Below are 144179 nucleotides of genomic sequence, written 5' to 3'. Positions count from 1 at the left end.
TTGTAGGAAGTGGAGCCGTCTTGTTAAAACCGAGATCACAAGCTTCAATTTCAGGCATCAAATTGTCGGTTATCATAGCGATAAGGGACGCCATTGACGGTTACGTTCTCACCGGTATCATGTTTGAAGAAATATGGGCCGATGTTTCTACTGGCCCACAAACCACACCAAACCGTTGTTTTTTCTCGATGAAATCCCATGCTTTTGAATCTCTTCAGTTTGCCCTTCGTCCCAAATGCTGCAATTTTGCTTGCTTACATATCCATTGAATCAGAAATGGACCTCAACTCGCTGAACAGGATTTGGCTCGAAATCGTCGGAGCTTCTTGTAACTTTTCAAAAGCCCATAGAGCGAAGCGTTGTCGCTTGGGAAGTTCGAGCAGCTTCCGTTCTTACACAAATTTTATTTTGTATGCTTTAAATTTGAGATCTCGACGTAAAAAGTGCCCAGTTGTTCCATACATCTGTCCGAGTTGCTGCGAACGGCGTCGAATCGACTTTTCACGGTCTTCGTGTACACTCTCAGCTACGGTTGCTATATTTCCTTCACTGCGTGGTAGACGTGGTCTATTCGGTCGAATATTATCCAATACTGAATGCTGGGTCTCAAGATGGGTGATGGTGTTGTGAATAGTATGCTCAGTATGCCGTTTATTTTGACCATAGTTGAGTGCGAGAAACACATTCTTTAAAGTAGAACAATTTGTAAACGTTGTTCAAGCGTAAATCTTTCTATGATGAAACTGCAAACAATACTGAACAAAAATAGCATACCAGATTGACACAACTCCCGCGTGATTTGTCAAAAAAAAGCAACTGAAAATTGTACCTCTACTCGAATCACCCGATAAAATCATTTAGTCCCTTACATTCATTAGTATAGCTTGAAATCAACTTAACCAAGAACTCATCTAAAATATCATGACAACTTAATGTCAATAAAATATCTCAAAATTGATTTCGAGACTATGAGAATGAAAATTTTGTGGACGGGTGGATCGTCTAGAAAGATTTCATCTATATTTTTTTATCTCTAAATTAAAGTATTCTCAAGACAGCATGTCCACCAGTATTTAGTATAAACATTAGTGAAACTAATGGTCGAAAATGGTGTCCAAAAAGGGTATGCACCGAATAAAATTTGTTTCATCATAACCAGAAGGTTATGCTAAAAGAAAATCCCAGTGAAAATCGAAATTCCGACTACGAAGATAAGACAATAATTGCGTTAGAATACACACAATTTATCGCATTCTAATGCCTGTTGGCCTTTTGTTTCAATATCAAGTATGCACAAATATGCTAAAGTTATATAACAAACGTCAAAAAATAATAAACAAATGTAGAAATTATGTCAACAAATAACCTCTAATCTCACAAACATACTTCCCTGTAATACTAAGTCCCAAAGGCACACACAGGCGTCACATGAAGACAAAGCTTTACTAAATGCAACAATTATCGATTATAGCAGACTGCTTGAATGGCTGTATGTATGTATGTATGTATGTTTGTATGTGTGGCTTGGCATGACTGTTTCCCCACTTGGTTTACCACAAAGTTTGCTTCTAAATAGTTGGTATAGTTGTGCTTTCTGGTATAATGACAAAGTTGCAGTAAGCAAACATGTGAGCACACACATTACTCTCACATACACACACAGAGACATGAATAAACAAACTTGCACATGCTTGTAAACATCTGTATATGCACACACTCTGGCTTCCTGCAGCATTTCTGTTTTCGCATTCATTTGCGCACACACACGCTCGCATTTAAGCTGATGCCTTGTTTTTATTGTTGTTTTTGTTGTTGTTATTTGCTTGCTTGTAGCGCTGTGCAGCATTTTAATATTAACGTCGTCATCAGCCTTATGACATTCACCTTTTCACTTCCTCATTTATGTCTTCACCTTCACATCTGCCATCAACGGTAGCATTTCCTTTCTGTTGAGAGGAAGCCGCACATGCCGCATGCCACATTGCCGCAAACTGCTCAACATCCACAGTCTGCAACGAAGCACATTTTGTTCTACACATTTTTGTTCAAAAGTTTGTTTCATTCGGTGCACTCACTTTACTTGCATTTAGAATTTTCCATTTGCAATACACTAAACCGAGCATAATGCGACGTTTATTTCCGGTAAATATGTTGGCACTGTGAGAAATTATCGCTTAAATCTTGATGATTTGTCAGTTTGTTGAAGTCTTCATGGGGAATGGGATTTTCATTTAAAAAGTTGAGAACCAAAAGATTTTCAAATGTGATGTGGCTTTAGGCCTGACCACTGCAGTGTCTTCCAAGCAGAGGTCGCTGCGTTTAAAGCAGCAGTGGGCGCACTGCTCCGTATGGTGACCTCTTTTAGAGAGGTATGTATTCTTTCCGACAGCAGAGTGACAATACTGGCATTGGTATCGATGACCAGCGAGTGTCTTAGATCCTTATCAATAGTTGCTAGCTACTATGTTATCCGACTAGTGTGGGTATCCGGTCACCGCGGAATCGTTGGTAACTGTACAGCGGACAAACTTGCAAGGGAGGGCACCCTAGCAACATTGTCGTCGGAATGGGAACGGGTTGGTAGTCCATGGTTCACCAGCGCAAGAGAGCTGGACATGCAGACTACGCATGTGCTCGTCAAACGCTGGTCAACAACCAACACTTGTGTAGTGGCGAGGTCCTTTTGGCCCTCTGTGGAGCGTAAGATGTCCTCTCAATTGTTTTCTCTGGGCAAGGTCCATCTAAGCGCGATCATTGGTGTGCTTACTGGACATTGTCCAATGGGTACCCATGCGTTGAGACTTGGGATCGTGGCTGATGTAAGTTGCCAAAGCTGTATGGAGGAGAGCGAGGTGGAATCATCTAAGCATTTCCTTCTCCATTGTCCAGCTTTTGCCAGACTGAGGTTGAAACAACTCGGAAGGCTCTTTTTCGGCGATCCTAGCGAATTGGCTGGAGTCGACATTTGCCGCCTAAAGAAATTCGTAACAGATTCCAAGCGTTTTGCTGAACCTTAAGGGTCTTTGATCCACAGGGAGTTTTACTGGTATCACAATGGACAGCGCTATAAGCTAAGAGATCTTCTGTATAGAGATCCGCCTACAAACCTAACCTAACTTAACCTAGTATTTGGAAAAAAGTATGGCATTAGGAAAGGGTATATTAGGATGTAATTTTTTTGAGGAAAGTGGGCGTGGACCCACCCTCAAATAGATTTTTTGTATATATTTCGCAAACTAATAAAGCTATATAAACCAAACTTTCTGCAGTCACTTCCTTTACATACCTCATGACACACCATAAAAATTGGTGAATTCGGATAATAACCACGCCCACCGCCCATACAAAGATTATGTTGGAAATTATAAAAAATGCGTTAAATCACTATCGAAAATATCAGAACACTAAATTTCATAGATGGAATAACAGAATGAAGCTGCCCTCAGATTTAAAAAAAAGGAAATGAGCGTGTCTCCTCTCATTTATGGATCAAAAACCATATCTCAGAAACTACTCGACCGATATCTATGAAATTAGGTATATAATATTTTCTCGACACCCTGATGACATGGATGAAAATCCGGATCGATGATCGATGAAGGCTGTTAATAAAATTTTAAGTGTATGGCCATGTGAGATCTGGAAGCATTTTTTTCAGATGGTAACCACCAGTATGGTGGCATAAAACTATGATTTTGTATATCAGTTAGGTTTTAAATACTTTTATGATATATTTCGCTTCTACATATCTATATATATATATATGTATACATTCATGTGTATTAGTTGAGGGCAAATATATGGCCATATTCCCACTCAATTTTTATCCAAGTTTTTTTCGCAAAATTACGAGCTTTGCATCATTGTGGCTTCAAAATAAATGTGTATACTTGAGTATATATACCACTAGTATGTATTATCCATCTACTACTGTGTGTATGTATATGATGAAAACCTTGCGATTTTAATAGAACATATCATTAGTTAAGCTCATTAAAGCCTAGCGCATACTAAAAAAAAATGACAGTCTAAGTGCCTTCGCATGTATGCATTGTTGTATTACACTCAATTACTAATAATAATATATATTTTTTCTGAGTGAGTCTCTCCACTGCAATGGTAGCTGCAGTAGCAAAATTTTCTACGAATGTGGGCACGCATATATGCAGTTATTATATATGTATGTACCTATGTATGTCTGCCTATATTCGCCTACATAAAATATTCACAGCCCATGAGCGAAAAGTAAAACAACAGCACAGCAATTGCAGTTGGAGTGGCAAAAACAAAAGGCAACAACAATGTTCACAACAGCAAAGAAATTACACAACAAAAACAACAATTTTGCTGTATAGTTTGAATATAAACAACAACAAATGCTGCAAAGAAAGCACACAACAGCAAAAACAATGAAAAAAAGGTATGATAACAAAGCAAAAACAACAATGGCTGCATTAATAGAAAAAAAGGTGTCAAGGGTCAGATTGTCTGTGAGCCTTTGAATGCGCGCGTTCGTTGGTAGCTTAACGGTTTACTAAATGATTTCACAAGGATTTTTCACTGACAGATTTCAACTCAAGTGCATGCGTTCACATGGATTAAACATATACTATATATTTTTCTGATTTTTTGAAATACTTTAAAAATTTAATTTCCAGAAAATGATTTTACTCTTGAAATATGAAAGGCAACTGCATATGTGTGAACTGTAAATTTTGTAAGGTTATCTGATTGAAGTGCTCAGTCAAGTATAGTCGAAAATCGACTACAGTTGAACTACATAACTCGAAATTCTCCATAACTCGAACTTTTGAATAGGCAATTGAATCGAAATTTCATACAAATTACCTTCCGCAACTCAGAAGTCTGTCTAACGTGAAGTTTTTTGTGGATTATGGTGATTCGAGTTAGGGAAGTTCAACTTTATATCAAAGATGTTTGCCATTTGATTTTTATAACCAAGAGGTGGGTGTATAGTTAAGTTGTTGTAAAGTTGCTCCAGATGGTACAAACGATTACGGGACAAAAATCAGAAATTAGTCTTTCCAAGTTTTTATAAATTCTCCTATTCAAATACATTTTAATTAAATACTTACAATATATGTAAAATAATGATACAATGCATGTAAAGATACAATACGTAACATTTATATAACTGTATATACATATATAAGAGTGTTGCAATAGGCTTCAGTGTATGTAAAGGGGTATTCAATAAGAGAGAGTGTAAGTACATTCGATGCCATTATGTATGGAACTCGATTTCTTTTGCATGGCCAACACGTCCACGCTTGCAGAAGTCCAGACGCTGAACCCAATTTTCGACGGGTTTCAAGCATAAATCGGACGATACTGCTACAATTTCACGATAGATACTCGTACGAAGTTCATCAATCGTCGCTTAGACCATAGACTTGACGGAACCCCACAGGACATAGTCTAACGGCGTCAAATCGCACGACCGAGGCGGCCAATTGACTGGGCCATTTCGTGAGATAACACTTTCACCAAATTTGGTTTTTAATAAATCGATTGTGATATTCGCTGTGTGGCTTGTGGCGCTGCCCTGTTCGAACCACATATTGTCCAAGTCCATATCATTCAATTCGGGCCAAAAATATTCGGTTATCATTGAGCGGTAGCGATTCCCATTCACAGTAACGTGTCGGTCTTGATCATCACGGAAGTAGTACGGCCCAATGACGTCGCCGTCCCATAAACCACATCAAACCGTAATGTTTTCGGGATGCAATGGTGACTCATGGTCTTTCTCGACGAACCAAAATCAAACTCTACAAGTCGCTTATCATTCCCGCCCTGCTGTATGGTGTAGAAGCTTGGACGATGTCAACATCAGATGAGACGACACTAGGAGTTTTCGAGAGGAAAATTTTGCAGAAGATTTATGGACTCAAAATCTCAGTATCAACTACAGTATGGATCAAATCTTTCATGAATATTTGAAAATCAACTACGAACCAAGTGAGTTCTCTGAACACTCTCAATGACTCCGTTGGAGATATGAAAGATTCCACGTCTCGTTGAAACAGTGAGCATTGAAAAAAATGTAAATTTATGGCGTTTAGACCTCTGAAGTTGTAGATAATTTCGTTTACCTAGGGACCAGCATCAACACCGATAATAATGTCAGCCTTGAAATCCAACGCAGAATCACTCTTGCCAACAGGTGCTACTTTGGACTGAGTAGACAATTGAAAAGTAAAGTCCTCTCTCGACAAACAAAAACTAAACTCTACAAGTCCCTCATCATTCCCGTCCTACTTTATGGTGCAGAAGCGTGGACGATGTCAATATCCGATGAGACGACACTAGGAGTTTTTGAGAGAAAGGTTTTGCAGAAGATTTATGGTCTCTTAAACATTGGAAACGGTGAATACCACAGAAGATGGAATGATGAGCTGTATATGTTATTCGACGATATAGACATAGTCCAGCGAATAAAAAAACAGCGGCTACGCTGGCTAGGTCATGTTGTCCGAATGGACGAAAACACTCCAGCTCTGAAAGTGTTCAATGCAGTACCCGCCGGAGGAAGCCTAGGGAAGGCCTCCACTCCGTTGGAGGGACCAGGTGGAGAGCGACCTGGTTACACTTGGAATCTCCAACTGGCGCCGAACTGCGAAGGAAATAGAGGAATGGCGCGCTCTCATCGATTCGGCTATAACCGGCGAAACGGTTGAACGCCAATCACATACAATGGTGACTCATGGAGTACGTGTGGATCGCTGCCTGACCAATAACGCATATTTGACTTATTGACGAAGCCATTCAGCCAGAAATGTGCTTCATCGCTGAAGATGATCAGCCCAATTCACGAACATACCACGATTCTGGTAGTGTTCAGTTCAGGCGTCAGTTCTTGCGTCAATTTGATCTTGTAAGATCTGAGAGACTGATTTGATGCGCTAGCAGCAGCAATATTCTCGACACTACGGACACATCTTTGTCTCACTGACACGGGAACATTTTGCACTGTGCCTGTGGATTCAAATTTTTCCACTAGACGATCAATTGTTGATCTGACAGTACGATTATAACGACCATATATTGGACGTAGCGTCTTAAAAATGAGGGCACTGACTCCGGTGGTAAATTTTAATAATTTCGACTCGTTGTTGGATCGTATATGAAATGGCAACCCTTACTGTGGCGTCGTTTGCTGTCCTTATTAATCTACTTTTGTGACGTCCCTTTTGAAAAACCCTTTATAAATTTAAATACAAGATATTTGTATACATAGCAATACATATCTCCACGTATGTACACCGCCAAGTTAATTTTCAGCCTGATTATGTTGACACAAAACGCTTTCTGTTTACAAAAAATAAGTTTTGCTCCTACTCAGACGCATTCCCAATCTTGGCATCAACTCAACTCAAATAAAAGGTAAAAAGGTAATATGCTGAGGTTGTTGGCTGTTGACATTCACAGACTACAGGCAGTTTCCGACTTCCGCAAACGTAGACATATGCACATTGATACGTATGTATTTAAATAGAAGCATATATTCACATTAAAAACCTATATACAGTTGCTATTTCCTTTACAAGTTTTTCGTTTGAAATATACATATGTACAGCTAAGCATATAAGAACACCACTCCAACCATATGTAAGCACGTGCCTTTTCAGCCTTTTCAGCGGCTAATGCCACCTTAACACCACTCATTATTGTTATTACTCATGTCCACATGCATTTTGTATGTCTTTTTGCCAAGCAATTTGCATACGCACGCGATAATATGCGTCGCAAAAGCCACACAGCGATTATCGGTGCGCCACGGCGTATGAGTGTTCTCCTCTACATAGCTATCGCACACACATGCTTGTGTTTTCTTCTTTTTTATTTACTTTTATTACAATGTTCTTATTGGTGTTTCGGTCTGCTGCGTACATACAAACAAACACCAATAACTTTTATATATTAGTGCGTGTAACCCACTCTCCCTCTCTCTCTCCGTGTGTTTTAGCAAATATTTGCTCTAGTACATATAATAATGGAGTAATCAAACGCTTATTTGCATGTTGTTAAATCTATATTACCGGCATTAGGGCTTGTAGAAATTGTGCATTATTCAGCACTTAATAAAATCGCTAATACGATAATAATGCTAAACTTCTCAACTCGTTAAAAGCGCACATTTTATTTGCACGCAATTTTTAATGTTTATTCGCACGCATGCCAATTGAAGTGGGGGGTGTGTGTGTGCGTGTGTTGTATAAACGGTGGTGAAATTGCTGTGAAAACAATAAAATAATTCATCGGAACATTTGGCCTTCTGCGAAAGAATTTTATTGTTGTAGTTACAATGTAGGTGAGAAATAAAAATTACGGTAGCTCTTTCCAAGAAGAACTTTAGAATTTTTTATTTAATTTTGATCTAAAAATGAGAGTTGTGTTGTTGCGATTTTGGTATTAGGTCTACAACTTTGCTTCTGCCGTTTTTTTGTAAATTTAAGGTTTTTTTTATATAAAAACGGTTACCAATGTCAATGAGACTCAGCCGCACTTTTCTTGGAATTAAAAAATAAAAGCAAAATTTTACGCAAATGTCGAGAATTCGGCTCAAAAAGTGACATTTTCAGTTGAGAATAAGTTTGGGATGCAACCAGATCTCTACAAATATTTTATTGGGTTAATGTTGGCACAAATGTCCAAGATCGATATAAAACGATTTAATCGATATAATCGACCAGTGCTTGACCCTAGAGACATCTATTGGAAAACGGCGGAAGCAAAGTTGGAGACCAAATATATTTATTTAAGATATTTATAATTTTTGTAAACAGATTTACAGCAACTGTAACTAGCTGCCCAGAAATCATTAATATTAGAATTGAAGACGGATAATATATCAGATAACAAAGCATGAGCGATGTTTAAAAAATAAATTTGAATTATAGCAAGTAAGGAAAGGCTATGTTCGTGTGCAACCGAACATTTTATACTCCCGCAATTTATTATTTAATTTTATTAATATAATACACAATTCGACCCACATATTCGACATATATATGTATAAAGTCCATTGAAATTTGGAAACCCCAATATTAGAAGGGAGCTATGGGAAGTTATAACCAGATTTCAGTCATTTTTGGCACGGTTACATATTATTAGAAGAAAAATTAATTTCTTCAATTATTTTCGTTTAAAAAAAGATTAAAAGCACTGAGGTCCTCGTGTTCTATACTTGGGGCCTTGAAACTTATTGACCGATTCCGGCGATTTTTAGAAGGGTAATACCAGACTATAAATTCAGTATTTGTGAAAAGTTCTGTTCCGATATGTTCACTAGTGCCTACGTTATACATATATTGTAAAGTAAACGATTCAGACCTACTTCAGAGTTCTGGCGTATGGGAAGTAGGCGTGGTTGTGAACCGATTTGGACTATTTACATAACATATCATTGGAAACCCAAGAAGATATTATGAACCGAATTTCATTGAAATTGATCGAGTAGTTTCGGAGATATGGATTTTGACCCACGCCCATTTCAAATTTTGTATACCATTCTGAGTGCAGCTCATCCTTACCATGAAATTTAACGTTTCTGGTGGTTTTCCTTACAGAATTAAAGTATTTTTAGTAGGTTCAACATAACTTTTGCATGAGAGGTGAGCGTGGTTATAATTCGATTTCCTCCATTTTTAGACTGTAAATGGAAGTGCCTGAAGAAAACGACTCCTGAGAGGTTCGTTAATATACCTTTAGTAATTTATGAGATATTTACAAAAAACTTAGTAGATCACGCTCACTTTCTCCAAAAAAATACATCCACATATGCCCCTTCATAGTGCGATCCTTTGTAGCAAATTGTTTTTCCATAGCTTTATTTATTTCTCAATTATAGCTTTTTATATGTTTTCGGTTTTCGCCATTTTGTGGGCGCGGCAATAGACCGATTTCGCCCATTTTCGAAAGCAACCTTCCTAAGGTGCCAAGTAACACATGTACCAAGTTTCATCAGATATCTCAATTTTTATTCAAGTTACAGCTTGCACAGACGGACAGACGGATGGATGAACAGACATCCGGTTTTTAAATCTACTCGTCACCCTGATCTCTTTGGTATATATGACACTATATCTAACTCTTTCAGTTTAAGAGAGGGTTCTGGGTTTTCACTATCGAAAAATCGATTTTTTTGTTTTATCTTATTGTTTAACATGCCAAGAATATGTCCTCAAAAATTTAATCCGATCTAAGCAATATTCTTGAAGTTATTGTTAAATTAGTCTCGGGGCCTTTAACGCTCTAACTCTAACAGCTACGGGCGGTTGGGATTGCAGTGCTGCTTTAAACGCTTTTTTCTCCAAACTACTTTTTTGAAGTCCGTGTTCACTGCCATTTGAAAAATGCTCGACCGATTCATTTCAAACTTGGTACACATTTTCTTCACACAAAATACCTCCCTCCTACGTTTAGTAACGTTTTTTTAAACATTAAGGGTGTTTCCCACCCTGAAAATGGCGGAAATTTTAGTCGAAAAAAACGATTCACACTTTAGATGGCCTCCAAAAATTTTAAATAAAAAAATAATAATCAGAGAAAGTTGGGGGGAAGATTTGTTTAAAATTTAACTAAACTTTTATGATTTTCCATTTTCGGATAATTTTCGGCCGAGTTACAGTGAACACCGCAAATTGTTTTTTTTTTTCAAGACGTCCTAGGGGAAGCTCTGTCACGGGCTAATGGTCTACAGAACATAGTCAAAACTATGTTCAATAATTTATAGAAGGTTTGAATAAAATTGCTTAATCGATATTTGAGATAAAAAATCACAAAAAAAGTGTTTTTTTTGCGCTGAAACCCAGACCCCTCCCTTAAGGCGTTACAAACAATCGTTATGTGAATAAAACTATTATTATATTAAGTATAAAACTTTAATTTAATTTTAACACTTCTCCAGCCTGCTGAATGGCAGTGAAAGTACAACACCAGGAGATGGCGAACCCGATTCCCCAATCGACGACGATGGAACAGATGTTCCATTGCCCGACCGTGAAGAAATTAGAATAGCAATTACCCGCTTGAAGAACAACAAGGCGGCGGGGGCCGATGGATTGCCGGCCGAGCTATTCAAATACGGCGGCGAAGAGCTGATAAGGTGCATGCATCAGCTTCTTTGCGAAATATGGTCGGAAGAAAGCATGCCCGACGATTGGAATCTCAGTGTACTCTGCCCAATCCACAAAAAGGGAGACCCCACAATCTGCGCCAACTATCGTGGGATAAGCCTCCTTAACATCGCTTATAAGGTTCTATCGAGCGTACTGTGTGAAAGACTAAAGCCCACCGTCAACAAACTGATTGGACCTTATCAGTGTGGCTTTAGACCTGGAAAATCAACAACTGACCAGATATTCACCATGCGCCAAATCTTGGAGAAGACCCGTGAAAAAAGGATCGACACACACCATCTATTTGTCGACTTTAAAGCTGCTTTCGACAGCACGAAAAGGAGCTGCCTTTATGCCGCGATGTCTGAATTTGGTATCCCCGCAAAACTAATACGGCTGTGTAAGTTGACGTTGAGCAACACCAAAAGCTCCGTCAGGATCGGGAAGGACCTCTCCGAGCCGTTCGATACCAAACGAGGTTTCAGACAAGGTGACTCGCTATCGTGCGACTTCTTTAACTTGATGCTGGAGAAAATTATAAGAGCTGCAGAGCTAAATAGAGAAGGTACAATCTTCTACAAGAGTGTACAGCTCCTGGCGTACGCCGATGATATTGATATCATCGGAAACAACACCCGCGCCGTTAGTTCTGCTTTTTCCCGCCTGGATAAGGAAGCGAAGCGAATGGGTCTGGTGGTGAACGAGGACAAGACGAAATATCTCCTGTCATCAAACAAACAGTCAGCGCATTCGCGTCTTGGCTCCCACGTCACTGTTGACAGTCATAACTTTGAAGTTGTAGATAATTTCGTATACCTAGGAACCAACATTAACACCGATAATAATGTCAGCCTTGAAATCCAACGCAGAATCACTCTTGCCAACAGGTGCTACTATGGACTGAGTAGGCAATTGAAAAGTAAAGTCCTCTCTCGACGAACAAAAACTAAACTCTACAAGTCCCTCATCATTCCCGTCCTACTTTATGGTGCAGAAGCGTGGACGGTGTCAACATCCGATGAGACGGCACTAGGAGTTTTCGAGAGAAAGGTTTTGCGGAAGATTTACGGTCCCTTAAACATTGGCAACGGCGAATACCGCAGAAGATGGAATGATGAGCTGTATGTGTTGTTCGACGACATAGACATAGTCCAGCGAATAAAAAGACAGCGGCTACGCTGGCTGGGTCATGTTGTTCGAATGGATGAAAGTGCCCCAGCTCTGAAAGTTTTCGATGCAGTACCCGCTGGTGGAAGCCGAGGAAGAGGGAGACCTCCACTCCGATGGAAGGACCAGGTGGAGAAGGACCTGTCTTCACTTGGTATTACCAATTGGCGCCAAACCGCCAAAAGGAGAGATGCGTGGCGCACTGTTGTGGACTCGGCTATAACCGCGTAAGCGGTTTCTACGCCAGTTAAGAAGAAGAAGAAGAAAACTTTAATTTATTTGAATTGAAAATCTCAATATAACATAATTTAAAAATCTTTCAATAATAAAAAAAATATTTAATGGCAATTTATGCTGTAAAATTACTCATACGCCCTGACGAACACTTCTCCAGTATGCAATAGACAAGTCAAGCCTCTCTTATATTACCAGAGTTTCGCACAGAAAATAATTGTTGAACACACACAGCAAACAAAACATAAACACAAAATATATAAAATGAAAAACAAAAAAAAAGAAAATGCCTTGCAACAAACAACAAATAAAAGTTGCAAGAATGGCCAATATGCCTCCAGCAAGCGTGACTCTCGCGCATTGTAGTGCCCATAAATGCAAGAAGAAAGCAAAACAAAAACAAAAAATACATATTTTCTTGTGCAACAATACACTCGAAGAGCCAACAACAAGCAACTGTATAGCGTAGCACGTCTAAAGCGCACCACTGCCGACAAAACAAATGATGCCGTTAATGAGGCACTCACCTGTGCGCTTCAAGGAAATGAAATTGAAACAAAAGTATATAGAAATAATGTAAAATATATATGTATATATAAATGAGTAGCAGGCAGCAACTCGCTGCTAAAGTAAAGAGTGTGCATATGATAGACACAGCATGACAAAGTGACAGCGCGACAGACAACAGAACGGCGGCGCAGGCGAAAGCACTGAAGTTGACTTCAGTCGTCAGCATGAGGAATGAGACGCGGTTGCAAACAATGCCGGAGAATGGAAAAGCAATTTTTAAAATGCTGTCATTGATAAGGAAGCGATGTTGGAATAAAATTCCGCATAAATATGTGCTAAAGCCTGTTTTATGATGTGAGACATATTTATATTGAAGCAATGGAGTGACTCTTTCATATCTGCTTATACCAGTCATTTTCCATTTTCTCAACGCATTTGAAGTAATTGCTAATGTATGCCGCCTTAATGAGCCACAAATGCTTATTAAAATGGTCTAGCTTTTCATTGGAGCACGTGTGTTAATTCATGCGAGCCTGCTTTTGTTTGAGTTTGAGATTGCTTACGAAATAATCTTCTATAATCTTCTGCTACCTTCATTCCCATTATATAGCTATTAATACAAATATTAGATGGATCTAAAAAGTATCTTCTTTTATTTTTATACTCTCGCAACAAAGTTGCTAAGAGAGTATATTAGTTTTGTTCACATAACGGTTGGTTGGTTGGTAAGTCCTAAAACTAAACGAGTTAGATATACCCCAAAGTGATCAGGGTGACGAGTGGAATCCGGATGTCTGTATGTCCGTCCGTCCGTGCAAGCTGTAACTTGAGAAAAATGTATACATCTTGATGAAACTTTGTACACGTATTTTGCACCATAAGAAAGCTAAGTTCGAAGATGAGCGAAATCGGACCACTTCCATGACCACAAAATGGCGATAACCGAAAACATATAAAGAGCTATAACTAAGCCATAAATTAAGCTATGCAAGTAAAATTTGGTATAAAGCATCGCACTATGAAGGGGCATATTTGTATGTAATTTTTTTTTTCTCGTAAACTACTAAAGCTATATCAAGGAAACTTTCTAGAGTCGTTTTTTTTAAGGTACTACCTTATACAGTCCAAAAATGGAGAAAAGCGGATTGTAACCACGCCCACCTACTATACAAAGGTTATGTTGAAATCTACTAAAAATGCTTTAATTCAGTAGGAAGAGGGGATCACCATAAACCTTAAAATTCATTATAAAGATGGTACAGAAGAGCTGCACTCGAAATAGTATACACAATGTTAAATAGGCGTGCTTCCGCCCACTTATCGGCCAAAGACCATATCTCCGAAACTACTCAACCAATTTTAATGAATTTCGGTTCATAATATCTTCCTTGCTTCCCAATGATATGTTATGAAAATAGTGCAAATCGGTTCACAACCACGCCTACTTCCATTACACGATAACATTGAAGTCGATCTCAAACGTTTACTTTACAATATATAACGTAAGCACAAGTGAAGATATCGGAGCAGAAATTTGCATAAATACTGAATTTACAGTGTGGCATCGCCCATCTAAAAGTCGCCGAAATCGGACCAAAATTGTTCAAGGCCCCATATATCGAATATGAAGACCTCAGTGCTTCTAATAACTTTTTTACCGAAAATATAGGTAAGTATCTCAGATTTAAGACCCCATATATCGAACATGAGGACTTCAGAGCTTCGAGTTAATTTTTTACCGAAAATATACGTAAAACTCTAAGATATTTTGAAGAAACTCAGAGGTAATATTTTTCTTCTAATAATATGTCTCCGTACCAAAAATTAATGAAATCGGCTCATTAATTCCCCTATCTCCCATATACTTAATATTAGGGTTTTCAAACTTTCAATGGACTTTATATCATATATATGCCGATGTGAGTCAAATTGTTTGTTATATTAATAAATTTAAATAAAGAAATTGCGAGAGTAACACTGTTTTCTGTTTCTAGTATTTATATGGTGTAATCTACATTCACTACTCGAAAAGGACTTCGACTAACATGTTTGTCATCACCACAACCAGATTTGTAATATTAGCTTTAAAACTGCTGTTCTGCAGAAACGTTAGAATAAAGCTATCGAAGTATGATCTCTCAATCGGGATTCAGTCGCAAAACCTTATCTAATATTTAATTTTAAAAGAAAATCAAAAATTCATTGGATTGGAACTAAAAATATTTGCAGACTTTTACTGGGCGCATAGAAGATGTGAGCAATAAATGAAATGAGCATCATTCATACGTATAACAGCATTTGTGGTAGGAACATTTATTAAAGCATTATAACGAGAAATATGAGCTTATATTAGCATCATCATTATCCCATAAGGAAGATTTAGATTTCGATCAGAGAAAGAGAGGTGTTAAAAATGTTTCGAGATAACCAAAAACAAAAACGACAACTCACAATGGCTACTACCCTCTTTTGTCACAGTAAAAATACAAGAAATCTGCAAACAAAAACAAAATCGACATGAAAATGAGAAAATTCATTAACAACAAAACACGCGCAATCACAAGCGCTTATCGCGCGCACATGCTGCTACGACATGTTTGCACAAACCGCAGGCTACAGCAAACCCCCAGCCGATGATTGCAGTGATGAAATGATGAAGAACAAAAACTGTGGAAAATGAAGTGTGAAGTGCCTGGTTATATGGTTGCTGCCGGTTGTTGTGGCACAAACAAGCGAGTGGGAGTGGAAAAAAATCGGCATTAAAGCAAATGACACATGCTTTGTTGGGACTTGTGCAAACAATGTCACACGCAAAAAACCCGAAGCATTAGCATAACAACAACAACAGCAATAAGTACCAAATGAGCGCACATGTCAACCGAAATGTTTTGGAGCAACGTTGGAAAGCATGTTTGCTTTTGATCTAATAACGTTGCATCCATCAATCTCGGCTACGGCATCAATAACAGCAGAAAGGCGCAACAGCATTGGTTAGCCATTACGGCTGACAATGACGCAACCAAGCGTCAAATGGTTCCGGACATTGGCAGCTGTTGTGCTGATGGTGGCGGCATAAATTCGAAAAAAAAAAATGGCGTGAAAAAGTGTAACAACTGAGACCGAATCTGGGAAGGGGTAGAAAAAAATATGTTAAGTAGTTGATGTAGGAGGCATAAAGTACTGGAAATCAGGGTATGGGAAGTGTATTTGTCAACTTTTTACAAATACAGCATTGAAGGTGTGACATCCGTCATTTAAAAATTGTCGAAGTCGGACTATAACTTTTAAAGCCACCCTCTTTCGCACATGAAGACCTCGGTGCTTATGGATAGGTTAATCTCTCAGATATTCTGAATTCTGAGGGAATATTTTCCTTATAATAGAGAGCTTCGGTGCCAAAAATATGTGAAATTGGGTCCTTACTTAGCGTAGCTCCCACAAACCTAATATTAGACGTTTGCAAACATATGGTGGGGATTATATCGGTTAATATATGAGCAAAATTAAAATGAACATAGCCTTGGATATAGTGTACATTGGTGGTGAAAATTAGTGAACTCGTTTCAGGAATTACCTCAGCCCTCATATACTATATATATATATATATCTATATATATGATTCGTTATTCTAGGGGGCTATACCGAATATATGAGTCAAATGATGTATTATCTTAGTAAATTTAATATGTAAATTAATTATGAAGAGTAGAAAATTGTTGTTGAACAATTTAGGAAGAAGTATTGTTTTATCTGTGGAGGAAAAATCCAAAATCGAAACGGTTCATGAATGTGGACTGTTTTTGCATAAAACTGCAGTAAAAGTGGAAAGGCATCGACAAATAATTTTCAATATTCTTTGAAATAAAGAAACTTATGAGAGATGAGCTTCAAATGTGCCAATAATCGTCGATTTATGGAAGCGCGCGGGCAGTGTGAACTCAGAGAAGCTTCTAATTATCACGACTCCTCCGTCAAAATTGAAGAAAAAATAATATTAAAGTGATCAAAGCAACCACTAAAAGGATTGTTAAGGAAGTATTGTTTTATCTGTGGAGGAAAAATCCAAAATCGAAACGGTTCATGAATGTGGACTGTTTTTGCATAAAACTGCAGTAAAAGTGGAAAGGCATCGACAAATAATTTTCAATATTCTTTGAAATAAAGAAACTTATGAGAGATGAGCTTCAAATGTGCCAATAATCGTCGATTTATGGAAGCGCGCGGGCAGTGTGAACTCAGAGAAGCTTCTAATTATCACGACTCCTCCGTCAAAATTGAAGAAAAAATAATATTAAAGTGATCAAAGCAACCACTAAAAGGATTGTTAAGGAAGCTGAACGTTTAGAAAGGCAGAAACTAAAGAAAAATCCATCACTTAATAAGTTGCGAAAAGAAATACGCCTAATTATTGATCGAACATGTTTAACCTTTTGAGTAGTGGCATCATGTCATATTTTTGGATCAGAATACATTTATTTACGAAAGCCCAGATGAAAATAGTTTGAGTAGTGGCATCATGTCATATTTTTGGATCAGAATACATTTATTTACGAAAGCCCAGATGAAAATAGTTATTATTTCCATATATGGGCCCCATAGGATCCCAAATACACTCGGGTCAAAGGTGTAACATATCATATTATGATACCCATCGAATTGTTGTTTTTAACGCCAAATAGGAAAGCAAATAAATATAATCGATTCAAAAACGGGATTTCCAGCTTTTAAAAATATTTTTGGCAATCTAAAATGATATTCACGGCACAACAATGCCTAGAATCAGTTGGTCCGGTCTGAAAGACATGGATACAAAGCCAAAATGTCGGTGTTCTGGAGTGACCACCATACTCTACAGACCTAGATATTATAGATAACGTCTAGGATTGGTTGGTTAGAAAGGTGTATGAGAGTGGTAATCAATATACCACTAAAACCGAAATAATCGATGACATAAGACCCATTAGCTCAAACTTTACACTTTTCATTAAAGAATAATAGAGTTCTCTCCAAATAAAATTTATGAAGTTGTTATTAACAAAGGTAGCATCGTCCATTACAAATTTAAGTTAAAAATATTCAATTTATAAATTAAAAATGTTATATATAATATAATTTTATATGAAATACGCTCAATTTATGTTTTCAAATTTTTGTACTTTGTTGGTTTTTAATTCATTAATATTTTATAATAAATCAGATTTCTGATTCCTCTTCAAGCTCATTTGAGGCAAATCGTTTTAAATATGTTAGAAAAAAAAATTTGTATCTCTAACCCAAATACTATGGATAATATTTGTTATCAACCAACCATGCCCTACAGCGCTATCCTGATGACGCGCAGTGTATATAAGCTTGTTATAGTCACATTTTTTTATAATAAATGTTAACATCTTTTGAAAACTTACCGAATCAGCATAGAAAACTTTAAAAGCCTGTAACAGAGAAAAAATCTGATTTGTGGTTTATATGTAATCCGGAAAATAGTAAGAAAAAAGCTAAAATATTAATATAAAATAAAACTATTTTAATATTTACATAATTAATTAATAATAAATATATGCTAATGCTTCAAAGGGTCAAAGTCATTAATTTACGAAAAGAAAAATATTTATCTATACTACTATTATAAAGAGGAAAGATTTGTATGTATGTTTGCAATGATTTCAAAAATTCTTTCACCACTGGAAAGCTACTTTCACCCCGAGTAACATGGGCTATATTTATTGCTAGAATCTCAACTTTCTGGAAATAATTCCCAGGTGTGGGTATCAAAAAGACTCCGCGATGGAGAATCTTAATCTGAAACTTAAAATCGTCTTGCAAGTCATTTTCTTCGCATCGTAATCGCGTGCCAGAGAGTCGAGTAAAGAGCGCTCGTAGCTGCTTGCTGAACAAAATTTCAAAACCTTCCAAGTACGCGCTAGAGAGTCCAGTACGGAGCGTGTACAGTGGCTTGAAGAAAAAAATATTAATAATATACAAATTCGCACTAGGGCTTCCAACTCTGAGCATTCCCAACGAAAGACAACGGACATCAAAGACTAGAGATCGTAATCAAGTTTTAGTTCAAATTAGCTGAGGAAAGCAAATAAAATATAATTTGATGTTCATTTCATTTTATAATTACAAAATAAAATATAATCCCAATTTAATAACGTAACTTTTTTGTTGCAAAAAAAATCAAACGCTTAAAAATTTTTATTTTAATCCCATTTATAATACAACAAAAAACCAAAATGTGAAGAAAATAGCTACTAAAGACAGATATAAAATAGCGCACGCTCATTTATATTAATGATGTACATAAATTTCACAAAAAACCAAATCACTCGCATTCAAAAAGCATGCCAACAATAGCGACATATCTCCAACGCCTAATGGTATGCTACAATATTTTGTTTATCACATACTTATGCGTTAAATTTTCAAGCAAGCATTTTTTTGGTCTCGCTCATAAATTGGCTTTTCGCTGCCATTTATTTACCATTACCCTTTTGCTGAGCTCATATTTGCGTTAATACACATAATGTGGAGGATTGTAATAACAGCAGCATATGTGCGATGTCATACACTTTAACAAGTAATAAGTCAAAAAAAATCGAATAAACAAATATATTTATGTATTGTGGTGCTGCTTATGTAATGAGCGCGGCCTTCATAATACACTGATTGCGCCACATTTTCGGCCAATACGCGCTCAACTCGGTTTTTGGTAATTTTTTTTTTTGGATTTCCGCTTTTTAATTACGCTACTCATTGACTGCGCTTTTGGCTTATCATCGCCTGTTAATATAGCGCACATGCATGAGGATGTAAGTATATGTGTGTGTGTGTGTGTGTGCGCAACATATATACACGCGAATGACCACACTTGACGCGCCACTCGACCATGTAAGCCACCCACAAGCCTTTTTGGCGGGTGTGAGCAACCAAAGCGCCAAAACAAATAAACCTCAAGCTGTCAGTGCAGCATACACAAACAATAACAACAACCAACGGTATGTGTTGTGTGACAGTAGCTGTAGCAAAAGAAAAACAAAATTTTTTTCGCCACTCACCGGTTTTTTTCTCTTGCTCTCTCTCTCTCCGTTTCTTGTAATCAAACCCCCGCTATGCTTGCGCACTTTTTTCCCCGAAAAGGCACATATGTGTGCAGGCGCGCTCGCTTTTTGTGTTGCAAGTGACAGCAGCATGTTGCAAAGTTTTTTTTTCGTGCTTGTTTTGCTGTCGTATTTTTTCTCGACGAACCCTAAAAGTTTTTTTGATTGCCACTCCGCGTGTTGTTGCGCTGTTTTTGTTAGTTTCGGTTTGTGTTTGCAGCCGCAAGGCCTTAATGAATTTTTTCGCACTGATTGCAAACACTTCACTTCGACGAATACATTATTTAAATTCTGCCGCTTTCACATACTCATTATGTGGAACTGAATGAACTTTTTTCCAAGTGTTGTGTGTACATTGAATATTTATCAGTTGGTATATAGAAATGCTAAAATATAGACTTTAATGATTTTGTAGTAAAATTACTGTTTTTACAATTTTTGAGAAATACAACTGGGACTGTGTTGGCACATGTATTATACAGGTTGAGCTTCATACCAAGACTTACAATTTGATCAATTGTTACTCTAAAGTGGATAGTACTCACTCTCTCATCACTTGCTCTTCAATAACAGTATCTCATATGGTATTCTAGATCTAAGGTTAAATAATTTCACAAGAACTCCTAAGTCCAAAATCGTATCCAGAAAACCTCTTCCAGATTTTATCAAGATCGGTTAATTAATTCTCGAGAAACCACCACAGTCGTTTCTACGTCATCTGAATTGAGCCGGATTTTATCTAGTCAAGTGCTGTTTCTTCGACGATCTAACAAAAAACCACAAATTTGGAAACGCGTTTAGAGTTTTCAGTGGTAATATCAGCTACTCTCATACTGTGTGATCGGACCGACACTATTTTAGAAGAAAAAGATTCGCTCTGAAGAATTACATTAAAATATCTGAGAGATTTACCAATATTTTCGGTAAAAAGTTACCCATTGAGTTCTTTATGTTCGATGCCCCGGGGCCTTGAAAAATTATAGTCCGATTTCGAAATTTTTTCGACAAGTGATGCCACAGCTCAAATACAGTCTTTTTGTAAAGTTTTGGATCTTAATGTATATATTATAAAGTGAAGGAAACAGATGGACTTCAATATTGAGTTATATGGAAACTAGGCGTGGTTGTGAATCGATTTCGCCGATTACATCCATGTCATCAAGATGTCAAAGAAATATTATATACTAAATTTCATTGAAATCGGTAGAGTAGTTGCTGAGATATGGTTTTTGACCCATAAGTGGATGACGCCACGCCCATTTTTTATATACCGAATTTCATTGAAATCGGTCGAGTAGTTCCTGAGATATGGTTTTTGACCCATAAGTGGACGAAGCCACGCCCATTTTCCACCTTACACTATAGCTATCTCGTTTAGTTTTATGACTTACATACAATTCTCGCAACAGAGTTACTAATAAAGTATAAAAATTGTAAAAATAACTTGTTTTCAGCCGCTGAAACCCGGCTAACCCGCTTAAGAAAAATATTCTTGAGAAAAAAATTTGTGAAACCTTATGGGATTGGAAAATTCGCCGAAATTTTTTCTAAATAATTTATTAAAAAAAAAAATATTTTTTCAAAAAATAAACGAAAGTAACCGTTATTTTATGAACACACCTCATATTATACATGTGTACTCTTTTGAAGTTCATTTCAATTGGTAGACGCGTGTTTTTTTCCATTTGTTTTGATACAAAAATCACGCCAGCAAAAAATGCCAATATTTGTAGGCACACATCAGAAATGTGTCCTCTTGTAGCTTAGAAAAATATCACATACGAGTATCTCGGTATTTTGCGCTACAGCATTTCTACGTGATTCGCTTCGATGGCCTACAAATGGTGTGTAAAATTGTATTTTTGCGATTTGATTTTTTCCCTCTGACTTTTAAGCCCTTTCCAATTGACTTTTGAATAGTTTTTTTTTCCTCTTCGCCTAGCCTTTATCTATGGAATTTGCCAATTTGAATGCTTTTGTTATTGCATGAGCAAAGTTTTACGTACGTTCAAACTGCAGGCAATATTATAGAGCTCGCTGGAGTGTATGTTGAACACATTCTAATTCAATTTGAAAACTTTAGTTGAAAAACAATATTTTCTATTACTTTCCAATTCGATGTTTCAATTAAATTATTTCTTTCTTTCGAAGTGAATTTAGGCAAAAACTAAATTTTATATTTTTATTCACTGATTTGATAGTAAAGGTGGCCTTGTGCTCGCCCTCGCACCACCTACACAGTTAATTGATTTAGCTTAGAGTTGCCCGGTTAATGGATTTTGGTTCGTTAAATGTAGTCTGAGGTAGGATTATTTGCAAAAAAAATCATGGGTGGAAATATGATTTTGATATTTCAATTAAGTTGAGAGTTTATGCTGTTTAAAATGTGTATAAAGCAACATTGAAAATGTAAAAAATTCTGTGAGCAATATTGATAATATTTGTAGATAGAATAGAGAGAGAAAGAGAGTGTTCAACTCAGATAAAACTTCAATGAAACTAATTGACAACAACAATAACTCTGAACTCTGAAACATTGGCTCCATTTTTTTGTTCTTTTTGATAGTGAGCATCCTTTTGAAAGTGACAGTATTTGTAACAAATGAATATTTAATAAATTATATTGAGAGGTCCAGATGTTTTATATTTTGTTACGATGTTGTCTCTATAATATTTTCTACTTATTTAAAATAATATCATGTCTAAATTAATTGGAATATTTATCATCTCAAAACACACTCTAGGAGTTGCACAATATTAGAGGATAAGTCTGACTTTGTGTTCGAGTTATAACCTAGAATATGTATAACCGAAATTTTAAGTTCTGACCTGAAATTATTGATTATCACTATTGTAATTTGCTCTTTAACGATAATAAATTCCTTTCATTATATTGAGGACGTTTTATAAATTGTCAAATTCAGTATATTTGTTTTAGACAGCCACGTGGATAATGCAAGTATCTAAGTTCGGGTGGAACTGAACATTTTATACGTTCGCAGCAAAATCGGACCACTGCCACGCCCACAAAATGGCGAAAACCGAAAATACATAAAGTGCCATAACTAAGCCATAAATAAAGCTATGGAAATAAAATTTGTTATGAAGGATCGCAATTTGGATGTAATTTTTTTGGGGAAGTGGGCGTGGCCCCGACCCTAAATAGGTTTTATGTACATATCTCGCAAACCAATAGAGCTATATAAACCAAACTTTCTGCAGTCGTTTTTTTAGCCACTTCTTAATACAGTCCAAAAATGAAAGAAATCGGATAATAACCACGCCCACCTCCTATACAAAAGTTAGGTTGAAAATTACTAAAAGTGGGTTAACTCACTAAAGAAAAACGTCAGAAACACTAAATTTCACATAAGAAATGGCAGATGGAAGCTGCACTTAGATTTTTTTACAAAATGGAAAATGGGTGTGGCGTCGCTCACTTATGGGTCAAAAACCATATCTCAGGAACTACTCGACCGATTCCAATGAAACTTGTTTTGTAATAGTTTCCTTACATCCCAATGATATGTTGTGAAAATAGGCCAAATCGCTTCACAACCACGCCTACTTCCTGTATACCAGAACTTTGAAGACGTTCTGAATGGATGACTTTACAATATATAAAGAAAGCACTAGTGAAGATATCTGTGCAGAACTTTGCACAAATACTACCTTTATAACCTTTATAGTGTGGCAGCCCCATTCTAAAAATCGCCGAAATCGGACCATAGGTTTTTAAGGCCCCATATATCGAACACGAGGACCTCGGTGCTTCTAACCTAATATTATGGTTTCCAACTTTTAATGGACTTTATACAATATATATGACGAATATGTTGGTCAAATTGTGTATTATATAATATAAATAAAGTTAAATAAATAAATTGCGAGAGTATAAAATGTTCGGTTACACCCGAACTTAGCCCTTCCTTACTTGTTTTATTAAGATAACACACAATTTGGCCCACATATTCAGTATAAAGTCCGATAGAATAACGAAAATCATAATATATAGTATATGAGGGCTGAGGTAATTCCTGAATCGATGTCACTCATTTTCACCACCAAGGTACACTATTTTAATCATTTTTGATACAGAGGCGCACTATTAGAAGAAAAAGATTTCCTCTGAATTTCATTAAAATATTTGAGAGATTTTCTGTAAAAAGTTACCTTAGCCACTGAGCTCTTCATGTTCAATCTCTGTAGCCTTGAAAAGTTATAGTCCGATTTCGGCAATTTTACCTATAAGTGGGCGACGCCACGCAAATTTTCCATTTTTTTAAATTACATCCAGATGTCCCCCTTCCTAGTGCGATACTTTATGCCAAATTTTTTTAGCTTTGATAGCTTTATTTATGGCACTTTATAGGTTTTCGGTATTCCCATTTTGTGAGCGTGGTGATGGCCCAATTTCGCCCATTTTCAATAGCAACCTTCCTACGGTCCAAGAAACATGTGTGCCAAGTTTCGTCAATATTTCTTAATTTTTACTCAAGTTACAGACAGACATCCGGACTCGTCCCGTCATCCTGATAATTTTGATGCATATGTATAACCGTATATCTAACTCTTTTAGTTTTATGACTTACAAACAACCGTTATGTGGACAAAACTATAATACTCTCTTGGCAACTATTGTTGCGAGAGTATAAAAAAGTGGTAGAACAAAGTTTCTATAATAGCCATTAAAAGGTAGGTATGTAGATCTGACAACTAGAACACCATCCATTGTCTCAGATGTATTTTTAAACCTTTAAACGTCTAATATCTCCAGGAAAAGTTAAAATACAAACTTAAAATCACGATAAACCACTCAGCTGAAAATCTTCACCAGTTATGTTTGATCATAAATGACAGTGTTTTTTTCTCAGAGAGTCAAACTTGTGTAACGGTACCACAATTATCTATAACAAAAATTTGTATGAGCCTTTTCGGATTTAACTTCTGAGACCAAGACGTAATAAATACACATACTTCGTGACTTAAGGGAATCAGGTCTTTCGGATTAGTAACTACTCTATAATCTCTCTATCAAATTCATTAAAGTACAAGCTTCTTGTTTACAACAGTAGATTCCAATTGCACTCAATCACTTTAGGAAGAGTGAACACAATTAAGCGACATTAGCCTCCGCAAAAAACCAAAATCCGCAATACATTTCATTCACTGTTAATTACATAAACTCACATTACCAAGTGAAGAAAATAAAAAAACTACTACGAGAGTGTATGCAAATTCCCACTATCTATAACACAATTTTCAATTAAGTCTACATTATTAGAATACTGTCACCGCTATTATATCAAAAAGGTGTCAACGTAACCACCTTTCAAACTGGTTTACAATTTAGCTGTTATTGAAATATTAGCAGGTGCAGCTATTAACGCTATAGAATCACAAAATTTGAAACTTTCAGAAGCTTCACTATACATTACCGCAAATCGTTAAATAGAAACCCGATAACATTTAACAAAACGCGCAACAACAAGGTGTTGGGTGATTGAAAAAGGTTTTCACTTACCAAAGGTGCGCAACAACCGACCGACCGACCGAACACTCACCTGAGTAAATAATTTTAATTACTTTGCAAATTTATTCAACAAAATTAGGATACAATTTATTGTGTTAGCCTAATAATAAACACCCAAATGCATACATAAATACACTTTGGGCAAACACTCGCTGTAATTCGCTCAATTTAAACACACCCACAAACATCCGCAAGCAGCAACTTCCGTCAATTATGTAAAACACCAGCAACCTTTTGTGTGAAATTTAAATACGTTTGAATAATATAGACTCAATCCAATATGCGCACTCTAACCTTGGCAATCAACCGAACGCACCTAAAAATATATATAAAGATATACGGACAAAATTTCGAATACCGTTCACTGCTGTTAAGGATATATAACAGTATATATATACCTATAGCGAGCATATATATACACTTCATACATCCATCTTGACTCATCACACTCCACACTCAACTCATCTAAAGTGACACAATTACAGCTATCTCTCTCTCTCTCTCTAGCTGCTCTCCTCAACTCAATCACATCCTTAACTGTCATACTAAGCTGTCACATTTACTATACTTTGTCAATTTGTGTATTTTGTGGTAATAATAAAGAAGTGACCATCCTTGCAGACAAAGCAGGTGTAAGGCAAAAACAAACAAAGACCCGAAAAAGGTAGTGCGAGTAAATTCACAAATCCGTTGCCATAAGCTTGAAGCGCTTATGCTCATTTTGCTTTTGAGTTGTGAAGGAGTGAAAAGGGATGTCAAGTGGCCGTTTGTGTGGTAAATGTGTCTGCGTTCGTTGGCTGTTTGTGGCTTTTTCCGTACAACTTTTTCACTTTTTTATTAAATTCGAAATATTGCGTAGCCACTAACGTATTCTTTTTGTGCAAGCAGCTGTCAAAAAAATTATGAAACTTTTTTTTTGGAATATTTTGAGAGTAACACGAGCAAGTTCTGCTTCATAAAGCTTATGCTATCGAGTTTTATTTCATTCCATTTTACTTATTTATTCTTTTAGTTATGCTTTTTAAATTTTCTAATTTAAATTTTCATTTTTAATTTAAAATTACATTATTTTTAATGGTCTCTCTTGCCCACTTTTTGTAGTTGTAACGTCTTTTCAACATAAAAAATTTAAAGATCTAATCGCTGGCTGCTTAAAATACAGCTGTTGCTCAATTGCTTTTCTTGCATCCTTTATTTAAGAGGGAAACCTTTTCATTGCCACGCGAATTCATCACTCATTGTTGCTTTGAAAACCACAAAAAATCGACTGGCTTTGTAAAACCGATTAGATCTTTTGTATTCCGTTGTATCCTTTTGCTTTCGGTTACATAAAATATGGGTGTTTATATGGGTTATTGGATGTTGTAAATAACGACTTGTTGAAAAATACGTTGTTTAGAGATTTTCGTAATAGAAAATATTTTTTACTTCAAATCTTGTATACCTAGTGGATTTTTCAACATAAAATCAATGAGATCGTTTCTTTTGATGACATAAAATTTTCGAAAAAAAAATTCGTTAATAACCGTGAGAGAGAGAATCTTCACAATTTCTTCCATTCAAATTCAATCACGGGTCGTTTTAACCACGAAAACGTATATCAGAAACTATAAATTTTTGGAAGCACCCTTCCAAATTTAAATATGTTTTTTATTCAAAAAACACTGGCATAAGCAGTGATGTATTAAATTTTTAAGCTCCAATTGTTATGTATTGCTCTTGTTAAATGACAGATTATTATCTGTTAAGCGTGAAGCAAAATTTATAAAAAAATATTAAGAAACAATCACTACAAATTGAAAATATAAGAAATCAGCAGCAGGTGCTTTATTTCTTCATTTCCCTTCCCTGCCAACTTCATTGAGTGTGCCAATCTCCAATTTCACTGTTGAACATTGCAACGGTTCTTGCGCGCTCTTTCATTATCTCAATAGAAGTAGTTAGATGGGTGTTGCAAAATCATAACCGTGGCAGTGCTTGATTAATATTATTGCTATTGTTTGTGTTTTCATTTTCTTTTGTAAGCATATTAACGATAATAAGCATGTCTGGTGGTCACTTCGGACTTTAAGAGAATTAGACTATTCAAACTTTTCAATAGGAGAACTTTAGGTAATTCAAAACTCAATTCTATTTATTTTTTTCACTTTAATAAAAATAGTATAACCTATACACACAAAAAGTCGATTCTTAAATGACTGTTACAATAGGTGTTGCAAGAGTTTCTTAGAAGAAGCTTTCTAAAATATTCAGGAATTAACAGTATCTTGTTGGTCACCGAAACCAAATCTATTTTTTTTTTTCATATATTTCTCTATTTATTGAATCTGCTCTTTGAAGCCCAACAATAAGTTGTAAAATCTTAATTCTAATTAAAACTAGACAAGCTCAACCTATTGTTTGAGTTGTTTTGGTGAAACGTTGCTCCTCAGTGTGCTGGCATATCTCTTCTTTTTAGACGTGATTGTTTACAAGAATGTACTAAAGCATTAGCCAATGGGTTTGGGTGATCTCGGAGTTTGGATAAATATTTATTTCTGCGATTCTCTACTTCTTTCTTTACCATGAGAATACCAAGATCTTTATGGATAATTTCGGCTTTATGACGGCGTTATATAATATAACTTTGTTGTCTAGGCTTAGTTTTGAATTTTTATTTAAAAGTCAATTTAAATTTGCTGCTCTTATCTTCATGCAGGTTATTTTGCTCGATATGTGTTTTCTCCACGTGAGCCTTCTATCCAAGTGAATACCAAGATATGTTACTTCAGTCGCTTGGGGTACTAAAATATTGTTCATTTTAACTGCCGGGCACGTTTTTGGTCTTAGGGAAAATGTAAAATGCTTGCACTTTTGTCCATTTACTTTTATACACCAATTTGCTAACCACTCTTCGACAGAACTTAAGTGCTTCGCTAATACTCTTGATGCTATAATTGGGCATTTGTTTCGGCTCACTAAAGCTGTGTCATCCGCAAAAGTCGATGTCAAAACATTACTAGCTGTTGGAAGGGTCTGCTGTATATATTATGTATAGAGTTGGCCCTAAAACACTGCCTTGAGGTACACCAGCTCTTATTGGTCGTTCTTCAGATATGAAGTCTCCTACTTTGACAGTAAATTTTCTATTTTTTAAATAAGCCTCCAAGGTTTTATGCATTTCGAGAGGTAAGCTTTTTTTAATCTTATAAAAAAGCCCGTCATGCCACACTTTATCGAACGCCTGAGCCACATCAGGAAATATAGCAGAACAGTACTCTCTATACTCGAACGCCCTTCTGATTTCGTTAGTAATTCTTTGTACTTGTTCTCCAGTGCCATGTTTTGCACGAAACCCGAATTGGTGCGTTGGTATTACATTATTTTCATGGAGGAAAGGACACATCTTTGATAGTAACACCTTTTCAAATATTTCAGAAAGACAGGGTAGAAGACTGATTGGTCTGTATGAAGACGGCTAAAATAAAGCTTAAATATTTTTGAAATTTTTATACTCTCTCAACAAAGTTGCTACGAGAGTATTATAGTTTTGTCCACATAACGGTTGGTTGTAAGTTCTAAAACTAAACGAGTTAGATATAGGGTTATATATATCAAAATGATCAGGGTGACGAGAAAAGTTCAAATCCGGATGTCTGTCTGTCCGTCCGTCCGTGCAAGCTGTAACTTGAGTAAAAATTGAGATAACTTAATGAAACTTGGAACACGTGTTCCTTGGCACCATAAGAAGGTTAAGTTCGAAAATGGGCGTAATTGGACCACTGCCACGCCCACAAAATGGCGAAAACCGAAATCACTTAAAGTGCCATAAATAAACCTATGGAAATAAAATTTGGTATGAGGGATCGCACTATGAAGAGGCATATTTGGATGTAATTTTTTTGGGGAAATGGGCGTGGCCCCGCCCCCAAATAGGTTTTTTTTATATATCTCGCAAACCAATAGAGCTATATAAACCAAACTTTCTGCAGTCGTTTTTTTTTAGACATTTCTCAATACAGTCCACAAATGAAAGAAATCGGATAATAACCACGCCCCCTCCCATACAAAGGTTAGGTTGAAAATTACTAAAAGTGGGTTAGCTCACTAACCAAAAACGTCAGAAACACTAAATTTCACATAGGAAATGGCAGATTGAAGCTACACTCAGATTTTTATACAAAATGGAAAATGGGCGTGGCGTTGCCCACTTATGTGTCAAAAACCATATCTCAGGAACTACTCGACCGATTTCTATGAAACTTGGTTTGTAATAGTTCCCTTACATCCCAATGATATGTTGTGAAAATATGCCAAATCGCTTCACAACCGCGCTTACTTCCTATATACCAGAACTTTGAAGACGATCTGAATCGTTAACTTTACAATATATAAAGAAAGCACTAGTGAAGATATCGGTGCAGAACTTTGCACAAATACTGTGTTAATAGTGTGACAGCCCCATTCTAAAAATCACCGAAATCGGACCATAGGTTGTCAAGGCCCCATATATCGAACATGGAGACCTCGGTACTTCTAACCTAATATTCGGGTTTCCAACTCTCAATGGACTTTATACAATATATATGACGAATAGTTGAGTCAAATTGTGTATTATATAATATAAATAAAGTTAAATAAATAAATTGCGAGAGTATAAAATGTTCGGTTACACCCGAACTTAGCCCTTCCTTACTTGTTATGTAACAAATTTAATAATAGATAGATGAAAAAAGTATATTAAAGAGGCTTTAGAAGGCTTATAGTTGGAAATATTTTTAAGGGACGCTGCCAAATAATTACAAATTTTTATTCAGCTAATTCTGTATTTTAAAAAAATTTGGATTTTCATGATATCATCATATTAGGATAGACTTTTAGTGACCGAATCAAATCTTAGCATTTTAATTGGCTCTTTGGGTCATAGATCAGGAAATCATGAAATAGTTTTTAAAATCAAAAGGTTTCAAAATTATATCGACGTGACAAAAGAGAGCGATTTTTGAAAAATCGACAACGGTTTCGTAATCCCGAAAACCCCCCGAGTAACGAGATTCAAAGCGATTCCGCTAAATTTAAAAAAAACAACGTCCGCCATTTATCATCATATTAGGATAGACTTTGAGTCGGTCACTAAAAGTCACTGATTCGGTCACTCATTACGAATCCGTCGTCGATTTTTTACAACTCAAAATGGCGGATGCAATATGAGCAAATTTTAAAATGTGTTCGCCATATTGGTTCGTTATATTGAATTTTTTAAAAAGTAACGTTAATTTGTAATCAGCGACCCCGAGTACCCCCGAGCAACGAGTTTGAAGTGATTCCGATGAATTTTTCAAATAAGCGTCCGCTATATTAGATCCGACATTTTCAATATTGAAAAACCGGATTCGTAATCAGCGAAAACCGCCGAATAACGAGCTTCAAGCGAATCCGATGAATTCTAAAAATCGCTGTATGTCATATTAGGTTCCTGGGGTTATCTCAAAACCCTGATCTTATGGGGTTAAATTGACCTCGGGTTCGGTTTCAGCGACCCCAAAAACATATGTTACACATAGTAAGAGCCACAGGTCATGACAAACATTTTTTTTGTGTGGCTGTGTTATTTTCTAACATTTAAGACTGTATTTTATCAAATGAGGTAAGAGCTTCATATACAATACCTTTTGACGTCCTCTTAAATGTTATGACAGATATAAGATTATTTATTATGTATCACCACTGATTTAAAAATGTATTCTAAATTTATATGGGAACTTAATTGAAATAGTGTACATATATATAAATATATATATTCTTATATATTATCAGCCAACACTGCCTGTTGAATTGTTCGAATTCGACAAAAAGGTTTCAGTTGTCACTGATTATTCTCTGACACACAAAGACACTCACATTTACTTACAAATAAATATACCTTTGTGAAAAAGATCAATCACTTGGTTAGCAGTAGAGGCCACAAGTGGTATGAAATAAACCCAAACCAAACAACAACAATAACCACATACAAATAACTCGTTTTCATAGAAACTTTATTTTTTTGTTTGTGGATAAGCACCCCCAAACGCAATCAAATGTATTCTGTGTCACACAAAACGGAGATTACATTCTTTGGCCAGGATTAGGGTTATGTCTATTCAAGCAGCGATTGACAGTGACAAACCACACACAGACTACACACAGACGAATGTGTGTACGTGTTTGTAGTTCCTTTTTCACACGTTATATTACAACAACTGCCGTCATTCTAAATGAATTTTAAACAACTTTGGTGCTCACAAGCTTAGATATAAATATGTATTTTGTGTAGCTAAAGCCTTGCAGCTTGCCACCTACAGTGACAGCACGTAAGGGTTAACGCTAATATCGCCGACTTGGCGTTGACATTGATTTCATGGAGATGTAAATCACTTTTTTTCTGTTAACCCCAAAACACATTGAACTTTCTGACATATTTTGATTGAGTTTTTAGTATTTTTGCACTTTTCGCTCTTTAATATTCAAGGCAGCGCTGAGACTTATGCATAAGAAACCTCTTGCGTGTAAGCACACTTTGTAAAAAAAATTTAATTTTTTTTGCGGTTTTTCAGTATTTATTTGTGTGTGCTTTCATGCCATGATATTAATGCAAATATATCGCAATAACCTTGCTTGTATGTGTGTATAAAAACCTCGTCATGTTTGTGATGTAAATAAGTTGACGCGTGCATTTATTTTGTTTTACATTTTAATTAGCATAGAAATTGAAAAAAAGAATGTCAATATTGTTAAACTGCAAGATTTTCTCGCCTCTTTTGTCGCTTATTACATTGAAAAGGTGTGAAAATCTCATTTTAATTGATTTGTCACAGCTCAACACTGCCATTTATTTATTTTGTATTAATTCAAATTTTTTCTGAATTTACCGTAAACTGTGCCCGCCATTATTGTGGGTTTTTTATTGCGATGTGGTTAACCATTGTTTACACGAAAAGTTGCTGCAACTATATTGAAATAATGGGAATTGGCTGTTATATAATGGAAAGTGTATTTGAGTCGAAATCAGTGACTGACAAACTAGTAAACAAGTTGTGAGTTGTAATTACATTTTAGGGCATTTCATTTTTATTAAAATTTTAATTTTCAGTTGATAAGAAATAGACGCATACACAGCATTTGATTTTGGGTATGAAAATAGTTATATATAATGCATGAAGAAAACACCTAATAACCTTTTCACACAATCAAATTAATTGTTCAATTAAAATATTGATTGAGAAACCAGTTTTTACCCTTCACACTGCCAGCTACTCGATAACCGATCAGCTGTTATACATTTTAGTTTCTACTTCTTTTAAGAATTTGGTAAGTTTCAACAGCTGTTTGCTATTTTCAGCAGCGACATCTACCGTATATATAATGACAAATACGGTCTTTGTCGCAGAGTTGCATTTCATTTTCAATTCGATTAAAATTCAAGGAAATATTAATGTATTGGTCTACAACTTTGCTTCCGCCGTTTTCCAATAGATGTCTCTAGGGTCAAGCACTGGTCGATTAAATCGATTAAATCGTTTTATACCGATCTTGGACATTTGTGTCAACATTAACCCAACAAAATATTTGTAGAGATCTGTTTGCATCCCAAACTTATTCTCAACTGAAAATGTCACTTTTTGAACCGAATTCTCGACATTTGCGGGAAATTTTGCTTTTCTTTTTTAATTCCAAGAAAAGTGCGGCTGAGGCTGATCGAATGCTTTTGGATACGTACGGTGAGGCTGTCCTATGTGAAAGAACATGTCGCGAATGGTTTCAACATTGGTGATTATGAAGCCAAGGTCATGGTCTCCATTTGGTGGGTAATATATTATGAGCTGAAAGACACGACAAAGTCATTCTCCAGCATGAAAATTCTCGGCCTTATGTCGCAATGGTGGTCAAAAAATATTTGGAGGCGCTGAAATGGGAGATCTTACCCCACCCGCCGTATTCTCCAGGCGTTGCTCCATCTGACTACCACTCGTTCCGATCAATGGCACACGGTCTAGCTAACGAGCACTTTAGTTTACATGAAGAAGTCAAAAATTGGATTGATACTTGAATCGACTCGAAGATGAGAATTTAAAGCCTTAAATTTACAAAAAAAACAGCGATTTTTATTGTGTATGGTAAATAGACCTTAATCAGCTTTTTAATCGAGCAGAGGCCGGTTAATTGATCAATTAGCTTCTGTGGGAAAAGCCTATATATATTATAACTCGTATAAAGTGGGTTCGGTACTACAGTGCGTATGAGTAATTTTTTTAATTTCTCGAATATTGATAAAAACATTTTACGGGAGATAAAAAGTGGTTTATTGTTTTTTATAAAGGTACACAAATTAAGATTGTATTAACCCATTAAACGCGAAAGCTAAATATCAAAGATAGAGGAACCAAACTTTGTGTGGATACTACAAGGGTTGATATGTACACAAAACTGCAAACAAAAGTTTCGACCCCTATCCGGGGGGGTCTGCACGACCCGTGACATATATGTAACGCTCGCGGGTTTCTGTTATGTAATACAATGTTTGATACTAACATGTAAATAAACATTTCCATTGGATTTAATTCATCAATTTTATTATTTTAATTATAAAGTTTACAAAAAGAAAACGAAACAAGTACAAAGTTATGAAAATTCATCAATTTTTGGTTGAGAAAGAAAACTCAAACTGGTCTAAAGTGAAAGTTGTAGAAACAATCCACACACAAACCTACGTCACACATTACACATTTGGTGTTTATTGATCGCTGGCAGTTGTTTCCAGTACAGCGTCTCCTGGTAGGATTTCTAACTATGAATTGGCCAATTAGGTCATATCTAGCATCAAGCTCAATTTGCGAATCCGGACGTCTAAATCCCCATGGTCCTCGGACTTGTCCATAAGTACGACAAAAGTGATTAGCAATGGTTCTTCTAAACTGTAGCTGGGTTAGCCCGTGTCCGCCTTTTCTATGTAAGAGCCAAGCATTTTGAATGGAGACATCAACCAACCAGGTAAAAATTCAGAACCACCACTTCTTCCCTCTAGCTCCAATCCTGTAAGCGTTAACGTTTTGGTCCATACGGTCTGTTCCGCCCATATTCTTATTATACATTACGATAGCATTGGGGACTTGAACCTGAATTCGAGCATGTTCTGCCCTAGAGTATCTTCCAGCTGTCCCTACCGGTTCCTTCCCAAATAAAGTTGATGCAAAGGAAACTACTGCATTGTCTACCCATTTCGTGACTGTAATATCGCATTCAGAAATCCGGGAACTAACCATATAACCACGTTCCTTTTTTTCAACTTATCCTTCAGTGGCAAAGGGCAAGAGATTGGTATTGAATTTTGCCGAATTGTTCCAGTTCCCTCATATCCCATTTTTTTTAATCCAACCCAAACAGGTATTGAAGTGAAGACATTATCGAAAAAGAATTGAAATGGAAGTGGCTTCCACGTTTCATCGAATTCATCGATCATTGAAAACAATAGAGCAGCGTTCTTTCCATAGTTTGCAGCGTACTCTTCGTTCGTCCTAGGGTTTTTTCTCTGATACATCTCGAAGTTTAGAAGATAACCGGAAGGTGTATTTAGACACCACATTTTATAACCAAATCTCAACGGTTTGCCTCTAATAAATTGTTTACAACCGTGTCTATATCAAAGTCGGTATTTTTTCTTGTAACAATTTCACAATCCTCGACTAGCTGTGTATGTGACAAGTTTTCCAAAGTACCGCCGTCTTCATCTGCCGAATCATCACCTGAAAGAGCACCCGCGTCAGGAACCTCTATATATATAGCTTCCAAATCTTCTTATTGATTATTTGTCAATTCGTCCAAAACTGCGCAAACTTCTTCAACAGTTAGTTTTGCCCTAATAATGAAAGAACACGCACATAAATATGTATATTATATATAGTTATACAATTCATAAGGTGAACCCGCGAACGTTACATATATGTCACAGCTGCACAAGACGAAAAAAAGCTACAAATACAGTCATTTAAAAATTTTTTTTATTTAGCATAAAATTTCAACCACTAACAAAATATACAAAACACTCTTTTCACATAAATCGGTGACACTTTATTAAAAATCGTACTTACCGACAACGTGTTCCCATTTCGATAGTTTTTTTAGGTGTATGAAATCGGCTTCGTGTTCACTGCGCTACTAATTTGCTACACTAAACGGAAAAGGCAAAATATAGCGCACACTTATTCTTTGATTTGTTCACTTCAATTCTAATTTATAATCTGGAACATTTAAAATTACATTTCGAAAAAGTCGTAGATTTATGTGAAAGATCGGAGCGTTACATATACGTAACACTAGCGTTTAATGAGTTAAGATGCTTTGAGAAATATTTTAAATATTTAAATATTTTCCTTGAATGCAGGGTTTGAATTATTCATGGACAAGCTTTTAAAAAGTAAAGATAATTATGTTTTCTAGAAAATAATTGGCAAACAGAAACCTTGAAAAATTGTTTTATCACCGATTGAAAAAACAGAATAATTCATTTAACATGCCTGTTATATACCAAATATACATAAATTAATTATTAACTCGTTGCCTGAAAGTACATCAAGCTCGGCGAAGAATATTATAATCCCATACAATGGAGGTACACATGTGAAAGAACGTGTAATAAAAATTCCATAAAAGTTATGCTGAACGATTTTATCTTCTTCTAATTCTAGTTCGCTTTAGATTTATGAGACATATTTATTTCTCTGGACATAGGTTACTCATACGACCTGTCATACTCAAAAGAGATGTTACATACTATATATTGATGTAGATAATTAATACAATGCTCTAAGCGTTATGAAATTCAATATAAGGCTATTTTATTCTAAATTTGCCAAAAATGAAATAAAAAAATGTTTACCTCGAAGAATATATGTAGCTAATTAAGGGGTTACATGGGTTTCGTCGCGTAAAAAAGGTCTATGATGAATATTATTTTTTCTATGTAAAAAAAATATTTATTTGATTAAAATTTTTTTCTGTCTTATAGATACATATTTAAAGAATAATTTCCGAAATTTAACAAAAAAATAAACAAAACTCCTCCATTGTGACGTTATTTCCCCCTCATGACCCCTCGGAAAAAAGATGCGCCCGCATTGAAAAAACAAAAATAAGTGTTTTAGTTAAGACCATAAACTCGTGCTTGAACGAAGGAAAGACAAATAAAGTACAAATTGGAATTTTGACAGACATTTTTCCAAAAAAAAAAAAAATAAAAATTTCGGTCAAATTTGCTAGAGATTTTGTTTTTTTTTTAAATAACAACTATTTATAATTATAATTGAAAAATAAAATCCTTTGTCCAAACACGAATAAATTGTATCTCGAACACCTGTGTAAAATTTCATCAAGATCGGTTGAGTAGTTTTCGAGAACATTTTACAACTAACTTTGAAAAATGGTTTCGAGAAAAACGCGTTTAAAGGTTTGAGTAACAATAATACCTGACTTGGTGCGCACACCTTCCAAACGCTGTATCTCCGAAACTATTATTCGGATCGATTTGAAGATTTAGCATCATATTCTTGAGATGTTGTAGAAATTAATAAGCAGATAAATCGATTTTTTGAATCCACGAAACCCATGTAACCCCTTAAGAGAATCCGTAGTTTCCTTGTTTCTGTAAAAAAAATGTGACAACTTGTAGTTTTTGCTTGACATAATTTATTTTTCTTACCCATTTTTTATTAAAGGTCTCACATTTGAATTCGAACTTTAGTTAGGCTTATAGTAAAAAAATTATTTTATTAAAAAAAAGACTTACAAACACACTTTAAATTCAAAAATCAGGAAATGCCAATCGTTAAAACTACAAGCAATACATCACCGTTAGAAATGTGAATCATAAATAAAAAAATACCAATAACTTTTATGCTTTGCTATTTCATCTACAAAATGTACCCCAGAGAATATGCACACCCACAAATGTTGCGCAACACATTGACACATAAATTGAAAAGTGAAAACAAAATATAAAAAAACACAGAAAATATATGCGAGTTGACAGACAAGCACATACACACACACAAAGTTATAATAGCGCAAAAGTTCATACGAGCAGACACGCTTCAATACCAATAGACCTACAACGCTGCGCTTTTCATAACAACTACTTGCACTGCATACATATCTACCACAAATGTACTATGTACACCAGCTATAAATGTTTGAATTTTTATTTAAAACGTTTTGCTTTCATCTCTTTCCCGACGCATTGTTTCCCAGCCAGCTTCCCCAGTGGTTTGTGCCGACTGCTGCTCAAATATTCACATGTGAAGGAAGAAGAGATTTATGTGGCATTCCAATAAATCTCAAACAATACGAAATGGTAGTATTATGCCATAGGAAATCTTTAAAAAGTACACTAACAAGAAATATACTTGAAATAAATACTAAGAACTGTAACTTAATTTCAGAACTAGCAGAAAAATATCACTTATTTTATTGGAGATTATCGTGATAAAGATGAGTAGGTTCATATGCTTCTCGTGAATGTCTGTTATGTTCAACAACTCTTTCTTCCTAAGAAATACATAAAATCGTATTTCATTGCACTTCTTTGGAAGCAAAACAATTTAAGTGAGCTTTAAAGCTTTTACTAAGTAATAATTCATTCTTTAGGTCGGCAAGTAAAGATGGAATAACTTTGAAAAATTACCGTCATTTTAATTGAATTATTTTTATACTCTCGCAACATGTTGCACAGCGTATTATAGTTTTATAACGGTAGAAATAAAAGTGTTAGATATGGGGTTATATATATATAAATGATCAGGATAACGTGTGGATTTAAAATCCGGATGTCTGTCTGTCCGTGCAAGCGATAACTTGACTAAAAATTACGATATCTTAATGAAACTTGGAACACATATTCCCTGGCACCCTGAGGAAGTTGCAAAATCGGTCCAATGCCACGCCCACAAAATGGCGAAAACCTATTCAGTCTTATAACTAAGCCATAAATAAAGCTATGGAAATAAAATTTGGTTTTAAGGATCGCACTATGAAGGAGCATATTTAGATGTTATTTTTTTTGGAGAAGTGGTTGTGACCCCGCCCCCAAATAGTTTTTTTGTATATATCTTGAAAACCAATAAAGCTATATAAACCAAACTTTCTGCAGTCGTTTCTTTTAGCCATTTCCTTATACAGTCCAAAAATTAAAGAAATCGGGTAATAACCACGCCCACCTCCCATACAAAGGTTAGGTTGAAAATGACTAAAAGTGCGTTAACTCACTGACAAAAAACGTCAGAAACACTAAATTTTACATAAGAAATATCAGAAAGAAGCTGCACTGATATTTTTTACCAAATGGAAAATGGGCGTGGCGTCGCCTACTTATGAGTCAAAAACCATATCTCAGGAACTACTCGACCAATTTCAATGAATATATAACACTTTCTTGACACCCTGATGACCCGTGTGGAATATGGCCGAAATCGGTTCACAGCCACGACTACTTCCCATATAACTCAATTTTAAATTCTTCTGATTCGTCCACTTTATAAGATATACATAAGGAACCAATGAAGATAGCGAAATAAAACTTTATACAAATACTGTATTTGAGCTATGACGCCACTTGTGGAAAAATTGTCAAAATCGAACCATGAATTTTCAAGGCCCCTGATATCGAATATGAAGAACTCAGTGCCTTATGGGAATTTTTCACCAAAAATATTGGTAAATCTCTCATATATTTTAATGTAATTCAAAGAAAAAATGTTTCTTCTAATATTGTGTCTCTGTTCCAAAATTATTAAAATCGGGTCATGACTTCCCCTAGCTCCCATACCTAATTATAGGTTTTTCAAAAATACGGTGGGCTTTACTCCGCGTATATCGGTTAATATGGGAAATATCTGAGCTAAATTAAGTGAGTATATAATCTTGGAAATAGTGTACCTTGGGGAAAATGAGTGAAATCGGTTCAGGAATTACCTCAGCCCTCATAAGCCTTGTACGATGATTTACGTTATTCTATTGGATTGTGTGTTATCTTAATAAAATTACATCAATAAATTGCGTGAGCATAAACTGTTCGGTTGCACCCGAACTTAACCTTTTTTTGCTTGTTAATTTTGCACTCGACAACTCAAATGGAAAGAAGCTGCCTTTATGGTCGAAATCAGCAATATTTCTAAGGATTGAAAATCTTTAAAATCATGTAGTATCGATACTACAAAAGGCTTGAAATAAAACAGAGCCATATAAATACCTCGAATTCGCTCTTCATCATAGAGTCGAATATAAGTAACATTTCGCACCGCAAATCGATTATTCCACTTTGAGAAATTCGATGAACTCAAATGCCTAAAATACAATTGATTTTTCTAATTTTACCTTCATTTCGCTACGAATCTGAGTGCAAGTTGAAGGCAAGTAGACGAGTCAAAGAGTAGTACAGAGCAACTTTTCTTTAACCGCAAAGAGAATTGCACTGCAGTATTCCTACAGACAAACCCAAATTTGGTTTGCTCAAACAAAATTGCATTTCAAAGTATTTATTTATGCTCATACTTAAACACCTGTGTGTACATATATGCAGTAATTGCGCACTTCCACAAACATTTATTGCTCTTGCACCACTCCAAGCATTGCAATTTCCCCTGTAAATTGCATTACTTGCACACCGAAGTGTGGCGCAAGTTGTGCAACAGATTATCACATCAACCGGCAGCCATCAGCCGTCAATGCCATTCGTCAACTTAGCCAATAGTCAATTGCCAGTGTTGCCAGTGTTTTTGCACAACAAAATACTCATACTCGTGCATTCCTATCTTACCGTCAATGCCATTCCGTTCGTGTAGGGATTTGCTGTGCAAAGTAATTTCGTTCACACCATCGATGAGTGGTGGCAAAATCAAGGTGTAACTTCATTTATCACACTTGTCGCGATAAGCTACAAATCAGCTTGGAAACTTTTGCCGGTAATGCACTGAGGAGCAATTGTTTTTAACGGTGTTGCATGTGGCATTGGCACTGCTAACTATGTTAAACCTCTGCGCTCTACGCTCAGCTACTTGTAGATGTATTTGTATGTGTGGCATTTTGTGCACAGTGTGCTATTTTACAGTTTATTCGGATAATTTTTGCATTAATATATATGTATATATATGTCTCCAAATATATATTTGATTATTTTACAGTTATATGAAGAAATTTTGTCTTCGATTCACCAACGGTTAGAGTGTGGCTTTCATTCATAAAATTATTGACAAGAAAGCAGCTCTCAAAGATAGCGAGCAGAGAAATGGCGAATCGAAGACGGCTGATTTTGACTTTGATTTATTGGTTTTATTTTAAGATAAAATTGAGTTCATTGGTCACGAAATTTTTAAATTTACTCGATATCCAAGTTTATCAGACTTTAATTGTTTTGAAAAAAGATTTCAGGCTGGTGTTAGAAGCCGAATAAAATAATAAATAAAAGCTAAACCCTTTTGACTCTATTGTGATGGAATTCCGTAACCGTAACAACGGAGCTCACAACTAATTCATTATCGCATATCGTATTTTTATTTTATTTTTAAACAAGAAAAAATGTTAACTTCGGCTGTACCGAAGGTAATATACCCTTCACAGGTGCATTTCTTTTAGTAACTATGTGTTTAAGCAAATCTAAAGACGTAAGAAAAAGTAAGTAAAAAAAAGAAAACATTTTACTAATTCTTTTTAGCCGGGTTGTTTGCTAGAAACATTAAGGTTATATAGTTAACCGATCTGAACAATTTCTTCGGAGATTATATTATTACCTTAATCAGTAATCCATGTCAAATTTCGTGAAGATACCACGTCAAATGCGGAAGTTTTCCATACAAGCCCATGATTCCGATCGTTCAGTTTGTATGGCAGCTATATGCTATATTTAACCGATCTGAACAATTTTTTCGGAGATTAAATTATTTCTATAAACAATAACTCACACCAAATTTCGTGAAGATATGTAGTAAAATGCGGAAGTTTTCCATACAAGCCCTTGATTCCGATCGTTCAGTTTGTATGGCAGCTATATGCTATAGTGAACCGATCTGAACAATTTTTTCGGAGATTAAATTATTTTTATGAGCAATAACTCACATTAAATTTCGTGAAGATATGTAGTAAAATGCGGAAGTTTTCCATACAAGCCATTGATTCCGATCGTTCGGTTTGTATGGCAGCTATATGCTATAGTGAACCGATCTGAACAATTTTTTCGGAGATTAAATTATTTCTATAAACAATAACTCACACCAAATTTCGTGAAGATACCACGTCAAATGCGAAAACTTTCCATACAAGCCCTTGATTCCGATCGTTCAGTTTGTATGGCAGCTCTATGATATAGTGAACCGATCTGAACAATTTTTTCGGAGATTAAATTATTTCTATGAACAATAACTCACACCAAATTTCGTGAAGATATGTAGTAAAATGCGGAAGTTTTCCATACAAGCCCTTGATTCCGATCGTTCAGTTTGTATGGCAGCTATAAGCTATAGTGAACCGATCTGAACAATTTTTTCGGAGATTAAATTATTTTTATGAGCAATAACTCACATTAAATTTCGTGAAGATATGTAGTAAAATGCGGAAGTTTTCCATACAAGCCATTGATTCCGATCGTTCGGTTTGTATGGCAGCTATATGCTATAGTGAACCGATCTGAACAATTTTTTCGGAGATTAAATTATTTTTATGAGCAATAACTCACATTAAATTTCGTGAAGATATGTAGTAAAATGCGGAAGTTTTCCATACAAGCCCTTGATTCCGATCGTTCAGTTTGTATGGCAGCTATATGCTATAGTGAACCGATCTGAACAATTTTTTCGGAGATTAAATTATTTTTATGAGCAATAACTCACACCAAATTTCGTGAAGATATGTAGTAAAATGGGGAATTTTTCCATACAAGCCCTTGATTCCGATCGTTCAGTTTGTATGGTAGCTATATGATATAGTGAACCGATCTGAACAATTTTTTCGGAGATTAAATTATTTTTATGAGCAATAACTCACACCAAATTTCGTGAAGATATGTAGTAAAATGGGGAATTTTTCCATACAAGCCCTTGATTCCGATCGTTCAGTTTGTATGGCAGCTATATGCTATAGTGAACCAATCTGAACAATTTTTTCGGAGATTAAATTATTTTTATGAGCAATAACTCACACCAAATTTCGTGAAGATATGTAGTAAAATGGGGAATTTTTCCATACAAGCCCTTGATTCCGATCGTTCAGTTTGTATGGTAGCTATATGATATAGTGGTCCGATGTCGGCAGTTCCGACAATTGAGCAGCTTCTTGAAGAGAAAATAGCATCTGCAAAATTTCAAAACGATATCTTAAAGACTGAAAGACTAGTTCGTATATATACAGACAGACGGACGGACGGACAGACAGACAGACAGACGGACTTGGCTAAATCGACTCAGTTCAACATACTGATCATTTATATATATACTTTATAGGGCCTCCGACGCTTTCTTCTGGGTGTTACAAACTTCGTGACAAACTTTATATACCCTGTTCAGGGTATAAAAATATTATTTTATTTCTCGAATCACTAAACACTGTTCTATGTATAAGAAACCTATGCATTGATTCTTTTGTTGGATCACATTGAAGCAAAGGCGGGATTCTGAATGATTCAACTATAGTCGGCAATCTTGTGGATGTTCTTGATCGAGATGAAAATAGTCACGTGGTTTTTAAGATTAGCGTGAAGAGTGTATAGTTGACGGTTGTCAATCAATCAACCAATCTTTCGTCTCCAAAAAAAACTAAAAAAAAATACCCTTTATATGGTCTTTGCTGAAACAATCAACTCAAAAAAAAAATAATATAAAACAAACAAGAGTGGCTCACCTCGAAAAATATTTTGAATTTTTGCTAAAACCTTTACAGTTGTCGAAACAGTTATCATGTAACAAATTGTAAAATAACCACAACCCAAATCATTTTCACTTTGTACCATGTCTCTCACAAGACAATTACCTGCCACAGTGAAAACTTGCAAATTGCATTATAACTGTACCACACATCAAAACAGCTGCTTAGTGTTGCATATGTATCTGTGCATGAGAGATGTTGGCTGGTGTGCATTTCGCTGCAATTCACAGACCAGCAACAGCGAGGGAATGCCAGGTGAGCGTGCAACTGAATTGCGACTGTCGATGGATGTCGATGTCAGTGTCGACTTGTGGCAGCAAACTATTCGTGCACAACAAATTGAGCGCCAACGGCGAGTTGGAAATTGACTGCATTTGTAGTTGTATGTATTGTATGTGTCAACAAGCACTCTGTGGTAAATCAAAACACCTGGGGATATATGGTTCAAGGGAAACAAGTGTACTTGAGCATCCAGAAAACAGTTGAAATGTTATTTCAAGTATTTTTCAAAATTTTCTGAAAACTGTATTATGAGATATCATGTTAACTAACAAAATTTCCATAGAAATAATTACTTTTTGTTTAAAAGAAAAGGAAGGAAAAGGTAGAAAGTGTAAGAATAAAGACCACTTTTAGCGAAGACTCATCATAAACTATGATCCATTAAAATATTAAATGAGGAGGATGTGCTTTGATGTAGGCTCTTATATATTTCCGACAAATTTAGATCGCAAAGGGTTTTTCAATAGAACGCTACAAAAGTAGACCGATAAGGACAGAAAACGACGCCATATTTTTCCCGCTCTTTTGACATTTCTCTCCTGTAAGTTTTGCCATTTCATCGTGGTCCAACAATGAGTCGAAATTATTGAAATTTACTACCGAAATTTGGAGTCAGTGGCCTCAACTTTAAGAACGCTCCGTCCAATTTATGGTCGTCATAGTCGTCTAGTGGAAAAATTTGAATTAAATAACACAGCAGAAAATGTTCCTGCCGCTAGCGCATCAATTGAGGGAGACCCAAATCAGTCTCTCACACGTCGTTATCAATTGGGCATTTTGCGAAATGATCTTGGCCTATCTCCTTACAAGCTCAAATTGACGCAAGACCTGACCACCAAAATCGTTGTATGTTCGTAATTTGGGCTGAGCAACAACTGGAAAATGATCCGGATTTTCATCGACAAATCGTCTTCAGCAAAGAGGCTCATTTTTTACTGAATGGCTTCGACAATAAGCAAAATATGCGTTATTGGTCAGGCAGAAATCCACACGAACTCTGGTGACTCATGGATCTTGAAATTGTATAGAATCCTGCGGTTTATGGCCGGTGGCGTCATTGGGCCGTACTTCTTCCGTGATGATCAATACCTACACGTTACTGTGAAAGGGAATCGCTACCGCTCAATGATAACCGAATATTTTTTGGCCCGAAGTGGATGACGCAGAATCGGACGACGCAGAATCGGTTGTACGATTTGTCGTAGTTAGACTATTTGCATAGCCAGGCGGCGCTCCTGGTCTTGTTGTCGCCAATGACTAACTCCAGCGTAGTTCATAACTGCAAGAAGGCATTGAGCACTCTGGAAGACAGAGTACAATAAGACTTGGTCTGGGTTCCCGGTCACAGGAACATTTTCGGTAACGAAAGGGCGGACGAGTTGGCACAGGCAGGAGACCTTCAAGACGAAACCGATGCTGAGCTAAAACCATGCCCGCTAAGAACGATCAGAAGAGAGCTCAACATACAATTCGAATAATTAGCAGAGAACAGATGGAAAAATACAACAAAATATAAAATAACTAAAAAGATATGGCCAAAATATGATAAGACTAGATCTGGGGTATTATTAAATAGGTCCAGGAAAAGTATTTTCAGACTTACATAGAGTAAAGGGGTATACGGGTCATTGGCCATTTGGAGGACATGCAATGAAAATGGAGTTCCATACATAACGCCATCGAATGTACTTTCACAGGAATAAAGAATTTCACTGATACCCCAGCTGATATCTAGCGCTCTTATTGAAAAATCTTTACGTATGATAAGTCACCTCTTTATAGCTGTCTGAATTTATGACAGAACTGTTCATGACAGTCTCACCATCCTAGTTTTACAGATTTTATATCAGCGACGGATCGTCATAATAAAAAAAATCATCAGCGATTTTGAATCAGAATTTACAGAATGCACCCACTATTTCATCTACACCATTTCGCATGAAAACATTTTATGAACATGTGGAACGCTAAACGTATTTCGACATGTAAGTGGCATGAGACATGAAAACTGCACACATATTTACACAACAGTAAGCAATGTTTTCGACGTTGATGTTCTATGCATATAGTGCAATGATTTAGTTTGTTGCGGAATATTTTAGCAAATAAGTATCATGTGCTAGCAGGAAATGACTCACTGCCGTTGTTTACCTGTTGCCTCGTAGCTGCAAGACAAATTCAATTATTATGCAACATAGAACTAATTTCACAACACAATTTGCGAGTCAACTTAAAATGCAATGTAAACTAAGTTTTCCCAAAAGCAAAGCACAGTAAACCCAAAATTTTTGGCTCATACACAAGCCTTAGCAAAAATTAAGACACACTCCCACAAGTACGAGTAGATGAGTAGTAAAACTAACCGATTTTTCTTTTGCTTTACAGTTTTCTAAACCAAATCATAAAGCCGAAGAAGATGTGCCTGCTGGCCAGCACTTTGCGGTTGCACTGCTAATATTGTTACTACCGAAAATCACTTTGAGTACAAGTTTTGTGAGACATCGAAAAGTGACTGGACTATAAATACTCCGAGCACAGGGCGTCCACACGGGTCACACAATCAACTGGCGTTGCATACAGTGAAAGATCAAAATGACGACGTCGACACATAGTGAATACACGGATATTGAGTTGTCCACGCTGGAGGTGGGCGGCAGCAGCAATAAAACGGATCCCATTTACTCCATCAAGCCGGACTTCATAACGCAGTGGTGAGTAGACACACCATTAATTAGTTACAGCTTAATTAGAATCTACTAACACACTTCCAAATACCACAGGCGTCAAAAGAAGGAGCGCGAAAATATTTGCAAATCCATTTTCAATCGTTTCGTCGAGCATACCGAGTGTAAACGCCTGCTGGAGGCCGCACAATTGTATCATCCCTTCATCGGCGAGAATGGTGAGCTGAGCATGTGGAATGCTAATATCGATATGGATATGCTGGCGACCTACACCAATCGTAGTCTGAACTATAGCCTGTTGGAGGATTTCACGAATGTGACCACACGCGATCCCACGCCTTCGCAAGTGCTGCCACCTTTTGCGCTCTGGCAGAGCATACTAATCGCACTGTGTCTGTCGATCTGCATTATCTTGACGGTGGGCGGCAATGTGCTTGTGCTGCTCGCCTTCATCGTTGATCGGAATATACGACAGCCGAGCAATTATTTTATAGCTTCGTTGGCCGCCACGGATGTGCTGATCGGTAAGGTTTTGAGTTAGATTCCAAAGATAGTTAAGTTCTATATTATTTACTTTCAGGTTCCATTTCAATGCCATTCTACACGATATACGTGCTGATGGGTTACTGGGATTTGGGACCGTTGCTGTGTGATCTTTGGCTCTCCGTAGACTACACGGTCTGCTTGGCATCGCAGTATACAGTGCTGCTTATAACCATCGATCGGTATTGTTCGGTGAAGATTGCGGCAAAATATCGCAGTTGGCGCACAAGAAAACGTGTGATCTATATGGTCACGATTACGTGGATTGTGCCGGCGTTGCTCTTTTTCATATCCATCTTTGGTTGGGAACACTTCACGGGTAAGCGTGATCTCTTGCCTGGACAGTGTGCTGTGCAGTTTCTTAAAGATCCCGTCTTCAATACGGCGCTTATTATTGGCTACTATTGGACGACGCTCGTTGTGTTGTTTGTACTGTACGGTGGTATTTATCGTACCGCCTACGAGATGCAGAAACGTAGCGAAGCCAAACAGCGCAAAATGCAATCGATGGTGGCGTTAAGTGCGGGTGCAATGTCTGGCATGGCCGGTCATGCCGCCGGTATAGGTGTTATAGAGGAAAAAATACTGAAAACTCAAGTCGAGATCGGTGGCAATACGACGAAGGAGGGCAACAACTGCAGCGCTGCGACTAAACGTGGCTCAGGTGGACAGATGAACCCGCTGACGCAAGCTGAAGCCGTCAACGGCAGTGCTGGTGATACGGTTAACGAGCAACGTCGCATTTCGGAAGGTAAACTGGAAAATGGTAAACGTGATGGCGGTTCTGGTGAAACTGAGAAAAGTGAACGCTCCAGCAGCCCGGCATTCGACTCGGATGAGGAAAGTTCCGTCAATCAAGCACAACAAATGGCCAATCAGCAAAAACTAGCCAATCTTCGTAAGCGTTCATCAATCGGTCTGGTTTTCGGTGCACAGGCAGCACTCATTGCTACACGTAGTAAAGGTAATTTAACCCAATGCTCCACAAATTCCAAGTCCAATGAAGCCATGACCACAGCGGCCAACGCAACGTCCCCCAATCCAGCACGCAGCGGTGTGCTCATACGTGCGCAGAGCAAAGAAGAGGTGAGTGTACATACAAGCGTGAGTAGTGAACGACCGAAGCGTACATCGTGCACGATGCTTTCTCAAATAGCAGAAACCGATCGACCACTGGATGAACAGCTCAGAACGCAGCCAACACCACCACCGCGTTCACGATCGAGTACCGCTACTAAATTACTAGCTGAATCACCGCTTTCGCCGGTCGATATCGCACCTATCGAAGTGCCACGCGACCAGGTACAACCGTGCTTGGTACAAGCCATACTACCACCTCCCGAGCAATTCCAATGTCCCACACCTCTCTCCGACTACTCGGATCGGCCTTTGGGCGGCAATAGTAGTAACAGCGAACTAAATATGACCTATAACCTACTCACTAATCATTCCGATTTGCGTTTTATGGACGAAAGTTCTGTAATGCTGGCATCACCTACCACTAACGGCAGCGTCACCAGCTCGTTCCGGCAAGCACTACCACAAGCCGCAGTTGTCATGCGTGCGGACGTGCCGACCAATCATGAGCGTGCCAATCAAGTCGCCACTAATCCCAAACTGTTGCAACAGGCGCTGCAAAAGGCTGCTGCGGCGCAGCAACAACAACAGCAACATTCAAAACCCAAAACTTCAAGACGTTCTTCCCCACCTGAAACCGGCAATCCACCCGCTCCACCCAATGGTAACACAAATTCCACACCACCCAATGAGCTTGATAATGTCGAAATTGAACGGCATCTTCTTGTTTCCTACACAGGCATGGAAGATTTCGTCAAAGTGCGTCGCGAGAGCTGCATAGAAGCCATCAGCTTGCTAAGCGTTAACGAGCACGCCAAACTAATTGCCGACAAGGTGATCACAACGGAAATCAGACGCAGCTCCAGTCCGCTAGAGACGAATACGAAGAATAAGTGCAACACTACCACCGCCGCGACCGCAGTCACGTTAACCATGCAAAATCAATTGACAACCACTGTAACCACGACTGTGCCAGCAGCGCAACTGGAGAAAATCGATGAACGCGAAATATCCGAGACGACCACAACCACCAACAAGCAGGCCAACACAACACAGGTCACAACCAGCACGGGTTCGACGGCACCACCAGCCACCAGCACTGCGCAAACCGACAACACGGGGTACGTATCGGGCGCTGGCATTAGCACCACCGGTGGCAGCAGTAGCAGCACCTCGAATACGAACAACAAACAGTCGAGCATTAAATCACAAACGCAGGCGAGCGGCGATGCGGTCAGTCGGAATTCAAGTAAACGTTACTTTATGCATTCGATCGGCAAACACTTCAAGAGCAAAAAGAAGATACCGCTGGTAATTGGTGGTGGACGACAGAAATCGAAGTCAGAGAATCGCGCACGCAAAGCGTTTCGCACGATCTCCTTCATACTTGGCTGTTTTGTGGCGTGTTGGACGCCATATCATGTGCTCGCGCTAGTGGAGGGCTTCTGCCGTAATCCACCCTGCACCAACGAGCATCTCTATATGTTTTCGTATTTTCTTTGCTATGCGAATAGTCCGATGAATCCCTTTTGCTACGCGCTCGCGAATCAACAGTTCAAGAAGACGTTTACGCGCATACTCAAAGGTGATTTTCATATGACTTAAATTTACTTAAAGCTTAGTATGTGTGGTAGTGAGTGGGAAGTTGAAAAGCGTATGAGTGTGGGAGAATGTTATTGATGAGAGTGTCTTGTGCGGAAGCCAGCTTACAGAGTAGAGCAAAATTGGTGAAACGCATGAAAGCTTAGTAAGTACTTTATAAAGTTTATAAAGCTTTACAAAGCTTTCAAAACATTATATAGATTGCAGTGCAATTGTTAGATTGCAAATTATTAAAAAGCTTGCACATTTTTATAAAGCTTATTGTACTTTATGAAGCTTATTGAGCTTTATAAAGCTTATTGAACTTTATAAAGCTTGAGAAGCACATGAAAGCTCTAAAGCGCTCCTTTAAAGCTTTCAGTGCGCATTAAAACTTACTTAGCTTGAAGAGTATAAAGCTTACAAAGCTTGCAGTGCACTATAAAGTGTAAAGGACATCATAAAGCTTTTAGAACATCATAAAGCTTCCAAATCCCATCAAAGCTTAAAAGCACTGAGTTGTTAGTTTTTGGAAATGTTTTCGAATAGTTATATTAAAGATGCTACTTTAAAATTTTCCACTAATTTGTAGCGTAATGTTAGTCTTAAATTAAAAAAAAAAATATTAAATAAAAAATAAATTAAAATATATTTGATGACGCTGCTTTGGTGTGAACCCTAATGAGCCCTAGGCACTACCAGTGGACAGCGTTGTCAAATATATTATAAAATCATATTTACAAAGAAAACTTTTCCAAAACAATACAACTCCAAAATCGGAGTCTGTAAGCTGCCCGAGGCACATGAGTAGAATGTGAGGTTAGGTTTAATGTAAAGAGAATTAATTATTTGCATAACCAATGTAGCTTCGTATGCGTGAGAATGTGTGTTTAATGGTTCCCTTAGTGCATTATAGCTGGTCACAATAAGCGCGCGTTGCGTCAAAAGCTTGGAAACCGCTATTGGTAAGCTGTAGGCGTGGCGCGCGCAGACCATAAAATTACGCTAATTTTCGATTATTTGTTAAAAAATCAAATTAAATATTAATTTAAGCTGAAAATATATTTTTAAAAAATTACCATAAGTATTAGAAATGTTAGGAAAAATACAAAATTCTTTAGAAATAAATATATATAAATTATGCTTATTATAAATAAACAAATTATAAATAATCTAACTCAAAAGTAGTTGCTAGTGAACACAATAACTTAATTTGTAGTAATCAATAGAAGTATGCAGCGTTAAGAAATATGTTAATTAAATATATATATGTTTAACAAATTTTAGACAATAATTACTAAAGTAAAAGAGCTGCATATTTTAAGTTACAACAACTACTGCTTAAGACAAACTTACATAATATTGCATAAATTAATATTAAGCTGAATAATTACTTCAGGCTATGAAGTAAATTACGTAATAATTAGCAAAAATTGTTAAACATTGGCACACACTGCTGACAAGCAGTACGCTTTAATGCAATTACATAAGTCTATACTTATTGTTAACACATACATACATACTTATACATATATATATACTATATATATATAAATAAAAGTAAAGTAATTAACTGTTATTTGTATTTGTCAATATGAAAATATAAATATATAAATTAATTTAGTATAATAAAATAGTATATAAATGCGACACACACACACACACACATCTACTGTTAGCTATATACACATACACACATATGTACATACACATACATGGAGAGCATGCAACTCTTAGCTTATGTGTGTCTGTGTGTGTGATCGTATGCTTGTCAAAGACAAATAATATGTGCAATAAATAATTAGGCACATACAAAATACTTACTTACATACACTTGCCTATGTGGAACAATAAATAATAATCATAATATTAATTGTAAACACATACAAACATATACACATATAAATATATATACATATAGATATATATATAAATAGTTATTAGTATAAGCTACAGAGAAATTATTAGTTTAAAGCATAACTGTACATACCCGCACACTGACATCTGTGTAAATGACAAATAATAAATTACATTGAACATAGTAATCAAATTTAAAAATAGCTGAATCAATGTAACAGTAAAAAAAAAGTAAAAACAACAATATTGTTTACAAGTGAATAAGTGCTTGGTTCAAAAATAGTTGAATTTTTATTTCAACCACAAAATATTTTTACTTCAAAAAAAGCTATTCTGTTGTCTTTAAAATCAATTTTTTATATAGAAAGGGGTTATTGTTTTTATGGTAAAGGGCGTCTTTCTGGAGTCAAATGTTGTCTTCAAAATCAATTTTTATATCAATTGTAAAATCAAAATTTTTATCTAGTAAAGGGTGTCTTTTTGGAGTTATAAAATTACTTAGTAGGGTAGCTGTCAAAGTAAGCGCATGCATTTGACATTTCTGTTGAATATCAATATTTACATCTGCAGCCGAAGAGACTGCGGAGTTTCTTTTGTGGTAAAGAAAATAATTCTAAGCAGCAAAGTGATCAACTTCCGCTGTCTCATTGACTTAATGCCCAGAAATTCTTTCAAATTTAAATTCCATAAAATTTTCGAATAAATAAAGCCAAGGTATTGACCAATTCATCAATATTTTTATACACTCGCTACAAAGTTGCTAAAGGGAGTATAATAGTTTTGTTCACATAACGGTTGTTTGTATTACCCAGAAATAAAATAGATAGATGTGTGGTTACATATATATGTAAATGACCAGGATGACGAGTGTATTCGAAATCCGGATGTCTGTCCGTGCAAGCGATAACTTGAGTAAAAACAGAGATATCTTAATGAAACTTAATACTCATAATCCTTGGCACACTGAGGAGGTTGGTATTGATATCGGTCCAGTGCCACGCCCACAAAACCGCAAAACTCTAAAGTGTTATAACTAAGCCATAAATAAATTTATGAAAGAAAGTAAGGGAGGGGCATATTTGGGTGTAATTTTTTTTGGGAAGTAGACGTGGCCCCGCCTACAAATCGGTTTTTATATATATCTCGCAAACCAATAAAACTATATAAAACAAACTTTCTGCAGTTGGTTCCCTTATGTACCCTACCAGACACCATGAAAATAGTTGAAATCGGCTAATGACCACGCCTACCTCCCATACAAAGGTTAAGTTGAAAATTACTAAAAGTGCGCTAACTCACTAACGGAAAACATCAGAAACACTACATTTTACATATGAAATGCCAGAAAGAAGTTGCATTCAGATTTGTTTACAAAATGGAAAATGGGCGTGGCGTCGCCCACTTATGGGTCAAAACCCAAATCTCAAGAACTACTCGATCAATTTCAATGAAATTCGATATATAATATTTTCTTGACACCCTGATGACCTGTGTGGAATATGGCCAAAATCGGCTCACAACCACGACCGACTTCTTCCCATATAACTCAATGTCGAATTCCATCTCATTCCTTCACTTCAAAATATATACATAAGGAACCAATGAAGATAGCGGATAAAACATTCCACAAGTACTGTATATAATCTGTGGCACTACTTGTAAAAACAAAATTAAATCGAAATCGGACTATAACTTTTAAAGGCCCCGGATATTGAACGTGGAGAACTCAGTGGCTAAGTTAATTTTTCACCGAAAATATCGGTAAATCCCTGAGATAATTTACTGTAATTCAGAGGACTTTTTTCTTATAAAAGTATGTCTTTGTTCCAAAAATTATTAAAATCGGCTCATAACTTCCCTTAGCTCCCATATACCTAATCCACATATATCGGTTAATATGGGACATATTTGAGCCAAATTAAGTGAGTATATAATCTTGAATATAATGTATGTTGGTAGTGAAAATTAATGAAATCGTTTCAAAAATTACCTCAACCCTCATATACTATATATTCTGATTTTCGTTATTCTATTGAACTTTATGCCGAATATATGGGTCAAATTGTAAGACATCATAATAGAACTATAGCAGTAAATTGCGAGAGTATAAAATGTTCGGTTGCACCCGAACTTAGCCATTCCTTACTTGTTTGTGATTTATTTGAAAAAAAAAATCGTATAACTCTAAAAAGACACCCTTTTCATTATATAAAGTCAGTGTTTTTTTACAATCATGGCTTTTAAAAATACTAAATTTATCTGTGACGCCAAAAATAATATTTTTTAACATTTTAGAAACAGTAAGAACAGAGTTTTATGTGAGGAAGTGTACTTATGTCATGAAGATTTAATTAATTTATTTTTATTCTTCAAATGGCCAGTTCATTATTTCAGAAAAAAATCATTAATATATTAAAATAACAGGAGAGCAACTTGGTAAAAAAAAATATTTTATAACATTTCCCAACTGTAAGCATTGTATACAATTTTTTTTGTCACACTGTTAAATGTTACGTATACGCCAAGTGAGGTCGATATACGAACCATGCATTAAACAACAAAGCTCCAAGCTCATTTTATTGCTACTGTATCTCAAATACAAATAAATCGTAGCCAAGTCACAAACCAAAAGCGCAAGCAGAACTTTTCCATAAACTTGCAAAAGCAGAGCTTTTTTTGTGGCAAACGCAAATTATGCCAAATTCATGGAAAATTCTTATTACTGAAAGCATACAAAAACATACATATTTCGAAATCAAAATCTGAATCAAAATTAAAATTTACTACACTGTTAAACAATAATTAAGCAAAAACAGGCAATAACAACAAATGCAATGGTGTAAAAATAAAATAGAAAAAAAAGCACATTATTTATTAGACCCTACCCATAGCTCAATAACGCTATTCATTAGCAAACTGCGTAAATTTACAACAATGCTAATTCATCAGTGCTGCTCAGTAAAACAATAAAAATATTTGCCACTTACATATGTACACAAACGTTTGCGAACGCGTAAATATCAATATAACTGTACATATGCATATTATTGCGTTAAGTTGTTTGATTAGAGAATCTGTCTTTATACTTTACTACTTTCGACCGCTACTGTATGCAGTTTATGCACCCACTTCAACTATATGTATGTACTCTTACGATTTTTATACAAACAAGTTTATATACTCAGATGTACATATGTATGTATATATGTAAATATATATACAAGTACAAGTACAAGTATTCAATGCTGCCTGCAATTATAATTACTTATACCCAATACTTTTTGCATACACTGTACTTAATGCTAATGCCAATTTGTTTTCTCATAAATGTAGTATATATAGTTTTATAATTTCCTATATCTACCGTTAGTAAAATTTCAGTTGGCAATATTATATTATATTTGTTGCTTTTTTTCAATTTCCTTTATTTAATACGAAAAGGGAAAATGTAACAAAAAACAATAATTACTGAATAAATAAACGATTAAAAATTAATATTATTAGAAGAGAAATGAGGCTGAGTTTTAATTACGAATCTAACTGCGATTTCAACTAACTGAGCTCTATCAAAATTGCACAGCAAGTAAGTATGGTATATGAAAGGGGTTTTCAGTAATATTGTTTCAATGAAATTGTAAAGGATTCTTAAAACCCTAATTTCACTAATTTAGTTTAGAAAAAAGTTTTCATCTTTAGAGCGATTCCTTTAGACATCATCAACTCGTCCTAATTCGTTCAATTTTGGAACTAATCTCGTTATATACATATGTACCTAACCTGGAAACAACAACGCATAAATCAGATTGATATCAAATTGTAAGACATCAATCATACTTCTAGTTTGAAAGACTTTCAGATGGTAAATCGTGCGATTGCCATTACCTCAAATAGTCTCATGCGATTTCATCATATTCATTTCATGATATTTACATTATTTTTCTAAGCTTTAAACCATATCGGCTAGGCTTCCAAAAAGAATGGTCACTACTCGTTTTTCCTTATAAACGATATTTGAGGCAATGGCGGGAGTATTCTAAAATACCATTCTTATGAGGTAGATAAAATAATGTAGGAATAACAAAAAATTCAGTGAAAATAAAGTGAAAATGCGATAATCTCAATAAAAGGTCAGAAAGAATATTTGTACTGCTCTTCAGGCTGACCTGGAAGCAAGTCTATGGTTACAAAGTTCATCTCGATAATTGCTGTTCCAAATATGTGGAGTTTTTATATGATAAAACCACTGAATTGCTAAATCAACTAATTCCATTGATCCATTCCATACGCTGACACTTCAATTGTTTTCAAGAAGACAGACAGTGGCGGAATCAAGGGGGGGTGGGGATGTTTTGGTGTTAAAACACACCTAAACTCAGAGAAAAATATATGTTTGTTGATATGGGGTTGGAATGAGGTTAGTGATCAAAAAAATCACATCAAATTATAAGCAATTGCAATAAGTTACAAGATTTTTGTTGTTATTCATATAATTCGAACTTTCTCTACATTTGTACAAGCAGTATCGCTGAAGCTCAGTGATTAATTGAGGATTACACAGGATCTCACATTCCATGTTATATTTTCCGTGGTTTTTGAAAGAATTCTTCTAGTATTTCATCAGCTGACAGATCAATATCCCTATGAATATTCATTGATGCTAGACCATTAAGCATATCTTGACATGTCGTATTTCGTAAATAAGTTTTAATTCTCTTTAAACTTGAAAAACTTATTTCCGGTGATGCTATTGAAACAGGCAATAACGCCAATATCCGAAAAATCTTGAAAACATTCCCAAAAGACGTTTTGTTCACTGCTTCTAAAGCTTCGACCTCACCACCGCAAGAAAGTTTTGCTGTGAACAGTTGATCACCCTTTCATAAAAAGAAAATATTTCTCGAGCTTTTTTAGCGTCAAATTCGTACTTTGCGAAAAATACACACAAAAACAAGTAAGTAAGGGCTAAGTTCGGGTGTAACCGAACATTTTATACTCTCGCAATTTATTTATATAACTTTATTTATATTATATAATACACAATTTGACCCACATATTCGTCATATATATTGTATAAAGTCCATTAAAAGTTGGAAACCATAATTTTAGGTTAGAAGCACCGAGGTCCTCGTGTTCTATATATGGGGCCTTAAAAACCTATGGTTCGATTTCGGCGATTTTTAGAATGGGGCTGCCACACTATTAACATAGTATTTGTGCAAAGTTCTGCACCGATATCTTCACTAGTGCTTATTTTATATATTGTAACTTAAACGATTCAGATTGTCTTCAAAGTTCTGGTATATAGGAAGTAGTCGCGGTTGTGAAGCGCTTTGGCTTATTTTCACAACATATCATTGGGATGTAAGGGAACTATTACAAACCAAGTTTCATTGAAATCGGTCGACTAGTTCCTGAGATATGGTTTTTGACCCATAAGTGGGCGACGCCACGCCCATTTTCCATTTGGTAAAAAATCTCAGTGCAGCTTCTTTCTGATATTTCTTCTGTAAAATTTAGTGTTTCTGACGTTTTTCGTTAGTGAGTTAACCCACTTTTAGTAATTTTCAATCTAACCTTTGTATGGGAGGTGGGCATGGTTATTATCCGATTTCTTTCATTTTTGGACTGTATTAAGAAGTGGCTAAAGACTGCCGAAAGTTTGGTTTATATAGCTCTATTGGTTTCCGAGATATGTACAAAAAACCTATTTGGGGGCGGTGCCACGCCCACCTCCCCAAAAAAATTACATCCAAATATGCCCCTTCATAGTGCGATCCTTCATACTAAATTTTATTTCCATAGCTTTATTTATGGCTTAGTTATGGCACTTTATGTGTTTTCGGTTTTCGCCATTTTGTGGGCGTGGCAGTAGTCCGATTTCACCCATTTACGAAAGCAACCTTCTTATGTTGCCAAGAAATAAGTGTGCCAAGTTTCATTAAGATATCTTAATTTTTACTCAAGTTACAGCGTCCACAGACGGACGGACGAACGGATGGACGGACAGACAGACATGCGGATTTGAAATCCACTCTTCACCCTGATCACTTTGGTATATATGTATAACACTATATCTAACTCGTTTAGTTTTGGGTGTTATAAACAACAGTTATGTGATCAAAAACAAAACCATAATCCTCTCTAGCAACTTTGTTGCGAAAGTATAATAAAGTAGGAATATCAAAAAAAAAAACACCGAAAGAATATAAATCTTCACTTAAAATCGATAATCGCAATAACGCGTTAGGCAGGACATTTGAAGCGCTTTTTTTTACTGATCCGAAAGCAAGTAAGCGCCGAGTCAAAGGATGCAAAGGTCATTTAGATAATTACTCTTCCAAATATGTGGAGTTTTTATATGGTGAAACCAAGCTGAGTTTAAGATCATCACTGTACCAGATCGTCCAACGAATAACAAAAACCAACGAATCTAACGCTCTTAGCATCTCGTACGTGGCTATATCGATTGTTTTCAAGAAGACACACATAGAAATTCCTTAGACAATATCTTGTATTTCGATACCTTCAACAGGGAAAAGTATACAGTATAAAATTTTAATGAATCTCATAAAAGGGCAATGTGGATACATGGGAGTGTAAATTTGATCAAATCTAAAAATGTTAATGCTATTGTAAGAAGTCATGAAAGGTTGGCGAACAAAAATGTTTAGATCTTATACTGGCTGAAAGATTAAATGGTCAAAGTTTGACACCTAACCTTCCAATAAATTAAGAAAAACAAACAAAAACAGTTAAACAAGGGCTAAGATCGGGTGTAACCGATCATTTCATACACTCAAAATGTATTAATATAACATACAATGCCCACATATTCGTCATAAATATGGTATAAATGCCATTGAAAGTTTGAAAACCCTAATATTAGGTATATGGGAGCTAGGGGAAGTTACGATCCGATTTCACGTATTTTAGGCACGGAGACGTATTATTATAAGAAAAATATTCCCTCTGAATTAAATTAAAATATCTGAGAGACTTACTTATATTTTTGGTAAAAAAAAATATTAGAAGCACTGAGGTCCTCATATTCGATATATAGGGTCTTGAAAACTTGTTTAACCAATATGTAAGCGGAGCCACGCCCATTTAAAATTTTGTATATCAATTTAAGTGTAGCTCTTGTGCACCATCTTTACTATGAAATTTAAGATTTCTGGTGTTTTTCCGCAATGAATTAAAGCAATATTAGTAGTTTTCAACATAACCTTGGTTATGGCGTGGTTATAAATAGATTTCCTCCATTTTCAGACTGTATAAGGAAGTGCCTATATAAAATGACTAGAGAGTTTGATTGATATTGCTTAAGTAGTTTACAAGATATATAAAAAAAAATTGGGGGGCAGGGCCACGTACAATTTCCCCAAAAAATTACATCTAAATATGCCCCTTCCTAGTGTGATCCTTTATACCAAATTTTACTTACATACATAACTTAATTTATGACTTAGTTATGGCATTTTATATGTTTTCGGCTTTGGCCATTTTGTGGGCGTGGCAGTGGTCCGACCCACCAATTTATTCGATGTATGTAAATACGATTTTTCGTTAAGCAGACAATCCGGCTCTAAAAGTGACAGAATTATGGTTTAATAACTTTTCTGTTTTTTCTTTAGTAGTCGATGCAATGTATATGAATATGTGAATATTAAAATGGCAGCTAAGAAACCACAGTGTCTGCTAATTACAGTATTGCTTAAACTCGTTCAAATAACTCCACATCAAAACGCTGTTTGATTGCTTTGCCAATGCAGAATTTAATAGCTTCTAATATACAGAGGTTAGTATATAATAACATACTCGTTTTGCGCCGACGACAAATCCATCAATTAATTGCATTAAAATGTGCAAACCCGCTTTACATTACCCAGCCGTTTGCGGCTGTCAGTATCGGAATAGCTTTCCTCGGTTATTTTTGTATACGTATATACTATATAAGTATATTGCCACAAGTTCCAATGTCTATTAAAAACCGCAGTCGGCAGTTGAATATTCGACTGCATTCAATAGCACATTAAAAAAATTTATCAATTTCTACTGATGTGATTGAGTAAGTAATATCTAACGTACATCTAAGGTACACAAACGACGTGTAAATATTGATTTAGTATAATACATATTTGTATTTGCATTTAGTTTCTCATTAGCAAATGTATACAATAAAAGTCATCAACTACCATACATATATCATAAAACGTTTACATTTTTTTATTATTAACAGCAAATCTATTAACTAATAAAACATTTAGTGTAATTATTTAAATCGTTCGACATTTCTATGAACTTTTTCGCACACAATTTACATATGTAATTGATTAATACAGTTATAAATCTTATAAAAAGTGTTTAACCCTCTAGTGAAAGAAAATTTTGGATACTTTTTGGTTCATTGAGTATATATCATAATTTTGTATAATAATTTACAGAATTCCAGAAGTATATTTAATGGATGGAGTCACCGACAACGTCTGTATAATGTATATGAAAATATCGGCTCCATGAAATACACATAGAGTGTTTTTTGAAAACGAAAGAAAACGTTTAAAACAACAGTTCAATTCAGAAATTATCAACAACTATCAATAGCAAATCGTAAGCGACTGTGAGGACTTTATAAAGTTCATATACAAATACAAAGATCTTCTAATCGAAGTTTTCATGGGAAAGGAAAGATTAGTTCAGGGTTCTGCTAACATGTTTTAAAAAAACTCCCAACAGATTCCGTCGGATATGGATAGTATCCGTGATAAGTTAGAACTCAGAAATCGGAAAATCAACAGAGAATAGATTTGTAATCCTATCTAATACAAAAGTATTATGGTTCCATAGGTCTTTAGAAAGAGATTAATGCGAATTCAGTTTATTAAAAAGAAGATATATAATCCTCCTGTTTTCTCAAAACTTAATTATAAACCTAAATCGGGTATTATAGAAAGTGATTGGGTCCAGGAAATATAAAGAAATGAGCGTAAACGAAGATATTGATACATCTTATTAAAGCTTACTTGACCACATAAAATATACAAATACAAAAGTCAACCTATATGGATTCGATCTTATCGATACTTCTTGAAAATTCTATCGTATACAGCTACTCATTTTTATAAAGTACCGACAGATTTCTTACCAGTAAGCATTTTAAAGTCCCCTGTTCTCGAATGGTTCATTAAGTGGGAGACCTAAGGCACAATGACTTCTTGCCCTGCTCATCTATAGCTTTTCTAGAACCAACAAGACTTCGCTAGAGGCACCATAACGATACAGAAACCGGGAAATCCAGATGCAGAGGTATTACCCTACGGTTATCATTGAATCTCGTGTTGAGTTTGTCATTGAAGTTTTATATTTAAATATTGGATCATAACTCAACGCCCCAACGAGATCTACAAGAACACATTATTCGGCTCACTACTAGGCATTTCAAAACACAACTATAGTAGGTTACGTTCTATCACTTAGCCATTGCCGAGATTATTTTGTTACTATAAAATTTCCCTTCATATTAATATAATAAAACATCAAATGTTAAATATTTTGTTAAACAAAGTACGAAAATAATTTCCAAAATATATATAAACTCACCACTGGTTTCACCTTCGTACTTTTCAACTCAGTCACAGTTCCACTCATGTCGATAACTGACGTAGCTCTATTTTTCGTTGCAAAAGAGATGCTCTCTCCGGAAATAATTGGCAGTTTACATTATATGCGCGATATGACTCCACAAAATATCTTTATCATTCTCCCTCTCTCTCTCTACTTCTGACGATCTTCTAATGTTGGCACAAGATGAACAAATTTTGTGATTTCATTTAGCACAGGTGTTGCTACCGCAGGTGATTCGGTTGCGCGTGCGTAGACCTCTGACTTGACTTCAATACAGTCATGCAAATATCAAAGTCCTCTAACACATTTTAACTCTACAGACAGTTTCCGTCAGAGTTCAACATATGTCTCCTATGCTACACCAAATACACGAAGGGGTTAATGCGCTCCTAAATCATTATCACTAAATACTAACTCATCAAATCACAACATTAAAGCGCGTAGTCGTGCAATTTTACAGACACATTTAATATGTAATAGCACAACTGCATAGCGGCAAATATTAATGATTGCAAATTGTTGTAAGCAAATGATTCCGCTACTTAGAAAACAATCATACACTGAAGGTAAGAGTGAGTAAAATTGAACTTTGCCTCAGAACGCAAATGGCAAGCAACAAGCAAAACAACAAAAGGCCATACAACAACAACAACAACTGTGCACTTGGCTGGGCTGTGCGTAATCGTAATCATACGAAATTTATAAGTACATGTACTTAAATCCGAGTAAATATGTACATATGTACATGGGGTAAGTGCGGATATTCTATATGCGGGCATATCTGTTCGATTAAATAGTTGTGTTGGCGCTAGTGCGGCTAAGCTTAATCGATTGCACCTCAGTAGTGGACGCGTATTGAAGGTGAGAACAACAACGGCACGGGCGAACATACACTAAACGTTTTGAAAGCGGTCGGACATAGTGAGACAAAACGAGGATTTTCGGTTTAAAAATCTCACAAGAGTGTGGTTGAATAAAATACGGTAAAATTAAAAAAAAAGGCTTGTATGAAATGAAATGCGATTTTGCAAACGATTCAAAAAGAGTGAAAATATATATAAAAAAAAAATATTTAAATTGGTATATGTATACAGATATATACCTATCGACATATAGCGCTATATGAGGTTTTAATAGTATAGCTAGTTAAGAAAGAAATAGATTATTAACTGGATATAAGTTGTATGTTCAAAAAATAACGGGAATTTTAAAATTTCACGAGTTTGGATCGTGTTCGAGTTTGAGAAGAGTTTCGACAATTGAAAGTAGCGCTGGCATAAGTGGATAGTATTTTAAAGGCGACAGCATTAATGTAAAATGAATAATTTTTTTTCCAAAAATTATCGTTAGTTTTTGAACACACCTCGTATTTTCTTATAAAAAAAAATACGGTTTAATCACTTGCCGTAAAATATAAAGTAATTATTTAATCACCAAAATAATATAAAACTTAAATCATTGGCGGAACGAATCATTAGGCATTAAGCGAAGCATGCGCTCATGATTGAAACATAAAATATTTAGTATTTAGCAAGTAACAAGGGCTTAGTTCGAGTGCAACTGAATATTAAGTACTACGTATTATCGGAATTTAAAAAGTGTGAAGTAAATTAGTTTTTTCGCAAGTCACGCATTGCACCGTTGGAAAAAAATACAGATTTTTGAGGTTTATGATCCTTATCTAGTCTTACATAGTGACACAGATTATTAGTTCAATTCAAAAATAACTAGATCTACGATTTTTAAACCGATTTCGGTGGTTTCAACAATTTTTATGAAAATTTCAGAAAATATTTGCATTTATCTGCAGAGGAACGAACCGTTTCTTGGAAATTGGTAGGAAATATAGACTAGATTTTTGTACAGCAGTGGCTGGACAACGTAACAGCCTAAATCTATCCAGACACCAAATGTATGTTTCAACTTCAAAGGGTCGTCGCATAATTTCTGACCACTAACTGAGATTTACCCAAAAAAAAAAAAACAGGCCTTTGAAATTCGCCGTAAGAACTATAATATGATGGAACTGAAGAAGAGTTTAAAGTTATAAAATAACAACGGAATACTTACTGATATACTCTGAGAAACGTACATCAAAATGTTCTCGCGTGTCCAGAATCTTGAACAAATTATGTAAAGAAAGAAGAAGCATTTACATAAATGTATTATTTCAAAGTGTACAAGAGTATTCGCAGTTTTTTGTTGAACGATATGGACTCTGCTGCTAATGACATATTTGGTTATTCAACTGACTATCACTACAAGATCTATTAATACGCTGGCCTTACACTTCAAAATAACAAAGCTATACAGAAATTTTCAGACCGAATATCCATCGTATAATCGGACACCATTTTATGGAAGTAATTGTACTGTAATTGTGCCATATAACTACATAGAACTCAACTATATCTAATATTTTTTTGCAGTTAAACGTAGTTCAAGGTTTTATCTAACTGTAAAAATTAACAAAACAGTAAATTTTTTGTGTTCAAAGGATAATCGGTCAACGTTTAAATCCATAAATCCATAAAAACCAATTAATTAACATTAAGTTGCAAATCCTTTGTTTGCCAAAACATCTTGCAAACCCTATCGGAATGATCTAACAAAGTTTTGTCACACCTCCGATATATGGGGTTCTAGATTTATAGCAAAAACTCTTTTGGCTAATATGTTATTACATTTGGTTGTGTAGACTCTCCTGGCGAAGTCTTCCCGGAGATATACAATTAAATTGTGGTCGGGGCTCTGTGCAGGTGTTGCAAGTAGTTTTGAGCAGATGTGAATCAACCAAAACTTTGATTAGGCAATCAATGCCCTGGTGGAATGCCAAATTCCTGGCAATTCCCAATTCCTCAGCAGTCTGCTTAATATTTTGCTTTAAAATATTAAGACAGATAATATTATTCATTCTATGATTGATAAAATGTAAATTACCTACTCTTACACTATACATACATCCCCAAACCATGGTGGGATCGCTTTAAGATTTTTCGGAGTAAATTGAGTCTTTGGCTTATGCCACATAAATATTTGTCTATCCGATATGTGCAAATTAAATTGACTTTTATGGGTGAGTAAAACCTAAAAGGAATGTAAAATACAAAAAGGAAGTGTTTTATTTACTTATACCCCTGAATCCATTCTAAAAATCTGGTGTTTTCACTAAGCAAATCATACTCCATAGTTTTTGTTTTTAGGGCTTATAAATGACTTTTTCCTGTGTACTCTTTGATTGTACTTATGTATGTATATTATATTTATGCAAAGTATGCGAACAGTATTTAAGCATACACCCTTCCCAATGCGACTAGATAAGGATATATTTTATAAGTTCTTTTGCACTTTTGAACGAATCTAGACTAACCATAGCACCGATCACTGTTCTCGCTCATTTACAGTAATGCCTTGCCCTTCTCGACTCTTATTTTCCAGTCTAATCTCTCAATAATGTCGTGGACAGTCGATTTACTTATTTCGTTCTAATTCAGCGATTTCTTTGACAGTTTTGTCTTCTATATACAACATCACTACTCGTTGTCTCGATTTAATCGTAGTCCATTGGAGCAATTTTCATAATTTTTAAATATTTATTATTTATTTTTGCAATGAAAAAATTAAGCATTTCTGACGGCTGTTCATAACATCTAAAACTAGATTAAATAGTTACAGAGTTCGGTATTTTAAATTTATCAGGATGATATGACGAATTGATTCCCATATAATGTCTCTCCGTCCTTTCATGCGTTAGTCGGTATGAACAAATAAAAAATTCTAAAATCGGACCACTATCCCACTATACCGTTAACCCAAAAATTTAAAAATGCTGTAACTAAGTGACAAAGTTAAAAAAATTAACAATTGGAAATTTAAAAATTCCCGTTATTTGTTTTAACACACCTTACATGTTAGATATGTTAGATATTTTAACTAAGTGAATATATATTTTTATGTGAAATATTTTAACATAACTAATTGGGCATATTTTCATAGATATACTTTAGTTTGGTGTCGAAAATACGGTTGGCATTATTGAAATATGTTCTTCAGTATACTTTAGTTTTATGTTCCAGCTCCAATATAGTTAGTATAGTAATAAAGGGGTTTTCAAAAGCGACGCTATAGAGACAGCAAACGACGGCATGTTTTTCTCGCTCTTTTGATATTTCTCTTCAGTAAGGTTTGCCATTTCAATATTGAAATATCTAGGATCTAACAACGATTCGAAATTATTAAAATTTTTACCGAAATGCGGAGGACTCAACTTAAAGAGCGCTACGTCTAATTTATGGTCGTCATAATCGTCCTGTCTGAACGCACAATGATACCGAATATTTTTCGCCCGAATTGGGTGATATGGACTTAGGCTTAGATGATATGGAGTTGGATGATATGTGGTTCCAACGGTACGGGGCCATCAAGCCACACAGCGAATGTCACAATCGATTTATTGAAAACCAAGTTTGATGAACGCGTTATCTCACGAAATGGCCCAGTCAACTGGCCTTCTCGGTCCATGCAAAATAAATCGAGTTCCATACATAATAGCATCGAATGTACTTTCACAGGAATAAAGTATTCTCTTATTGAAAAACCCTTTATATCCACATGTCATTCGATAGTATTAGACTGGCTGGACCTCCCAATAGCCAATACTTAAAAATATTTTTCAGGTCTCCCTTCCATGCTTTTTTTTAATTTTCAGCGTCGACCCAAAGATTTTAATCAATACTTAAACAAGAGAAAATATATTTATTGATTTGACCGATCAGGGCACCAGACGACGTGTTCTTAGTAATTATTTCGATGTCATTGGTGATATTGACTTATTTAGTGCTTCATAAATAATATTTCTCTGGATGCCTCTAACGTCAGCTCTCTATGCTTAACGACCAGCTATGTCTGACATTTCATAGCCAGCATTCGAAGCGTTATTAGCGAGATATGGTTGGCTTTGCTGGAAAAAGTGGTGCAAAATTCATGAGATGCAGACATGGTAGCCTTATGCCCGAAATCCTCAAACATTAAATACTTTTAAAAGCTTTAGGAACTAAAAAATATTAATTATCCTTCGTATTATATTAATATATTTCCTATATATCTGAAAAGAACGACCTTGATATGCAATATATATTTATTTCGATATTTATGTCGATTTCTCAGTAGTGTACATTTACAACCCGAATTCAGTAAAATGGTTTTCATTGTGCGCACACTCTTTGTCGTTGGCAATATAATTTGCTTCATTGTCAACACGCTCGTTAATTGGTTTTTGCCGCGCAAACCGCCTACTTATCCACCAATACAAGATGCACTGCTGTTAAAATCTGTGGGCGAATTAGTAGTGGAGCTGCGTCAAAGGAAGGTATAATTGATTTTTAATTTACATCAAAATGGCAAAATTAAGAATAAAATACTTTCAAGATCACTTCGGAGCAACTGGTGCAAGCGTACATCACACGCATACAGGCAGTAAATGAAAGCTTGAATGCAGTACTTGATCACCGCTTCGAACAAGCGATCAAGGAAGCACAACATGCGGATAGCTTAATCGCCAAGACAAATGACGAGCAGTTGATTGCCCTCTTCAGACGATATCCCTTGTTGGGTATACCATTTACGGTGAAGGAATCGGCCGGCGTTAAAGGTGAGTAAATGTCATAAGTAATTATATACTTTTATACCGACCGAATATAATAAATTAGAAGCTATAAAGTCAGACAGTTCCTTATTTTGAAGGTGACATTTGAGGTCAGCTTTAATGTTTCATAAACTTTTTTTATTATCAAAAGCTTCATTTAAAGTTTTCATAAAAAATATTATATTAAAATAATTGTTGAACAGTCTGAACGAATTTTGAAAATTAAGTGCAGCGTCTTCCACTGTTCAAGACTAACAATATCTTTATTTATCTCCCTATTCAAAGGCCTATCGTTTGTGGTCGGCAACATTCACCGCATGAATGTGAAATGTGAACGTGATAATGAAATTGTTGAGCGCCTTCGATCAGCCGGTTGTATACCGCTTTTGGTCTCGGCAAATCCCGAGCTTTGCATGAGCTACGAAACGAACACCATAATGAATGGGAAATGTCGCAATCCATATGATCTCAATAGAGTGTCTGGCGGCTCATCTGGTGGAGAGGTGAATGATTTAACTGCTAGTTTTTTGCTCACTTTCAAATATTGAATACTTCTATTCTCTGCAGGGTGCTTTAAATGGCGCAGGCGCTTCGCTCTTCGGCTTTGGTTCGGATATTGGTGGCTCAATTCGTTTGCCGTCAATGTTTTGCGGTGTGTATGGCCACAAACCAACTGGTGGTTTTCTTTCAGTTAAGGGTAGCTTTCCATACAGCGATGATCCGAATTTCGCACAGTTTCTAGCCTCTGGACCGATAACCCGTTTCGCAAGAGATTTACCCATACTACTGCAAGTAATGGCTGGTGAAGATGTGAAGAAATTGCGATTTGACGAACCAGTGCCATTGAAGAACATAAAGGTATGAGCAGTGAATAAAGAATTTCTTTGAAAATTTTAAAAGAATAATGTTTTTCTTAACAGATCTATTACGCCCACAGTTTTGACGGTTTGGCAGCATTACTGCATCAGCCAACTGATCACGCTATACAAGTGGCCATAATCAGAGCGGCGAAATATTTCGAAAAGTGTGGAGTTACCACAGAGCACGTAAGGAGTTAAATTTTCATAAGTTATCTGTGACTCAGAAATTTTTAGAGAGTTACAGTTGGAATAAGTAGATTTTATATCAGTTGAATGAAGTACCCCGTTCTTTCTTTAATGAAGGCAACTGCCGACTATCAGAGAGGCCAACAAAATTTACAAATTTTGCTTCTAAATGAAGGGCCAAAAAGCTCCATATAAAGTATATCTAAAATCACTTCAATCTGTGAGGTTCTGGGCTGTCTACTCGAACAAGTCCTAAGACTGATTATAAACTTAAAGCTGTAATCGACGTGGTTTACTGGAAGAATGTGTTCAAAAGTGTAGAATGGTGCTCTGAATTATCTAATGTAGCTTAGTTTTGTAGTCTTAAGTGCCCGTTTAAGGCTTCTGAGACAAACTCACTAGATCAGATCTTAATTGATCCGTACTATTCCGTACTATTTCTGAAACTTACTAATTGAGCTCACTATCTCTTATTATACAAAGTAAGAATATAAAAAACGTCTCTTAAAACTGAAAGTACTCTCTGAGGTAAAACTGCTAACAACTTTGAAGAGCCTGCAGATGAATTTCGATTTTTTTTTTGTACACTTGGTCGATTGTTCTCTCTCACTCACACATCACAATATTGCCATATTGGACATTTTGAAATCAGATAGAATAAATTAACGTTTCGCTCTCTGGTTACTCTCTAAAGCTCTACTAAATATAGTTCATTTTATATGCAATCATAGAATTACAATTTCCCTTGTTCTTTTAACTAATACAGATTAAATTGGATAAGTTTGTACACGCCAGAGAAATCGGTTTACGCGCTCTCACCGAACTAAAAGGCATACCGAGCATAACAAATCTTGCTGAACCAAAAATCGAAACATTATTTTGGCAGCTAATTCTATCACTTTTTGGACGCTCTCCACACAATCGTGATGCTATATTCATGGAATTGATGAGCATGAAGAAATCTTATATATCCGATGGGAAAGCGAAAGAATTTCACGCCGAAAGAGAAGTGGTGCGAGCAGAGTTAGTGGTAAGTCCACGAAAATACGCAACCGTTTCGATTCTTTAATTTTAATTTACTTGCAGAAAATGCTCGGTGACAATGGTGTGCTCTTCTTGCCCACATTCCCCACCTCCGCATTTGCCTTCCACACGAGCACGTTTAATTTGGTGGGCGTCGATCTGATGCTAATGTTCAACATACTGGGTTTCCCCGCCACACATGTACCCATGGGTTTGGATCATCGGGGTTTGCCGATTGGCTTTCAAGTTGTCGCGGCGCCATATCAAGATAAACTATGCCTACAGATTGCGGGCGAGTTAGAAGCTGCTTTTGGCGGTTGGGTGCCACCGCTAAAACATGATATCAAAACATGATTTGTTATTAGCTTTTTAAAGTTTTCAATTCATTTTTAGTTTAAAAGTTCATAAAGCTTCTCAATAAGACAGTAGCTTAGTATTTTATGAGCTTATGTAATTAGATTGGGTTAAAGCTCTTTCACTCTTTCTACTTTTCGCTTTTGAGTTCTAATTGGCAGTCATTTTTGGTGTGCTTTTAAATGTTTAACGAAAAAGCTTTTATATTTACTTACTTACTTACGTATATCATATTATAAGTGGAAATGTTTATTTAATATTTCAGTAAACTGCGTATGTGATTTCCAAACAGTCTTCGAACGCTCACTCTAAGTGGTTGTACATATAACTAAAATCAAACAAATTAGTCGACTTTTTATGAATTTTAGTAGTAATTATTTAGATATTTAATTAAATAAATATTTAGAAATTGGAAACAAAATAAAATGTATTTCCCCTTATCTTTTAGTTGTGCCGTTTTTTGAATATTAGGACGGTTATTTGTCTCGAATTTGTTCTATTTTCTCTCGCAACGAGATAAAATTAATATTATCTCCAGTGATATCTCATCTACTCTTGTTGGAACAATCGTCAACATTCTGTGATAAATATCGAATAATCATATGGATCAATTGAATAAATGAAAATCGGAAGACTTTCCATTTGACTTTATGTATGTATCATTGCTAATTAAGGAACTTCACAAACAACTCGCAACAAAACCCGAGTACACCATATACATCAATTTATCAATAATTGACATCTTCTTTTTCTCATTTTTTAACCAGTTTGCCACATCTGAAGAGGGTTTTGGGTTATTCGAAAACTATGATATTAAATACAGACTATGTAGCAGAATCATTGTTTCGAAAAGTGACTTCCCGGATGGCAAATTTTATAAATCTCGTGTATAGATCTTAAAGGCATACAATTTGTAGGACAAATCTTTATATTAATGGAAGTTATAACGCTTTCATTCATCTTAGTTAGGGTTAGGGTTAGTTGGGTTTCAGAGTCAAAAAATATGTGTGCAAATTTTGAACAAAATCGCTTCACAACTTTTTGAGATATCGTGTCCACCGAATTGAAAAATTGAGTTTTGAGATAAATGCGTTTAAAGTTTTACATTCGTACTGACGTGGCCGGTTGGAGGGAACTTCTATATTGATCGGATTTTGATTTGATATTTTTGGATAATATTTTAAAGATATTTCCCTATTCAATAAGACAATAATTATACCCTGAACAGGGTATATTAAGTTTGTCACGAAGTTTGTAACACCCAGAAGGAAGCGTCGGAGGCCCTATAAAGTATATATATAAATGATCAGTATGTTGAACTGAGTCGATCTGTCTGTATATATACGAACTAGTCTTTCAGTTTTTAAGATATCGTTTTGAAATTTTGAAGATGTTATTTTCTCTTCAAGCAGCTGCTCATTTGTCGGAACTGCCGATATCGGACCACTATATCATATAGCTGCCATATAAACTGAACGATCGGAATCAAGGGCTTGTATGGAAAACTTCCGCATTTTACTACATATCTTCACGAAATTTGGTGTGAGTTATTGTTCATAGAAATAATTTAATCTTCGAAAAAATTGTGCAGATCGGTTCACTATAGCATATAGCTGCCATACAAACTGAACGATCGGAATCAATGGCTTGTATAGAAAAATTTCGCATTTGACATGGTATCTTCACGAAATTTGACGTGGATTACTGCTTAAGATAATAATATCGGTTAACTATATAACCTAAATGTTTCTAGCAAACAACCCGGCTAAAAAGAATTAGTAAAATGTTTTCTTTTTTTTTACTTACTTTTTCTTACGTCTTTAGATTTACTTAAACACAAAGTTACTAAAAGAAATGCACCTGTGAAGGGTATATTAGCTTCGGTACAGCCGAAGTTAACGTTTTTTCTTGTTTTTTTTCGAAATTCTGAAATTTTGAAACCCAAAAATATATTTATTTTTATTCCAGACCTTAACGATTATCTTAACTTTATTATACCGGCAATCTTATCAACTCGCTGCATTTTTAACAATTCAGCAGATTAACCCATATATTTTAATTTATGGATTTACTATTAATTATTATGCAGTATGTTCGAATAAAGAAATAGAGAAAAGCATATAGAGTCATCTGAAAGATTCTGGTGTCGTCATCTTAGCAAATTGGTATAATTGCTTGCAAATATACCTAAATTTTGCTGGACTTCGTACCATTTATGACAATTTTTTATTCGATTCGACACTCTCCAATGTTTGGCAAATCAAAGACAGCTATTTTTAAATTAATATATTTATGTATAGCAAATCTCGTATACAATTTTTGTAGTTTGGTTTGCTATCAAACGGCTGTACAATAAAAATTCTATAAAAATGTGTACCCTACTACTCGTTCATAATCGCTTTAGCTAATGCCGGTGCTATTAAGACTCTCACTTATTGCTAAGTTCATCGCAATGATTTCTTATTAAAACTTTGAAGTTTATTTGGGTTTGCTTTGCTTTTGCATTATATATTTTTTAAAAGCTTAACTTTATTATGCCAACAATCTTATCATTTCGTTGTAATTGTATGTGTATTAGGGTTGTCCATTTTTTTCCAAAACGTTTTTAACTAAAAACTTCAGAGGGGGTTTATAAGCGCAGAAAATCATATCTGCATTATTATTATTATTTTTTTGGTTTTGTTTTGAAGAAAGTACCCGTAGAAGTATCATAAAAGCTCCAGAGGCTTAGTACATCAAGCTTTTCTACAACTTCAAAAATTTGACTTTGAATTAGAGAAAAGTATCGAAAAGGCATGAGTCACATATGGCTGACTAATATGAGCTGCTATGTTAATTAGAATGCTAAGTTTCTATACTAATTAATATGCTAACAACAAAATATGTTAACATTTTCTTCAAAAATAATTTTTCCCAAATATCATATGGACTACCCTAATACGTGCACTTTGATCAATTACTCGCTTGTTGAGTAGCTCACACAATGATATTATTGTAGCGTAGCGCCTTAAGTGAATTCCAATTGGGGTGTTGCGATCAGTAGGCTTCGCTCATTCACTCGTAGAAGTACAAAAACGCGCGGAACTAAAAATAATTCACAATTTTGGTGTTGAATTCTTTTAATTTATTTTCATCACGCATTAGCATATTTTTGTTGCTTTATATTTCGTGTTTGTTGAATTTGGCTTGAGTTACTGAGTATCTAAGAATACGGCAATACATATAGAGACATTATTTATAAATAAAAGTGATTAAAAATGGAATTCTTACTGCGTTTAATACAATTCATATTAAAATTGCTCTCGTTGGTGATTTATCCGCTGTTGAATATACTACTGCCGCGCAAAGGTCCATCTGCGATACCGCCAATTCGCAACCAGTTGGTAACACTACCGCTAGTTGATGTGATAAAATTGATGCGACAACGAAAGGTAAATAAAAACATTTTTGGGACAAATACATACATATATAGTTCAAATCTAACTATAGTTTGAAAAGAATCTGTATACGGTTTGCCGAATAAATAGCCGTCACAACCGGAGTGATTAAAAGGGGCCATTGGCAGATAATGTAATCTTTAAGGAAGTCTAGTTATAAATTAAATTATATTTTTATATCGAAGATTGTTTAAAATAAAGGCTTATAAGTGCTACAAAGAGTTTAGTCAATCTCTCAGATAGATATCTCATAATACTATACTATTAACATGGAGATATGTAATAAACTAGTAAAAGAATTCCCTACCTTCGTCTGTTTCAAATTACCTAAGACCGTATAAGTTTAGCACTGAAAAAACATGTAGATGCTGTAAGTTAATCGGATTAATGGTCAATATACTTCCTTGAAACATCCGCATTTACTATTTGTAGTCAACATTTGGTAGTTTCAAAGTATCGTCAAAGTTGGGGTTAAGCTTGGTAATTTGTGTCCCAAACTTGGAAATAATAATATTTTACGAGCTCAGATGCTTTAGATCCTCCCCAAGTTTTTGTGCGTTTTTGAACAGTGTAGCCAAATATGAAGTAAAGTCCATCCGCAATGAAAAATACTAACGCTTTATGACTGTTGAGGTCAGTAACTCTAACTTTGCCTTAACTAATTTATGGATATTATGTTAATATGATCATAAAATTAAATACTAAGTATCTATATAAACAATTGCAATTACTATTACTATAAATAATAAAAAAACATAATGAAATAAGTAAGGAGATATAGAAAATTATTATATTAGATATAAAGAGGCTATGGGAATTACTCAACCGACTCTATCACATTATTATCGGATCAGTATAGGGAGCTATAATAACATGAACTAATTAAAAAAAATATTAGATATGAGATATCTAAAATAAGACACCCTATTTGTACAAAGGTTGGTTTCAATACCTTCATTGTAACTAGTGTAAGGTAGAAGGCTGAGGTCATCCTTTTACAAACGATATTAAAAAATACCTTTATGGTTACTAGCGAACTTATTGTAAAGTAGTAGGCCGAGTTCACCCTTTTCAAACAATATTTAAGGAGTGGGTTTCAAAATTTGAAAAAAAATATTTATTGTCTTATTAAATAGTGCAATATCTTTAAAATATTATCCAAAAATATCAAATCAATCTGAGTAATATTCTAAGAGATATCCCCTTTGGAAGTTCCGTTCATCAGGCCATGTCAGTATGAATGTAAATCTTTAAACGCATTTATCTCAAAACTCAAATTTTCAAGTCGGTGGACACGATAACTCAAACAGTTATGAAGCGATTTCGTTCAAATTTTGCACACATCTTTAGAATAACATTATATATTTAATGAACAAAGAATTTTTATATTTTTATTTTAACTATGTTTTTTTCGAAAATATTTTATGCCGAAAATTTTACCAAAAAAGTGAATTTTTTTGTTTAAATTCTGTCAAAAATTCAAATTTCAATATTTTCCTTTGTTCTTCGTTCATTAACTAGATTTATCAACTTACTATCGAAATGTTTTTGGATTATTGAATTTGAATGAACCAAAAATTAGTTATGATGTTCACCGCAAGACCAGTTTTTTGGAAACGTCATGGGAGATAAGGTGCCAACAGCTGAGTTTTCGAAATTTGTATAAAGTACTATTATATGTATTAAAAAAAAAAATTGTGAAAATACTTTTAGCCTCTGAAATACACCCACCCACCCTTAAAGCCAACTTTGTTATAAATCAGTCAAGCTGTATTTGAGATAATATAATATGTTTCGGTGTCGTTAATATAACACATTGGCTTTTTTAATAGAAATATATTCATTTCATTACTTTGAACATTTTGATATACATATATAACCCCATATCTATTTGAATAAGTTTTAGGTAACAAAAAACAATTTACTCTCTGCATCATATTGCGAGAGTATTATATAAAAATAGAAGATGCGATTTGAAGCAATTAAATAAAAACAATAATCGTTAAGATCATTATTTACTTTATAAAATATATAGGGTTGTTTTTTTGGACGTGTGCTTTTCACCGAGGCAAATCTTTTTCCAGAATTGATCTTTTTGACAGCTGTTACTTGATTTATACACGTATACAACGTTTATTCCTGATATACGGCCCCAATTGCTGCAAAATTTTTTCGAAAATTGGGCCTCTCGTTTAGCATTTATTCGAGGCAGCCGCGGCGGTCACTTGCTCGAAATCATTTTTAAAACATAATGGTAAATCCTTATTTTAGAATCAAGCTAAATTCTTGGCAATAACATTAAATAATAAACATTTATTTCTTCTTGAAAACCACTTGTCTAAAATAACACCCTTTATTTACATATACGTATGACGAAGCAATATTTTTACAAACACATTGTGCTTTATCGCTTTTCTTTACAAGGAAGCATATATAGCATTATAGTTATAGGTTAATTGTCTATAAATTTTATTATTGAAATAGCAAGGTATTCAAGAAATTTACATCAAAGTCTATATATAAAATGTTGATATAAAATCACAATAGTTTAAATGAAATGATTCTCTTGAGGGTATGATTATATTTGATAATTTGTGGAACTTCTGATAGATAAGAAACTATTTGTACTAAGTTTCGATTCGATCTTTCATTAATGCTTGACTTGTGAATTCAATATTCTTATAAAACTGAAATCTAAGTGGAAGATGTCTTCTCCTAAATCAACTTTAGAAATTATCCATAGATCTTGGTGATACATACATCAGCCATAAACCAACCCTTTATAGGTATGAATCCAATAACACAATTCAGTTTTGATTGAACAACTTCTCCAAGAATTAGATTATCTGTCTAGTCGGATTGTTTTCTAGTAGTTGTACCTAGATGATATTTCAATATTTTGCGTAAGACTGAACTCTAAACTGTTTCATTGTTTTCTGGATTTAAAGATTGTATCAACAGCCTCAGTCCTACTTTAAAATCTTCATTTATATTTTCGAATATTGTATAAAATGTTTAGGACTTTTTCTCTGATCTTTCAGTTGAAATCAGTGGATCTAGTAAAAGCTTACATTGATCGCATCAAAGAGGTAAATCCTCATGTCAATGCAGTGGTGCAAGGTCGTTTTGAAAGCGCGCTAGAAGATGCCGTACGCGCTGATGGACTCATTGCTAAAGCGACCAACGAACAATTGCCCGCACTTTTTAGTCGCTACACCTTATTAGGTATACCATTTACAGTAAAGGAGTCTTGTGGATTGAAGGGTAAGAAACTGGTATTGAAGTATATATTAAAGAAATTAACTCGAAACTAAAAACTTTTTAGGCATGCCACATCGTGTTGGTAGTCTTCAACGTGGTCAGCAGATAAGCGCCGAGAATGGTGAAGTGGTCAACAATTTGGTGTCTGCTGGTGGCATACCACTGCTGGTCTCCATAACACCGGAATACTGCTTCAGCATGGAAACAAATCCGGCAACGCAAAAGCGTTGCTTAAACCCATACGACTGTAGGCGTACGCCTGGTGGTTCTTCGGGTGGAGAGGTATGAAATGGATATGTGAAAACAAGCATTATTTACATTTGTATTTTTCTATATACAGGGTGCTTTGAATGGTGCCGGCGCTAGTTTGTTCGGTGTGGCTTCCGATATTGCTGGCTCCATACGTTTTCCGAGTTTATTCAACGGTGTCTTCGGTCACAAACCGACAGGCGGCATTACTTCAATTGAGGGACATTTCCCAGACTCGAAAGACAAGGTTTGCCGTGAGTATCTGCAGTTGGGTCCCATCACACGTTTTGGTCGTGATTTGGGCTTACTAATGCAAATTATGGCTGGCAAAAACGCTGAAAAACTAGATCTACTAACACCGGTGGAAACGAAGGATATTAAGGTATATATTATCATAATCTCCTCTAATAAAAAAAGTAAATTGATAACAAATTCCCGCACAGATTTTCTATGCACTTGGCTTTGATGGACTCAATGGTTTTCTGCATACTTCGCCCGAACCAGAAATTAAGCTTTCCATTTTGACCGCTTTAAAGTACTTAAAGAGTCGTGGTTGTGATGTAAAACGAGCCTCCATGGGAGATTTCAAGAACTCACTCGAAATCTCGCTCGGCAGTCTGGTATTGTTGGAAGACTTTCCTTACTTAATCAACACTTCAAACCCTAATAAAACAAGCGAATATTTATCGGAAATGGGTAAAGTACTGTTAGGCAAATCGGAGTACACAAGAGATGCTTTGTACTTCGAGTCCATAAGACGCTTCAATGCCACAATGCGAACGGAAAATATATTGAAATACAAAGCTGAAGTTGAGTTGCTGAAGTCGAAGTTTGCTGTAAGTCTGCTAAATTATTATGTAATTATTTATTCTAATTACTAATTCTTTTATTTTTCTTTAGAAAATGCTCGGCAATAATGGCGTGCTCTTCTTCCCCACATTTCCTGTACCTGCAATTCATCATAACACTTCGATACTGGTGCTTGGTAATGTGGATTATTGTATGATCTTCAATATGCTTGGCTTTCCGACGACTCATATACCTATGGGGCATGATGACAAAGGCTTACCAGTCGGTTTTCAAGTGATAGCCGCGCCATATAAGGATAAGCTATGCTTTCAAATTGCTGCTGAATTAGAGGCCGCGTTCGGTGGTTGGGTTGTGCCCACTCCACATGAACTCGAACCGTTGAAATTAGAGGAATGAGTGTGTTGAATATGTTTTGATCTTAGAAGTTATAGGTTTTTATATGAATTAAAAGTTGAAATAAGTTTTTATAATTGATAAATATTGATTTAGTATTTAAATATTGATAAATTATAAAATAGCTTTATATGGTATACTAAATTAGATGGCAACATAATGACTACATGCTTTGTAATATAACTTTTCCTAATAACTCAAATTTCGGATATTGTTTTTCTATAGATTAAGGGTGAGGTAGATGCTTATGTCCTGGAAAATCTGAAATTGTTCATTTATTTTCATTTGTTGATTACGGTGGCAACTCTATACTAAAATATTTTAATCGTAAAACTTTCTTGACGAGATTTCACTAAAAATGTCGCAATAATTTTCTTAAGAGTCACATACTATGATAATAATACGATCTTAGTGATTTTCAAACTGTTCCTAAAAGTTGTCATCCGAAGAATTTGTACCAAACTAGCTCGAGACCTTTCAAGTATTTCGTAATTATCAGATATTTGGCTAACTTTAAGGTGTGGAGCAGGTTGTAGTAGAAGCCCCCCTCCCCCCTGATTAATAAGCATTTATTAAATGTATTTTCCCTCATTTAAAATAATTATTTCACACACACGCACACACAAATATTTGCTTATAAAATTGAGTTGAAACATAGAACTCTCACTAGCAACGCATTACTTGTAAAAAAAGAGATCTCAAGCAAATATGCGCATTATTAAATGTGCATATTAAGACCGGCTTTTTGAGATGCTGAACTTAATGCCGTCGACATTATTGTAGCGTGTGCAACTTAAGCAAATATGAGCGCAAGATTTGCGTTCAGTAGTTTTCGCTCATTCCCGCGCGCAAGTGATAAACGCGGAGATTTTTAATTTTTTTTTCTTGAATTTTGTAACATTTAGATTAGTTAATATTTCGATTTTGGTGTTTCGTTATTTGTTTGTGAATTTTATTGTTATGAGAAAATGGAGATTTTCCTACGTCTCCTACAATTACTTTTCAAGCTTCTTTATATGGTAGCCTATCCGCTGTGGCGCTTCTTTCAACCGCGCAAAGGTCCATCCACGATTCCGCCGATACGGAACAGATTGTTGACACTTTCGGTGGGCGAAATACTGGAGTTGCTGCAGCAACGTAAGGTATGGTACAGGAAATACAAATCTTGAAAACTGTTGAAAAATGAAATATACCTTAAACCGCGTGTGAGATGGGTGAAAAGCTTTAACAACAATTTATATTATTATCTAAAGAAAAATATTGAGTAGTTACAGGTATTCGTTTTTAAATACTTTATTTTAACTTTTATGAAAAATTAATTAAAATCGTGAAAATGCACTCAAAAAATATAATAGAGACGTTCCATTTCTCTCTGTCGCTCAAAAGTTAACGGTTTTTGTTTTTGCCATTTTGTCTCTTATATTTGCTGCATTTCTTTTACTGCTATTTACTTCATCGTACGTCACTGTACTCCATGTGAAGGCGATGTTCTTTTTTTTTGTTTCATATCTTTTCATTCTTTTCAAGGCTGCCAGAATAATGTGATTATCATTTACATGTCTATGGTCATATGCAAAGTAGCATAACTACATTCGAAGGAATTATGAGGGAAGCACTTTAAGTGAAATATTTTTGTATTAATTTTACAACGAAATTATCAGTCGAATTGTTCAGTCGAAAGGTCCTCTACAGTTCGTCTGTTTAAAGCGCTAAAAAGTTAGTCCCACTGTTTTAAAGTTTTATGGAAATATTTTATGAATTATGAATATTTCACTACATCTTGTAATCATATCTAATCATTTAAAGACCTCATCAATTTATAAATTATAAATTTAGCGAATGTGAGATTCAATCAGGTCCAAAAAAACTTCTACGGTTATAATGGGATAATTGCAAGTAGATTAAACCTAGGTTAGCTGCACAAGAACTTCAAATGAGAAGAAGTAGCAATAATCATCTTGAAAGAAAATAGAATCTTGAAAATACCTATTTTCACACTTCTGGAATCTTTATTTCCAGAAAGACAATGCTTCTAGTATGTTTTTTCATTGTTAAATATGTACATATTTTCCAGTTGAAATCTGTGGATCTGGTAAAAGCTTACATTAAACGCATCATAGAGGTTAATCCGCAAGTGCATGCCGTGGTGCAAGATCGTTTCGATGAGGCGCTTCAAGAGGCCTATCGAGCTGATAAATTAATCGCTAAAGCTTCATCCGAAGAATTGCCGTTACTCTTTAACCATCGCAAACTATTAGGTGTGCCTTTCACCGTAAAAGAGTCATGTGGACTCAAAGGTAGTACTCTATTGACAACTAATAATCGACGACTTGAAAGTAAGTAACATGCAACTTTGCAGGTATGCCATTCCGTGTTGGTAGCCGACAACGCGCACATATAATTTGCCGTGAGAATGGTGAGGTGGTGAAAAATTTGGTGGCTGCTGGTGGCATACCATTGCTGGTCACCATAACACCGGAATATTGCTTCAGCATGGAAACCAATCCGGGAACGCAAAGGCGTTGTTTAAATCCACACGACGATAGACGTACACCAGGTGGTTCGTCCGGTGGAGAAGTATGTTATTGAAAAACGATTACTTGTACTCTTTATGAACATTTTTATTTTAAAATTCTTTTCTTTCTTTTAAAATAGGGTGCTTTGAATGGTTCCGGTGCAAGCTTGTTTGGTGTTGGTTCCGATATAGCTGGTTCGATACGATTTCCAAGTTTGTTTTGTGGTGTCTTCGGTCACAAACCAACTGGTCGACTCACATCGATTCAAGGACATTTTCCCGACTGCACGGATACTGATTGTCTTGAATATCTGCAGTTGGGTCCCATCACACGTTTTGGCCGTGATTTGAGTTTACTGATGGAGGTCATGGCTGGTAAAAACGCTGACAAATTGGATCTACGAACACCAGTGGAAACCAAGGACATAAAGGTAGGCATATGTAGTCGAAGAAATTAATATTTTATACAGCTCACTATCCCTGTAGGTTTTTTACGCATTGGGCTTTGATGGTCTCAACGGTCTTTTACATAACTCACCCGTGAAAGATATAAAACTTTCGATTATGTCAGCTGTGAAATTTTTACAAAATCGCGTCGCACATACTCAACGCGTGTCTATGAGCTGTTTCAAGGACTCACTTGAAATGTCAATCAGTAGTCTAGTATTGCTCAAGGGTTTTCCTTATTTAATCAATACTAGGAACCCGAATAAAATAGTCGAGCATCTTACCGAAATAAGTAAAGCAGTTGCGGGCAAATCAGATTACACAAACGAGGCTTTATACTTCGATGCATTACGTCGGCTCAATGGCTGTATGAGTACCGAAGCTATGTTGAAATATAAAGCTGAAGTTCAGCTGTTGAAAGTTCAATTTACTGTGAGTCCTCAAATACCTGTATAATTACTTGCTAAATTTTTATGAGGTTTTTGTTTTTTTTAGAGAATGCTCGGCAACAATGGCGTTTTCTTTTTCCCCACCTTCCCAGTGCCCGCTTTACATCACGATTCCTCGCTTTTGGCGCTTTGGAATGTGGATTATACTATGATCTTCAACGTGATTGGCTTTCCCACAACGCACATTCCTATGGGGCGTGATGGCGATGATTTGCCAATTGGTTTTCAAGTAGTCGCCGCTCCCTATAGAGATAAGCTATGCTTTCAAATAGCTACTGAGTTAGAAGCCGCCTTTGGTGGTTGGGTTATACCCACACCACATGCGCTTGGACCTTTGTAACTGTCGATATGAGTAATTTGTTTAGGTTTTATCACGCATATGCAAATGTAAACTGAATGTAATTTTAATAAGAATTGTACTTAATAATAAACTAATTAATGGACAAAATATAAAATAAATTATTTTTGTATTGAATGTGTCTTTAAGTTAGAGAAATGAGGAAACGGAAATATCTATTAAAATATTACTTTAAGAGTTCCAAAACATAGGCGCATAAAAAAACTAGGAATTCTCTAATTTCATTATAAAATCTCCACAGTCTCAAATTCTGGGAGATTTTATGTTATGATATAAATAATGTTTTATTTAATATTGGATTACTGACAACGCAATAGATTAATGGAGTTATCGAGACTAAAGGTAATGGATGGAATTACTAGGTATTTACGTAGACTTTACAAACAATATACAATATCAGACGGTTTCGCACTGTCATATGGATTTTGAAATATTAGGTTGCCAAATATCTACGCCTTTTTGTCTTTTGAATTTCGTCTTTTGTATAAGAGTTTTCCTTCGTTAAAGGCAAATTCGCTAGAAAAACGTTCCGTAAAATTAATGGTGTTTTGGGGGATGGTGGTACTCTATTACTTCGAACTGAGGAGAAATGGTTTCGACGATTCAGAGCGGGTGAAAACGACACCATGGATAAGCCAGCCGGCGGAAGACCTGTGACGACGAATACCGATCAAATCATGCAAAACATCGAGTTAGACCGGCATGTGGCATCTCGTGACATCGCTCAGGAGATGGGAGTTAGTTACCAAACCTGACCTGAATCGGAACGAACTCGACCCATTTTTGAAGCGGATGGTGACTGGCGACGAAAAATGGATCACATACGACAATATCAAGCGAAAATGGTCGTAGTCAAAGGACGGTGAACGGTCAAAACAGTGGCCAAGCCGGAATTGACGGTCAGTAAGGTTTTGCTGTGTGTTTGGTGGGATTGGATGGGAATCATCCACCATGAGCTGCTCCTATATGGCCAGACGCTTAATTCTACCATCCACTGCGAACAACTGGACCGCTTGAAGCAGGCGATCGACCAGAAGAGTCCAGAATTGGCCAACACGAAGGGTATAGTGTTCCACCAGGACAACGCCAGACCACACACTTCGTTGATGACTCGTAAGAAGCTACGGGAGCTCGGATGGGAGGTTTTATCGCATCCACCATATTGCCCGGACAAAGCGCCAAGTGATTACCACCTGTTCCTGTCCATGGCGAACGCCCTTGGTGGTGGCTTGTGAAAAGTTGCTGTCCATGTTCTTCGAAAAAAGGAGGGGGTCTTCTACAATAGGGGTATTACGAAGTTGCCGTCTAGATGGAAACAGATTATCGAACGAAACGGTGCATATTTGAACTAAATCCGATCACTGTAACACTTTTTATAAAACATTGAATAAAGAGAAAAAAACGGAAGGGAGATATTTGCCAATATAATATTTGTATATCAACCACATAATTCAGTTAGACTTAATTTTCCATTCTAGTCCCACGAAAGTCGGTTCAACGTAACCTGAAAGGACACGGATTTTTATCCGGCAAAGGACTGTCAATTAAGCAGCGTTTTTCAAAATTATTTGATGAATTTATGACACTACGACAACATCAATTGAATATGAGATTGGTCCAATGCCGTCTTTAGATAATATCTCCACTTTGGACGCCTTTGACGCAAAATGAGATATTTTATCAGTTGTACCCAATTATGAAACCCTGACCTTTAACATTAGGAAAGTAGAAGAGGCGTAATGCCATCAACTTTCAGATATCTTACAACACATCTAATTGTTAGTGTCACTGCTCGGTTTTAAGTAGATCAATAAACAATGTGGTGAATTATTTAAGACGCTAGTTTCATGCTACCATAGACGGTTGTACAATTGTCAGAAAAATGGTGTGTCTAACAGTTCTACAGCCATTCACCAATAAGAACCAATTCGATTTTTGATATTCGAATTCAATATTTCAAGCAATAAAAGTTGAGACGAATGCGACCACATTTGTTAAGGCCGGTAAGCTCTCTATATAAACAGGCTATAATTTCGTTCTAACATAAATCTTTAAGCAATTCAGAAAACCTTTTCTACTGCTTCCTCCATATGTTCTGACATTATCCTTAGTTATTAATATCGAACAATTTGTTGGAATTTCATTTCTGTACAATCCATATGTACATTTCCGCTATGCGACCTCTAGCGGGAATTATTAGTCACTATGATGAAGTGAGTGGTGAAAATCACACACATACTGTTGTGTGAGTTGGTGAGTTGTCTACTCCACCACTAACTGACACAACCATTCACAATAGGCACCGCGCGGTGAATGCATGCATTCATGAGATTGGATGATTAAATGGACAAGTTGATTTCTGGTTTGCTTTCATACGAATTCGAAGATCGCAAACGAGCGGACGTGTGTGTCGGAAAGAAATTATATACATACATAGTATATGCGACGGAAGTCAATTTGTGCTTCGACAGAGAAACGGGAAAATATAATTAAAAGAGCACAAACATAAGCTAATAAATAATCAAAGAAGCAAAAAAGCAAATAAATTTCCAATTTTACACAAAAAAAAGTGCGAGTGAGCCGTCAACTTACATACAAGAAGAGCTAAATTAATATTAAAAAAAGAAATAAGCAAAAGCAACAAATTTTATTGGTTAAACAAAAAACGAGTGCGAGAGAAATATGTGACAAATAGTAAGCGCGACTACAACGAATTTAAGCGAATTAACATAACATGTAAATGCGGAGCAAAAGGAACGAACAAGTGCCTTTTACACAACACAAAACTACCAACCTACAACACCAATAACAACCGACTGCTACTAACCAACAACAAACAACCACGCATTTCGTGTAAAGAATATAGAAAAAAAATAATAATTTTTAAACAAATTAATTAGAAAACATACGCTATAAGTAAATGAAGTGTTTGAGCAATACAATTGGTGATGAACTCATGCTCATATAACTAACTACAAGCTGTAGATAAACACACGCTCCTGTTGCATTCAAACACAGTTATATAGTGTAAAGTACTAGACACAGCAAAACAAAAATCATATTTATACATATATAAATAATATATATGTACATGTGTATATACTTAAATTAAACGTCAGTAAGCCAAGTTATTAGCTTGGAATTTCGGCCAAGAAAGACACAGCAAGTGTAATTGCAGAGAGCAGAGCGCGAAGCAAAGAGAAAAAAAATTAAAAATAAAAAACACAAAGTTTCAAGCCAACAAAGTTTGAGCGCTGAAAAATAGTAGAAAAGTGCAAAAAGTAGTAAAAGTAATTTGAAAAATTTTCGAAAACATATTAAACAAATTTCGACAAAATTATTGAAAAAATTTCGAAAAAATATTGAAAATTTTCGAAAAAAATATTGAACAATTTTCGAAAAAAATATTTAAAAATTGCGAAAAAATTATTGAAAATAAAACGTCAGTAAGCCAAGTTATTAGCTTATAAACTAGAATATTTCCAAAAAACGTATTAGAATCAAAAAAAGTGGATTTTGACAAAAAACACAGTGCAAGTGCTTAATAATTTGTGCTAAACACCGCTCGCGAATTTTCATTGAGTTGTTGTTTTTTTATGATTGCTTGCTTCACCAAAACTTGAACCTTAATCAGTTTTAATATTCGTCGCCCAAAGTGCGCCTGTGAAACGAAAACATACACACATACCTGTGTATGTATTATCTAATAGGCTAACGCGTTGGTAAAAGCAATAGCAGCAACAACAACAACACAAAACTGTATAGTTACAGCAAAACAATAATAGCAACAACAACAATAGCAGCAGTGTATAAATAATTTTGAAAACTTATTAGAAAAGCAACAACAACAACCACAAGCAGATAACAACATAAGCAAAGCAAAACACTGTGTTAATTTACGTACGTAAATACATACAGACAACGTAGCAACGTAGCAGCGTGTGAGCGGGCAGAGCCAACAACGAAGCGCTCACAACTTGTCTATACACAACCTACAGCTACATATAGATTTGATTTTGTGATTCACTACGCTGTCGCAGCAGCCAATAATAACAACAACAACGACGAACACACATACACACACCGAAGCAAACGCGGTGTAGCGTAAGTGAGTGAGTAAACGTGTGTGTGCGAGCGTGACAGCAAGAGCGTGAGTCATAAAAGTGAAATGAAAATGCGGGTAAAGAGAGAATCACCGCTGCTCGTGCTGAGATTTAGGACAATCAACAGCAGAAATGGTAGGTACACAACAACATATATAATATATACAAATAGACATTTCTATAGCACACAGTGCCATATGTGTGTGTGTGTGTGTGTGATTTTGCATTTACCTTACTGTTTACTGTGGTGTGAGTGTGATTTTTCATATAAATATAAAAAAAAAAAAACAATATACAGTTATTAAAGTACGTTAGCCGTTAGTGATATGAATTGTGAGCTGAGGGTGAGCACCCACAACCCACCAGCCACCAAAGTCATAGCACCCGTATATAGTAGACACATACACACATATGTACGTATATATGTACATAGCAGATATAACCTTTTCACGGCACTTTTCACGCGCCCATCTGTGGGCTGTGTGTTTGGTTGGAAAATTTTTCGCCACCTAGGCATGCATGTAGGTAAGCGCGTTGCGATGCCTTCTCAACGGCCATACATACAACTGTACATACAGTCGTGTGTATTAACGCCCACGTTGCGCATTTTTCGACATTTCAACATTCACATTGTCAGTTTAATTATAACATTTTATTCTGCTATTTTCCCTCTTTAGCCGTGTTAATAATAGCGGAAATATGCGTATAAATTTAGAAATTTCGCAAAAAAAAAATATTTCAACGATTAATCAGCGTTGAGGCGGCGCAAATATGTTAAATTTGGTTACGCATAATTTCAGAAATGAGTCTGCAACAATTTATTTAGAGATCTAATTATGTAGATCTGTATATAAATGTATGTATAAACAATGTTGAAGCATCATCAACAGCAACAGCATTTCATAGTTTATCTAATAATCGTCGACCAGTCGCTCTCATTTTTGCTCTTCACCAACTTTAAGTGATCTTGCCGCCGCTTATATACTACATTTTTTACATAGTTATACTATATACACTTCTATATATTCATATGTTTATTAAAATTTTATTTTATTTTTTGCCAAAAATTTATGACGTTCCAACACCAACGTCTCCAACCAGTTGTTCAGCCTCCAAGACCAGCTCGCATCACAGTTAGCTCTCATTAAAATTGTGCGTTTCTTTTGCCATTTAACTAGTTTCGTCTAATCTTTTCACTTTCTTGCCATTTTTATGCAAAATATAATCAAATTTTATAACCATTTTACTAAGGCGTCTGCTTTGCGTTGCAATTTCTGGCATTTTTGACATTCATAACATTTTTTTTTAATGTTTAGGCAAACGGCAATATTAGATGATAGAACGCTATATTAGATTTTCGAAATTAGTATTTTAAATTTTGGATTTTTTTAAATTATTTTTTGTAAGCTTTAAACAAATTGGTTTAAAGCAGAAATTGGAAAATTATATAATTTTCGAACTTTATTTCGAACATTCGCTCGAATTTTTTTAAATATTCGAAGTTTGAATATTTCTTTATACCTCCGAATTGGTTCAAAAATTTAATTTTCCGAAACTTATAAGTTTTTGTGTTCGAACATTAAATCGAATTTTTTTAAATTTTCGAAATTATATCTTCGAATATTTTAAAAAATTTAATTTACCGAAAGTTATAAGTTGTTATATTCGAAAATTAGTTCGAGCTTTTTTAAATTTTCGAAATTATATCTTCGAATATTTTCAAAAATTTAATTTTTCAAAAGTTATAAGTAGTTATATTCGAACATTAGTTCGAATTTTTGAAATTTTCGAAATTTAAATATTCATTTATATCTTCGAATTCTTTCAAAAATTTAATTTTCCAAAAGTTATAAGTTGTTATATTCGAACATTAGTTAGAATTTTTAAAAAATTTCGAAAATATATCTTCGAATATTTTTAAAAATTTAATTTTGCAAAAATTATAAGTTTATTTGAAATAATGAGTCACATAACTTCATTGTAAATATGCTTTTCTATTGTTTAGAAAAAGCTAGTAAAAATTTAATAGCTGTCCCAGCACTCGCTGAAAATCCCTTTATATAATAATTTGTTTTTCTCAAATTTGTGCACTTATTTTTCATAATTATTACATCAGTCTGAGCATACATACGATATGAATCATTCTGCCACAGAACTCCACACGATTTTCGCAATAAATCAATTAACTTTTGATGTAAGCGTGTGACATGGGAATCCCCTGTTGTGGAAATAAGCTGAAAAGTGAAATCATATCTGCTTAAAATTGAATAAACAAATCAATTGATGTTTGTAAGCGTCGTTTTCAAATGAAACGGAGCTTGTAATTTGTCATGTCAAAGCAACATTGTATTGCAGAATAAAATTAAATAACAAGCATCTCATAAGAAAACCAGTTTTTTTTTCAAAAAATAAATTTTAAAAATATTTTTCTGTTATAAAAGTTCGAATTAATTTCTTATTGTAAATTTGCATATATTTTTTTAATAAAAAAAAATGTTTTAAAATTTTTTAATAAAAAAAAAATATTTTAAATCTTTAAAAATTGATATATATTTTTAAAAGTATTAAATTTTTTTAATATTTTTTTCTTTTTAATATTTTTAAAAATATTAAATTTTTTTATATTAATTTCAATAGCTTCTGTTAAATAAAGCCATTTATTTTACATAATTAATATGCTTATATTTATCTCCCTTAATTTTGTTGATTTTTGTTCATAAAAATACTTTTTAAATTATTCATTATTTTTTATCAATTACAAAGTTGAAACAACTTCCGCTAACATTTTATTTTCATATTTCTCCTCATTTGAATTTAAAAAGCTATTTATATCCCTACTCATAATCTTTTACTTCAATATTTATGATCTAATCGCTTACTCAACTTCTTCTCAGAACTTTATGACTCTCATGCGATTCTGTTGAATTTTATGCTGAAATATATTCTATGTACATGTGATTGGCGTTGCAACCGTTTAGCCGGTTATAGCCGATAGGTTCTATGTACATACAAATCTGTATTTACAAAACGAAGAGTAGTAAAATGTAACACAGGTGGCGTGAAACCCCAAAGAGTTCTAATATTACTTTGTTGCTGTGCCTCATAGTTTTATGCGAAATTTTATGATTTTGTTGTTGGTTGTGTAAGAGTCAGCGTAAAGCGTGACTGAGATTAATTTTTAATATCTAGTACAAAAAATGATATTTTTAAACTATTTTTTTAATAATATTTTTTAAATAAATAATTTTTTTTCAAAAAAATTAAATTAAAAAAAATTTAATATAATATTTTTTTAATTAAATTTTTTTCAACGAAATAAAGTATTTTTAACTAAATAAATTTTAATAATTTTTCCTAAAAAAATTTTTTTTTTCAACAATTTTTTTTAATAATATTTTGTAAACAAAAAAATTTTTATTTAATAAAAAAAATTTAAATAAAAAAAATTAATAAAATAAAAATAAAAAATATTTTTTTGTAAATATATTTATTTTTTATAAATTAATTTTGTTAACAAAATATTTATGCTAGTAGCTCATAACTTTAAATTCGCTTCTTACTGCCTGTGTCACACATTTCTTGCCACACATTTCCTGCCTGGTTCAGCTGCTCTGCAACTTCCTCACAAATGGCGTAGAGTGCAAAATATCCCTAGCGATTTAGTACAATAACAATAAATTCACCATTTTCAAAGTCGCGTTGCGGCTTTCGCGCCTTTTTCGCGAATGGAAGCGCAGGCATACATCTATATATACGTACATATATATGCATGTATGCATTGTTGCAAATAAGCGAAAAAAACAACAACAATATGGAATTTTTCTACATTTTTATATGAAACTAACAGCTATGTCCCTTGCAACAACGACAATTTGAACATCTTCAATTTACGACAAGAAGACAAAATAAAACTTCATATCAACAACTTACAACAACATACATACACATATCTATGTATGTTGGTGTGTGTGTGTGTGTGTATGTATGTATTTGCCTGAAAGTGCCAATATTGTTGGGGTATCGTTGCAATGTGAGTCACAGTTTGAGCGCAACATTTCAAACGAACGAACGAAAGAAAGCAAGCAAGAAAGAAGCGTCAAATGTATGAGCAGAAGAAGAAGAAGAAGAAGAAAATCATACAAAAAAAGCAACAAAAACCACAAAAATTAAACAGCAATGTGAAACTCCAACTGTTGACGAACAAGTAAAGCAGCAAGCAAACTAAACCAGTCACTGCAAAAACAAGAACAACCTTAACAACACTGCAGCAGCAGCAACAACAACAACAAGCGACTCTAGCTACGCGGCGCAGACGAGGGCCCAACCAGCAGAAAACGTGCGACTTGTGTTGGTGGTGCATACTTGCTATTTTTTGTAGTTGTTGTTATTGTTGTTTTATTTTCTGTTGCTAGTTGGCAACACTGTTTTGAACCCGTTTTGAAACGACCTTTCGAGTACGAGTTCGAGTTTTTGCTATAACGATGGCGCAGCAACAGTTTATCACTGTTGTTGTTGTTGTTATTCTTGTTGTTGTTGTTGAAACTCCGGTTGCTGATCGCGTTTTTTACTGTTTTTCTTTTTTTCTCTGTTTGTCTACACACCGTTGATGACTGTTGCGCACAGAGGTGACGTTATTGTTTTTGTTGTTGCTTTAAGCTTCGCTTGTTGCTTATTTATGAGTTGTATGCGAATGTGCGTGCGTCTGTGTGTGTTGTTAGTTGTTTAGGCAGTTGTTGTTTTTGTTGACATACATACATATTTATGTATTTATGTTGTCTGCATTGGTTCGCTTTGGTTTATTTTGCCTTCGAAGCATTCTTTTCTTCGGCAGCCCTCATGTGTTATTATCATTCCTGAATTGCACTACTTGCATATGTTTGTTTTTGTTTTTGTACATATGTACATATGTATGTATGCATTTTATATGCCAGCCAAGAGAACGCTTGCATTTCATTTTTATTTCCAACTTTTGTTTTTTTTAACTTTTTCTTTTGTGTGTGTTGTCGCTGCGTTCTTTGACCGTCCAACTGCCAACGCGGCAAAAGTGCGCTCTAAATTGTATTGCATTCGCACAAAAAAAATCAGAAAAATATAAATAAATGTATGTACATATGTATATAAAGAAAATCGCGGCGCGCCGCACAGTAGCTGCCAAAACACGTTTCCTGCTTCCTTTGACGTCAGCCAAAAACACACAAGCACACAGTAACAACAGCAAAAAATGCAAGAAGTTGCAGAAAATATTTGCGGTCAATTTTGTCGCTGTTTGTTGCCCAAATAGCCGTTACAAGCGCAATTCGTTTTAATCACATGGAAACGTAATATTCGAAATCGAAATTATTTACCCAACCAAATAAACTGATAACGTCAACTATTTTCTCAGGCTTTTTGACTTGGAACTCATACTATGCTATATGAAAATATTATCAAAGTATTTTGTTTCCTTTAGTTTTGGTTTACATTTTTTTTATTTATCATTTCGAAAGCTTTTGTAGCCGCGAAAAAGCTGATATGTCACACTCTATCAGCATATTTCCTGACTGTGGGGTTTTGAATTGCGCTTCACAGAAGTACTTGTGATATATGTACATTTGTTTGTATGTATGTATATTTATAGTTATAATGAAATATGTATAACATGATTCTCGGTATTTACAACTGTTTTCAAAGCTTGTGGAACGGTAGTTATGCTTTTTTGGCATAATAGCATCACTAAATTGCTATAAGTACTTGTTATGCGACAACAATATTTATACCAGTTTGTTACATTTTATACCAGTTTCTTAAAAATGTATACCAGCCTCTTAAATTTTTATACCAGTCTCTTAATTTTAATACCAATTTCCTAAAAATGTATACCAGTCTCTTAAAATTGTATACTAGTCTCATAAAATGTATACCAGTCTCATAAAACTTATGCCAGTCTCATAAAATTTATACCAGTATCTTAATTTTAATACGAATTTCCAAAAAATGTATACCAATTTCTTAAAAATGTATACCAGTCTCTTAAATTTGTATACCAGTCTCATAAAATGTATACCAGTCTCTTAATTTTAATACCAATTTCCTAAAAATATATACCAGTCCCTTAAATTTGTATACCAGTCTCATAAAATATATACTAGTCTCATAAAATTTTTTACCAGTCTCATAAAATCTATACCAGTCTCTTAAAAATGTATACCAGTCTCATAAAATCTATACCAGTCTCTTAAAATTGTATACTAGTCTCATAAAATGTATACCAGTCTCTTAAGTTTGTATACCAGTCTCATAAAACTTATGCCAGTCTCATAAAATGTTTTACCAGTCTCATAAAATCTATACCAGTCTCTTAAAAATGTATACCAGTCTCATAAAATCTATACCAGTCTCTTAAAATTGTCTACTAGTCTCATAAAATGTATACCAGTCTCTTAAGTTTGTATACCAGTCTCATAAAACTTATGCCAGTCTCATAAAATTTACACCAGTCTCTTAATTTTAATACGAATTTCCTAAAAATGTATACCAGTCTCTTAAAATTGTATACTAGTCTCATAAAATGTATACCAGTCTCTTAAATGTGTATACCAGTCTCATAAAATGTATACCAGTCTCTTAATTTTAATACCAATTTCCTAAAAATATATACCAGTCCCTTAAATTTGTATACCAGTCTCATAAAACTTATGCCAGTCTCATAAAATTTTTTACCAGTCTCATAAAATCTATACCAGTCTCTTAAAAATGTATACCAGTCTCATAAAATCTATACCAGTCTCTTAAAATTGTATACTAGTCTCATAAAATGTATACCAGTCTCTTAAGTTTGTATACCAGTCTCATAAAATTTATACCAGTCTCTTAATTTTAATACGAATTTCCAAAAAATGTATACCAATTTCTTAAAAATGTATACCAGTCTCTTAAATTTGTATACCAGTCTCATAAAATGTATACCAGTCTCTTAATTTTAATACCAATTTCCTAAAAATATATACCAGTCCCTTAAATTTGTATACCAGTCTCATAAAATATATACCAGTCTCATAAAATTTTATACCAGGCTCATAAAATCTATACCAGTCTCTTAAAAATGTATACCAGTCTCATAAAATTGTATACCAGTTGCCTGTTCGATTCGCAACTTTCATATTTTGTGCTTTTGAAAAGAAACACTGTTTATGACAGTGCATCAAATTTATACCAGTTGTTTCTTCGATACGTCACAACTTAATTTTGTTGTTTCTTTTGTAAAAATTCAATAACTGCAATTTAATAAACTATATATGAGAAAAATATTTCAAATCCGCTCTTATAATAGTTCCCTTGCAAACGCTAACATGAGTAATTCTATAAATATTTATCATCAGCGCGCTACAAAAATGTACAAATTTTACTTGCTTATCATAGGTTACTCATCTGCTGCCATTTCTTATCATTTTATGCAGTACTAACGCGTGTTAACCTCACTATCGTACACGCTTACATAAACAGATCATTGAAATTTGAAGTTGAACCTGCACAAATATTTGTGCTGTAAGCACAGAGATAGTAGAAAAAGAAAACTTTACACGTACCCTACTTAAATATTTATTTTACACGCACATGCGGGCTGAAGTGTGCACACTTTGTCACTTTAGCTGCAGATAAGCAGCCCTTAAACGGCACAACAAAAGTTACATTAAACTTTCTGTATTTACAACTAGCTGGTGCCCCCTTTTTATGTACATACTATTTACTAGAACTCTTATTCATTTCGCGCTTAATTCATTCAGCTCGACTCAATTCTCGCTGATAAGCATAATTTCTAATCAACAGTCGTTGTACACTCGACCGAGAGGAAGTCAATACACACCAGCAAGCACAATATATGTTCCAATAATGTGGTGTAGCATAGACGACACATTGTATTGTAGAATTTACAAAATTCATGAATTGAAATTTGAAATTCATGAATTAAAAATGACCCGCTTGCATTGTCGCGCCAATCGACTTGTATTTCTGCTGGCTTTGCAGAGTTTTTTAACCGTCCTTTCAGCATTTTGCGCGTACTTCAGCGCTTTTGTGTGTTAAGTTTGTTGTAAGCATGTAGGTTTTCAATAAATTTGTATCGAAATGATTATTTTGTATAGGTTTTAGAGGCCTATAACATATTTTTGTAGTATTCAGTAGTATAAATAAGCCTGAAATTCGTTATTTCTCACCGCAAAATTATTATGTAAAAAATTTTTTTTTTTTTTAATTACGAATATATTATTTGGAAAACAAGAAAAAATCGTATTAGTAACGACTTTCTGTTATCAATTTTCTCGCTCTTCATAGTATATTTTGAAAAGTACCTCTCCCTATCACTCTCACTTAGTAATTGATGTGGTGCTGTACCTTTGCAAATTCACCATTGTACAGTCATCAGTTTTCCCGCATTAGTCAGTTTATTGCCAAAAAACACGGGCTCTTTAGCCGGTTACAACGGTTAAATAAATATTATGTATACAGTTATTATTGGTCATTAACAAATTGATATAGTTTTGATAAGATTATTTTGTAGTGCATTTCATTGATATAGCTAATAAATAATGATTAGTCATGAAATTCGTAATACAGTGTAATTTATATAGATTTTTTTTGTGAAAATTGTTGCTACTTGGTTGTCAAAAATCAAACAGAAGTTTAAAATTAAAAAAAAAAACATTAAAATTTTTAGTACGAAAAAATTCGAAGTACGATATGAAAATTAGTGAATTTTAACGGGAAAAATTTAGAAAAATAGTTTTTGAAACACAAAATTAAAATAATAATAATAATAAAGTAAAAAAAAATACAACAATTATTAAATTTATTTTAATAAAATAAAATAAAAAATACTAATATTTTAATAAAATAAATTTAATTAAATAAAATTTAAAAAATGTTATAAAAAAAATAAATTTTATTAAAAGTTAAAAATGTCCAATCACAATTTTCCAACCACAATTATTCCAATATTTCATTTCACTCCACAATTCACCACAACAACAACAACAAATCTCGTCACTTCGAAATTATATAAAATACCCACAAAACTGCGTCAAGCAATAAAAATATAAATTTCAATAAAACTTACTCAATTCCAACTGGTAAAAATTCAACTTCAACAGCAGCAGCAGCAAAAACTCTAATAACAAATAAAATCGAAAAAAAAACCAAACGAAACAAGTTGACGTCATGCCGTCACATCGCATCGAATCGCGTACGAATTCGATTTTAGTTCTGTTATTGACTTGACTTTTGTTGAATGCCAGTTGCGTGTTAAAATTCTCCACATATCCACACACACTCACATATTTCTCTACGCTTGCATAGCGCAAAGCAATATACTATAATATGTACGCTTGAGTGCATATGCCAGTGTACAGTGTTTGCCGTGTACAACATTTCGATATTGGTTCAATTCATTCAAATAATCGTTTTTGTAAGGTACAAACCGACAAACCGTCAAATGTATGCCAATCTACGCAAATATGGTTTCAATTTGCTGTATTTGGTTTTCTATTTATAATCAACCACCCGGTAGGGAGTAGCAAATTGTTGTTGGTATGGCGAGAATTTTGAAAATTTTTGGAAATATTTTGAAATTTTGCACATTAATATCCATTTTCCTTGAATCTAAAATTTTAATAATTTTTGGAAAATAAAAAATCTAAATTTATTTAATTTTTTTTTAATTTTGTAATTTGGAATTGTTTTAATATTTTTGTAAATAATAATTTTAATTTTAATTTTTATTTTTTTTTTATTTTTTTTTTATTTCTTTTTTAATTTTTTTAATTTTTTATATTTTTTTTATTTTATTTTTTATTAAAAAATTTTTTTTTTAATTTTTATTTTATTTCTTATTTAATTTTTTTTTTTTTTAATTTTTATTTTATTAATTTATAATTTTATTTTTACTTCTTGTAAAACATTATGTATATGTTTTTCCTGCAGCGCATCTGTCTACTTGGTGCACGTTTGTTTGTGCAATTCATTTGTTCACCATTAAATTGATTCTGATATTGTCTATACTATTTAGTATCAATTATTTTTCTTTGATATTTTCAATTGCTCTTTTATTAATTATTGCGTCTTGTTAATTAAATATTTATTTTCATAAAATTTTTAGTTTTTTATTTATTGATTTTTAGTTCAGATTTTTGTCTATTTACTGTTACTATTTTTCTAAATTAATAAAAAAAATTTATAAATAATTAAAAAAATATTTTTTTTTTATTTTTATATTTAATTTAATTAAATTTATTTTTTTATATCATATAATTTTTTTTATTTTATTTCATATATTTTTACATTAACAAAAAAAAAAAGTAAATAATTAAAAAAAAATTGTTTTTTTTATATTTTTATATTTAATTTAATTTAATTTAATTTTTTATATCATATACATTTTTTATTTAATTTCATATTTTCTTACATTAATAAAAAAAAATTAATAAATAATTTAAAAAAATTATTATTTTATATCTTTATATTTTATTAAATTAAATTTAATTTTTTATATCATAAATATTTTTTTTATTTAATTTCATATTTTTTTATATTAAATTAAATTAAAATATTTTTTTTTTATTTATTACTTTTTTGTTTTATTTTATTTTTGCATTTTTTATTATTTTTGAAAATAAAATTTTCTGTAAAATTAAGCGATTAAAAATATATTTTTTTTTATTTTATTTTGTTTTTTTTCATTCAAAAAGTGCTTCCAAAATTGTGTTTTTAAAAAGTTTGAATTCGAAAATTTGACATTTCAAATATATATTTGAAAGTTTGTCTGATTTGATATCTTGTTTCATTATTTTTTTTTTTCATTTTTTAGTTTATTTATCCAGCTTTTGTTAAAAAAAATAAATTTTTTTAAAAAATATTTTTAATATTTTTTATAAACACAATATTAACTAAAACAACTTGTTTTTCTCTCCTCAGATTGTAAACGATCGACAATTTGCGATACACACGGCACAGCTTCGGCACCAGAGGCAATGCCAACAGAAGACTGCAACGAGGATTGGTCCTCAACGGTGCCGCAAACCGGCAATCGTTCACCATTGATGAGAAGCTGCTCCACACCAGCTGTTTATGGTGAGTTTCGAAGTTTTTCAGTATTTTTTTAAGTATATAAATATAACTCAAATTGAACTAAAGACTCGTGAAACATGATAAACGCCAATTGAAATCATTAAAAATTCAGTGATTTTCAATATTAGTGTTTTTATGCCAAGCATTTGCTAACGATATTTGAATAATTGTATTTATTGTACCTATGTCTGTATATATTTCTACTATCTGCTAGGCATTTTTTGCCACTTGCTCACACAGCTGAGTAAGCCAGCATTTATGCAAGTGTTTAGCATACGAAAAACAACACACAGATGCGCATATATGACAAGCAGTACGTGCGCTGAATGCAAATTTTCACAAAAAAAAGTAGAAGAAGAAGAAATATTTGCATAACTGAGGGTAACAAATGATAACCGATATCAGCGACAAGCAAGACACTAAGCGAATTTAGCGAATTTGTTTAGCAGCTTTTTAGTATTTTTTTATTTTTTTTTAAACGAAAATCACAGCTTTTGTCACGCGTGCAATCGGAGCAACTGAAAATACATACATTTAAGTTTATTTATATATATATATATCAGTATATATGTATAAGTGTTTACATATATAAGCTTGTTTATTTATATGTATGCATATAAGCAAGTGTACTTAGGCCTTACACATATTTGCTTGCGTTTTAAATGAATATTTATTTCCTCATCAACGCACTGTCATGCATCAACAGATAAATATAATCACATATGTATATATACATATAGTATGTGCGTAGTTATGTATATGGCTATAAAATAATAAAAATCTGTTTGTGATAGCTTGGCGCACAAAACAAATTGGGTTTGACATATGCAACAACGCTTGGTGGTTTGGCGAGCGTTACGCTGCTATACATACAGACATACAAAGAGATATACACACAATTACACATATGTATGTCTGCATAATGACAAATAAATTGCGACGCTTTGCGGCCAGTAGCTGTCAATTAAAAGCGCATAAAACGCACACAACAACCACAACCACAGCGACAGCGGCAACAAAATCAAAATGGCAGCAACGCAACAGTTACAACTTGTGCCTGCGTTCCAGCGCACGCAAATTAGCCAATAATGCAATTTAAAATTACAATTACTTGATTTTAATACTCGCTTCTCGCTAGTTATATGTATTACAAGCACACATACATATATATAAATATGCAGTTGCATATGTAAGTATGTGTATATATGTTGTTGTAGATTAGCGTGTTTACTGCAACGAGCACGTGCTGCATGCACGCCAAATTCCAAAGCCAGCGCCAGCACCAGCACCACATATTCAGCAGCAGTGCAGTTGCCAACAGGCATCGCTCATATTGCTCATACGCCGTGTAGCACTGCAATAATTCCACTATTATGTATAAATATAAGCGTTGTTTGTGTTGTTGTTGTTGTTGGTTGTAATCATGCAAATTATTTGCATTTTACACAAGCATACAAAACTGCAAGCGCATGCTAATTAAATAGTTCAACAGTTGTTGTTGTTATTATTGTTGTTTTTGCATTTTCACCTTCACAAATGCGCGTGAAAACAAACAGAATAATTTGCAATTGCTATATGCATAACTTCCGTTAGTTGGTGTAATATATGTACATGCGAGCGGTGGGGAGCAGCTAATAAGTAATTCATATTTATGTGTGTGTCACTTTGCATTACAATCTGTACTGTGTGCAGGCATTAGTCGCTAGATCAACGCCATTTATTGGCAAATAATTCGAAAACATCCCCATTCACTCATCGCTGTAGGGTCAAAAGTACACATAACTGTATGTTTGTGTGTTGACTATCATTGCTGGCTGGCGCTGGCGCTATTTAGTGGCCCACAGTGACACGACTGATAAGCGTAGAGATACAAGAAATAAGCATTTGGTAGCGCTATGAGCACGTATGTACATATGTATGGCTGTAAATGCAAAATAAATATTATTTGCATTGCATTTGAAAAAAAAAATCATATGTATGTATGTATGTACACGTGTTTACAATTACATTGCTTACATACTTCGAGCTTGAGCGCTCGGTAGCTTAAGCATGATTCATTTATAAAGCTTAATTGCTCATTTGTTGTGTACTTTAGAATACTTGTTACTTGTTTTTGTTGTTATTGTTTTGATTATCGAACTGGAAACGAGCTCTATAAGGTGACTAGTAAGCAAGAAATAGTAAAAAAAATTAAAAAAAAACTAAAAGTGAAAAGGTATCTAATAAAAATCGCAACTGTTTTTAATTTCAGCAAAATATTAAAAAAATCAAGAAAAAATTTTTTTTAATTCGAAAAATTTTTTTTTTACATTTTTGAAAATTATTATATTAATATTATTAAATATTTTACTACATTTTTCTGCTAGTAAATAGAAAAACTGTGAAAAAATTGCAATGAAAAGGTATCTCATAAAAATCGCAACTTTTTTTAATTTTAAAAAATATTAAAAAATCAAGAAAATATTTTTTTTTAAATCAGAAAAAAAAATTTTGAAATTTTTTATTTTAATTTTATTAAATATTTTACAACATTTTTCTGCTAATAAATAGAAAAACTTTGAACAAAATAGAAATGGAAAGGTATCTAATAAAAATCACAGTTATTTTAATTTCAAAAAAGATTAAAAAATCAAAAAAATATTTTTTGTATTCGAAAAAAAATTTTTGAAATTTTGAAAATTATTATATTAATTTCACTAAATATTTTACAACATTTTTCTGCTAGTAAATAGAAAAACTTTAAACAAAATAGAAATGGAAAGGTATCTAATAAAAATCACAGTTATTTTAATTTCAAAAAAAGATTAAAAAATCAAAAAAATATTATTTGTATTCGAAAAAAATTTTTTGAAATTTTGAAAATTATTATATTAATTTTACTAAATATTTTACAACATTTTTCTGCTAGTAAATAGAAAAACTTTGAACAAAATATAAATGAAAAGGTATCTAATAAAAATCACAGTTATTTTAATTTCAAAAAAAGATTAAAAAATCAAAAAAATATTTTTTGTATTCGAAAAAAAATTTTTGAAATTTTCAAAATTATTATATTAATTTTATTAAATATTTTACAACATTTTTCTGTTAGTAAATAGAAAAACTTTGAAAAAAATAGAAATGGAAAGGTATCTAATAAAAATCGCATTTTTTTTTTAATTTCAAAAAATATTTAAAAAATCAAAAAAAAAAAAATATTTTTTTTATTCGAAAAAAAAAATTTTGATATTTTGAAAATTATTATATTAATTTTATTAAATATTTTTATAATTTTTTTCTGCCATTGTAATTTTTTTTTTCAAAGATAAAAAATTCCACCACTTAGTAAATTAGAAAATTTTTGTTTGAAATTTTGAAAATTATTACATTAATATTATTAAATATTTTACTACATTTTTCTGTCATTACATAAAATTTTTTTTAAGATAAAGAACAAATTTCGCCACCACTGTAATTACACCTGAGCACTTAATTATCTGTTAACCTTTTCATAATCGATTACTTGAGTGCTTCACGCATACAACTTCATTTCGCTTATTGTGAAATTAGTTATAAATGCATACATACATATATGTATAACTGTTACTAACCGCCTTAGCAAATTAATTACTCAGCAGGATCAAACGATGACAAGTCAACATTCCTCAACGCCATTGATCATGCACAATCATACAAATAAGCACTCAATTATATACATGTACATATGTAAATATTGTGATATTAGTCACTAACTAGGATGCGCGGTCTTTGTATTTTACCCAGGTACAGAGTGAGCACATATAAAATCAATGTCTATAAAACGACATTACTCAAGTGTTTGTAATCCGTCGCTGAATCAGCAAAAATGTGGGTTGGTTTTGAGAGAACATTTAGATTATCAGTGAAATTTGTTCAAAAAGTACAATATATAGCCTTTCATGTTTGTACATATATAAATAATATGAGACACCACTCAAATGTGACGGGAATGTTAAAGGTTAGTGTGACTAAAGAACCTAAAATTGAGATCATCGTGGAACTATGTACATATTGCGACTCATCGAGGAGTCACTACCAGGTGGTAGAGTTTCTAAAAATGATGAATCATGTATAAATAATAAAGTTTGAATAGTATAAATTTTGGCTTATTTTTTTTTTTTAATTTTAGAAAACTTTTTGTTTTCAATATAAAAATTGTTTATAAGTCGAAAATTATAATAGTTATTATTAAAAAAAAAAATTCAAACGCGGAATACAAAAATATTCTGATTTTCACACATTAAATTTTCGAGTTGTTAGCGAGTATTGAATAGAACAAAAGACTGGTATAAATTGTAATAAACTGGCATAAATTATAAGAAACTGGTATGAATTATAATAAACTGGTATAATGAAATTATAGTTATTTCAAATTCGCCAAAAAATTAGAATGTAACAAATCGAAAAAACTGGTATAAAATAAATATACTGGTATAATCAAGTAGTAGCAATATAGCAAGTAGATCATGAAAGGTCTACAAACTAACTTGAATGAAATGTGATTACTCCCTTGCTGGTTTCATTTGTAAAATTTTGAAAAATAAAATAAATTTTTTAACCTTAAAATTATGAAGCTGATAAGTGGTGATTCGAAGACAACAACGTTAAGTGCCCTATAAATAAACACAAGAACTTTACAACAAACAAAAAATAGCTAATATTTTCAACATAAGTAAATTGATTTTACGAGATTTCTGTATATAAGTATATACTTATATATTTTAAACTTGTCATCATAAAACTGAGAGCTTTATAGTATAAAAAAATATTTCAGTGAATTTCTGCTTCTTTAAAAATTAAAAAAAAAATTAATATGAACAATAAATTCTTTATATTAATTAATATAAGAAGATCATAAGGCAGAACTCATATATACATATATATTTAAATATATTCTTTATAATAAAATTTATTGTCTTGTATTAATAACATAGTTTCCAGGAAGTATGTGTAATTATAATATATTGCGTTGGTAAATATAATATATTGACAATTGCGTGTTTAATTATTAAAGTGCTGATAAACGAATTTGTAAAAAAAAAATTATTTAAAAAAATCAAAAAATAAAAATAAACAAAAAAAATATTAAAAAATATAAAACAATTAAAAAAAAAATATTTATACCAAAAAAATATAGTATTTTGTTAGAAAAATCCAAAAAAGTATATTTTTGAATTTTGGATATTCTGATTTCCTGCTTATCTGGTACTTCTTACTACTCTACATTATTCTTTTGCTGATTGCCATTTTATTTTTTGTTGATAACGATAAAGAAGTAGTGGTTTTTCGTTGTGGCATGAGAAATTTCATTTCAAAAATAATTTCAAGAATAATTTAAAAAAACAATTTCAAAAATTATTTCGAAAAATTATTTCAAAAATTTACAAAAATTCCGCAACCACACTGACAAGGTCATACAATATTACACATAACAACATGCAACAACTTATGCAATTTTCCTCAACTGCCGTTACTGACATGCCATTATATACATACATACATATAAAAGTATGAAAATATTTCTGCATACACTCAGACCTCGCATGCCTACACAAACGAAAAGCAAATCAAAATTCAGCAGTCAAAACAAAACTGGCGGTCGTCATGGTAATCCTTAGTCATAAAAGGGACATAAACAAAAACATAACATTCCACCATGCCACAAAATGTGAATGCGAAGGCAAAAAAGAAAATGCATGATAACCCAATTAGAAGCTTTATGACGGCGAGGAAAATCAATATACGTCTGAATATAGTTGAAAGCAAGGGTTTTAGTGGCAAATAGCTGTGTGCACTTTAGTGGAAGCGGCCTAAGGATGACATACACATGGATTATATTGTATATATTTGTATGTATGTATTATATGTATATATGTATATTTGTACATATGTATGTATTATATGTTTTTAGCTGCCAAATTGGCGTATTTCTCGCAACAATTTCGCTTGCCACTAATGAGTATAGCGGTAAATGTGCGCAAACTATTGTTTTAACAAGCAATATGGGCACTAATTAATATAGCATAGATATGCGTGCATACACACATACATATATACATAAAAACATATTACAACAACACTATTAAAAAAGTACAAATTACAAGCGAGCAACATGAATTTTTCGTGCCAAGCAAAAACGTGGAAAATAAGCCACCCAATGCTGCGCCGCACTACTCACATGCAGACACATACATACATACTTACATATGTACATTATTTGTTGTTTTTGTGTGCACCCCATTGCCGCTCTGCTCATCAGCTTGAAATTTCAACGCCACTGTCAGCCGCAATTATTGCGTGTATACGGACTACTTTTGCTATTAATTTTGTATTTAGTTGCTCATACATACATACATATGTACATGCATATGTAATATAGTTGTTGTTGTTGTTTGTGGTAAAAGTTGCTGCTGCTGCTGCTGGCTCAATTGAAAGCACTTAATAAAAATTTACAACAATTCTTCAAGCATAATATACTAAACGCTCTCGTCAAATGTTAGAAAAACAGCAGAGGAAGTTGGCGCGAGAGAGAGAAGGGGGGCGAGAAGGCGTTGTGTACAAATATAATGGCTATAAATACGGGCATATGTTGTTGTTTGTATGTATGTATGTGGCATGTTGGAAGCGATTAATACGCACGCAAGTTGTTGTTGTTGTTGCTTCAGCGTTGTTGTAATAATGAAGTATATTTGTATTACACACGGCGCTGTGCGGTCGATCGCATCGCTGGCATGACTCATGCGAACCGCGTGTAATTTTATTGCGTTTCTTTCAAAGAAAACTCGCACACGCACTCACACACACACTCACTAGACGTGCATGTGTACCAGAGCAGGGCGAAAAGCCAATAGCAACAACAACAACTACATACATATTATAGAAAATAGTAAAAATAATAAGCAGCGCAATTACAACAATGCTTCTCGAGTTGTTGAGACGCGTCAAATTTCAATTGCTGCTGATACGTGCGTACGCACATATGAAGATACGAAAAAACACACATACATACAAGTGTTGTTGTGTGCGTGTCATTTAAGGCTCGTTTTACTATAATTATTTTGTTTTGTGGCGGTTTGGAGGCAGCAGCAAACAAACGAGCCTCCATCAGATTTATTAATTACATACGGATATTTATAAACACATATGTACATACATACAGATATAAATATGAACATCCGTTATATAAATCGGAGTCAAAAAGTCAAGCCTCGCATCTACAGTGACAAACGAGATCGAGTAAATCACTTTAGAGCAAAACTTGTGACGTCATTTTAGCACTAAACTGAGAGAGAGAGAGACAGAAAAAGAAAGAGAGAGAGAGATTTGAAAAAAAAAATATTTTTTTTTTCTAATTATATCAGGTGTGACTATTGTGAACTATTTTTCATCAAATATATAATCGCTGTCCTCGATTTGTCAAAACTTGTAAAGTGGCGAATCGAACAGACAACTGGTATAAGTTAAACGGACTGGCTTAATTGAACCAATAAGCACTTAAAAGAGATTTTACTACTTTGAGGTGTCCTAGAGGCTTTAAACTCAACTGCTTCATTGTTACTTATACATATAAATTGTTCTGAAAGAGAGGAAAGTAAAGCTTTAGCGAACAGAGAACTAAGCAATCAAAATCGATCAATATCAGTTTGCTGTCTAGACCCAAATAGACTAGAATTGTGATCAAATTTTGAGCCCCTGTATTCATGAATACTATTTTCCACTATAAACTCTGGTAGAGGTCTGGAAAATTCGAAAGTCTACACTTTTTGGAGTAAATGTACTTTGAAACTCCCTCTTCTCATACTGCAGTTCCACATGAAAACACTATTCCCTGGAAGTAATAAACATACGAGTGAATCTGAAAAACTGATTTTATTACTTCTCGTAATTGTTGTCGTCTAATTTTCCAGCATATGCACGTCATTTTAAGGCCTAACTGGGTAACAATCTGACTATAGAGACCCTTCAAATGCTAAGCATTTCTAACAATTCTCAACGCGTACGCATATTTTTACGAGCGCACACACATTTGCATTAGCAACATGTACGAGACTAGCTCATAACTATTAATTTTTCTTTTTTTTTTACTTGCCTCGAGGGCAGAAGCGACGTCAGCAAATACATACCGACGATTGTGTGCTCGTGAAAAACACAAACTGCTCACGCTTGATCTACAGATCGCTCGACAAACGATCGCATACATTTGCGCTAAATACGAAATTACAACAACAAAAAAGAAAGAAAGAAGCACAGCAAACATTACAATTGAGCAACACTGGCCGAATACATTGACCGCACGTTTTACACGCGGAAAAACAGAAAATTTACAAAAAAACATAAAAATAAAATAAAGAAAATAAAACCAAAAAAAAAAAAACTAAGGGTCCAAATGAGGCCAGTTTTCTGAGTGCGGCGTAATATGGCCCATAATTTACAGCTGTGTTGAAAATTTATTTATAAATACAATGTAATTGTTCGCTTAATTTTATATATGCACATATTCATATATATATATATTTTTTTTATGTTTTTGTTGTTGCTTTGTATGCCAAAAATAACCGAAAATAATGCAATGCCGAAATACAGTATCACAGTTTTCCTGTTTTTACTGGAGCTTCCCGAGCGCGAGTCACTCGAAAGCAAAACAAGCAACTTATTTCAGAATGAAATGGTTGAGAAGTATATAATATATATGTACATATGTATGCGCTTAAATATAATTTTTATTCCATATAAATATTTGTTTGTAGGTGGAGCCGCTTTACCAATAAGCTGATGAGCGCATAATATTATAATACGAGTATCATATTAATAAGCATTGCCTGAAGTCATAAATATACTCATATAAATATATATAGAAATATATATGTATATATATATTTGTTTGTTTGTATGTATCTGCCTTAAAACGCGCTAAATTGGGCGCGTGCGGCTTAAACCACATTCGAGTACTGATATGCGCCATAAATTCTTGTATACATATGTATATATATATCGAAGCTGCTCTGTAATAAGATCATTCATCAACGCACCATTTTTGTTTGCTAATAAATTTTTCACTAGACTCTTTTTCAATTTTCAACATTTTTATGGAACAAGCTTGTCATTTGCGTCGTAATAATAATGTATTTGTAGTGTAGAATATTAAGTAATCGAAGCTAAATGCAAATTTGTACAGGTAGACATACATATAATTATACATATATACATACATACTATATAAACAAAGTAATATCGGAAGCAAGTACTCTCGCTTAAACAAAATTAATTTTTAATACCTTCAATTATTTTTCAAAATATTATATGCAAATTTATTTAATTTTAGTTAAAATCATATCTAATTTTAATCCTCTTCTCCTTCTTAGATATTGAAACCCATCCCGCGTCACCAGTTTTCCCCCATTTACTGCTGGGCAATGGCAAAGATGCCAGCGATCCGAGTAGTGTGGGCGCTAATTGTGTTTTGAATGTTACCTGCCAAGCACCGAGTTCAGGTCCAGCGCCGGGACTTAAATATAAACAGATACCTGCCAGTGATACGCCACATCAAAATATCAAACAATATTTTCAGGAAGCCTACGATTTTATTGGTGAGTAGCAACACTTATTTATTACTAAATATTTTGTGGAGTTTGCTAAATCAGAAAATCAATGGGGTTGTGAGTCACGTGTAAACGTTAATTGAGGTTAGATTGAAGTGCGTGGTAAAAATTAAAAAAAAAATGTATTATAATAGAATGAAAACTATTTTTACAAAGAATATTAGAAGATTACTTTCGGAATTTAAAAAAAAAATTTTTTTTTCATTTTATTGACATAATAAATCCTAAACTCTTAATTAAATATATCATCTCCCAGCTCTTTCCCATAAAAATAAAATATTTTAGTTTAAATTCTCTCGCACTAGGCTAAATTGCTTAGTTTTATTGAACACAAATCTACAACTGCTCACTTTCACCACACCGCCACTACTGTACCACCATCACGCCAATCCTAAAACTTTTCAGCATTACTCATTTAGTTAACTCACTAGTTAACATGCTTTTTTAATGCCTTTATTTAATTATAGCTATACACAGCCTTAAAGAGATTTGTCACTATCCACGCGCCTTTGACATTTGCGAGAAAAATTTGTGAAAATAAATTTGAGAAAAACCTTGTACACTTACTCATTGTGTGCACACAACAATAAATACACGTGGGATTAAGCAGAAAACATATTTCAATATTGCTAAATTTAAATTACTAAAACGGCTTTTTCGGGTTCTTGTTTTTTAACGCTTTCTTGACGTCAATCGCCAGTTTGCGCGGCGTTCAGAATTTTCCTCAACAATTATGTGTACACACATATATACTACATACAAAAGTTGTTGTTGTTGCTGTTGTTGTTGTTGTAGCGTGTTATGACTTTTGCGTAGCAAAGAAAATTATTTTTAATATTATTTGCTATAGACTTGCATATATTCCATAGAAATTCCCTTTAGTTGCATTTTGCATTTTTCATTTTTCTGACCGTTGTTGCTTTCGCTAAGCAATCGATAAAAGTCGTCAGCGACTCGTCATAGCGGTGAAGCCTGCAATTTTATTTAATTAGCGACATTAATGCAAGCAGCTTGCTGCCTCTTGTTGTTGTTGTTATTAATATTATAGTTTTTTTTTCATTTGGTTTGACGCTCCTGTTTGTAACGACAATCAAATTTACAACACTTGCAACAACAACGCAACTACTTTACTGTCTACCATTTGAGTGACTGTCCAACCGTGCAACTCAGCAACACACACACACACATGCATACAGGCAAACACGCATTGACTGCGCAGCGCCTGTCGTTAGCATTGCTGTAGTGTCGGCTGGTTGGCCATGTCTTGCTACGCCATTCGTCACAGACAGTATGGCTCCTAGTGACACTTACATAAGCACACAAAGTTACGTGGCTGTCGGTGTGTGTGTATGTGTGTTGTAGGTCGTGCGACCCTCCAGACTGCAGCAGGCGCAGTTGTGTTGGTGTTGTTGCGAAAAAGGCCAACAGCCCGAACCATACAATGCGAGGGAATGCCTGGGAAAAGTTGTGTAAACGACGACTTCGTTGACGGCGTGAAAGCCCTGTTGGCTGTCGCTGTGTTATTGATTTGTTGTTGTTGTTGGCATTTTGTTGGAGCAGGAGACTTTAGGCAGTCAAAAAGGCGTCCGTACGTGTGTGTGTGGTCAGAGTTGGACTCAAAACGGTGTTTTGCGTGTATTATTTCATTGCTGTTGATTTAGTGACTGTTGCCGGCAAGCGTGTCGGCCAACCATTTGATGGCGCTGCCGCTTTATGCTTATTGTTTTTGTTATTATTATTGCTTTTGTGTTTGTGTTTTTTTGCGCATTTGCTCCTGGCTGACCTGCTGTCTGACATTTCTCGCTGTGGCAAGTTTCTTTACCGCCCTACCACGACTGTGTGGCATGACGCATCGCAATCGCAGCGATATCCCGTTAGCTAGCTGTGCAATCAACAGTAACCACAAGCATTCTTCCGGTATACACCACCCACCTTCCACCCAGTTGCACTTGTGCACCCCTTCCCTGTGAAAGTTGAATTCACTCATTCTTCCCCTTCACCACACCTTTGTCGCCCGTGCACTCAGCACTCAGGACTTCCTTTAATGTTTATTTGTTTATATCGAGCTCACGATGATTAGTCATCCTCAGTTTGCTTCGTGTGCCAGCGCATTTACGCAGCAAAATCGATCTGAGGGGTTGTTGCTACTGGCTGTTGTTGTTGTTGTTTCGATTTCTGTTGTCTTTAGTTGTTGTAAGTATTTGTTGCTTTTTTTACGCCGGCAACGCAACGTTTTACGTCACGTACACACAGTTTTGTCCTCGCGGTCATATGCGTATGGAAAGCAGGCACGCACTACTAAAGTAAGTCAGAATGGCAACCCAGTAGGAAAAATTTACATAAAGAATATGACAGAAGATCACAAAGGTGAAAGCGAGTGTAAGGTGTGTAGAAATTTTAAGAAAATGCAACAAAATGAGGTTCATACTTTCAAAAAAACTTTCAAAGCTCAAAAAGCTTTCAAAGCTTGAAGTCAGCGCAACCTTTCGAAGCCAGTTTTGACAGCTGTCAGCTATGAAAATCACTTCGAAATCACTTTTCGACATTTTCGAAAACGTTTGCTTGATTAGCAAACAGCTAAAATACAACAAAGAGCTCAACTGAAGCTTCAAAGTCTATCAATTCTTCAGCAATTATTTTCAAATTTTCAAATTTTTAAATTTTCGAATTTTCGAATTTTCTTATATTCGAAATCGAAAATTCGCTTTTGAACTTCGAAATTTTCCATTTTATTTGCCATTACTACATTTTTACACACCGTACAACAAAACTTCACGCTTTCCGGCAGGTAAATGAGAAGGAAGTGCTTTGTGATGTATGAGTAAAGCAACAACAACAACAACACCAACACCAACACACACACATTCAACGCTTACAAAATCCAAAAATAACAAACAACACCACAACAGCTACTGTTTGACATGCCTTTGCCGGTTTGTTGTAGTTGTAGTTGTTGTTGTGCTTGTCACAACAGCTGCCACGAGCACGTCTGTAGCCTTAAGCGCACACATACAGACATAGAAAAACTCATGTGAATGCTTGCTGTTGGTGGTGGTGGCATTATTTTTGTTCCTCAACATGTGTTGTTATTTTTGTTATTGCTGCTGCTGCTGCCGCTTTTGATGCTAATGATGTTGAGGATGGCGCACTGTCGATGAGTCATCGCCTTTGCAATGCAAATGTGGTACAAACAGCCGCCACACACCAACTTCAAACCGACCAACCAACCCACCCACCGGCGTAACACCCTTCTGTTTATTCTTTTCTTTTATTTTTGTTATTTTCTCATATATATTGCAAATAACAACAACAACACCGCAGCACCTCAGCATTGTGGCTTGTCGCTGCTACTCATTGCGCCTTTCGGGCTGTCATCGATTTTGCTTTATTTTCGCTTTATTGCGTCGTACATTTAACCGTTAGCATGACTCGCGGAGGAGTCCAACGTCTCGCTCCCCTTTGAATGGCTGCGTCATGTTTTTCTATACTTATTTGGCTGCCTTGAGGCAAATCCTTAGCTCCACCGCAAACCACCTAAGATGGGCAGTCAGACATTTGTGTATATATATATATAATTCATATGTGTTTATATATATATATATATATGTTTATATGTATGTTTATATATATGTACTCATATATGCGCTTACCTCCACCACCTTTGCCTTCCTGCCGCGGGGCATTGATCTATTTTCGGACGTGCGCTGCGCAGCAAATCGAAGGACGGTGGACATTCCACACTCTTGCCACTGCCAGCAGACATACAGACATACAGATATACATACATATATACAGCGAAATGTAGTAGCCGTAAACATTAATTCTGCCTTTTGGCGGGACAACGCGCGTCTATAGCACTACCTTGGGGCTAAATTGTTGACACGCGGCATTTTGCTGTTTTCCCGCGCTTCTCTCTCCCTCTGCCACTCAGTCGTTGAGTAATCCAATGATTTGCTTGTTTTCTTTTTCTTTTTTTGCTTATAGGGTTTTGCAATTTGCATCAACTACTTGCATAGCTTAATTTTACAGTTATTTGAGCTAGCCGCGTTGACTGCTAGACCAATACTCCTTCAAAGTGTGGGCTACAAATAATTTTCTTTACTTTTCCACAGTTATTTACAAGCGACTTTCTTCAACTTTTTTTCTTTGTTTACGAAATTATCGCTTAGGCTCTTACGTAACTTACATAACGACTTGTTCTTAATGCAAATATCCATCCATTCATCCATTTATTTTAACAACTGCTCGCATTTTCTGTCGTAAGTGGCTATTTGTAGTCATTTCTACTCATTTTTCCCAACGATTATTACCAAAAAAAAATATTCCATTAGCCAGCTGCTAATGACAGGTGTGTGGCTCTTGCGTATACGTTAGCGCAAGTGTTTCCATTTGCCAGCGTTGCGTGTGCCCGTTTTTGTCTATGATCCCTATTTTGCGTGTCCTTTTCTAATTATACCGTTACCGTGTACCGTGTCTATTATTTCTAATGCGTACGAAAATACAATAAAAATACGAATTTATAGGGAAATTTTGTGTAATTAACTATTTATTGAGTACATGCAATGTGGTTATTTCGGGCGTGTACATTTTGGCGATTTAGTCATTGCTGTCAATTGTGGGGTTTGAGGTATCAGAAAAAAGGTTTTGGAGGAAATAAAAGTCTTATTTAGGTTAGTAAGAGCTTTAATAACTAAAATAATTATAAAAAGAAGTGTTAAAGAAAATGAAAAAAAAGTATAGAAAATTTAACATTATTAGTTTTTCTCGTCAAAAATTATTAAAAAAAAAAATAATAAAAATAATAATTTTGAAGTTACATTCACATTACTTGTTCTCATTTATTTTTAATTTTTTAATATAATTCATAATTTTCTCATCAGTAGAATATTCATTCAAAATTTTGCTTTGGAAGATGTTTACATAACCTCAAATTAAAACAAAAATATTTTTTATACATATATATTTAAAAAAAATTTTTTTCTGCTTCCCACCATTGATTAATGATTCTAATTTTTTTCGAACATTTTTATTTTGAAAAATTAAAATTTTTTATACTATTTGAAGATCCGTAAAAAAGTTGAGACCCTATTTTTTGTGTAAAAATTAGTTTTTTATTTGTAGTTATGTTTTTAAATAGAAAAAAATAAAAATTTGCAAGAATATTCTAAATTTTGCTTTGGAAGATGTTTACATAACCTCACATTTAAAATAAAAATATTTTTTATACATATATATTTAAAAAAAAATTTTTCTGCTTCCCACCATTGATCATTGATTCTAATTTTTTCAAAAATTTTTGTTTTGAAAAATTAAAAATTTTATACTATTGGAAAGCCCGTAAAAAAGTTGAGACCCTACTTTTTGTGTAAAAATTAGTTTTTAATTTTTAGATATGTTTTTAAATATTAATATTAATATTATTAATAGAAAAAAGTCAAATTTTTTAAGAAAATTTAAATCTGATTTAACGTTGAATATAACATGAAATAATTATGATTAATTTTGCCTTTCACCACTTTTTGAGTTTATTACACATTCTTGAAACTCTAATGAGCCATAAGGGGCGTTATAATCATACATTTTTAATAAATTATATAGTATATACTCATTATTGGAAATTCAATGACAATTACGCTTCAAAAAGTACCATGAAATAAACAGCATTTCCATAGAATCTACTAATTTAATATTACAGATAATTCCATTTGCAATTTTACTATGAACATATCACACATTGACCGCAGTTAATCACATTTATTTATGAAATATGTTATATTACTTTAACGGAAATTGAATTTCATAAGATTTGAGATGGCAATTTCAACCTCGGAACTGCACATGTCTCTACCAACTCAAGCGCTTTTCCCCAAAACTCAACAGTGCATCATAAAATAATTTAATAGAAATTAAAAAAAAAAAAATGATCACAAAGGTACTGATATAAATAAATATTTAAAAGAAAGCCTATAAATATGCGTGTGTTTATGTAATGAATGTATTATACATATATATATACATAATATATTCGTACATTCATACAAGTGCTGATGACAACAAAGGCTCTACAAAAAAAGTAATTATTTTTCGTTAAATTCGCACACGGCACGAAACCATTATAAACATATTCACTGCCTGCCTACCAACCCACCGAACGACCGTTTGACAGTTCGACCTTACTGCATCCCACCAACCCACCACCCAGCGCTCACACACTCGCTAGGCCTATTATCACCCCACCGCGCACACACTTCATTTTACAAGTCTACAATAATCTACGACGACGAGTGAGTAAGTAGTACCTTTCCGCTGCCCAATGCCGCGCGCAAACCCCCCTGAGCAGCACACACACACGCAGTCTACTCAACGTCAGCAAATTGTATATGTGTCTAATGCTACACATTTCAGCTGCTGCTGCTGCTGCTGCTTGCTGTTTTGCTTCTTCACCGCACTCTTCCTGGTATTTGTCGTGCCTTTTAAGTACAAAAAACTAAAGCGACAACAACAACAATAGAATTTTTAAATACCAACAATACACGGCAATATCTGGTAAATATGCCCATAAATACACACAGACACACACACACTTGAACGGCGGCGCTACAGTTACACGGTGTGTGTGTGAGTGTATACAGGCACATATACATATGTATGTCTGTCCGTATATGCAATGGTTATCTAGCAGATTCGAGTGTGCAAGCGAAATTTCGCTCTTTCTACTCACTCACGCTTAACCGACCCGCCGGGGTCTGCTGCTATTGAAGCAACAGCTACACAATAACAATATGACAACAACAAGAGGTAGAACAACAACAGCGATCATAAGTAAAGAATCAACAAAAGCTGCAATGGATGACTAGCTGGCTGGCTGACTGAATGACGACGACTTCCCTGCCTACAAATACACTCATCTACCAACACAGACATACATATATACAAAAACAAAAACAAAAAACAGCAAATCGCGCGCTCGCTTACTGACTGGCTGGCTGACTGCTTGGTTGGATGACTACTTGGTTGGTTGGTGGCTTTGCGGCTGTCGACTGTCGACGATGACTCATCATCCATTTCATTTTTATGCCATGAAATTTTCTGTAGCAATCGTTGTTGTGCGCGAGTAAATATAAATGTTTGCATATACATACAGACATACAGACATACAGACATACATATGTACAGCTAAGTGCTTACGTATATTATTTATATGGCGTTGTGTTTATTTTCGTGGCACTTAGGTGCGCGCGTGTGTGTGTGTGTGTGTGCTGTTATACTAATGCCTGTGTTCTGACGCTTATGGCTATAGTCTGTGTTTTTGTGTTTAAGATTATAATTTCTTTTTTGAGACTTTCTGTAGTATTATTATTTTTTTATGGATTTTCACTCATTGCGCATGCCAAATTCATTCATGTACTGGAGGCATCAATTATGCTCAACAACAGAAAAATAACAGATAATATTATAATAATTAAACTATTTTTTGGTAAGCCATAAATTTCTGAAAATTTGCATGCTAAAATTATGAGGCTTGGCAGCAAAATACACTGTACTGGAATTGTTAATGAGGAAATTGTAAAAATTTAGGTTAAACAGAAATGTTTGTTTACCTTTCGAAATTCAATTTTAATATTGAAAATTTTTAATATTCATTTGTTTGGTTTTGTTTTGGGTTTTTTAATATTCGCCTATTTATGATTTTTTAAATATTTATATTTATTTTTGTTTACAAATTTAATTTTTAGTTTTGTTTATTTTATTAAAAAAAAATTGTATTTAATTTTTAAATATATTTATGTATTTTAAAAATTTGTATATTAATTTTTTTATTATTTTTTGGTTCAAAACTATTTTTTTTTTTTTTTTAATTTATTCTACATTTTTTCTTTAAAATTACCTTAAAAAGGTATATAATTTACGTTTTTTTAATTTCAAAATATATATTAAAATAAATATTTAAAATATATATTTAAAATTTGTTAAAAAATATTTTTTTTAAATTTTAAAAATATTAATTTAAAAAAAAATTTAAAAAAAAATTTAAAAAATATTAATAAAAAAATTTTATAAAAATATAAAATATTTTTAAAAAAATATTTTTATAAATTTAAAAAAATAAAAAAATCAAATAAAATAAAATAAAAATAATAAAATTAAAAAAAATATTTTTATACATTTTTTTTTTTTTAATTTTTTTATTAATATTTTTTTAAATTTTTTTTTAAATTAATATTTTTAATTTTCAATAATTTCAATTTTTTTTTAAATAATCCTGTACAACTACCCATTTTCTAATCCCCAGAAATAATTCTATTTTTTCCATTCATTGCTTTACCTATCATATACCTTATATCTATACATATTTTTTAAATTTTTTTATTCAAATTTTTAATTTTCAATTATTTGCAATTTTTTCTTAAAATAATCCTGTACAACTACTCATTTTCTAATCCCTAGAAATAATTCTATTTTTTTCATTCATTGCTTTACATATCATATACCTTATATCTTTAAATCTACCGCTAAATTCATACAAATACTTCCAATTCAATTATTTATTTCATTACGTAAATTTCCACACATTTTGTATGCCACCAAAATTTTATGCAAATAAGCAATTAAAAATCCATTTAAGCCCCACCGCGCATTGTTTGTCACAAATGCAATTATCCATATTCATCCTTTCATTCGCCGTTTGTGTGCGTGTTTCTATTTGATTTTACATTATTTGCTTTTTATTTATTTTTTCATGACTATTCTTTACTTTCAATTGTCGTTTGTCGACTCATTCATTTAGCGCTCCATTGATTTCTTTACATTGCATGCCATTCATACATTTTACATATGGCTATCAGTAAGCCATGGTGTGAAAACATATTTATTTCCACTATCCATTCATTAGCCCGCGGCAATGCTACGCGCAAACATAGACTCGCCAAACAAACCAAATGTGTCATTACGCACGTTCTTCACGCTAGAATTAGCCGAACCGCCCGACTGACTGCCCTTCATACACTCGAGGGGCCAATGATGGCTTGTTATTGCTGTATTATTATAATATATATGCATGTATATAGTCAACCCATTCGTAGCGCTGTCTTACTACGCTTTTTTAAACTATTTTATATATAAATTTGTACATATATTATAGTTGTCTTCCATGTTTGACTTGTCGTTGCCCACCTGCTTCCGCCACTGTCAGTTTGGTCAGTTGCTTCGCTTTCAACAAAAGGAAATAATAACAATAATAAATATGTGTTTAAACAACTGTTGTTACCATTTCCTAAATTTCTTCCACAAATTCCAAGCGTAAATAATCTAATTCCACTTTTTTCATAGTATAACTAGCACTTGACCTCAAAAATTTCTCTAGCTCTAAGGGCTTGCACTCTTGTGAGTTTCGTGCATGAGTCGGCTTGAGAAAAGCTCACTAATTCTTCTTGCTGTCATCACTGCTACACTGTTTTGTTGTTGTTGCATTTAGGTAACATAGCTTCATTACCTTTACTCACTCTCTAACTATCTATGTTACTCTCACGCTCTTTATTGACAGTTATCTTACGTTTATTTCATGATTTTATTTCTATACTTTTTATACATAATTTTCAAATTTAACAATGCATTAACAGTCTTTACGGCTACTTTTTCTCTCTTTTGCTTGACCCGCTGACATAAAAATGCTACTAAATGATGTAGAGATTTCTGTAAATTTTTAAGAGGCACGTGTCAGCTGTGGTCATGAAGAGAAGGCGATATTTTATTGTGATATGAGTTCATTTAATAAAAATATTAATATTTCTCGCATGAAAAAAAATAACAAAATATTTTAAGCTTGCAAAATTTTTTAATAAAACAAAATTTTTCGAATGGGAACAATTTATTAATAATTAAAAAAAAACTCGCATGCGAAAAAAATATAAATTTTTTTTTTAGCTTGCATAAATTATCTCAAAAGTTATATTTCGATTTTGAAAAGGTTAAAATACAAATTTAAAAAATTTACCATACATACATATATAAAAAATTCTCGCATGCGAAAAAATTAAATTTTTGTATAAAACTGTATTTTTTCATGGAAACATTTTTTTTTAATTTAACAAGATAAAAAAAAATCTCGCATGCGAAAAAAAAAATTTGAAAGGAATATATCAAATTATGTTTTAGCTCGGAAAGTTATTTTAAAGCTATATTTAGTTTATTGAAATGCAAAAACATTAAATTATAAAAATTACAACAAAAAATTTAAGTGATTAAAAATATATTAAATTTTATCTCATGATATTTTTTCGAAATTTGAAATTTTAAATATTTTATCAAAAACTAAAGACATATTTTTTAGCTTAATTCTATTCCATGATACGGCTTTTACATATTCTGTTCTTCTACAAAAAATATTGCTTGAGAGACAAAATCACAAGGGGAAAAAAGTGTCTAACAATTCTTTTTTTAATTTCTAGCATATCAAAAAAGTTGAAAATATAAAAATTATAAACATAATTTACTAAGCAAAGAATTTTTGGGCACATAAATAGCATGCAAAAAATTTTTAAAATTTTATACTTTGAAAACAAAAAAAAAAAAGAATTTAGTATCTTTATAACAATGTGCTACATTGTTTGGTCTACTAAAGACACAATATTTGTATAGAAGAAAATACAAAAAAAAAATTACAAATATGTTGCGTACACTTATTCCTAGAAAACTAGAGGCGCAGTTTTTGAAACTGCCTTTCTCTCGCTTACAGTTGCACCGGCTGTTTGCACGATAAACGACAAGCTGTCACGAATAACATGCATATGCGATGAGTTATTTAGAGTAAAATTGTATTAAAAAGAAAGTCAAATATTTAATAATTTAATAAAGATGGAGCAGATAGTAAAAGTAACACAATGCTATGATGAAATTGATAAGAAAGCGAGACAAGGGACGACAAGGAAAGTAAAACTCAAATATGACAGTTTGAGAGTGTAATATTTGGAAGTAAACGTAAGAAAAGAAAATAAATATTTTTTAATACTTAGTACGTTTTCTGATAAAATTTGCAGTAATCGGTTTTTAGCCTAAATGTAGGCAACAAAAAATATTATTGAGTATTTTGATTAGCTGGAGTTGAAATTTTATAATTTTTTCTGATATAATGATAAAATGAATGTTTTTAAATAAATTCTAAAGTAAATTGAGTTGTAAATATTTATTTAACTATATTTTGTGCATCTTTTAGGCGCATTAACAATTGAAAGTTAGTAAAATTATTGATAAAAACTGCGCTTAAGCACGGAAATGTATGAAGATTTTCGCTAAAATTAAATTAGCAACAAATAAAATTGCAAATATATTAAAAAATAGATTTTTATGCTCCAAAACCTGCAGTTTTCGAAATTTAAATTTTTTTAAATTGAAAATAAAAAGCGAAAAACCAATATTGCTGCTTCACCAAACAATTTTGATTGCTTAGTACAATATTTGCACTAAACATAAATTTTTTAAAAAGCTTTAAACCACTGAAAATATATTCGAAAATTAAGCTACCTGCGCTTTTGACTTTGTTTAGTCATAAAAACAAGCAGCAAATACTGAAAATGTACATACATATATATTTTCATTTACGCAATCCAACATCGCCGACGTTGGACCTTACACAAACAAGCAAATGTAATCTAATGACAGCAGAGGTGTTAATTATCAACTGAGTGCTGATTAGATAAAAAACAATAATAACATATTGCAAATAGAAGTGCGACTAGCTACATTTACGCCATTTTTATTGTTGTTGTTGTGCTTTTTTTCTTCATATGAGAACATATTACTTTTCTGGGTGCTGTGTGCAATCTCGTAAGCATGACAGCAACAAGTAGTTATCAAATCCTTTTTTGTTGCTATTTTTTGTTGTTGTTGTTGCTAATAGTCCTGCAGATTAGCTATTTATAATAACTAATAACTGTAATGTGGAAAATCCATGCAATAAATGTTCGTGATTGTGCAATTAAAGTCGAAAATATGCCAAATATTCCCCAAATGCGGATGCTTTTTTTTGAGGACGTGTGCAGAGTTATTAATAAATGCCGCACAGACAATAATAATGATGTGCATGTATGTAAATATTTTAATATTTCCACGCATTTGTCATCGCGCTAAAAATAAGCGCTGTTGGTGGGTGTCGAAAACCCAGAAAATTTTTCAAGAAAACAGCGCGAAATGTGTCTGATATTGATGTGGCCAATGTGAGTGTGTGTGTGAGAAAGGAATTTATTACAACATACATACAAACATGTATTAATGTTTGCGCGGCCTTTGGTCAACGCTGCCGGTTAACCGCCTTGATGACTTACTCAGCTGGCCACATACTTAGTAATGCATATATATATATACATATTTATATATGTATGTATGTATATATAAACAGTTATGTCCGCAAACATATCAAACTGTAAGCAGACTCATGTTTCAGCAATTTCAAATATAAACAATTGCTTATAAGTCATACAAATATATATATGTATATATATATATTTATTCACAAGAAAGTGGTAAGCGTAAGCTTGTAAAAATTCCAGCTCGCACATTCATCTGTATATAAATCATTGGCATTGAAATCATCCAACGTTTCGCGGTATAAAGAGTTAAACAGGCAGCAATCTAAATAAGGGAGGCGGGTCACACGGACATTCATGGCTTAAGCGTAAGGGTGGCACACGAGATTCATTAAATTTTATAGCGAATTTTGTATGAATTCGCTGTTTTTTGTTTACATTTGCATGAGATCACACAGTGTTGATGATTTGTTTGTATTTGTATTGTTGTTGTTGTTGTTGTCAGATGTTGCTGTTGACAACACACACACGGGAATCCATGCGACCCATTCAAGCGTGTAGCAAATGATCAAGCTGTCAGGCAGTCAATCACACACAGCTACAGTAAATCACAAGCGCAAATATATTTATAAGCGTGTTTGTGTGTTTGTATGTATGTGTGCTGGCGTTTCGGTAGCGTGCGCGCAGGCGCTCCCTATAAAGGTGTGCGCATTGTCTCGATGAATCATCAGCAGCAGCGCCAAAAACAAAATCGCGTTGTATGCGCCGTATAAGAAAGTGAAGGTTGTGTTTATTTCGCATTTGTTTTTATTATTGTAATTATTTTTAAAATTAAAAAAAAAAATTTAAATTTAAATTTATAACTAAATGAACTTCCCTTTGCGCGGAGTTTTATTGAAATGTTATTATATTGTTTGTCTAATTACTGCACTTGAATGCACGGCCGCGACGGCGATGAGTCGACAAACTCGCCAAAAAAAACAACGCATAAAAGCTTTTTATATAAAAATAAAAATATTTTTTCCCTTTTTTCAATTGTTTGCATGCCAACACTCAACATGAGTTGATTTCAACGCACATGAACCAATCAGCTGCTTGACTGCGCAAGTTGAAGGTCATGCCGTCAAAGCGTCAAAGGAAAATTTTTGGTTTATTTTTTTTCAACACAAAATCTTCGAAAATATTGACCGCATAACAATTGCTTCTTTGTATGACACTGCAGCAAATTGTTGTTAGTCCACACCGCCCGCACTACCTCCTTGCAGTGACGCAGCGAAGGCTGTAGGCTGTAAGCTGCGCGTGCGCGCCAGTCTCCACTCAACAGCGCTGCTTAACTTTATTGTATTTTCGCGCTTTACTTGTTGCTCGCTCACTTCGGGTTCAGTTCACTTGTGTGTGTAGTTTGCGCTTAAAGTTCGTTTAAGGCGGCACGCACTTGAACTTTTGTGGCGTCGGCGGCCTCTAGAGTTTTGCATGAATCATTTGCAATAATTACGTTTAATTTACTGTTTACTGTTTACTGCTCGCTGTTATTATGTATTTTGTTGTTGTTGTTTCGCTTTACGGCTTTTGTTTGATTTTCTTGATTTATCGTTTGTCACTTATCATGCAAATATGCTACCAAAGCTAACGCATAAGTGCAGAGCTGACCGCAAGCAAGCATAATGAGTAGAAATATTTTCAAATATATATACAATATATAATAATATACCAAATATATATACATATATATACGTGTACATATGTATGCATTTAAACGGCAGTAATCACAACCTTAACGATGTACAATGACTCGCCTACAGGAAGTCGCACTGTGATGCATTGTAGCATAATTGTTAGCTAAAGTTTATTATATAAGCAATGCTCTTATAAGCAACTGTTAGAATGCCGAAAAATATGTTAAAACTTCGAAATTTGTCCGAAAACTCACTTTTAAGAGAGTTGTGGACTGGATTATTTACGAAAAATTATTAACAGACCGCATTTTTCTATGTTAATTGAGAAGTTATAGTGCCAAACCAGTTTAGAAATCCTAGAAATATACTACTATTCTGAAAGTTCTTTCATAGCGCCTAAAGGTATGCTATATATTCAAAGTTTTTGTACTTTTTAAGCCCAATTGTACTGGAATAGTTAATAAAAAAATTATCTGAATAAATTTTTGCATATTAGTTGAGAAGATATCGTCCCAAACTAGTTTAGAAACCCTAAAAGTATACTACAAAACTTTAAATTTCATTCAAATAACATAAAAGTTGGCTATAAATTCAAGATTTTCGTACTTTTCACACCCAAGTTCATTATATGACTTTCGAAAGGCGTTTTGGAAATTATTTTTTAATAAAAACGAGTAAAAACGAGCTTATAATTTTAATATAGCAACTAAAACGACACTTCTAGTTAGCATTTCGATGTTTTAAAATACGATTATAGCTAAGAATTAGAAGTTTTAACGATTAATTTCGACTTAAATGCTTAAAAATATGACTTTTAAGACAATATTCGATATACGTATTCACATTTGAAGCTGTTTTAATTTGTTTCATTATATTTTTGAAGTTTTTTTTATTGAAAAACTGATATTTTTTTCAAATTTTTGGAAAAAGTAAGCACAAAATATAGTTTAGACCCCCGAGAAGTATACTACAATCTTTAAATTTGTTTAAAATTTCCTAAAAGTAGGCTATAAATTCAAAGTTTTTGTACTATTTACGTCCTGGTTGAATATGACTTAAAAGTTTTTCCGAAATGATTTTACAGGAGTTTAAAAAAATAAATTGTTAAAAGGGTTTTAATTTTTTTATTTTAAGTTTTTAATTCTTTAGTTTTTCTTTTATATATATTATTGTTTTTTTTTTTTAATTTTATGTTTTTAATTTTATTATTTTTTTATATTTTTATATTTTATTTACTTTTTTATTTATTTTTATTATTTTTTTATATTTAATTTTATTTTTTTTTATTATTATTTTTTAATTTTTTTTTTCATTTTTTAAATTTATTTATTTATTTTTTTATAATTTTTATTTTTTATTTTTTCAATTTTGTATTCAAATGACTCCACACCACAGTGCCTATTCGTCATCACAACAAAATATATATACATACATATATGTTGCTTCATACTCTACTCTACTCACTACTCAGCTTACTGTAAATTCAGTTGTATAGTTTTTGCTATTGTTTTTGCATTGGCGAAACGCTCTTGTGACGATTGGTGTAAATTTACCTGCTGTTGGCCAACACTTTAGCGTCCGTTCACACACTCAGAGTTTTACCTAACGCCATGCATACATTCAAACACACAAGTATATTTATATTTTATACTTCAGTGTGTGTTTGTATTTATTGCTGCCACCTGCTACACGCTACTCATTGCATCATTGTTATTCTTATGATTTTATTTATTATGTTCCCGCGCACTGATGACTTTTACTCTTTTTTTTTTGTTGCCTTGCCCGCTGCTTACCTTTCCATTTGTTTTATGGCCACTTTGCATCTGCCTCGCATACAAAACAACAACGACAACAACACTGCCGAAAAGAATTGTATGTGAGTGGCTGTGCGAAAACGCGTTTTGACCATGACTTAAGCAGAGGCAGTGTGAAAAAAAGAAGACAAATAATAAAAAAAAGCATAAATAATAAGAAAAAATGAGTATGAAATGAACAAAATATAATAGTAGTAAGAATTATATGTGAATAAAAGTACGCAGTCTGGCAGCACTGTTATGCGCTTACTCATCCAGTAAAAGTAAATCACAGCGGCGAGTCAACCAACTTACTTGCTACAACTCTTTTGTGTGTTTTCGCCATGAATGAGTTTTATTGTGAAAGAGCGTAGAAGCTTACGAAAAAGTCACTATAAATTAAGTATAAAGAACAATTAAGGCAAAACGCTGTGTATATGAGTCAGCGGCACAAGCGGTAGTGGCTCATTTTAGAATTCGAGCAAAAGAACATGAGTGTCTGCATTGAATTTTAAAAACACGTAGCCAGAATTACTGTATAAACATAAATAAGAGTGTTGTTGTTGTTGCTTTTTTTTTGTTTTTTAATTAAATGCCAACATGCCACAGGTTACAGCACGAGGAAGCGCCCGATATGCAATATATATATATATCAAAGTATTTACGCTGAAGGACATTACGACTGCGTCGGCACAGACAGCGCACAAAGCCATAAAATGCCGCGCGCGTCTGTAAGTATGTATGTATGTCAACACAAAATATATATGTACATAAAGTAGCAACTGAAAGTGCGTGTCTGCGTCATGCCTGTCTGGCGCACATGACGCCGCGCAAATCCATTCGCTTGTTGCCTTTATGCGTCAGTCAGTCGGTCAAATTAACGGCGACCTGCTGAATGCAACAAAAAAATAAGAACAACAACAACAACAAAGCAACGCTGACTACTTAATCTTAGTGATATGTGACATGTGTGTATATTTAACTGCATATCGCTAAAGCGCAGCCAGCTCATCGCCCGATAATGTCACACACACACTTGCACTTTAAATCGTATTTTTGATATGTTGCAGCTGCAAGTGACAAGCTTGTACACATACGAGTATCTGTGCGCTAAGAGTCATCCCCAAAATATTCTTAATCATCACGTTCAATTAAAAATAAGCAAAGCGAGAAGAAGAAGAAGCAGAAAAGAGATCGACTGATGAGCTGTAAGCATACACGAACTCGTAAGTGTAGCACGTTTTCAGGCAACATGCAACAACAACAACAATGCCGCCGACCATGTAACACACGTCATCGGTGTAACCTATTGTTGCATTAGTTGCTTGCACCAGACTAGCGGTCAGTCAGCGGACAGCTAGCAGACCTTGCGTCATTCTACAGCATTTTGGGGACGGCGTGATGCGTGCAGCTGGCTGAAAGCACGCCACAAAGCTAGTGAAAAATACCAGTGCGTGCATGCGTGGCATTCCATTGCTATGAGCACCCACTAATTGCTCACGCTGTACTATATTAATCATCAACATTCATAATGAGTAAATGCATAAATAAATTTTTACATATCTATATATGTGTATGTATGTATGTTTGTAATTGTAATCGATTTGTTCAATATTTACTTCCGTTGCGTTGTCATCAGCACTCATTCATGCTGAAAGTATACTGTATTTGCTTGTGTGTGGAGTCAAAAGCGTCGTGCGCGAGTCACGCATGCGCAGCGCACTGCCTTTTACAGTCGCCATTTAATCGTTGTTTTTTTTTTTTTGTTACTTTCGGTGGCGGTGGCGCTTAATCATCGCTTTGTAATTACTTTTGACGACATACTTACGCTTTTGTTTTATGCGTTAATTTATTTTTATTGCATCGGTAATGCTTATTTTCGCCAATGCCAATAATAATTAGTTCGCACGAAAATGAGTAGCAAAGCTGGGTAGCGTGTGAAAGCGCATTGCTACACGTCATTGTGGCAATTAATGTGAATTAGCTGGTGTTACTCACCGGCATTCTTAAATGCGTAGAATGGCAGCCCAAATTTAAACTTAAGCTTAATAGCTTACTCAGCTACTGGTTACTTATTCTAAATTTCTTTGCATTACTGTTATGCTTAATTTTTTACTTTTTATCCACCAAACTTCCTCTTAACCAGACGCGTCATCATTTTGTATAAGGCAAATGCACATAAAATCATAATTGCGTATTGCCTAATAGCTCACTCCACCAAAGCACAAGTACACTTAGATATGTATATACTTAAGGCATACAATGAGTTTACTGTCTACAATAGTACTATTAACAACAACAAAAACTACAACAACAACCACCAAATTCAATGTACGCGCATAGATTTAGCCAAACAATTGTGTTTACTTTTAAGGCGATTTCCACTCAACTCGTATCGTATGCTTTGGCAAACATTATGAGTCAGCAATGTTATTACCGCCATATTACACTAGAGAGAGAAACATATAATACATAAATATGTACACATTCATATACATTAGACGTGTCTATATTACCGTCAAGCAGACAGTGTGGCAGTCAGTTAATGTTGTAAGGAAGTTGGACAGTTAGTTTGTTAGAAAGACAATCAGGCATAGCTAGCTTTTTGATTTATTATTTTTATGTTTTTTTTTATTTTTTTGTTTCTTCATGTGTGTTAATGCCGACCTGGCTCGTTGACACACCCCTTACAGCGTTTTAAGTGCACTCCCAAAAACGTTTAGCTTTTTTCGAGCGTTTTTTCACATAATGCTAAAAATCGTAGACTTGCTACTCAAAGGTGGGAATTAGTTGCGAATAAAGAGTACTGTCATATATTGAAAGCAGCGCAGAAGTTTAAATATATAAAAAATACATTAAAAAAATCATAAATTGGGCACAAAAATATTTTTCATACCAGCTTAATAAATTTATACCAGTTAGTTGTTAGATGCGCTACTCACAAAATTTTTTTTATGAATCGTAGGTAACCTTATAAAACTTTTTAATTTATATCAATTTCTAAGTTATACCAGTTTTTTAATTTATACCAGTTTTTTTAAATTTATACCAGAGTTTTTAATTTATAGCTTTTTTTAAATTTACAGCATTTTTTTAATTTATAGCATTTTTTAATTTATACCAATTTTTTTAATTTATACCAGTTTTTTTAATTTATACCAGTTTTTTTAATTTATACCAGATTTTTTAATTTATAGAATTTATAACTTATAGCAATTTTTTAATTAATACCAGTTTTTTTAAATTTATACCAGTTTTTTAATTTATAGCATTTTTAATTTATAGCATTTTTTAAATTTATACCAGTTTTTTTTTTAATTTATACCAGTTGTGTTTTTAATTCCCAAGTCTGAAAAACGTTTCAAAATCAAAAATTATTAATTATAAGTTCTGTTTCTACCACCAAATTAAAATTGTAACAGTTACTTAAAAATGTTCGCTACCCTTCAAGCTTTATAATTCGTTGATAACAAACCAAGTCATTTATTAGCAACAAAGTTGCGAATTTAGTATATATAAAATTATCAATTAGAAATTCTCCGGAAACAGTTTCCCTGTTTCCGCACCGAACAAATTTCTTTGGAATATAATACTTGGTTCAATGATTTCTAGTTATTTAATATAAGAAACTTCATTATAGTTGCTTGTTGTTTTAGGCGTTTGTTGATTTTGTTTACAAATTTTGGCGCCACACATTCCACTAGTGACCTCATTGGCATACGTATGACTTGATTATGTACGATTTCCAACGAAATTAAATATACTTTTAGTATATAAATATATAATAAATTTGCTTTCGTAATATATTTCCTTATAACTCAGCAAGCATTTCCTATTAGCAGCTATGCTATGGTTTAATGTTAAAATGTATAAATAATTATACTCAAATGTTTGTGCGTATGTATCGCGGTATAAAATACAATCTAATTAAAATGATCCAAGGGCTTACATATATATGTAGTTCTATTTAAAAATGCTGTGTAATTGAATTTTCTGCGGCTAAAAAGCGAATTATGATCTAATTTTTATTTATACATATTATAGCATAAGCGGATATATCGATATATATACATACAGATGTATATACGAGTATAGAGATACATAGAAGTATATGTTATGAGTTAATATATAAAGAATGAAACATAAAAGAAGACTGCTAACACCTGTGTCAATTGGAGTACATGTACATATATATATATATATATAGATATGAAATATAAACATTGCTCTCAATATTATTTTTTTTTTGTGGCGCCTCAATAGTACATTCATTCAGACACTGACTTTTGTGCCTTTAAAACATTTATACATTTTTTTCAACATTTTAATATTTTTTTTTTCAATACAATATTTATAATATTTATGCTGAATTGGCGCAGCTTCGGCACTTCATAATATTTATTTCATTGCAATATTTTCTTATTTTTTTTTAAATACTCAATTTGATAAGATTTACGTATTTGCTTAATTAAAGAATGAAAAAGTAAATAAAAAACTTATGTGTACTGATAAGCGCGTCATACATACATACATATAATATTAGCTCTCTATTGCAAAATAAATAAAAAATGCGAAGAAACGGCTCGATAAGATTTAAGCGTGCGTATGTGTATAAATTAAATAAATATGTATTTGCTGATTTATAAATTCGCCCTTTATTTTGGTATTTATGAGCAGTACTTTTGTGCTATAATTTTGATAATTAAAGATTTTGCTCGCTTGCGTAAATGTTTTGCTAAAATTTTTTCGATATTATAGCAATAGTTGATCTGTGATCATTATCAATTCATATAGAATTAAAGCAATCCAGTTTACTGTCTCAGTTTAGTAGTTTTAAAGTACAAATTTTTAGGTTTATGTTTTTAAGAATTCGTATGTGAATTTCTCTTTTCTCTCTCTTTTTTTCAATATAATAAAATCAAAAAACCGAAAATAAAAATTTGCTATAAAATTATAGCACTTTTATTTTTAGCTTACAACTAAACTCTGAGTTCCAAAATTTACTTTTCTAATCTCAAAATCGAAAATAAATAGTTGATATAAAATTATAGCACTTTTATAGCAACTATTTTTAACATTCAACTAAACTCAAAGTTCCAAAATTTACTTAGCTAATCTCAAAATCGAAAATAAAAAGTTGCTATAAAATTATAGCATTTTTATAGCAACTATTTTCAGCTTACAATTATACGCAGAGTTCCAAAATTTACTTTATAAATCACGAAAACTTAAATAAAAATGTGCCATAAAATTATAGCATTTTTATAGCAACTACTTTCAGCTTACAACTAAATTCAGTGGTCCAAAAATTTACTTTATTAATCCCATTGAGCACTTCTTCTCACACTACCACCGCTATAAAATGCTAAGCACGCATAAGCCTTATCATATTTATTAACGCAAAATATTTTTAAATAATAAAAAACCAAATAATAAACTATAACGTACGTGAAAAATACAAAAACAACAAGCAACAATTAATAGCTGTCACAACAATGATAAGATTACTTAACAATTGTGTATTTTTATATTTTCATATTGATTATCACACACAAGAATTTTTTGTATTACACATACATTTTTGCGATCTCTGCAAGTCGTCCATGGGTCATGAGAATTTCACAATCACCGCATATTATCAACACAGCGTAGTATTTGCCCTGTGTCACATGCCATAAAGTGTAGCATTATAGCAAAGATTACTTGGATTAACGCCGGTTGTGAGATAATTTTTTGGAATTTTTTGTTGTTAGTGGTTCTTCAGATTCCCAGAAGTGCAATAATACACACCTCCACCTCACTGCTAGCGGTCCAGAACGTTCATTTAATTGATATAAAATATTGACTACTAATTTATTGTCATTTTGTTGTTGTAAATATGCATATAAGTATATATACATATCCACTCCACTCTCGCTGTGTTTGAGCTTATCGTTGGCAGTAAAAGCCTTAAGCGTTCTACGTACGTACTCACTTGAGTGCCTGCATTTGCCATACGTCAATAGAATTACGCTATGCGTCTAGCACACCCCATCGACCCATTATGGCAACCACCATAACCACCACCACCACCCGCTAATGCGTCCTCACAGCCGACACGGCCAATCAATCAGCCAAACGACGTTAGTCGATAAGTCAGTCAGTCAGAGGAGCTAGCGGGCTGTGAAATACTGCCAACAAGGCTGCCAGTGAGTACATTTCTGAGTCATCCGAGTCAATAAAAACAAAACAACAAAAACAATAGTAAAGCAAAAACAAACATTGTCAACACCATAACGTTATTGAATTGCGGTATTATGGTTTGTTACACTTCGACTAACGTCGTATTTACGCTCGTCGACTTAAGCCAGCAAGCAACAGTGGCGAGCATTTCAGTGGCAAAAACAAAAACACTGTAGATATATATATGTGAAAAACAGTTAGCAAAAATATTTTGTTTGCACGTAAAATTTGTTGTAAATGTTGTTGTTGGTCAATATAATCAACGTCATTCGAACGGCTGAATTTGCCTTTGCCGCTGTTGCGTTGCTTTTACAAGCTTTACACGCGCACATTTGTTGTTGTTGCAGTGTTGCTATCAAAAGTCGTATGAGGCGAAAATTTTCCGCTTTTAATAACGTTACTTTAAATCAAACTTCTTTTCAAGCGCTCTTATCACTTAATCACAGAATTTCTTTTTTTTTGAATAGTGCAAACTTTTTAGTGACTCACTAGTCATCGCTTTTAGTTGACAACAAACCAAAGTAGCGTTTTGACCTTGTAGCCATTGAAGGCATTCAGTGCAATGCACCGTAATAACTGTATTTTTATGTATATACGAGTATTCATGCCCTCAGTGTTGTTGCTTGAATTTGATAAGAAAGTAATTTCGTTGAAACCCATAGAAACTATAGCGGTGTGTATGAATAAATTGGCCTAATTATGCGGCAGGTGAATGTCTTTGAGCCGCTAAATGCACTATTAGCTGTATAAGTATATGAGCAGCGCTTATTGTGTTATCTTTATTGTATAATTATTAATTGGAAATATGATAAATTGTAAACTGTTGGGATACTGAAGTCTGATAGATAGGAGATCCAATTAAAAAGAATCGCTATAAAAAAATTAATTTTAATAATTTTAGAAGGAAATATTTTAAAGAAATCTCATATACTAATGAATATTTAATATATAACATTTCATTTATTTAGAAGAAACATTATCTAATCATTACTCGAGCAGTCTGAATGATTGAAGAGTGTATTTATACAGCAAATGCTAACTGGTGTGACCTTTCTCAATGTCAGCTTAGATATAGAAATCTATAACGGTATAAATATATCAATATTTAGCTTTTTCAAAATATTTATTTTTCAAAATTTTTGTGGGAGAATTTTGAGTATATTGGCCCACTATCTATATTAAAAGATTTAAATTTGTTTCCAAAAAATGCAGAAATGTTTTGAAATCAGATTTAAAGCTTATGTAAAAAGCATATCCAGTTATTTCAATTCATTTTAAGCTAAATTCTGAATTTTGAGTTAGTGTACACCACTACGTATACGTTCCCCTTAGTTTGGTGTGTTAATAATTGCAAAAAATATAGCATACATTTAGGCGTTCTTCAAATTGAATTTATTTTATTTTATTTAATATAATTTTATTTTATTTTATTTTATTTTATTTTATTTAATTTAATTTTATTTAATTTTATTTAATTTTATTTAATTTTATTTTATTTTATTTTATTTTATTTTATTTTATTTTATTTAATTTAATTTTATTTAATTTTATTTAATTTTATTTTATTTTATTTTATTTTATTTTATTTTATTTTATTTTATTTTATTTTATTTTATTTTATTTTACATTATTTTATTTTATTTTATTTTATTTTATTTTATTTTATTTTATTTTATTTTATTTTATTTTATTTTATTTTATTTTACATTATTTTATTTTATTTTACATTATTTTATTTTATTTTATTTTATTTTACATTATTTTATTTTATTTTATTTTATTTTACATTATTTTATTTTATTTTATTTTATTTTATTTAATTTAATTTAATTTAATTTAATTTAATTTTATTTTATTTTATTTTATTTTATTTTATTTTATTTTATTTTATTTTATTTTATTTTATTTTATTTTATACGATTTAATTGTGTTAGCAATTTTTAAAAATAGTTTTTATGAACACCAAATTGTACTCCATAGATTATTTTCGCATGGCCACAAGCACGCGACAGGCGCTTGTACATACAGCCTTTACATTATCTAGATGAAATAACGCTGATAAAGTGAGTGTGAGTTGAATGCTTAGATCAGCGCCAGTTTTTCATGCCATTAGCGTGTTGAGTGATGAGCGCATAGATTTAAAAATAACGATTTTGATAGGAGTTTTCGATAAGCGGCGTCACTATCTTTGTTTACACACACACCCGTACGTTAATTGTGACTCCACCCATTGATTGTGTGCTAACCCACAAATAATATTATTGCTATTATTAAATAACTAAAAATAAAAAATGTGCTAATTTTCGCTTTTCTTCCTTTCTTCACAGAGGATGCACGCAAAACCGGCTCACGCGTACTGCTGCACTGTCATGCGGGTATATCGCGCAGCGCCACCATTGCCATCGCCTATGTCATGCGCTACAAATCACTCTCACTATTCGAGGCCTACAAGCTGGTGAAAGGCGCACGGCCCATCATCTCACCCAACCTGAACTTCATGGGTCAACTGCTCGAATTGGAGCAGAATCTACGTACGAGCGGCGTCTTGAAGCCGGTCACGCCAGTCGCCAGCACACCAACAACACCAACGTCTAGTCAAGTCGAATTTACCAGCTGCAACAGCACCACCACCACACGTACACACAACGATGCCGATGAGGATGTGGATGAAACAGATGCGGCGCTATTGCGCAAACGTCCCGGCGATGCCAAGCGTAAACTATGCGCTGCCGATGAAGATGACTTGTTTGAGGATGCGCGCAGCACGCTAAGCAGTCACAGCAGCGCCAGCAGCAGTAGCAATTGCACAAATAGTCAAGCAATGCGACTGACATGGCCACCGCCGAGCGGTGCACCGGCCGTACTGCTCTCCCCGTGCACCTCCACAGAGGCATCCTGCTCATCGTCCGTGTCCTCCTCCTCATTGTCCGCCTCCTCGTACGCTTCATCACCATCCGCTTCGACGCCGAACTCACCGTCAGCTGCACTGGCCAACGCACAATCGCCCTTCCTCTGCTGCACACCCAACAACATGCCGAAACGTCATTCACCCGCCAAATTGCGTCTCAACCTGCGCTCCACCTTTGCACCCATACGACAGTCGCAGTCGTGCATGTCGATACGCGAAGTGGCCGACGAATCCACAGCGGCGGCAGCCACAACAAACACGGGTCTGGCGATAGCAACGACGACGGCGTCCGGCAGCAATCACAGCATACCATCCTCGCCGGTGGCAATGGATCAGGAGAACAATGTGGTGATGGCCATGTCGACCAGTGATTGAGCGCGCTAATTACTTAGCAGCAACAACAATAAGGATTCATTAGTTATACTATGTGTGTAGTAGATATTAGGCGTAAAATTTAGCGAAAAAAAAATGCAAAAAAAAAATGCAAAAAAACTGCAAAGCGACGTAAATGTAGAAAAAAATATCACTCACACAACAACAAAAACAACAAGGCAAGCACTTTGAAAAAAGCTGTGAATAATTTTTAAGTGTACAATTTAACGAGCGTACCTAACGATTACATACTAAGTGCATACATATGTATATGTACAATAACGGTACATACATATATAAGTACCTACTATATATAGCAAACCGATCGACGCGAATAAACGATCGAAGCGACGACAACAACACGCCTACTATTACGACGTAACTTAACGTAAAGCACTGCGAGTACAGTGAAATTAAAAAACTTAAATTTATTAAAAAAAAAAATATATATTAAAAAAGAACAACAACAAAAAGCGGCACATTTACCATAAAAACAAAGAAAAAGTACATATGTACATACATACTATATATATGTAGTTAAAAGAAATTGTTAATGAAATTTGAAAAAGGAAAAATTAAATACAATGCCGAATGCATAATCAATACAACAACAATACATACATATTAATGATACAAAATTGTCTAAAATTGTGTAAGAAATATTTTCTTTTCGAAAAATATTGTAAATTTTACCTTTTGACACTACTGTATGTACATATATATATATATATAAACGAGAAAAAAATTTATTCAAATTGCGATTATTTGGCGTAATAATTGCCGATGTTGCATTTGCCCTAATTAAGGGGACTCTTTCATACACACACACACACATATATGTATTATTATATAGCAAGTTTTAACAAATGAAATTCTATTTATTTATATTATTTGAAAATTTGAAAAAAAATTATTTAAAACAATAAAACGCTTATTTATAGACATTTTTTGAAAAGAATTTGTTTGTAAAAAAACAAAATTTGTGCGGCGAAAAGCGCTTTCCGAGTGTCTAAAAAACAATTATTTTTGTAAATATTATAAACTAAAAGGTTAAATAGCAAATGTTGCCACCTTTTTTGTCTGCATACTAGGCATATAAAGTTTAAATTATCTTTAGTAGTGATTTTATTTTAATTAAATTTTATTTTAATTAATTTTTTTTTTCGTTATAATTATTTATAAAATTCCCACACGCACCCTGCTAAGTCATTGGGTTTTACTTATGTAATACATGTAACACATAACTATAACTCTTTGAAGAAAAAAAGCGACAAAAAATGTACTATTTTTGAAAAAAATAAAAACTTATAACTGTATTTTAAGAACTAAACAAATGATTTTGTTGTAATTTATGTGCGTAAAAAATATGAAAAAAAATATTTAAATTAAGTTAAAAAAAAAATATATATAAAAAAAGCACTTTTAAAACAAATTGGCAGTTAATTATAAAAACAAAAACAAAAAACTATAATTAGCATAATTTGTAAAAAAAACAAAAAACATTTAATATATAGCAACAAAAACCATGTACAAGCAGCAAAATATATGTATGTATATATATATAAACAAAAAAAACATATTTAGCAAACGAATATTTATTTTAATGCCAAACTCTTCCTATAAAACTGTTTTAAGTTTTTTTCTTTACACAACACACACACACATACAAAAACAATAAATTAGCGATTTACAACTAGTAACCCAAACATAAGCTAAACAATAAACCAAGTTTGGTTAAAGACAAACATCACAGCAAATTTACAATTTTTTCCCCATTATAAATAAATACATATTTGCAACAACAAAAAAAAATGAAATTCATATTTTAAATTGAAATAAATATAAAAAGAAATTTCTGTTCTTGTCACCACACACACACATACACACACCGACACAGTTTAACTTAACTAGCTAATTAAGCAAAATATATGTATACCTACCAATCTACCTATATATAATGTATCTGTATAATATTTATAAGTTGAAACAAGTTATTTTAGTGCAAACTTAAATGTATATAAATGTGTATATACTACATACTTATATAAATTATTTATACACCTTATGTGAAGCCTAATTAAAACAGTGAAAATATTTACAAAATTAATATTGTTTCTTTTTTTCGCCCCCCCGCTCAACATGTCTGCATAAGCTTTGTGGCACGCAGTCGGGAATTGAGGATGGTGTATACAATGTTGTTGTTGTAGCACTTGAAGAAACGCGTTAGCTGTAATAGCGCACGTATATACATATGTATAATAATTTAATATAAATTGCAATAGTCATATACTTGCACCTTACATACATACATACATACACTTAATTTGGTAAGCTAGTAAAAGAAAGAAAATATAACGCAATTCAATTGAATGTGCATAAACAAAAAATATATAAATATATGTACAAAATAATAATTTTGAAAAGAAATTGAAATTGTATTTTATTGGTGTACTGATACTTGGATATACATTGAATATATTTGATTGGAATTGATAGCAAGGAAACGTAAGCGGTGATAGGTTTGTACTCAGAACATTGAGATTCACTCTCGATAACTCTTTAAAACCGTTAAAAACACAGTAAAACAGAATAAAATCATCGATCCCACTTCTTAATTTGGCTTTAAATATTTTTTTTCCAATGGGACCAAAGATGATACAACAAACAGCTGAAACTGGCTTAGAGTTATTATTGGCGGATCCAAGTAGAGGTACTATTTTCAAATAGTCTTTTTTGGACAGATCATACGTGAGTCGTATCAAGCTGTCATGTTATTTTTGTCCAGTATTGTTTGGCATTTTATCATGGGAAGACTTACGTCCGAACAACGTTTACAAATTGCTCAATTTTAAAAATTCACTTTCTGTAAAAAATGAGTTTCGCGCGCTTCGCTCACCTTATGGTCAACATAATTGGCCTACTGAGCCCACTATACGCAACACCAACAACCATCTTGAGACCTAGCATCCATGCATAATTGGATAATATTCGTCCGAATAAACCATGTCTAGTACGCACTGAAGAAAACATAGCAGCCGTAGCTGAGAGTGTACACGAAAACCGTGGAGAGTCGATTGGCGCCGTTCGCAGCAACTCGGACTGATGTATGGAACGACTTGGTGCATTTTGCGTCGAGATCTTATATTGAAAGCGTACAAAATTCAGCTTGTGCAAGAACTGAAGCCGCTCGATCCTCCCAAGGGACATCGCTACACTCTGTAGGCTCTTGAAAAGTTCCAAGAAGATCCGACGATTTCGAACCAAATTCTGTAGAGATGAGGCTCATTTCTCGCTCAATGGGTATGTAAACAAGCAAAATTGCTGCATTTTGGGACGAAGAGCAACCTGAAGTACTGTCATTTCATTCAGAAAAAACAACGATTTGTGGGATGGTAAATTTGAACAAAATAACTGAAGTCTGTCAGCCCTGAAAATATACTCATTCAATTTAAAACACACAATTGTGCCGTTTTATTATAAAATAATATAAACATAAACACAATCAGCTGATTAAGTTCCGAATTGATTATTTACATACAGATACGTCAAGCAGGGTTGCACTCGTATTTGAATTTTTACAGTCGCGTCCAATTTATAGAAAATGTTAAAGTTTTAATTCTTTTGTATTTCAAACGGAACATCAAAAAAATTAATGTAATACCAAATATATTAGCCTAATTAGATTCTATATTTTATAGCACTTCTTGTGTCAGATGACAAAGTCTATCCAAGACAATCTTTTCAGTTCAAAGTTGCACCTTTTTTAAAGCATAGCGGAAATTTTCTCGCCAAATCATGGTTTCCAACTTGTCATTTGTAGCTGGTTTAAGGGGTTAGATGGGTTTCAGAGGCTAAAAACAAAGGTATTTTTAGAATTTTGTTTTTATATATACAATCATATATTTCATTTAAACAATTCTGCTAAGATACATATTTAAACAGTATTTTGCAAATATCTAAAAATTCAGAAAACTCAGCCGTTGGCATCTCATCTCCCATGACGTGTCCAAAACAAAGGTCATCATAAATCATTATTGGTTCATCTGGTTATTCTCAACTGAAATTTTTGAGCCGAATTCTCGACATTTGCCGGAAATTTTGCTTTTCTTTTTTAATTCCAAGAAAAGTGCGACTGAGGCTCATCTACATTTGTAACATCGACATTTGTAACCGTTTTTTTTTTACAAAAAAAGGGTATATCTCTTAGAATATTACTCGGATTGATTTGATTTTTTTTCCAATAATATTTTAGACATATTGCACTTTTTAATAAGACAATACATTTTTTTCGAATTTCGAAATTTTGAAACCCATCATCAGTGTCAAATAATCATAATTTATGTGTTAAACAGGTAATGGGTCTCATCACTAATATATTTATACTAAATGATTTGTACGTTTTATAGTTTAGAAATAAATTTCTAGGATTTTAAATCATTGTTCCAATCCAATAGACCTCATTTCATTAACACGTTCCCTACCAACCTCGAAACAATTTTTTAATAGCGGTCGTCCTTTGATTGCCAATTGGATTGCTCGTATTTTTACCATGATTAAGCTTTTTATTCAATTCATTAATAAACCGATGACAGTGTAATAATTGTAGATCATTCCAATTGCCTGAAAACAAAAACGCGAAATAACGGAATTTGAGCACTCAATCAACCGAGTGCTTTGCTGAGCGTCGTTCTCAACTTTCAGACACTTGACATTACCAACAATGATTAATAGCTCAAGAGATGAGTAAAGAAGAGTTCTTAAACTCTCGATTAATTCAATATTAAACATTCTGTTGATCTTGTCCATATGAGCTTTGCTATTTAAAGTTAAAATTTCTATCGAATATGCAAACTCTCTCATAAAATGCCTATCTAACGCGTAATTCATAGACAAACAATACGCCCCTAAATGTTTTTTTCATACTAAATAGGACATTCGATATCTTATTAAACACCACACCAATTACACCGGCAGCGGCTTTTGTTTTCTCTTTGTTTTAAAGACGCCTGAAGTATTATTTACTTCAATGCTTTCAACGTAAATGTGAATGAATGCGCGCATTCTCAAATTCCGGATCACTATTAAAACGCCGAATTGATATGTGGCGCCGTTATCACTTCGAAAGCAAATTTCATTTACTTGCAGGTCAAGTTCATTTAACGTGCCAAACGTTGGCTTCGTTGATAAGTTCAATCGAAAATAGGAATCTGTCAACATACATACAAATGCAAGTACAGTGTAATGCCGCTTAAGTGAACGCTGATTATGATAAACATACGATTTGTGAGCGCATAGAAGGCGGCATGATTGATGTCGGTTTAAGAGCTGGATTTTCATAGAATAATTTAATAATGAGTTAAAATATATTTCTGTCAAGCTTTGTGGTTCAAAAGCTGTTGTATTCTTTGAAATTTACTGCTCAAATTGTGATTTGAACCTTTTCTCCACAGAAAACCTTTTAGAACACGAAAAAGACACACTTAACGTTATTTTTTCATTGGAAAGAGAGTGCAAAAATGAAATAAATAGTCAGAAAATGGAAAGCCATTTCTATGAGTATATTTGATTCAAATCCAAGCTACTAACAGTTCCAGCTGACATGAAGGATCGCCGAAATCCGACGCTTGCTCCATTAAACGCGCGATCACTGTACATATATATTCCAACGTATGTATAAATAAGTATGCGTGTATAACATGAGAACATTTGCTGACGATTAGGTGCGAGTATTTACTGCGCTTGAGGCTTAGGGACGCAAACTGCAAATAATATGGAGCGCAAGTGCTTTACGATTGATCTGAAGCATTAATTTGACGACAAGCATTCGCTCAGTACGTAAGCGACTCCGCGCCAAGACGGAGCTTAGCTTTTTAAGACAGTGTTTAGCGGTTTTGTGGTGAAAAATAAGTGTGAATGCGGTGCCAAAGTGATTATTTATTTATGCAATAATATCAATCAGTATATGTACTTTAGCCATACATATACACACACAAGATGAAAGTCAAGTGCACAAGTTTATCTTCGCCGCGGATCACAATGAAAGTGAAAACATTGCGGCAACTATTTTTGCCCACACTGCTAGTACTAAGCGCGCTCACAACGAGCAGTGCAAAACCCACGGATATAGCAAGCGAAGTGATAGCCGCCAATATCACGACAGCAGACGACAGTTCACAGCACCCAACTGCAAATCTCATTCTAAGTGTCGCCGATAATGAGACAGCAGCGACTACAGAGCAGTCTGCAGCGAATGCAGTGAATGCCGCGTATAATGGACTGAACGAAATCGAAAGCGAATATCGTGCCGAATATGCCAAGAAAATGCTAACCTATATGAATCATTCCGTTGAACCGTGCGATGACTTCTATGAGTATGCCTGTGGCAATTGGAAGAATGTGATGACCGAACATCAATCGCAACATAAACGCAGTAATCTGATTGATATATTCTATAGTTTAGGTGAGGCCATACAACAGTTGCTCGAGAATGAAAAAGTACCTAAGGCAGATTTCCCATATAAATCGGAATTGAAATTGGCCAAGCGTATTTATAAAGATTGTGTAGCGGCTGATTTGCATCCGTTAAAGAAGTCCGAAGTGTACTTGGATGTGATCAAGTCGATTGGTGGCTTTCCCGCCGTCGATCCCACATGGAAACCGGATAACTTCAGTTGGTTCAATATGAGCGCACACATGACCAATTATGGTGCGCTGGGTTTGATTAAAGAGGAAATACTGCCGCAATATCCATTCCCGCCCTATTTCAAACTACCCGATCTGGGTTTCGAATACATCGTACACTCCGACAATATACACACGAATAGTTCGAAAGAGTTAAACGAGAAACGTATGCGTAATTATTTGCGTTTGTATGGTGTGGATGATGAGCAGAAAATCGAACAGATCATTGGCGATATTGTGAATGTTTGGTCGGCAATACTCAATATCACCAATAAGTTTGATGAGGATATGGCGAAATGTGAAGTGATGTCAGCAATTTATGGCGAAGATACATTCCCGTTGTGGGATAGTTATTTGGAGATAGCATGGAATGGCACGACATTCGAACTGGGCGATGATGAGGACACTTGGCCATGTCATTACTTTTACAATAAATTGGATGAAGTATGCAATGAGCATAAGGAGGCGATAGCTAATTATTTCGCTTTGAAATTCATCTATCGCATGGATGCACGTTTGCAGGATAAGAAATTTCAAACGGAACATTGTAACATGATGATACAGTTTGTATTGCCGCATCTGCTGGATCAAATCTACATGGAGGTAAGGAAGTGTGAATTGTGATGCAAAAATAAATTAATATTTAATTATTTGAGGTTGTCTTCGAATTGTAGCGTTATTACAAAGCTTACAGTGTATTTAAGCATAGATCAGGGAAGGCTGAAGTCGATTGCAATCGAATACTGTATATAAAATTTTCAAACGCGACATGGCATCAAACTACACAATTTTCTACCTTTTTGAATGAAGCTCAAATATCGTTCTAACTTAAAGGTGTGTAGTAATTAAGTGGGATTTCAAAGAATACAACGTTTCACCGCAATTTATCATCGATGACGCGGATTTCTTGATATATTGAAGCGTAATTTCATTTCTAGAATTGTTATAATGATTTTTACCAATATTGAATAATCTAAAGTACTCAAATTAATTAAATGTAACAAATGTTGAGTTTTAGCGCCGCTATATTCAAGTCGAGCGCAGGTTGAATTCCACTGAAGTAAGATTACAACTTTTCTTCAAATATGATTCACACGTAAAAAGCTAGTCATTCAATTATTCGAAAATAATTTTAACATAAAATCACCGTATTGCTCTAGATACGTGACTCTTATACATATGTACATGTATTATGTTAGTCGAGATTATTGAACGATTTGGTAATTTTTTTTTTATACAAATGTACATAAGGTTTATATAAGTACTGTCTCCTAACCGCTAATCAATTTACTGTTCATATATGACTATCAATTTCAGTTTTGTTTTTATGTATAATATTGAAGTAGAGTAAGCGATTACTGGCACTTATAAATAATTCAGAGGATAATACTATATATAGATAATAACTTATTTTTTCAAATGTTTCCACTTCCTTACATTATTCTACGCTCCGTTCTATTTTACTGAAGAATATAATAAAGCAAACGCTTTGTGATAAGCCGTTTATCTAGTTGAGAGGAGAGGAGAGTAAAATATTGTAAACAATTGCATGTGAAGCTCTAATGGGGGTCCATAAATTGGTTCACTTTAATTCCAAGTATACTACACGAAGAAAACAACTTATATTTATTTATTCCGCTTCATCCTTAAGGGAGGGGTCTGGGTTTCAGCGCAAAAAAAAACACTTTTTTTGTGATTTTTTATCTCAAATATCGATTAAGCAATTTTATGCAAACCTTCTATACATTATTGAGCATAGTTTTGACTATGTTCTGTAAATTTTTTATGCAAAAATATTAAACAATTAGCCCGTGACAGAGCTTCTCTTAGGACGTCTTGAAAAAAAAAAACCAATTTGCGGTGTTCACTGTAACTCGGCCGGAAATTATCCGAAAATAAAAAACCATAAAAATTTAGTTAAATTTTAAACAAATCTTCCCCTTCTTCCATCGTCTTCTTCTCTGATTATTATTATTTTTTTAATTTTTGGCAGCCATCTAAAGTGTGAACCGTTGTTTTCGACTAAAATTTCCGCCATTTTCAGGGTGGGAAACACCGTTAATGTTAAAAATAAAATTTACTAAACGTAGGGGAGAGGTATGTTATGAGAAGAAAATGTGTACAAAGTTTGAAATGAATCGGTCGAGTAGTTTTCAAATGGCAGTGAACACGGACTTCATAAAAGTAGTTTTGAGAAAAACGCGTTTAAAGCTGCACTGCAATCCCAACCGCCCGTAGCTGTTAGAGTTAGAGCGTTAAAGGCCCCGAGACTAATTAAACAATAACTTCAAGAATATTGCTTAGATCGGATTAAAATTTTGAAGACATATTCTTGAAATGTTAAACAATAAGATAAAACAAAAAAAATCGATTTTTCGAAAGTGTAAACCCAGACCCCTCCCTTAACAACGTATTCTCAAAGTTAGTCTAAAGTAGATATTTCAATCTCAAAAATCGAAAAATCAACTTGTCTACCGAAGCATTTTTTATGAAAATCAGTCAGAAACCGGTACCAAATGCTTAAAAATCCTACCTGTATTAGGCTTATAGAAACTTATTCTTTTTAAGTAAGTGGCACTGAGTAATACAATTGTGGAGAATTCGTTCACTCGGTATAGAAGTATTTTTTTACCAATTTTGTTATCTCCTAGCATGGAGTTGTTTGATCAAATTGTCTTAACTACTGGCTCCTCTAAAAATCTCAAAGTTTCTTAAAATATTTCTTAAGTGAAAATTGTTAGCAGAATCGATGATCGAAATATCAAACCAACAAATGCTTATTACTCACTCAATTGTAATATTTATTTTTATAACAGCAAGTATCATACACTTCTTCTCGGAATCAATACAATAAACTTTCTGGTTTAAACGCTTAGAATATCTGTTGAATATCTGTTATGTATATTATATTTTTTAGGAATACTTTGGCAATGAAATCCATGGCGAAATTAGCGACATCGTCAACGAGGTGCGCAAGAGTCTGCGTGAAATATTGGAGCAAGCCGAATGGTTGGACGAGAAAACGCGTGAGCAAGCGCTGCTTAAGGAGGCCGCTATCAGACCGCACATTGGCAGTTTTGAGAATAAGAATTTAACCGATCGTTTGATACGAGAAATCAACCAGTTCAACTTTGTGGAAGACAATTATGAACTAAATTTGGTCAACTTATACAAATTCCGTACAATGCAGCGACGTTTCAACGGACTACATCACAAGGAATATGACAACAACACAATGAAACCGCTGGAGCTGCTCAAGGGTATACAAGTGAATGCCTTTTACTACAACGTCGATAATTCGATTTATGTAATGGCTGGCATTTTACATCCGCCCGCCTATCATAAGGCATGGCCAGCGGCATTAAAATTCGGCACCATTGGCTATTTGGTGGGGCACGAGTTTACACATGGCTTCGATTCGGTGGGTGCGCATTACAATAGCGTTGGTGCGGAGAATTACTGGTGGTCGGAGAAGGCGGGCAAGGTGTTCAACGAGCGCGAAGAGTGTTTTGTCAATCAATACAATGGCTATGAGGTAATAGTTGCACTTGACTTTAAATTCGTATCGTTAAATCATTGCAATAAACCATTTGCAGATAGCGGAAATCAAACGTAATGTGGATGGTAATCAGACAAAAGACGAAAATATTGCCGATAGTGGTGGCTTGCGTGAGGCATTGTCTGCCTATCACAGGCATGTGAAGGAATTAAACTTATCGCCAAAGGAAGAACAGATGCCCGGTCTGGATCTAACACCCGAACAGCTGTACTTTGTGGGCTTTGCACAACTCTGGTGTGCTTCGTACAAGGAGAAGCACTACTGGGAGGAGTTGAAGAATGAGCATACAGTGGACAAATTCCGTGTCTTGGGCGCCGTAACGAATATTGAAGATTTTAGCAAAGCCTACAATTGTCCGGTGGGTAGTAAAATGAATCCAACCAAAGACAAATGCCGCGTATGGTAGCTTTATATCTCTTAAATGTTTTATAATAATACGTCAAATTTCGTATGTAGCTTTATATATGTGTGGATGGAACTTTTTGAAACTTTACAATGTTTAATAATAAAAAAAAACTACTTATAACCATTCATACATAGCATACATAATAGATATCGATTTATATATGCTTGTAAATAAATTCAAAAAAATTTTTACTTAGGGAAATCAAATAAAATTTTTGTTACTAAAACCGGCTAAAAGAGTAAAGCTTTATGTGAACGACCGTTAATGCAAATAAACGAGTGTTGTGGTCTCAAAGCGTGTGTGTCATCAATCTGGTTTTAGTAATTAAACTGCCAAATCTTAGAACTTAGTCGCCTACTGGAATTGGTTTATAATATAGAAATGTTTATACGTTACATATATAATGTTTACTTTCAAAAAAAACAATAATTAAATGAGCAAATGCATTGCATTAACAATATGTTAAGTGGAAATAACAAGAAAAAAATTTTATATAATATATGTACGTATTTGAGTTAAATTGTGATGGGTCATAACCCCATAAGTTTACAGACATGCTTTTTGTTGTTTAATATTTGTAGAATAATGCATTCTCATTATGAGTAGATGTGCTAATGGCATCTTGCACATTCATATATACAGTTATTATTAAAAGGTCTGTTTACTTTTCAGATGTTGATTCAAAAAAAGCTAAAGCACTTTTTTACTTTGAAACGCAAGTGAAAACTTTTTTTTTGTTCAAAACTACGAATTCTTCAAGAATGACTAAAGTCATTTTGGAGACGAACTGTTATAATTTATAATTATAAATAAAGTCTTCTCCATTTCATTTATGATATTACGAAATTTGTTAATAACTAACGGCATAAAACAACCATATACAATTTAAAAATTTCACTTGACTTAAGTAGCCAATTTTTTAACAGCAACAAAAGGAGTAAGAGTTACAATAATACAAGGAATAATATAAATATATTGCTAGATAATACTAACAACTAACTCTCGCCAGGGCTTTATTGAAAAATTAAAAGTGGCAATAGTCCAAAAATAAACAGATAAAGGTTGTCTATTTTTGAAAAATTAAATACTTCTGGAATTTTGAAATAAATCAACTATTTGGATCTCAATTAGCTAAATTTTCCTTATCACCAATTAAATTGAAAAAAACCTTGAGAGCAAACTGTATAATTGGTTAATTTTTTCATAAAAAATACAGTGGAACTTCCATAAATCGAACTTCTATAAGTCGAAGATTGCCATAATCGCTTAATACAAAATTTTAAATTTTACTATCGAGGTAGTATTTTAAAAGAGTCTTTCTATATCGCATGGAGACTAACAAAAAATATGATATTATACTTATGGATTGCATAAATCATGTAACAAAGGCATGGGATACAGACTTCAATAGCCAAACAATAGCAAACTACAACGAACAAAATTGCAGAATACATTTTATAAAGTTTAATGTACATACATTATGCGAAGTAAATAAATAAAAATGTGTATACATCTATATTTTACAGCTTTTTAAAAAATTTCATGTTTTAATGTAAATTCTGTAACTCAAAGTCTCTCTAACACGAAGTGTTTTTATGGATTATGGTGATTCGAGTTAGAGAAGTTGCACTGAATATTAGAACCATCTGAGTTTGTTCAAATTTAAATATTCTTTCTTAATATTTCTTCGCAACCCTCCGTAATAACTATATTATTACATGTATTGGTTGACTCCACTTCATATCAATTCTCAACTCATATAAGTAATATTAAATATATTTATATTATATTATATTATATTATATATTATTAAAAAATATAAATTTATTGTAAAAAATATTCTATCATATGAATATTCCATGAGCTTCAAAATGTTGCTCGCACTTGCAATAGACTGCATTATGAATTCAAAAACTTTCATTTGCCACTTAAATGCTACTAAAACTTCACAAACGCTCAAAAAATGCATTACAATTCAAAATATGTTTCATACTTAGGAATAAACATTTCATTAGCTTCAAAATAATTCACTGCACTAGCCGTGAACAAAACAGTTTTGAAACCAACTAAAAAAAGAGCTTCCAGCGCATTGCAATGCTTTGGTTGGATTTTGCATGTATGTTTAATAAAGAACTCTTTAAAAAGACTCACCTTCTCACTGAAATATATTGGATTTCATGTTATTCAGCAACTATTAAACGA

The 144179-nt window shown here is 33.8% G+C and overlaps 6 protein-coding genes across 8 annotated transcripts in view; all 6 read left to right on the top strand.

Annotated features, from left to right (window-relative positions):
* The window catches only part of LOC105217213 (probable muscarinic acetylcholine receptor gar-1), a 62302-nt gene extending 12304 nt beyond the window's left edge, over positions 1-49998 (top strand). The window contains exons 2-5 of one of the 2 annotated variants that reach the window (XM_029043465.2): positions 46275-46600; positions 46670-47097; positions 47154-48857; positions 48933-49998. In XM_029043465.2, the coding sequence (XP_028899298.2) occupies positions 46482-46600; positions 46670-47097; positions 47154-48857; positions 48933-49798 (3117 nt within the window). In that variant the 5' untranslated portion in view covers positions 46275-46481 and the 3' untranslated portion in view covers positions 49799-49998. Of the gene's footprint in view, positions 1-46274; positions 46601-46669; positions 47098-47153 lie in introns of both variants that reach the window. The other variant, XM_011192109.3, reaches the window with a different exon arrangement.
* An 11995-nt stretch (positions 49999-61993) lies between these two features.
* Positions 61994-69769, top strand: LOC105217204 (fatty-acid amide hydrolase 2). 2 transcript variants are annotated; one of them, XM_054235337.1, is made up of 8 exons: positions 61994-62116; positions 66422-66623; positions 66683-66905; positions 67185-67402; positions 67467-67757; positions 67820-67945; positions 68712-68975; positions 69032-69769. In XM_054235337.1, the coding sequence occupies exons 2-8, from the start codon at positions 66453-66455 to the stop codon at positions 69320-69322; spliced, it is 1584 nt and encodes a 527-aa protein (XP_054091312.1). In that variant the 5' UTR covers positions 61994-62116; positions 66422-66452; the 3' UTR covers positions 69323-69769. The 2 variants fall into 2 exon arrangements, with proteins under 2 accessions (XP_054091312.1, XP_011190400.2); XM_011192098.3 differs by having other exon boundaries at positions 62078-62238.
* Positions 69770-72346: 2577 nt separating this feature from the next.
* Positions 72347-78471, top strand: LOC105217205 (fatty-acid amide hydrolase 2-B). The gene is made up of 6 exons (XM_011192099.3): positions 72347-72753; positions 75801-76023; positions 76085-76302; positions 76361-76651; positions 76713-77105; positions 77170-78471. Exons 1-6 carry the CDS (start codon positions 72580-72582, stop codon positions 77473-77475), a joined length of 1605 nt encoding a protein of 534 aa, XP_011190401.2. The 5' UTR covers positions 72347-72579; the 3' UTR covers positions 77476-78471.
* Positions 78404-81358, top strand: LOC114803487 (fatty-acid amide hydrolase 2-B). Its single transcript, XM_011192100.3, has 6 exons — positions 78404-78614; positions 79547-79769; positions 79832-80049; positions 80128-80418; positions 80474-80866; positions 80930-81358. The coding sequence occupies exons 1-6, from the start codon at positions 78441-78443 to the stop codon at positions 81221-81223; spliced, it is 1593 nt and encodes a 530-aa protein (XP_011190402.2). The 5' UTR covers positions 78404-78440; the 3' UTR covers positions 81224-81358.
* A 2239-nt stretch (positions 81359-83597) lies between these two features.
* LOC105217214 (tyrosine-protein phosphatase vhp-1) lies at positions 83598-133148 on the top strand. The gene is made up of 4 exons (XM_054229223.1): positions 83598-85479; positions 96289-96444; positions 105822-106046; positions 130379-133148. Exons 1-4 carry the CDS (start codon positions 85410-85412, stop codon positions 131332-131334), a joined length of 1407 nt encoding a protein of 468 aa, XP_054085198.1. The 5' UTR covers positions 83598-85409; the 3' UTR covers positions 131335-133148.
* Positions 133149-137093: 3945 nt separating this feature from the next.
* Positions 137094-142813, top strand: LOC105217208 (neprilysin-4). Its single transcript, XM_011192103.3, has 3 exons — positions 137094-138615; positions 140930-141547; positions 141609-142813. The coding sequence occupies exons 1-3, from the start codon at positions 137326-137328 to the stop codon at positions 141975-141977; spliced, it is 2277 nt and encodes a 758-aa protein (XP_011190405.2). The 5' UTR covers positions 137094-137325; the 3' UTR covers positions 141978-142813.
* The last annotated feature ends 1366 nt before the right edge of the window (positions 142814-144179 follow it).

The sequence above is a fragment of the Zeugodacus cucurbitae genome, chromosome 2 (assembly GCF_028554725.1).
Source record: "Zeugodacus cucurbitae isolate PBARC_wt_2022May chromosome 2, idZeuCucr1.2, whole genome shotgun sequence".
NCBI lineage: Eukaryota > Metazoa > Arthropoda > Insecta > Diptera > Tephritidae > Zeugodacus > Zeugodacus cucurbitae.
Note: the sequence above shows the minus strand (reverse complement) of the source record. Positions and strands in the feature narration are given on the sequence as shown.

Bases quoted from the DNA above. Each gene is read 5' to 3' on its own strand.
- LOC105217204 (XM_054235337.1), top strand. From the start codon at position 66,453: ATGGTTTTCATTGTGCGCACACTCTTTGTCGTTGGCAATATAATTTGC. The intron at 66,624-66,682 runs GTATAATTGATT...AATACTTTCAAG, and splicing joins TGGAGCTGCGTCAAAGGAAG to ATCACTTCGGAGCAACTGGT. The intron at 68,976-69,031 runs GTAAGTCCACGA...ATTTACTTGCAG, and splicing joins TGGTGCGAGCAGAGTTAGTG to AAAATGCTCGGTGACAATGG.
- LOC105217205 (XM_011192099.3), top strand. From the start codon at position 72,580: ATGGAATTCTTACTGCGTTTAATACAATTCATATTAAAATTGCTCTCG. The intron at 72,754-75,800 runs GTAAATAAAAAC...CTGATCTTTCAG, and splicing joins AATTGATGCGACAACGAAAG to TTGAAATCAGTGGATCTAGT. The intron at 76,303-76,360 runs GTATGAAATGGA...TTCTATATACAG, and splicing joins GTGGTTCTTCGGGTGGAGAG to GGTGCTTTGAATGGTGCCGG.
- LOC114803487 (XM_011192100.3), top strand. From the start codon at position 78,441: ATGGAGATTTTCCTACGTCTCCTACAATTACTTTTCAAGCTTCTTTAT. The intron at 80,050-80,127 runs GTATGTTATTGA...CTTTTAAAATAG, and splicing joins GTGGTTCGTCCGGTGGAGAA to GGTGCTTTGAATGGTTCCGG. The intron at 80,867-80,929 runs GTGAGTCCTCAA...TGTTTTTTTTAG, and splicing joins TGTTGAAAGTTCAATTTACT to AGAATGCTCGGCAACAATGG.
- LOC105217214 (XM_054229223.1), top strand. From the start codon at position 85,410: ATGAAAATGCGGGTAAAGAGAGAATCACCGCTGCTCGTGCTGAGATTT. The intron at 85,480-96,288 runs GTAGGTACACAA...TTCTCTCCTCAG, and splicing joins GACAATCAACAGCAGAAATG to ATTGTAAACGATCGACAATT. The intron at 106,047-130,378 runs GTGAGTAGCAAC...CTTTCTTCACAG, and splicing joins GGAAGCCTACGATTTTATTG to AGGATGCACGCAAAACCGGC.
- LOC105217208 (XM_011192103.3), top strand. From the start codon at position 137,326: ATGAAAGTCAAGTGCACAAGTTTATCTTCGCCGCGGATCACAATGAAA. The intron at 138,616-140,929 runs GTAAGGAAGTGT...TATATTTTTTAG, and splicing joins TGGATCAAATCTACATGGAG to GAATACTTTGGCAATGAAAT. The intron at 141,548-141,608 runs GTAATAGTTGCA...AACCATTTGCAG, and splicing joins ATCAATACAATGGCTATGAG to ATAGCGGAAATCAAACGTAA.